This window comes from Dreissena polymorpha, chromosome 9 (genome assembly GCF_020536995.1).
Source record: "Dreissena polymorpha isolate Duluth1 chromosome 9, UMN_Dpol_1.0, whole genome shotgun sequence".
NCBI lineage: Eukaryota > Metazoa > Mollusca > Bivalvia > Myida > Dreissenidae > Dreissena > Dreissena polymorpha.
This window is the reverse complement of record NC_068363.1, coordinates 6,875,971-7,020,149: the sequence shown is the minus strand read 5'-3', so window position 1 is coordinate 7,020,149 and position 144,179 is coordinate 6,875,971. Positions and strand designations below refer to the sequence as shown.

Here is a 144,179-nt window from a genome sequence, read left to right as displayed (position 1 = left end):
TAAAACGCAATATTAGCTCCGATAACGACATGGTTCGACTGAACAGTGAAACTTATTTGTACTTGAATCAAATTCTTACATCTTTCATTATCTGGTACTTCTTCTTGTAAACTTTTTTTTTTCATTCATCAATGTGTAGTATATACTCGCTTTAAGTCAAAGATGTCATGAGAATGTTGTGTCCCAGTTTGCATGTCCGCCTAGTAGGTCATTTAAAGCGAGATTATACGATTTTGTCAAATATTTATTAATTTATATAAAATGTGTACAAAAATTATTATACATATATTTCAATATTAGCTAAAATAAAAGTTTAGAAGAACATGTGTCGATAATGCGAAATAAGCCAGATGTTTAATACGTGTGTGAAGTTAGCCTATTTAGCCTATTTAGCCTATTTAGCCTATTTAGTACATAGGTTGAAACAAACATCCTATTTAGCCTATTTAGCCAATTTAACAGCCTCTTCAGCCTTTTTAGCCTATTTTAGCCTATTTAGCCTATTTAGTAAATAGGTTGAAACATACATCCATTTAGCCTATTTAGCCTATTTAACAGCTTTTTCAGCCTATTTAGCCGATTTTAGCCTATTAAGCCTATTAAACAGCCTTTTCAGCCTATTTAGCCTATTTAGTACATTAGTTGACACAAACATCCTATTTAGCCTATTTAGCCAATTTAACAGCCTATTCAGCATTTTTAGCCTATTTTAGCCTATTTAGCCTATTTAGTAAATAGGTTGAAACATACATCCTATTAGCCTATTTAACAGCTTTTTCAGCCTATTTAGCCGATTTTTAGCCTATTAAGCCTATTTAACAGCCTTTTCAGCCTATTTAGCCTATTTAGTACATTAGTTGACACAAACATCCTATTTAGCCTATTTAGCCAATTTAACAGCCTATTCAGCATTTTTAGCCTATTTTAGCCTATTTAGCCTATTTAGTAAATAGGTTGAAAATACATCCTATGTAGCCTATTTAGCCTATTTATTAGCATTTTCAGCCTATATAGCCTATTTAGCCTATTTTAGCCTATTTAGCCTATGTAATAGCCTTTTCAGCCTATTTAGCCTATTTAGCCTATTTAGTACATAGGTTGAACATACATCCTATTTAGCAAATTTAGCCTATTTAACAGCATTTTTAGCCTATTTAGCCTATTAAGTACATAGTTAACAGCATTTCCAACCTATTTACCCTATTTAGCCTATTTAGTACATAGGTTGAAACATGCATCCTATTAAGCCGATTTAGCCTATTTAACAGCCCATTTAGCCTATTAGTATATAGGTTGAAACATACATACTATTTTGCATATTTAGTCTGTTTAGCCTATTTAACAGCATTTTCAGCCTATTTAGACTATTTAGTATATAGGTTTAAAACATACATCCTATTTAGCCTATTTAGCCTATTTAACAGCATTTTCAGCCTATTTAGCCTTTTTAGCCTATTTAGTACATAGGTTGAAGCATACATCCTATTTAGCCTATTTAGCCTATTTAACACCATTTTCAGCCTATTTAGCCTATAACGTACATAGTTAACAGTATTTTCAGCCTATTAGCATATTTAGCCTATTTAGTACATAGGTTGAAACATGCATCCTATTTAGCCTATTTAACAGCCTATTTAGCCTATTTAGTATAAATGTTGAAACATACATGCTATTTAGCCTATTTATCATATTTAACAGCCTTTTCAGCCTATTAGAAAGTTTAGAACATAGGTTGAAACAAACATCGTATTAAGCCTGTTTAGCCTATTGAACAGCCTTTTCAGCCTATTAGCCATAGCTTGAAACATACATCTTATTTAGCCTATTGATCCTATTTAACATCCTTTTCAGCCTATTTAGAAAGTGTAGTACAAATGTTGAAACATACGGTACATCCTAATTAGCCTATTTAGCCTATTTAATAGCATGTTCAGCCTATTTAGCCTATTTAATACATAGGTTGAAACATACAACGAACAAGAGTTATCCCCCGGAAGGAGACCTAGTGCACGCTGACCAGCCGTCGACTGCCCATCGGGCTGAACTAGTTTCGGCCGGGACTTTTAATTAGGATCGGCCCCGTGCATGCAGCCTATTTAGCCTTCATCTCGTATGCGTCATTTCCCAGTGAGCGGGTATGCCCCTTTAAGGGCCCCTTTCGGACGAACAAGAGTTATCCCCCGGAAGAGACCTAGTGCACGCTGACCAGCCGTCGACTGCCTGTCGGGCTGACCTAGTTTCGGCCGGGACTTTTAATTAGGATCGGAGCCAGGTGCAACCTATTTAGCGTATTACGCGACATTTTTGCCTGTGGGAAATATAGGTTTAGTGTAACCATTATTGACCCATACGCGCATGCGGGGCGTTTTGGCTCCCGGATTCGTCCGCGTATGGGCGTTTTGGCTCCCGGTTTCGTGTTTAGTATTATTTCTTCGCGCATGTAAGCTGGCTCTCGGATTTTTTTACTGTTATTTTTGCGTTGCTATTGCCGAGTTCTTGACAAAATTAAGTGTAGTTCATGATGTGCAATTGGATATATTTATCTAACTTAATTCAAAAGACCAATTTAACAAAATATACGTGCAACATCGTGCACTCTGTCACGCCTTAAGACATGTATGTTTCAGCATTAATGTGATAATGAGTGATGATCCTGTTCAGATATTTGGTTGTTACGTTACATCTCAACGAATCAGGGATACGAATAATTATTCGGTAATAAATTAGACTATCGCACGGTGTAATGAATTAATTTCAACCAGGCGAAAGTCTGCTTTGATGCTCTGTCGAAAAAACTTTCAGTAAATAATACTGTTGACGCTTAATTATATAACTTAACTTTAAATGACACACGACACTCTAGACATAATATAGCAACGTCTGCCCGCCCCAAATGTTATTTGCTTTGTGGCATTTTTATTGTGCAGTTTCACATGTGTTACTGGTGTATAATCTATTTAGGATTCAAGTATCGATGCTATGGAAAATACTAAATTGTGTTTATTTAATAAAACTACTATCTCAATTGTTAGTAAAATTTGATGAGCTCATTTGAAGCTCAAAACGTTGGTAGTCGTCCGAACTGAAAATATGTCCGTTAGAGCTAGAGTAGGGGGACAGTACTAATTGTTTTGTAAACATGCATATTATGTTTAATTATCTTACAAATAGGTTAAAATATTAAAAGGTCCAAACACATTGTATCCAGACAAACGGCACCCGGCAAATCGGCTCCCTGCGTTTTTGGCATTCCCGGACAATGGGTTCCTCGTAAATGTGTCCACTAGGACAAATGACCCTCGAATAAATTGTCCTCTTGGAAAATCGGCATCAGTTTGCTTTGTCACTCAGGCAATCGGCTCCCGAATATTCTTCCCCTATTTTCGCTATTAGAATACATATTCAATTATGATATTTCTGCGCGGACTGCCTTTCAATGTTGATAGGTAAATGTATTTTTTTTACAAATTAATTGTTTCTTAAATATGGTCGATCACAATACATGTACATGTATTTAAATACCGGAAATGACAGATGGCTTGCATTTTCCTTGCCCCAATTTATATACATATACATAACATTATTCAAAAGCAGACAACAACAATATTTATAAATTCAGCAATAACGTATATACACGCTCATAACCTACATTATATATGCATTATACAATTTATAAGTAATGGTAGAATATTGAAGTTGGATGATAGTTTTATGAACTGGTTAACATTGTAAGTTATGAAGGGAATTAACATTTGCAACTAATATTGAAACCGCACGTCTAATATTTACTAGTTTACTTACAAGACATCAGATTAGAACAATTTGCATTTTGGTGAAACACATATTGATACTGATTGTTGAAATTGAGGTGCTTATATGTCAAAACACGATATTGATATCTCTGCGTGTCAATTATCCCGGTCGCATGACTTATTGTGTTGTATTTTGTTTGCTTGTAAACAGCTGATTTTAATTAATATAAAGTGAAATCTCTGTCTAATTATGCCCCATCGAAGAAGAGGGGGTATATTGTTTTGCACATGTCGGTCGGTCGGTCCGTCCGTCTGTCCGTCCGTCGGTCGGTAGGTCGGTCGGTCTGTCGATCGGTCGGTCGGTCCGTTCACCTGATGGTTTCCGGATGATAACTCAATAACGCTTACGCCTAGGATCATGAAACTTCATTGGTACATTGATCATGACTGGCGGATGACTCCTATTGATTTTGATGTCACTAGGTCTAAGGTTAATGCCACAGTGACTCGTTCTTGGATGTAGTTTAAGAGAAAATTTGCAGATCATATTATGAACTGGTGTCGTGGGGTCTCCGTCCCCACCAGATGGTTTCCGGATGATAACTCAAGAACACTTACGCCTAGGATCATGAAACTTCATAGGTACAGGAAGACAACATGTTTTTTACAGAACATATGTCAGTACAACAATAAAATGTTTGAGGTCAGAATTAAGTTGTTTCAGTACAAATTAAACCAGATTTCTTTTTTCTATAATAATATACTGAAATACTGCATTATTTAGTAATCCGACATGGTATCCGGACAATCGCTCCTACGCTAAATTTGACAGGGCGAACAGTCGCTTCACGATGTATATGACAGGGCGGACAGTCGCTCCTACGATGTTTTGACAGGGCGGACAGTCGCTCCTACGATGTTTTGACAGGGCGGACAGTCGCTCCTACATTATTTTGCCAACCCGGACAATCGCTCCTACATTATTTTGTCAACCCGGACAGTCGCACCTACATTATTTTGACTCCACGGCAAAACGTAGTGTACGCCGATCAAAGGCTAACACCTATGATTAACCGACAATTAAAATTGCCAACTTGTGTCGAAAAATGCCAAATACTGTAAGCCAGATATTTTATTCTGAAATCGAAAATGTCTGTACATTCAAATTCGCCAGCATGTTGCATTTTATGAATTTCGTCTTCAATGTATAATTTTTCTTGTCTATTTTGTGTTATTGTAACATATACATGTAACATTTTATCAATATATTACAATTCAACACATACAAAAATAGTTCAGTATCACTTTAACACACTATTTTAATAATCATAGAAATGCCGATTAAGAAATCGTGCAGTGTCGTATCAATCAATGGGTCAAATGTAAAAAAATGAACTAGCCAATTGTTTACTAACCTTATTTCACTTTAAAGGGATCTTTTCACGGTGCGGTAAATTGACAAAATTGAGAAAAGTTGTTCCAGATTCGCAAATTTTCGGATTAATTATGATATTTGTGAAGAAACAGTATTACTGAACATTTGCCATGGTCTAATATAGCCATTATATGCATCTTTTGACGATTTAAAACCTAAAAATTATAAAGCGTTGCAACGCGCACCGATTGAATAATTTGGATAGTTCTGTTGTTGTCGTTTAAATTTGTGAAACTACGAAGATACAAGGTATAAAATACGCATCTTATGTATCCTTGGCAGGATAGCTTAGTTGGCTGATGCGTTTTTACTTCGAGTCCTGCTGCGGGCTACTTTTTTTTCCTTTCTTAAATTTTATTTTTGATTTTTTACTTGAGCTTTTTAAATTTAATGTTTACATTATCAATATAAAACATTTATTGACAAACTTCAAACCATGCCAAAATCTGTGAAAAGGCCCCTTTAATGTGACACCAGTCTGTAATCTTTGTGCACGGTTCGCACATCATATGTGTGAAAGAGGTCATTATCGATTGATACTACCATTGTTGATATAGCAATTATTGATTAAATGCGGTTTTTATGTTTATTCCATTCGCAAAATGGCACTTATTCCAATAAATGTATTGTAGAAACGAATGTCCCTGATAGGAATAATGTAGGAACCATTGTCCGAAGTGCCCTTATAACTACCTTATATTTACAGAATCGACAAGCTGTAACATAGTTTGTTAATAAGTAAATTGATTAATTAAAATCAAATTGATCGGCTCATGTTGAATCGGCTTACTTTGATAGATAGACTTTTATTTTCCTCCATTCACGAAGAGCATAACATATAATACAAGCAAGGAAGTACAATCGAGTATATACACACACATGAGATCATAAATGAAACAACTCAATACATGCAATTAGATTATTTACAAAGATAAGTATTACATAGCTATGTAGATGATAAATAATTGTTAATTCCTTAAGAAAATAATCACATTGAAATAATAATTAAAATCATATTTTTTTTCAGTGTAACTAATTCGCCGAGGATATGTCTTAAAGCGATAGCGAAAATAAAGACATAGGTTAACAGGTTGGCAATTTTAATTGTTGGTTAATTATAGGTGTAAGCCTTTGATCGGCGAATAATATGTTTTGCCGTGGAGTCAAAATAATGTAGGAGCGATTGTCCGGATTGACACAATAATGTAGGAGCGATTGTCCGGGTTGGCAAAATAATGTAGGAGCGACTGTCCGCCCTGTCAAAACATCAGACATGGATATGTATCATTCAGATCATGAATAAATGGGTCGCCAAATTTTACTTAAAACCTTTCTTACATAAGTGAATGTTATAATTTCATTAAGGATAAAACTACTTGTATAATTATTCTATTTATAAGTGCCAATTTTACTCAGATAAAATCAATGCAGAATTGTGTTCACTTTTATTATCAAGAAATTCAGTTTTATTATTTAAATATATTATTTTAATCGATCTTTAAGTTTGTGAACGTAATTATAATTTCGATCATTTTAAAGTTTTTTGCATTTTTAAGTATTAACGTGTAAATTTCTCTATAACGTAATATCTTATTGTCGTTTCAGTGCTCCAACTAGCAATAAATATCAGGACGTAGCGACGGTTCCCAAGTAGGATGCATCCCGCTGCTCTTTATGCCGCCCTGCCTTTGTTCTTATCCTTAATATCAATAAACACTACACAACACGCTCCCGCTGCCGCTCCAGATGTGTCCGAAGATCTATCTATTAACAAAATAGAATGGTTACATCGAGAGAAAATTCCGGGAGGTCATCCGCCGCACTCTGTTATCTGGCGCACGGACTCTAGATGAGAGGTCAATACACGCTCCGTGTCTGGCGCTATCACGCGTTTTCAGCGTGTATTTCAATACACGTGCATTTTTGACACGCGCAACACATTTCTAACATTAATAAACCTTAAAAAAAGATTGTTTAAACAAAAAAAGATATAAACTTATACATAATAGATTAATAAAATATGTGTCTCTGAAGCAATATGAAACCGAACATTCGTAATATTTAAGACCGAATAAACGTTTTTACGATTTCCGGAGAAACGGCAACCGGACAATCGTCACCCAGTGTTTTCTTGCATACTCGGACAGTCGGCACCCTGTTAATATATCGACCCGGACAATCGGCTCCCGATTTAATTGTAAACCCGAACAAACGGCACCCGAAAGACAATCGATTTAGCCCGTCAGCACCTTGTTTAACTAATTAGTCTAAACCGCTCATTGGTTTAGTAAAAAATGTGATTGACCCAATATATGTATACAATATATTATTTGAAAACACCACAATCCATGAAGATAGTACTTTTCTATCGCAATGTCCGTCAGGTATTATTTATATTAAAAATTAGCGATCTTTTTTTTTACAACCATTCAGCGGATTAGACTAATCAGTACGATAAGGTATTGACGGGATTTTCTTTCCCTACAAAGCCATATCAAGTCAAGTGTCTTTATTGGTAAAAAACAACATTAACTGCTTCTTAGTATTAAATCGGGTGCCGTTTGTCCGGGTTTACAATTTAATCGGGTGCCTATTGTCCAGGTCGACAAATTTACAGGGTGCCGACTGTCCGGGTATGCAAAAAACACTGGGTTCCAATTGTCCGGTTGCCGTTTGTCCTACAATCCGTCTTTACAAGTACAGCTTTGAGTACGTCTTTGTCTAGCCATAAATACACGGTCTGATGTTAAATTTAAAGATGAATACTATCTCAAATAAGCTAAATAAAAAAGCTGTATATTTTAAAATATTTTAACTTGCTTATGTATCTGCTGAAAATGTAAAATGTGCAAAATAAGATGTACATTTCAAATTAATTAACAAAATACCTAATATGCAGTATTTAATACCTAGTATTTAGTGCTGTATGTGGTCATTATATTTAATATGCTGATAAACAGGCTAGATGTATTGCATAACCTTTATATTTTATCATATTTTATAAACTTGCTTAATATGCTTAATGGGATGTATGTTTTAACCTATAAATTAAACTTTCTCAAAAGGCTAAAACGACTCTCGGTTAATCGTACTTATTACATAATAAATGTGCTTAATAACATTTTTAAGCATCTTAAAAGGATTGATGTGCCAAATATGCTATATATTGTATCGTATTTTATATAATTGATACATAGGCTGATAAAAGGTTTAGAAAGCTAAATAGGATTTGTTTAATAAACTTGTTAAATAGACTAAATAGGCTGTATTTAATTCAATTGATGTAACGTGTTAATTATGCTTAATCATCTGTTATAGGCTGCTATAAAGGCTAAATTGGCTGTATTTTTCCATAATTTTTAAACTTGCCAAATATGCTGCGAAATAGATTACATGTGTTTTAAAATGCATGTTGTAACCAATTTCATAAACTTGCTAAAATTGCTATATTTAAATCCTTCTTTTAACTTTCTAACTATTCTAACTATATTAAATAGGCTGTTAAATAGGCTAAATGTGCTGAATCTGTTAAACATACAAGCTTAAAAGGCTTCATAGGCTTCAATGACTGTTTAAAGGCTAAATATGATGTATGGTTCGGCCTATTTAATTAACTTGCAGAACAGAATACATAGGACGCTATATATGCTTGAACGCTAAATGGGTTGTATATTTCATTCTATTTCATACACTTGCTGAATATGCTAAATATTATTCTAAATAAGCTCAAAATGCTAAATAAAATGCATTTTAACGTCTTTAATAAACTTGCTTAATATGCTAATGGGCTTAACAAGCTGATAAATATGCTATATAGAATGTATGTTTCGAAATATTAAATAACTTGCTGAAAAGGCTAAATATGATATATGTTTCAACATTTATAATAAACTTTCGAAAAAGGCCTAAAACTACATCAGATTTGGCATATTTAACCTATTTAGCGGCCATTTCAGCCCTTTTTAATCAAGGATGAATGTTACAACCGTTAGTAAAACAACTTGCTTAATACGCTTATTAGACTGAACAAGTCTACTAAATATGCTTAATATCATATATATTTCAACATATTTAATAAACCAGCATAATAATTTAAACAGGCTGAGTAGTATGTAGTTTAAAATTATTAAAAGTATTATTAAAGAAAATTGTAAATTATGCTAAACAGGCTGAGAAGGCTGTTGAATAGGCTAAATAGGCTTAGAAGGATATATGTATTTTATACTTATGTAATAAAACATTAATGATTTATATATAATTTATGAATTCCTTAATATTGTCATTTTTCCGGATAATAAACACAAATTTGGATTTGAAATATTGCAACCAAAAGTTAATTAAATCATTTCATTATTAATAAATGTTATTGAATTATGATTGTATTTATAAGTGCAAATGGTAACTCAGATAATATCAATAGAGAAGCAAATACAAAATAGTATAAATACTTTTATAAATTGAGGGTTTCATGACACAACTTCGTTAAATATTTGTAGTCAAGCACACAAGTTAAATTATACACTATATTTGATTGTTTAAATTTGTTGTTGGTAAAAGTAATATTAGTATGTCATGCATTTGAAAGTACGAGGTACAACATAATTTCAAAAATACGTTTGGGTACATTTCTTTATATTTCAATGTAATTTTAGTGATCCCACTAGCAGTAAATAGTAGGACGCAGCAGGGACCTTTACAATCACAGTGTTTGTGTAGGTCCCTTGACGCAGCGACGGTAACCATTAAGGATGCGCCCCGCTGCTCTTCATACCGCAATGCCTGTGTTCTTATCAATCATATCAGTTTTCATAATAGCATGACGCAACGACGGTTGTCCACGTGTGTATCAGAGTCCTACTTGCCTCCGGCCTCTTCACGAGGTCTTTGTAGCCTTACCTATGTTGTTGTCCACGAGCATGCGCCATGCCGCATGCTTTTTTTTATATTTAAACCAGAGTTCATTTACAGATCCTACCGGCCTCTTCACGAGGTCTTTGAGGTCCGACCTGACCATGCCGCATGATTGCGCGATGCTGCTTTTTATACCGCGCTGCCTTTGTACTTATGATTGTTATCAGTAAAAATAGCGACATCATACTCCCGCACCAGATGTGCCTAAATTTGCATGCCATTGTCATTTAAATTCTAAAATAATTATACAATATACAACGAACATTCGTCTGTTAGTATTTTATTTAAGTCTAAAATAAAATGTATCGCACAGTGAAAACTGGTATCCGGACTTTCGTTCCCACAGAATCGTTCCTACGCTAATGTTCACAAGGCGAATATTAGTACCAACATTGTATTTACAACCCGGACATTCGTTCAAACGTTATATTGACAACCCGGACGATCGTTTTTACATTTGTTCCAACAGTTAGATGCGAAACCCAACTGAACAGTATACGCCAATCAATGTTTAACACATACAATCATCTGAGTGTAGGACATTAGCCCTCTCGGACATTAGCCCCTAGGACAAAAGCCCCTATGACAAAAGCCCTATAGGACATTAGCCCCCTAGGACATTTGCCCCTTTGGACAAAAGCCCCTTAGGACGTCTTTTGTTGTGATGTTGTGAAAGTAAAAATGTATAATGATGACTAATAATTAGTATCTAATTTAAATGAAGTTCAATTAAAAGGTGTATACAATTGTCAAGCATATGGAATTTGTTTTTTGTGTATCCTTCCCGTACATATTTTAATTGTTTTCATCAAATGGTTTTGATGTTGTTTTTAAATACATCAACATCAACAATTGTAATATAAACCCAAACACACGAAAAGCAATAAAAACATTTAAATAAAAAACTCTTTTAACAGCATGAACACCAAGAACACCACAATCAACTATAATATTACACAATCACCATGATCGCATTTATTGCTACAACTTCTGCTGATATTCTAGCTGCAACTACCATATTATTTTACTTGAATAACAATCAATAATACATTAAAAAAGCACAAATGTTACTACAAAACTTAACTTTTTGTATTGACTTCGTTTCATTCACATGCGCGTGTTCAAAGACTTTCCCCACCTGTAGTCGCATAGTGTAAGTACAAATATTGTGTCCATGTTCTCCTAAATAATAAACTTACTACACTGCAAATGTTTGAACAAATGTAGTAATACAGTGTCAATTCCTATGTACTTAAGTTTTAATTGAAGATATTTTAATTTTTACAAAGATGACATTTAATTTTGATTTAGTATCCATCTGTTTGTGGCGTGGATTGTGTGTGTGGAGGACTGGTGTACACTGGGAAAAACACGTGCCCAGTATGTAATAACCATACTTTAAACTTGCTTAATAGGTTTAAAAGCTGTGTAAATAGGCTTTAAATGTTGTATGTTTGCACTTATGTACTACACTTGCTAAATGGGCTGAAAAGGCTTTAAAATAGGCTAAATAGACTTGTTATGATGTATTTTTCAACATATGTACTAAACTTTCTAAATAAGCAGAAAAGATTGATAAATAAGCATTTCAATAGGCTAACTAGGATGTATGTTTGAACCTATATACTAAACATGATAAATAGTCTGAAAGACTATTTAATAGGCTAAATAGGTTGTACGTTTCAACCTATGTACAACGCGTGGTAAATAGGCTGCAATGGATGTACACTAAGCCAGAATCTATTTACTGAACTTACTAAATATGCTCAATAACGATTAATATATAGGCCACTCATGCTGTATGAGAAAACCTTTGTACCAAACTTGCTATAGTCTAAACAGATTGAAAAGGTCATTAAATATACTTAATATGATGCATTAACCATTGTACTTAACTTGCTAAATACTAGTAGGCTAAACGGCTAAAAAAGGCTAATACATAGCCTAAATGGGATTCATGTATGAAACTGTGTGCTTAACTTAAAAAATAGGATAATAAGCCTGAGAAGGCTGTTAAATAAGCTAAATAGGCTCAATATGATATATGTTTTAACATATGTACTTAATTTGCTTAAAAAGCTAAATAGGCTGTTTAATAGGCAAATAATGCTAAATATGATGAATGTGTCTATATATGTACAAAACCTGCTAAATAAGCTAAATACGCTATTAAATAGGATGTATGTGTCTACGTATGTATGAAACTTGCTAAATACGCTAAATAGCCTGTTAAATGGGCTAAATTGAATGTGTGCGTCTACGTTTGTACTAAGCTTGCTAAATTGGCTGTTAAATAGGCTAAATATTCTAATTAGGATGTATGAGTCTACATTCATGTATGTTCTAAACTTGCTAAATAGGCTAAATAGGATTTATGTGTCAACTTATGAACTAACTTTGCTAAATATGATAAAACGGCTGTTAAATAGGCTAAAAAGGATGCATGTGCATATGTACTTTACTTGCTGAAATAGGCTGTTAAATAGGCTAAAAAAGATAAATATGTCTACGTATGTACTAAACTTGCTAAATAGGCTCAATAACCTGTTAAATGGGCTTAATTGGATGTATGCTTCTACATATGTACTAAGCTTTCTGAATTGGCTGTTAAATAGGCTGAATATGCTATGTAGGATGTATGAGTTAATAAGGATTTATGTGTCTACATAATTTCTAAATAGGCTGTAAAATTGGCTAAATAGGATGTTTATGTCTACCTATGTACTAAACTTGCTAAATAGGCTAAATAGGCTGTTAAATAGGCTAAATATGATGTATGTTTTAACCTTTGTACTTAACTTTCTAAATGGGCCGAAAAGGCTGTTAAATAGTCTAAATGGGTTTAAATATGATGTTAAATAGGATAAATATGCTAAAAAGGATGTATATCTACGTATGTACTTCACTTGCTAAAAAGACTGTTAAATAGGCTAAAAAGGATGTATTTTTATTCTTTGTACTCAACTTTCTAAATAGGCTGAACAGGCTGTTAAATAGGCTAAATAGGATGAATGTGTCTACGTATGTACTTTACTTGCTAAACATGCTGTTAAAAGGCTAAATAGGCTTTATACGATGTAAGTGTCTACGTATGTACTAATCTTGCTAAAAAGGCTGTCAAAAAGGATGTATGTGTCTACGTATTTACTAAAATTGCTAAATAGGCTGTTAAATAGGCTACATAGGATGTATGTGTCTACGTATGTACTTAACTTGCCAAATAGGCTGTTAAATAGGATGTATGTGTCTACGTATTTACTAAAATTGCTAAAAAAGGCTAAATAGGATGTATTTTTTTAACCTTTGTACTTACTTTCTAGATAGGCTAAATAGGCTAAAATGGCTATTAAATAGGCTAAAAAAGATGTATGTTTAAACCTTTGTACTAAACTTTCTAAATAGGCTGAAGAGGCTTTTAAATAGACTAAAAAGGCTAAATAGGATGTTGAAAAGGCTAGCTAAATAGGCTAAGAAGGATGTTTATGTGTACGTGTGTACTTAACTTGCTAAATAGGCTAAATAATCTGTTAAATACTAAATAAGATGCATGTTTAACCTTTGTACTAAACTTTCTAAAATGGCTAAAAGGCTGTTAAATAGGCTAAATAGCATGTATTTTTTAATCTTTGTTCTAAACTTTCTGAATAGGCTGAAAATGCTGTTAAATAGACTAAATAGGCTAAATAGGATGTTTAATAAGCTAAACATAATGTATATGTCTACGTATGTACTAAACTTGTAAATAGGCTAAAAAGGCTAGGCTGAATAGGATGTATTTTTGAAAACCTTTGTACTAAACTTTCGAAATAGGATGAAAAGGCTGTTTAATAAGCTTAATATTTTAACTAGGATGTATGTTTGAACCGTAGTACTAAATAGGCTAAATATGCTAAAAAGGCTGTCTAATAGGCTTAATAGAATATATGTTTCAACCTTTGTACTAAAAAGGCTAAATAGGCTTATAGGCTGAAAAGGCGGTTTAATAGGCTAAATAGGATGTACTGAGTATGTTTCAACCTATGTACTAAATAGGTTGAAAAGGCTGTTCAATAGGCTGAATAGGATATTATGTTCAACATATGTACTAAATAGGCTGAAAAGGCTTTTAAATATGCTAAATAGGATGTGTGTTTCAACCTATGGGCTAAATAGGCTAAACAGGATGTATATTTCTACCTATGAACTAAACTTGCCAAATATGCTAAATAAGCTGTTTAATATGCTAAATAGGATGTAATTTTTAACCTTCGTTCTAAACTTTCTAATTTGGCTAATTAGGCTGAAAAAGCTGTGAAATAAGCCAAATAGGCTTAATATGATGTATTTTTGAACCTATGTACTAAGGCTAAATAGGCTGATAAGGCTGTTAAAAAGGCTAAATGGGATGTATATTATTATGTACTGCATAGGCTAAATATGCTTATATGTTGAAAATTCTGTAAAAAAGGCTGAATAGGATGTATTTTTCAACCTATGTTCTAAATAAGCTAAATAGGTTGAAAAGGCTGTTAAATATACTAAATAGGATGTTGATTGTTTCAACCTAAGTACTAAATAGGCTAAAAAGGCTGAAAAGGCTGTTAAATAGAATTAATAGGATGTATTTTTCAACCTATGTACTTAACATGCTAAATAGGCTGAAAATGCTGTTAAATAGGCTAAATAGACTAAATAGAATGTATATTTCAACCTATACTTAATAGGCTTAATAGGCTGAAAAGGCTGTTAAATAGGCTTAATAGGGTGTATATTTCAATCTATGTACTCAATAGGCTGAAAAGGCTGTTAAATAGGATTGATAGAGTGTATGTTGCAACCTATGTACTAAATACATGTGTAGGCTAAATAGGTTGAAAATGCTGTTAAATAGGCTAAATTGAATTTGTGGTTCAACCTATTTACTAAATAGGTTAAATAGGCTGAAAAGGCTGTTAAATAGGCTAAATAGAATGTATGTTTCAACCTATGTACTAAATAGGCTGAAAAGGCTGTTAAATAGGCTAAATAGGGTGTATATTTCAACCTATGTACTACATTTATATAGGCTAAATAGACTAAAAAGGCAGTAAAATAGGCTAAATAGGCTAAACTATGTACTTATAGGCTGAAAAGACTGTTAAATAGGCTCAATAGAACGTATTCTTCAACCTATGTACTAAATCGGCTAAATAGGCTGAAAATGCTGTTAAATAGGCTAAATAGGATGTATTTTTCAACCTATGTACTAAATAGGCTAAATAGACTGAATAGGCTAAAAAGGATGTATGTTTCAACTTATGTACTAAATAGGCTAAATAGGCTGAAAATGCTGTTAAATAGGCTAAATATGCTAAAAGGATGTATGTTTCAACCTATTTATTAAATAGGCTAAATACGCTAAAATACGCTAAAAAGGCTGAAGAGGCTGTAACCTATGTACTAAATAGGCTAAATATGCTGAAAATGCTGTTAAATAGGCTAAATATAATGTATTTTTCAACCTATGTACTAAATAAGCTAAATAGGCTGAAAAAGTTGTTAAATAGGCTAACTAGGATGTTGTTTGTTTCAACCTATGTACTAAATAGGCTAAATAGGCTGAAAAGGATGTTAAATAGGCTAAAAAGGCATGTGCTAAATAGTCTGAAAAGGCTGTAATATAGGCTAAATAGGCTAAATACAGTGTTTATTTCAACATATGTACTTTCTAAATTGGATGTTAAATATGCTAAAAAGGCTAAATAGGATGTATGATTCAACTACTGTTCTAAATAGGCTAAATAGGCTGAAAATGCTGTTAAATAGGCTAAATTGGCTAATTAGGATATGTGTTTCAACCTTTTTACTAAATAGGCTAAAAAGGCTGAAGAGGCTTTTAAATTGACTAAACAGGCTAAATAGGATGTATGTTTCAAATAATGTACTTAATAGGCTAAATAGGCTGAAAATGCTGTAAAAGAGGCTAAATAGGATGTATGTTTCAACCTATTTACTAAATAGGCTAAATAGGCTAAAAAGGCTGAAGAGGCTATTAAATTGGCTTAATAGGCTAAATAGGATGTTTGTTTATTATGTTCTAAATATACTTAATAGGCTGAAAAGGATGTTAAATAGGCTAAATAGGCATGTGCTAAATAGGCTGAAAAGACTGTTAAATAGGCAAAATAGGCTTAATACAATGTATGTTTCAACCTATGTACTAAACTTTCTAAATAGGCTGTTTAATATGCTAAATAGGCTAAATAGGATGTATGTTTCAACGTATGTACTCAATAGGCTAAATATAATTACAATGCTGTTAAATAGGCTAAATAGGCTGAAAATACTGTTAACTATAGGCTGAAAATGCTGTTAAATAGGCTAAATAGGCTAAATAGGATGTATGTTTTAACCTATGTACTAAATAGGCTAAATAGGCTAAATAAGCTGAAAATGCTGTTAAATAGGCTTAATAGGCTAAATAGGATGTATGCTTCAACCTATATACTAAATAGGCTAAATATGCTAAATAGGCTGAAAATGCTGTTAAATAGGCTAAATAGGCTAAATAGGATGTATGTTTCAACCTATTTACTAAATAGGCTCAATAGGCTGACATAGGCTAAAAAGGCTGAAAAGGCTGTTAAATTGGCTAAATAGGCTAAATAGGATGTTTGTTTCAACCTACGAACTAAATAGGCTAAATAGGCTAAATAGGATGTATGTTTCAACCCATGTACTAAATAGGCTAAATAGGCTGAAAAGGCTGTTAAATAGGCTAAATAGGCTAAAATAGGCTAAAAAGGCTGAAGAGGCTGTTAAATTGGCTAAATAGGCTAAATAGGATGTTTGTTTCAACCTATGTACTAAATAGGCTAAATAGGCTAAATAGGCTAAATAGGATGTATGTTTCAACCTATGTTCTAAATAGGCTAAATAGGCTGAAAAGGCTGTTAAATAGGCTAAATAGGCTAAATAGGATGTGTGTTTCAACCTATATACTAAAAAGGCTAAATAGGCTGAAAATGCTGTTAAATAGGCTAAATAGGCTAAATAGGCTAAATAGGCTAAATAGGCTAAATAGGATGTATGTTTCAACCTATTTACTAAATAAGCGAAATAGGCTAAAATAGGCTAAAAAGGCTGAAGAGGCTGTTAAATTGGCTAAATATGCTAAATAGGATGTTTGTTTCAACCTATGTACTAAATAGGCTAAATAGGCTAAATAGGATGTATGTTTCAACCTATGTACTAAATAGGCTAAATAGGCTGAAAAGGCTGTTAAATAGGCTAAATAGGCTAAATAGGATGTGCGTTTCAACCTATATACTAAATAGGCTAAATAGGCTGAAAATGCTGTTAAATAGGCTAAATAGGCTAAATGGGATGTATGTTTCAACCTATTTACTAAATAAGCTAAATAGGTTAAAATAGGCTAAAAAGGCTGAAGAGGCTGTTAAATTGGCTAAATAGGCTAAATAGGATGTTTGTTTCAACCTATGTACTAAATAGGCTAAATAGGCTAAATAGGCTAAATAGGCTAACTTCACACACGTATGTTTAATTCTGAAATCGAAAATGTCTGTACAGTCAATTCGCAAGCATGTAAATCATGCATGTACGATGAGAATCTAAATTTAGTTTAACCGTTCAGTTTAAAGTCCCATAACGATATCTATTCATACGACACACGAACACTCACTAAAAAGACGGTTATTGTAGGTAATTATGTACGAAATATCCTCGTCACAATCGGCTTGGGGCGCTAATTTGTCTTTGCTGCATTTTATGAATTTTTTTTTCAATGTATAATTTGTCTTGCCTATTTTGTGTTATTGTAACATATTTTATCAATATATTACAATTAAACACATATACACAATCGTATAATCTCGCTTTCATAGAGCGCAGATAGAACACCAGTGTCCAGTTACAAGGCCGTTAATCACGCGCGCCACCTCTTTTTAGAGATGCATTAATAAATGAGCCAATGCTACACTTCCGAGGTGGCGCTCAGGCCCGGATGTTTTGAAATTTAACGGATAATTTTACAGGGTGATTAGGTTTTATATGTTTTTCAACATATTTCGCATTATTTTTACAAATCGGCCAATGTAGTGCGATTAAGCGATTATAAATTCATCCAAAGATGTACAGAAACATACAATCACAACCCATTTGGAAACGCGAGGACTTGTATAAGTTGTGGCATGGTAGAATTCGTAAAAGCAAATCGATGTATTTTTCCTGAGTGACGAGCGAATTCCCAGCCAATTAAATCGCTCATTAAATAAAACGATTGCTTTTAACCTGTACAAGTTAATGCGTTCACAAAAACATCGGCTTCTAGACGATCTAATAGATAAATTTGCATGTTTTAAAAAGAGATGGAGCCAATGCCAAGGAGGTGGTGCTAAGATTAGGAGGTGGCACCAATGCACATTTATAGCTATTTTAAAGAAAAATATTTTATGTTATGGTTTATATTATGTTAACAGGACTTACATTTTTTTTAAGTTGACTACTTCAGCACATTTAGGTCGCGTGCGTTTTTAATTAGGAAAAGTAGTTTTTTAATAATGCCTTGATGGATTTAAACTTTCGTCTTTATAAGATAAGAACATTTAAAATGTATTATCCGAAAAAGTTTACGGAAAAAGACTGAGCTATCTTAATTTTTTGGGAGTCGAAAGTGGGAAAAACAACATATATGACCCTAATTAAGATTCGTTGACCTTGGCCTTTAGCAAATTGAGCATTTGGATTAAAGAACACAAATCATCGTTTAAGAAGAATTATTATTTTATATTTATTTCGTGAATGATCATAATGTATACAAAATATTGCTGCCGATGAATAATTTGGATAATGTTGAACATTAAGTTCTTGGTTTTATTGAGTATTACAACGTTTTGGTGTATATCGAACATTATGTTTTTATTCATGTTGGTTAATTCTTAATTGAGTTGATCACTTATATTTAAAAAACTACATTTTATTTATTATATAATGTGTTTATGTTCTGTAAAGATTTGAGCCTTCGTATGTACGCTGAAAAATAAATTAAATATAACAAATAACATTATCTGTCAAATGTAGGTCATGTGATTATGTCATTTCGATTAGATTGTTAATTGATACATCATACATTCGCGACACCTCCTATCATTAGAGCCATCTCCTAAGCATTGGCTCCATCTCTTTTGGAAAAGTGCAAAATTATCTACTACGTCGGCAAGAAGCCAATATGTTTGTGCGTGCAGATCTTAATATATGTCGTACGCAATCGTTTGATGACCTTAGCGATTTAATCGGGTGGACATTTCTCGTCAAAAAGGAAAAACTCATCGAAATGCTTTTTAAAACTCCACCATGCCACAACTTATACAGGTTCTCCCGTTTTTAAATGGGCTGAGAATGTATGTTTCTGTACATTTTTTGAAGAATAAATGTTCACTGAATCGCATTAAATTGCCCGATTTTGAAAATAATGCGAAAGATGTTGAAAAAGCATGTACAACCTAATCAACCTTTCAAAATATCCATGAAATTTCAAAACATTCGGGCCTGAGCGCCACCTTGGAAGTTGCATTGGCTCATTTATTAATGCATCTCAAAAAAGAGGTGGCGCGCGTTATTTACGGCCGTGCGTTATTTCGGGCTCGCCTATATATTCTACAAACTTTCAATTCACTTTCCACCAAAAGCAGTCGACTGTCCAGATAACTGGATTACCTTCCATGGCCACTGCTACTCATTTAGCATCGATAAGACCAATTGGTTTCAAGCCGCCGTAAGTGTAATACATCTTATCGCCCCATTGGTACCATGTGCCTCCTTTTTTCAATGTCAAGTGGTACCTTTTTGCATTAATTGGGCGTTATGTAATTAGATAATCCAACTAGTTTTTAATTCAAGTTTAAATACAAACAGTCAGCACATGTAAATATCTACGATTTCATTCCAGTGGTGAATGAGTACCTTGTTATATTCTTTTGCTTGCATCATGCCAATATTTTGCAACATGGTTCCATAGTGAACATAAATTGGTAATATTTTGCATTTGTTTGGATTATAACATACCCTGGAAGCGTATTTGTGTTATATATATGTTAGCAAACATAGCATTTTGAATTACTTCACTTAATTGTGGCATTTTCAGTAAAACATTGAGGGAAGATATTCCTTCCATTTATATGATCATTCCGTATGTATGAGTCACGCTGTGAGAAAACCGGGCTTAATGCATGTGCGCAAACTGTCGTCCTTGATTAGCCAAGGAAGTGAGCTCCTGTTTTTCTAGAGACCGACACATAAACGCAACATCTGTCTCAATTAATCACAATATATTTAAACCATTTTAAGACTTAAACAAATTAGGTTGTTGTTTCAACGTTCATATTAAAAATTGGGTTTGAAGGCCCGCCAAACTTGTTTGTTTAACCTTTTTTACCATATGCAAGTTATTTCCCGTTTTATAAACGGTGTTTAATCAAATGTATTTTAAATCTTGCTGCAGCAAATCGTTTTTATATGTTACTGTTTATTTTTCGAATATGATTGAATTTAGGAAAACTAATAAAACTGAACCTGACATACGAATATAAAGTTAAGAGTTGGCACAAACAAGATTCGGGTTTGTAGGTTTCGTTGAATCAAGCGACTTTTCAGGTGTATTGGTTATATGATTAAATACAATCCTGTTGAAATTATTATATCGATGCATGTCAATGTTGGCCTAACAATTTATATCTTACCATTACTTCTTAATGTAAACGTTATGTGTATATTACAGTTATTCACTGAAAGTGGATTTGGTTACAAAATTGTCCTCACTAGCCAATTATAGCACAATGGTATCTTTTTGTTATCGATAACTAATAATACTATTATTTATCATACCACCGCATTGATATCTGCCTGATATAACGTTGCCTAATATATTGTCTATATCATGGTCAACAGGAACTTCTTATATCAGTCAATGTTTGGAATTACGAGGGATTTGCAATAAAGTCAACAGTTTCTATCAGCATCAATCAGGTTGATCAAAACAAACAATTTGATACCAAGAACGTATATATTTTATTCTTGTTTAAAGTCATAAATCACAAAAAACGTTTTTTTAATCACCACAGCCCGCACTGCAAAAGTTAAATGACGTCATCAATTGGACAAGAAATTTTAAATATCGATATAGTCATTGCACTCGCAAGTGTTGCACAGAAAGTCAAGACAAATGATGGAGCTAATCCTCAACTATTTAAACAAACGATTTAACACGCTTATGTCAATATTGTCACCATTATCAAAATGTCAATTTAAATACACATCTCCAAAATGGCGTATCCAAACTATTCGGTGAAGTGTGTTCTTCGATAAAATTTGTCGCAACAGTCCATTCCTGATCTCCAATTCAAGACGTTTATAATTAAAGCGGGTGTACTCTTCCCATTCGTAGGGCAAACAACTTTTTTTCTCTATACGATGTTTAAAATAAGCGATTATTCGTGTCGTCTTTTCGAACGCCGTTGCTATATGTCAACGTGTACAAGCCGGATCAGCAAATTCAGCGGGGATCCGTACATTTAAATATATAAATGGATTGTTTTGCAGATTTTAAGAAAAATGTGGTATGATAAACAGAAAAAAAGGTTACTGTCCCATCGTTTTGTAATATATCAGGCTCGGCACGAATAAAATAACGGCTCGGCAAGCCTCGCCGTCATATTATTCTAAGCCTCGCCTGATATATTACAAAACGATGGGACAGTAACCTCTTATTCTCTATATATCAATGTGTCTGCAGCAGGTTATATTATTGCAAGTCACTGTGAGTACGATTGTAGCTTGTTATATTACTGTAATTCACTGTTAGTACGATTAAAGCTTGGTATATTATTGCAATTCAATGTAAGTACGATTGAAGCTTGTTATATTACTGTTATTCACTGTAAGTACGATTAAAGCTTGTTACATTATTGAAATTAACTGTAAGTAAGATTTTAGTTTGTTATATTACTGTTATTCTCTGTAAGTACGATTGTAGCTTGTTACACTATTGTAATAAACTGTAAGTACGATTCAAGCTTGGTATACTATTGCAATTCGCTGTAAGTATGATTAAAGCTTGGTATATTATTGCAATTCACTGTAAGTACGATTGCTGCTTGTTATATTATTGCAATTCATTTTAAATACGATTGTAGCTTGTTATATTATTGCAAATCACTGTGAATACGATTGCAGCTTGTTATAGTATTGTTATTCACTGTAAGTACGATTAAAGCTTGGTATATTATTGCAATTCACTGTAAGTACGATTGCAGCTTGTTATATTATTGTTATTCACTGTAAGTACGATTGTTGCCTGTTATATTATTGTTATTTACTGTAAGTACGATTGAAGCTTGGTATATTATTTCAATTAAATGTAAGTACGATTGCAGCTTGCTATATTATTGTAATTCACTGTGAGTACGATTAAAGATTGTTTTATTATTGCATATCAATGTAAGTACGATTGCAGCTCAGTATAATATTGTTATTCACTATTAATACGATAGTAGGTTTTTATATTATTGTAACGCACTCTAAGTACGAATAAAACTTGTATTATTATTGCAATTGACTGTAAGTACGATTGTAGTTTGTTATATGATTGCAATTCACTGTGAGTACGATTTAGATTGTTATACTATATCATTTTACTCTATGTACGACTCACAATATTACTCACAATATTGCGACATACTGTGCAGTAATTTTGAACATGATACATAGTATGGCTATGCTAGTTACACGATTTTTTTAATGAAAGGGAATGATTAATGTTTGAAATTAAATTTTAACAGAAAAAACAAAACGTTTAAATTTCTTTAATACTTTTACTTGCACAGCAAATATGCCATGACCTGGGAGCGCAACTTGTAATCATAGAAACAGGCGTGGAAGATGTGTTCCTCCAAACAACCATACAGCACTTACATGCTCATGATGGTATGCACAACAAGAATATAATAACATTTAACTTATTTTTTTATTCATGACTACACGCTTCATTATAATTCCAAAGTAGAAAAGACGCTTTATTCTGTTCATATATATCTTTGATGGCTTACATAAGTACCAATTATCTAATTATTACACGATATATACTATGCTGTGATATGTATGTAGACCCACGGGCAGTTCATTACTGGACGGGCGCTAACGACATTCAAGTTATTGGGTATGGGGCTACCCCAGCGAAAACGTGGTACTTATTAAGGACTGGCACGCGGGGCAACCTGACAATAACTGGGCCGGACAGTAAGCAATTCAGCGTTTAGATCCATGGTCTAAACATATTTAATTTCGCTGTTGTATTTTTATTAGCTCATTTTTCAAACTTGGACGTCATTATGTCATATTTCAATTAAACATCATTAGCTCAAAAGTTACTTTTTAAAATAACCCAGAGAGTGAGTGATATGCTAGCTGGTTTTCGCTTGCTGACATAAAACACTTTTAGTGGAATCACGTTATGTTGTGTCTGTCGTGATTTCATACTGCGCGTTGTTTTGTTTAGCTTTTAAAGACACAATAAAGGTAAGACGCATACTGTAATTTAGGGATCAATACAATTTAACATAAGGCATAAAACTAGGAAATGTTTGTTGTGCTCGTCTCAAACTTCAGAAGTGATAGCAAGTCATACTTCCGGTGTGCTAAACCTGACAATATAAACATCTCTCTATTCAAGTTTAAGCAAATATATTTACTAAATATTTTGACAACGTATTTACGTGCCTTATTTATTCACTGCAAACATTCAGCCTATATTATAGCCAATTAAATAAGGCCCTTTGAACATATTAATTATGCTAAGAATTTGTTAAATATGAAAGTGAGCAAATATATCTTACTATATAAGAATAAAGCCTTGGATCACCATTTGCTTGGTGTATATGGTTTTAAGTATAACAGCGCCGATTTGTTCATTTATTACTTCCAGACCCGAGGACTGTGTGGCGATTTGGGGTCATGCCAACAATGAATACAAGTGGAATGACCAGCCGTGCACTTTTCTTGACTATTACATCTGCGAACTAGACTGGGTGTTGTTTGTATGCAATAATAACAGAGCATTGTCGGCACATTGATTATTTATATAAAACTGAGCGTAGAAAATAGAATATCTAATAATTGCTCCATTATGTACAAAATAATATTTGCCTGGTTTTCCTAAAATAAGGAATAGAGATAATTTCAATTTAAACACAATTTTCAGGATCGTTAATTACAAAGTGGAAACACATCATTTTATGTAAACGAGTAAATTACTTAACATATTTATTGACAATAGAATATAATGTCTAGATAGTGTCGTGCACACAACATTGGGAGTACCTTATTCGGCGTGACATTATTTTTTCTTCAGGCCCGGCTCTGAACATGAAGTGGTGGGGTAGATTTTGTGAGATGTTGACAGAAATTGTACAGAAAAAATAAACATGCCTTTACGTTATTCCTAGATTATTTTCATTACACATATTCAACAAAATAAAAAAAAAATCACAAATACTTTTATATTCATAAAATAATACATACTAAAATTCGACCAATCATCGAAATTAACACATATGCTCTATGTATCCTATGTGTATCCTCTATGTATCATCGATGTGTCCTCTATTTATCCACTAAGTATTCCCTGTGTATACTCTATGTATTCTCTATGTATCATCGATGTATCCTGTATTTATCCTGTAAGTATCCACTGTGTATACACTATGTATCCAATATGTATCCACTATGTATCCTCTTTGTATCCTTTATGTATCATCTATCTGTCTTCTATGTATCCCCCATGTATTCTGTCAGAATCCCCTGTGAATCCACTATGTATCCTCTATGTATCCACAATGTATCATCCAAGTAATCACTATATATCCTCTTTGTATCCTCTATGTATCATCTATCTGTCTGCTATGTATCCAATATGTATCCCCTATGAATCCTCTATGTTTCCTCTATGTATCCACTATGTATCCTTTAAGTAACCACTATATATCCTCTATGTATCCTCTATGTATCATCTATCTGTCTACTATGAATCCACTATGTATCCCCAATGCAACCACTATGTATCCTCTATGTATCATCTATCTGTCCACTATTTAACCTCAATGTATTCTCTATGTATCCTCTATGTATCTACTATATTTCCTCTTTGTATCCTCTATGTATCATCTATCTGTTCAATATGTATCCCCTATGTATCTCCTATGTATCCTCTATGTATCCTCAATATATCCTCTATGTACTCGGTCTCCACTATGTACCATCTGCAAGTAAAATATTTATTTCAATATGTATCCTCTATATATCATCTTTGTATGTTTTTTGAATTTTTTATGTATCCACTAAGTATCCACTCTGAATCTGCGATGTATCCACTTTTTACCCAATATGTTTCCACAATGGATGCTCTATGTCTCTGTTATGTATTCTCTCTTCTATGTATCCCCTATGAAGTCTTTATTTATCATCTAATCATCAAATATGAATCCGCTATTAAAACTATGCGTATCCTCTATTTATCTTGTACGTATCCTCTATGTATCCTCTATGTATCGACGATGTATAAACTATGTATCCTCTATGCACCCCTATGTTTATATCATATATCCTCTATGTATCAACTATGTAACCACGTTGTATCTTCTGCGTATCCTCTTTGTATTGTTTATGTACCCTCTATGTATAATTGTATATACTATAGTTCCACTATTTAGGAACTAGGCACCCTCTATGGAACCTCTGTGAATCCTCTGTGTATCCTCTACGAATCCTTGACGTATCCTCTATGTATCGTCTATGTGTCCATTTTGCATCATCTTCGTATCCACTATGTAACGCTCGATTTGTCATTGTCGGCTTGGGTACTACTTACATGTACACCGGGTACACTTAAGTATACTTACATGTACCCCGGGTACGGTAAATATACTAAAACCGGTTAATGTTTTTTGTTACCTCTTGCATCCTTAAATATCACTATATACATAAACATGCTAAGATGAAAGAAAAATAGTTTGTTTTTTTACAACACCGAACGACCCATAAGGTTTGTTCCGAACCATAACGTTTCAGTTTGGTATTTAGTTTGATTTTAAAGGTTGGAAATGCCAAAATAACCATTGACTTAACTTTACTGAAAAAAGAAAGTGAAAAACAATTTTGTTAGATACTTGCATTTAATTGGAAATTCTTATAAGAATGTGAATCGTAAAAAAGAAAAAAGAAACAAATAAACCCTATTCTAATCAATTTTGATAGCATAGTTAGGTAAACTATTTCGTATAACACAATTTATATAACTATTAACTGGCCTATTTTGTTTTTGTAAACGGTGTGTTTATGTGCAAAAAGATGTACCATGTAAATTATAGTGTTATATTTGCCGCCGAACTTTCAGAACATACTTTGTACATCGGCACTTTCCATATAAACTACACAACGTTGATTACCAGGATTTTTGTGTTGTCATGTTGTCCTATAACGATGGAGAGTAGTATAGAATATGCGCGGCTGGCCCACTGTCGTTTCCCTTTCGTTTCCCTTTCGTTTCCCTTTCGTTTCCCTTTCGTTTCCCTTCCGTAAAGAAATATACTAAAGCAGTTTTCCTTTCATGTCAACATGATGTAACCACAATTTTATAAATTTATGGTCTTTCCTTAACCATAAATTTAAAACAAGTATTTAAACTTTCGAATAACACCTTAACTATGAAAATTCAATTTTCTTATTATCGTGACGGGGCGGCTGGAGGACTTTCGACCGTTTAGGCCTATGCAAAATATCCTCCTTTTATATGTTTAATTTCAAAGTCTTGGTTAACAATGTCGTTTGGTTTGATCATTCCGAGTAAGAATGCCGTGGTAATAGCACCTTTGCAATATTTTTATTCCTCCATATCACACTTTAATTTTAACACGTATTTGTCAATCAACCTAAGTTGATCCCGTTTTTTACGTTGTTCCACTGTTTTATTGACTCTTTAATGGTTGCTTCCATCTTTTCAAACTCATCGTTTTTAGTACAGAGCATTTGATTAAGTTCATCATGCAGTTGGACTCTGTGTGTTTTTGGTATTTTAAACGTTTTATTAAATGTTAATAAGGTAGACGTTCCATCGTCTTTGTCAATAATCATACCACATTTTCCAAAACCAAGAAGTTCCAAATACCTCTTATTTTCCTTATCAGTTTCGCGCTTACTACATTCTAGAAAAAACGGATAAAACCTCATTTTTTTAAATTAGAGTTTGATACTCTAAACTCAGGTTGATAAAACATACAACTGCATAACTTGAACTCCAAGATCTCCGGATCCAGAACTTGCTGTTATATTGAGTCTATAATACTGGAATGCTTTTGTAGTTGAAATATCGAAAAAAAGGAGCATTAGCAGATCCAAACAATTTAATTGTAGATGTCAACAGTGGTTCAAATTCTTTTCCATGATGGCTTCAATAGTCCATCCAGTTATATTTTTACCATCTATAGCTCTAGCTTTTAACGCCACTCTCCAAATTGTCACGGGTTCAGGACATTTAATTTGAAGCCAACCAGTTTTTGAATGTGTAGCCCAGCTTCCATTAGACCCATCATCGTTAAGACTATTAAATGCACCGTATGCTCTAAATTTATCATCAGTAACTGAACTTGCAGTTGTTACAAATCCAGTTCTACTAATATTCTCCACCAAAATTGGAACATAACCCGAATAACATTTTTTAGTTAAATTATTGTCATAATATTTAGTAACAGCATCTTGATCATCTATATACTGTTCATTATTAGCAGTTGCTTCATTCACTAAACTAGTGACTTGTGACCAACTGGGTGCTTCATTTCCACTGTACAATGTAGGAAAATGAACAGGTAATCCTTTAACCATCCTACCACCCATGTTTAAATCACCAGTCATAGTATCTCCAGACTTTGAAACTGTTCGATTATCAACATAATTTTTTGTTGCAGCGTCTTGAGCATAAGCAGGATCCATTACATTGATTAGATTGTGAGAATCCATGTTAATATTTTCAGCAGCTGCATTTTTACCATCTCGTCTTAAGAACGTACTAATGGCTTGTGATAATGTGACACCTCATGAAATCACTCTTTGCGATGATCCGTCGTTTGTTTTACCAAATATGTTTACAGAAATTTTTATATACACATTTTTTTAATATAATGAGTTTATTACATGTTGAAAGCTTTCGCTCTCACATTGTTTAAGAATGTAAAACACAGGTGTCCGCAAAAAAATTCACCATCCGTCTGTACTCTTTCGCTATTATAATACACAGGATTCCTTATATAGCAAACGAGTTCAACTGGCGTTGCTAACCCATAACTGTCAAAGTACAGTTTTTAATGACCGTTTTTGATCCAAGCAGTCCAGTGTGTACCATTTCCTCGCGAGTCGCATAAATTTTGAATTCCACATTCTACCTTTTTAGGGCTTTTCGGAAGTTCATCGGGAACATAGACACCCCTAAAGTTTTTAATTTTTAACTTTTTAGCAGCATCTATCAACTGAAAATTGGATAGAGGTTCGTTTGGTAATACAACTCTTAAACATTTATATACTTTTCTGTATTAAAACTCATTTTATACAGTGCTATCAATGTTTTGTTTTTTGCTTAGGAGTTTATTTACATAAGCCAGTGTGTGAATACCGTCTTTTTGTATAATACGTTTATCATCATTTGCGCTTAGAGCTACTTTGTTAACCGTTATAGTATACATTTCATGCGCGTATGATCTAATAACGCTCATTGACCTTAACAATTCTTGGCGAGAAAACAGCACGTTCTTATAATCGTTGTGTGTAATGGTGTTTTCGACAACGCTCTTTTTTACCCCCTTACACTTTTTGTTTTCCTTCCCTTCATACATTTTACACTAATACAGTTTAGCTAGGAGTCCTACAAATCCCTCTATTTGTTTTCCAGCTGCCTCATCTTTGAACATTCCGAGAACCATTTTGTTTACACCTGTTTTAATTCCGGAAGGGTGATCTTTTGGATACTCACTCGTATCAAACAGTCTTTCAACATCGTTTGAAATGTCTGCATAAAAATCTTTAGTTTTAATTTCGTAGACAAGACTGTCTGTGTCCGTAAACAATAGCTTCGCCCTTTTTCCATATTTAGCTTTGATGTAGTTATAGTGGAACTCGTACATTATTGTCTTGCTTAAGTCTAGAATAGACATTCCAAGATAAATGGGTTTGTTATAACATAATTTGGCTCTTCTCATATGTATAGCTGTTAAATTTTCATCAAATATAGTACAGCGTTTATAATTAACCTTTGCAGCGAGCTTTTCCGCTTGTGTATGATTATTAAACAATCGGATATCAACACGATTCTCGATGTTCTCCATTGTTTTTCCAAACACACTGTTGTTCATCAACTTGAAGAAGACTTTTTCAAAGTTGTTAGGTGCAGCTGTTCGCAATTCAGTGTTCAGGTCGATATATGCTTTCAACCAAGGGCTTTCATCTAACTTAATTTCTCTATGAATGTTGGTAACTCTGAGCCCTAGCTTTTCGTACTGCTGCAAGTTTTCATAATGTACTACATACTTGGTTTTGTTGTTCAAGTTTGGAATAAGCTTATTGACTTTTGATCCCTCAGGTTTAATGTTTTAAGGGGCTAGTGGATACTCATAATGAAGATCATGTAATTCATCAGGTATTCCAAGTCAACTTCCAAAATACACCCTTGTCCTTCTGTGCATGAAATGTTTTTCCAATCGTTAAGCTCATTTTCATTCATCCACTTAAACCCCCCTGTTGGAAGTTGCTTACTCATCGCACACCCGTAGAGATTGTAAGCATCCAGATAAATTATAAACGATGAGTCTTTGCTTTCATCATAATCATCACCCATATACTTATTGTCCTTGCCTTAACATTATCAACACGTCATAATCGTTTATAAGCTCAAGTTTTACCTTTGTCAACTGGCGCTGTATAATACCATGTTGGATCTAGTTTATAATATTTATTGCTAGCATCTCTGAAGTTTTCGAAAACGTCGGCTAGCAGCAAGACATCACTATTTATGTAGAGTTCAAGGTAGTCTCGTATTGTTTTACAGCCAAAAGCCTTCCATACTTTGTTTGCAAATTCATAATCATCATTACTAATAGCTTTACCCGTGAGCATTAAGTAGAATGCTTCCTTTGGGGGTAGTGACGTTTCTTCGAGTTTTTCAACAGAACTCACATAATCATATGGAAAGATTCAGTTTTGTGTCAAGAGTGTAAAGTCATCACCGCTATAGACCGTAGCCAATTCACGAAACTGATCATCGGTAAGGTTTCCTGATAAAGCATCCAAACTCGATTGCATAAACCTATAGCTATCGATAAACCTTATTTCATGATAAATCGGTGTTTTCTTTCCTTTTCTTTTTGTATACGTGTCAACAATAATCTTCTTACAGAACGAAATATACTTCTCCTCGTTATTTGGAATGCAGCTAATTTGTCCTCCATTACTTAACTTTTTAATAAAAAGATGACTGTCATATCCAGAAAGATTGTGTAGTAATACAGGAATTTGATACCCTAAATTACACTTTGAATGTGCTGCTCCTTTAAACTTTCCAGTCAAGTGACAATGATCGCGAACCTTTGTGTAGCTTTCATTGTTGCCTTCAAATCGGAACTCGCCTTCAGCACCTTCGCATATATGACATGTGGTTGCAGCATCGTTTTCAGTTTTATCATCTTTCGTGAATATCATTTCCTCGGAAAATTTTAACTTATTGTAAATATCCTTAGTGGTTTGTTCAACAGAGTTAACAAATAATTGCGCGACATCATCTGTTTGATTCTTAACTGAACACACTACAGGACTTTGACTATACAATGAGCCATCAGAGCATACTACGTGATAGCAAAACGCGCTCGGCGTATGCTTCTGGAGCTTGTGTGTAAACGACGTCGCTGGATTAGGTTTACAAGAACTAATAGGCTCGATAAACGATTCGAAGTCTGCATATATCACAAAAGGAACCCTCATTGATCTACAGTAATGCTTAAAATACTCTGCGGTTCCCTCTGCTGGCATTACTATTTGTGTGTGCTGTGTAATGAACAATATTCTTTGTGTCTTTGAAGACCCTCAACTGTTCGATGTCCTGTTAAGCACCTTTTACAATAGTGCATAGTGTGGTGACCTGTTTCGGTTCGATCTGCTAACAATCTGTTAAAGTTTCTTGTCCAACAATAATGCTTTGTTTTCCATCTGAAATCAACAACAAATCAATCACCTTTTCACTTTCGTTTTTACTGATAATTAGTGGGTAAATAACATTTTCTTTAGAATCATACCCGAATATATTGATGCTCAAGTTGTTGTTTCTTTCAAATTTACTTAAAACATTTTCATTCACTGCAACTGGAAACTCAATACCATCCCAAAGAAGCAACTTTGCTTGTTCTTTTAATTGTTCGGTTATTCTTTCGGAATGTTTAAAAACTGGATTTAATGCTCTCGTTACGCACCACTTGAAACATTCGCCATCTTCATTCTTCATGCTAATAATTGCCATTTTAGCAGCCAACTTACCCGGCAATGGAATGTATGATTCACCTTTTAATGGCTTATACGTTACGGTGTTAATTTCCACTCTAATGACGGACTTTAGTCTCCAATTGCTTCCCTTCATTTGAAACCGATTTACTTTCCTCTCCGTTATTTACGGAGGAGACAGTGCGTTTTTTACAGGAAACGAAAGAAAAGCTAGAGCGCCGCGTGCTCATTAAAAACGCGTTCATCGTTAAAACCACGGAACTGGTGCAGGAGTATATGACGATTCTGAACAACCCGCTAAATGCTAACATTGAAGAGAAGAAAAACACGCTGTATCAACAGTACGTGGCCATTTCGTCCGAGTTGGTGGAGGATAAGAAATGGAACATTAAGATACAAAAACCTCTCTCGGTGCAAAAGACGGTGTGCGACGTCTGTCAAAATAACGACCCGAGAAATTTTGAAATGGACGAGAGCAGTAAAAAGTGTTGTATAATATGCTCAACGCAACACGACGTTCTTGAAACAAGCCAGGCGGTGCACAAAGACTACGATCGAGTTAAAATTGTTACGAAGGTCGCGTACTCGCGTATAGTACACTTTCACGAGTGCATAAAGCAGTACCAGGATAAGCAAAACTGCAAGATTCCACAGGAGGTGTTTGATAAGCTACATCAAAAGTTTCAGACGTTTCGTCTGCTTAACGACTCCGGTAACGCACACATTATGTACTCGAGAATAACAAAGAATACCATTATAATGTTTTTAAAACAGCTTAACTATGCCAACCACTACGAAAATGCAAACTATATTTATTACGTTTTGGTTGGAAAACGTATAGACGATATTGAGTATTTAGAGGACAAAATAATCGAATATTTTTTGGAGCTTTCGTCCTTATACGACTCCATTTATGGGAAGGATAAACCGATGGAACTTAAACGTAAGAACTTTATTAATGTTCAGTATATCCTATTTCAACTTCTCCGCAACCGAAATCATATGTGTAAATTGGAGGATTTCGTTTTGAAAACCATTGAGAAGAAATGTTTTACGACAAGATTTGCTCACATTTATTTAAAATCCTGGGTTGGAGTTTTACACCAACATTTTGATTCTTATGGGTGTGTTCTGTTCTAACCGTCAAAAACAAAATGTAATTTGGAAAAGGTAAAATATTAAAAAATAGGATATACAAAACAATTCATGAATACTTACTTACAAAAAGGTCTTTTAGAGTTACAGAATAACAAGTACAGCAAGGCTATCTTTGATGTGGTTAATACCGTTCCGGTATGCAAAACAGTGTTTGTACTAATTGCGAATGAGATGCTACCAGATCTTAACTAGGGGAGAATCTTTAGTCTGTATACCTTTCAACAGCAAATGTTTTAAAATTCCAATTACGACCCAGAGTTTTCAGAGTTTACGGAGATATGGCTTAAACAGAATGTTACTCCGTGGGTTGAAGCTAATGGATTTATAAAATTGTGGTTACTTCATGTTGACATGAAAGGAAAACTGCTTTAGTATATTTCTTTATTCTTTAGCAGATAGACAATGGCGACCTAAACTTACTATTCCATGAAGCCAAGCAAAAAAGAAGTATAATGTGGCAACGTCCATAGATCTTATGTGACTTATGTAAATACGAATCATCCCATATGTGTGTAGATCCACAGAAAGTTGGCTACTGGACTAGCGCCAATGACCTTGAAGTTGAAGGTCGCTGGGTGTGGGACTACCCCAGCGACAACGTTGTACTGTATACCGACTGGCACATGGGAGAACCCAACAATAACTGGTACAATACCTCAAGGTAGGCAATGATTAGGTGAATACTTGTTTCTTCATTATTGTTATCTTCATGGACAAGCGTTATGACCGATTTTTAACCAAGCTGGAATTCAATTTTTGTTATCTCATTTTACCAGTGATGTGTTTATAATACAATTTAAGCTATAATTTATAGACTTAGTTGCAATCTTATTTCATTCAGCAAATTATAACGTTAAGCTATAATTTGTCGTGTCGTCGATTAAGAAGTTTCACATTCCCTTTTTTTTTAGAAATTTTCAATACGCGATCAATTATTGAAGCGTATTGAAAAGCTTTTAAGTAACAATAGCATACGGTATTGCTAAATATGTTCTAAATCTGTAAAGATGAATGATTAGATCATAACCTTTAATGAACGTATTGTCAGTTTTCATCCTGAATGTGTATAGTTGGGTCCTGATCTAACGAAGTGGCAATTGCATTACCGACATTTCCCGTGTCATACCAATCAATGAAGAAATACGCTGGCCTCGGTCTTGACAGATATGACAGCATCTTCATGAATTTAGAAACACACAAAGATGCTTTAATACATATATTGCTTATAGTAATCGTTTTAGTTTGGCAGCATCTAATTTGTGTATTCAATTTTTTTTAAATTGTTTTTACTGCAATTAATCGCATTTTTTATCAACAGCCTTTACCATTTGGTAATACATAGAGATAATATGTGCTTATTTTTGTATTAGCTAATATGTTTGACGCCTTGTTTAAGTTCGCAGTTAGTTTTCTCAAAATGAAGTGTACCTAGTGAAAACATTAGATCAATTAAAAAGCACAATATCTTTTCTTTAAAGTAACATAAATACTCAAAATCAACAAATATTTCGAAAAAATCGTAAAATAAAGTTAACCATAAACAGTGTTCCTTACAGCAATAGCAATATTTTCAACGCTTGATGTGGTGTGGTAACTTAGATTAAACGAAATACAAAATGCTCGTTTTTTTGTGGCACAATATATTTCGTTTTTATTTCCAGAAACGATGTATATTCATACGACACACGGACACTTATACACTTGGAGACACTTCTAACGCCCACTTAATCATATCAATATAGCTCCCGTATTTTTGATCGGATTGTGTTGAAATTTGGACCAAGAATAATTCAACACATATCTGATAACTCCTGAAAATTTAATTAATTGAAAAACAACAAAATGTAAAACTTAACAAATTAAAAACGTCACTTCAAAAGTCAAATTCGCAGACTCGTACAACGTAAAATAATAACAATGTGAAAATAAAACGCATAAACTTACACGTCTTAATAACTGACCGGCTTGCAACATGCCGATTGAGCAATTTCGCTCGTGAATATTCATACGAGCCATAATGTTTTTCTTAAATTAATGTTTTGTTGTTCTTGTGTAAAAACTTACCTTGAATTATGAAATTGAAATTAAATTGGAATAAAATGTATATCGCCTTTTACTACACTTGGTGATTTTTCTAACGCAACACTTTTAAAACTTACATATCTCAGTAATGAGTAAATATTTTTATTTAAAATTGCACATGTGATCATTTGACTACAGTATGTGCAAGCTAACAATAAAATCATTCATCCGTGACGATCGAACGCTTTAGCAAGTGGGAAAGGTTGCCTGTAAATTGTAAAGTGCGCGATGGCGCTCCTGAATATTCATACGAGCTATATTGTTTTGTAAATTAATTTTATGTTTTCCTTATGTAAGAACCCACCTAAAATAATTAAATTGAAATAAAACTAGAATCAAATCGCGTTTCAACATTTTAACGTGCAAAAATATAGAACCACACCTACCCCATGTGCTGAAGCGTCCAATCGTCACGGATGAATGATTTTATCAAGAGCTTGCATAGAACGTAGTCAAATGATCGTATGTAAAATTTTAAATCAATATCTTTACTCGTAACTGAGATATTCAAGATTGAAAAGTGATGCGTTAGAAGTGTCTCCAAGTGTATGGTACGCGAACATGTGTTGAATATATTGTCCCACAAAAACACAAAAAGAGCATAATGTATCTTGTTATCATACCTCATCTAGAGTTGAATTTTTGGAAATTGTTATAAGGAAAGTTTTTTATGTTAACACAATTTATAGTAAGCGTAAGCGTAGATCTTGAGTGTTAAGGGCTTTAAAAATCTCTCGCAGCTCACAATTAAATGTTCATTTACATAATCATGTTTACTAGAAATAATCGCTATCGTTTTCATATTACACAATTTAATTACAGCGAGGTACACATGATATGTTAAGCTATTTTTTTGACGATGCTGCGATGCATCGTCTAAGTTATCATATCATGAAAAAAAAATTCACAATGGCAACCTATGTAAAAGACCGAGCCAGTCAGATTGAGATAGCTCGATTTTTCTAATCGGCACACCTCGCTGATTATCATTGATAAAGGTATAGGAAGCTCAGCTATAAATAGGACAGCATATTCTCGGAAAAGATTTAATAATAGTTTGAAAACGTTAATTTTAAATCAGTTATATTCAATCCATTATATGTTTATAGATCAATGAAACAACTATGCAAATTTCTGTATTGTATTTGACATTTGTCGTGATTCAGAAAATCACTTGCAAATAAAAACGTGTATGATTAACTTTCAACGCGATCATGAGTGCAAAGAAAACGAATTATTTCGAACCTGCCATTTGTAAACGTTGTAGCGACTATGGTATGTAAACAGCATAATAGCCGTTTCATATCTGTGACACTCGCCCTTCTGCGTTATTTCTCATTTTGCATATTTAATAAACTTTTCAAACAAAAATTACAGAGCCACGTCAGTGCACATACTATGTTTGACAATTCATTCATTTGTTGGATATTGTTTGCTGTTTTTAAACACATATTAGGTCATATCGCGGAGATTTAGTTAACCTTACCATGTGTTCATGGGCGAACTCACGTATTCAAGTGCTCTTACGACTATGTGCTCATACCTACATTCGATCGGGAATCATCATGAAATTATTGCCGTACTTAACGTACAAACATGCCTAAGCTTATTGAACTAGAGAAAAAGAACAATAATCAAATGAGAAAAAGTATATGTTCATGCACATGGGATTGTGAAATCACGTCCGTACACATAGCATCATAAACTTAGGAAAGGAAACAACGAAATATTAAGTTTGGTATGATATACATGTGACATTAAACAGCATGGTGTAATTAAAGAGCATGTCAAGTTTTGAATTTATATGCTGAAACGTAATGTTATAACCCACAAACGCTTTACTGTAACAGAGTTTTTTAAGATAAGTGGTACAGAAAATACACGTCGAATACCTTTTTAAAGATATTTCTTGTTATATTTGATCGAGAATGTAACCCGCCTCCCAGTTTCGCTGAAAGGATCAAGTTCCCCACGGGTACTACTTCCCCGTACCCCCAATTTTTTTTTCGTACCCTACGTTTTTCGTACCCAATTGTTTTCGTACTCAATTTTTTTCGTTCCCAAATTTGTGCTCGTAACCAAATTTTTATTCATACCCATTTTTTTTTCCTACCCAAATTTTTTTCATAACCAAATCTTTTTACGTACTTAATTTTTTTTGGCATAATTTTTGTACCCAAAATTTTCGTACCTATTTTTTTCCTACCCAAAATTTTCGTACCCACATACACAATTGTGGTGATGTAGATAAACTTAAATAGATGCTTTTATATCAATCCTCTTCAAAAGCATCGTCACACCAGTACTGTCAGTACTTTGATTTCTAAAATAAAATACTCCGGAAATGAATATAGGAATGACTAAAGAAGAGTATTTTTTTGTATGGAATCATTGAAGACTACCATTTAACTGTACTATTTGCAATCACTGATGAATAATTATTATGTCTTGGATTCTTATTGTATAAAATAGGATGTGGAACTTAATTACGAAGTATTAAGTATCTTCATATTTGAAATTGTGATGAAAAACATCTACAGTATGATGCATAAACAGTTAGACAAAACGTTTGATTATCCCCACGTTTTTTGAAAAGCGTGGGAATATTGTGGTTATCTTCGCCGTATGTCTGTCCGTCTGTCCGTCCGTCCTGGCCACTATCTTCTCCTACACTATAAGCACTAGAACCTTGAAACGTACACACATGGTAGCTATGAGCATATGTGCGACCCTGCACTTTTTGGAATTTTGATCTGATCCAAGGGTCAAAAGTTATGGGAGTTGGGGTGGGGCCGGGTCATAGTTTTTCACTCATCTTTATGCCCCCGGTATGGTGCATTGGCCATAACTTTTGCAATATTGAAGATAGCAACTTGATATTTGACATGCATGTTTATCTAATGGAGCTGCACATTTTGAGTGGTGAAACGTAAAGGTCATCTTTTAAGGTCAAAGGTAAAAAAAACAAATCCAAGGGAAGTAATAAGCTTTAAAGGGAGGTAATGAATGAACCTGCCAAATGATTAAACAAAATAAATAAATCAAAGCAGCGCAGGAGGGGACATTGTTTCTTACAAACAAATCTCTTGTTTTATGTTATTTTACATTAACTTCTTCATTTCTACACCGATTCACTTCCAATTGATACTGAACATCTCTTATGACAATTCGGTCAATCTCAACTATGCATGTCCATATTACCAACCCTGTGGTGCCCCCTGGGTCAAACATGCGGCATGGGGATACGCTTCGGCCTCTGCCGCGCCATTTCTAGTTAATACTGTTATGGTCGTTCGACTAGTAACAACTTAATCGACAAATGGATATTTTAGTTCCCTTCTTATCCGCATCATGATAAAAACTACATATATCAACTTCCTATGTTCATCATTTGATACTTTATTTAAACATATTACACGCAATAAGACAGGACCAATTACCTTTGAAAACAATACAAATGAATTATGATCTCTAAAGTGAACATTTATTTTGCAATATTACAAAAAGATCAAATTAAACAATCAAGTTACTACATCTGTAATACGTTGAATTAAAAACAAACAGGCATTTTTTATTATTTTATTGAGCATTCTATCCACTGTTTTTTTCCTTTAGAATATTTTATTCACCTGAAACTCTACAGGCAATCCGAGCTTCCACATCTGCAATCTTGTTCTTGATTCGCTTTATCATGGGATACGTATACAGTATTAGATATCGGGTATATTAAACTGGCTTATTTATTGTTTACAAATAGTGTATGTTGTTTTAAAATATAATTAACACACAAAGTAATGGTAAAAAGGAATGACCATTGTGAGACAATAGTAAGATAGTAGGCAAACTAGGAAATATGCTTAGCATAAAGAGATTTGTCTTTTTCTGCTTTAACATCGAATGGTTTGAATTTGTTATGTATATATAAGAAAAAGTCAGTAACATGAATCGTTTACAAACTTTTTTCCTGCCTTTATTTATTTACGAAACTATCGATTGACGTTGTTTATTTATTTATTTTTTGTCAACATATCTCTAACGCTTTCCCTGTGTTGCTACAGAAGCGAAGACTGCGTCGTGATGTGGGACCACAACCATTATGGATACCAGTGGAATGACCAGCCGTGTGACAACCTCGAGTTCTACATATGCAAGCGCGGGTAGCGTATCATTATTTATCAAATTCTATATTATTTTGATTACATAGTGATGTTATTTATTATAAACAATGCATGTTCGTAGATAGTTAAATAGATCGCATTGCAAAAAAGCATCGCATAAACAACGTTTACATGTTAAATGTGTGGGAGAATTTCAATGGAAGAATGACATCTTCACCTACAAAACAGTGTATCTTACATAAAATTGAGGCAATTTACATTGTTATAACTCTGTTAAGCACCACGTCAATTAGAAAGTGTCAGCACAGTATTATGTACACAAAATAGAGGCCATGTATTTAATTTTCGGGATTTTAAGATTGTGACAACGTTTATCTACTTGCCGAACTTTTTTTCACAGACCCAGCTCTGACGCAGAGATTGTCGGGTAGACATTTGACATGTAACCAGGAAATATTCAGCCAAATAAAGCAAACTTTATATCTAGTGGGCTTGTGTTATATGTTTAAAAATTCATGAAATATTTGTAGAATAATTTGTTATCAAATTGTAATATTTGACCATTATCAATATGCCTTGGAAGTACGGAAAAGAATGTGCTGATAGTTGTAGGCAGTAACACGAGGCAATTTCTATCTCTGTGGTATCCAACACATATCTGCGAGCGCGGGTACTTAACCATTAGTTTAGAAATATACTTTAATAAAAACAAAATATAAGTATCGATGCAACAATTAGAAATGTATACAGATCTGTTGGGAATCTCTTGTTTGTATGATTAAAACAAAGTGTGTACACATTTCAGTCGTAAAATGAAAATCCGGATTTATTACATTACGTTATCCGACGTTTATTATCTTCATTTCTTACCAATTATGTAATTATCACTTTGACGCTCGCAACTAGATAAAAATAAATATGGGAAGCTTATTCTGCTAGTTATTTTACTGTATGTAAACGTACGCAAACACCATAGACTTACAAACATTAATATTAATTTAAATCTATATTTCGTCCGTTAGAGATACATCATATTGATACATGTTATAATTGGCTTCTTCACAAAAGATTTGGAAAAATAAAGTTCTATTAATAAAACTTTTGAAGTGGTAACTGTTCACAGGAATATCTATACATTTTGAGATAAAACATTGTGAAGTCAATACATATATTCCAAATGTATATACATTATATAAAAATATTGGACGATATTAAGTTAATTTTTTTGAAAGCGTATTTGAAAGACGCCCTCGCTATGTTGTCATTTTTCGAAGTTCTTTTAATGTATTACAACATCGGACATAAAAGGATCAATATAAAACTATACTAGAATTTAAGTTAGAAAAAAGTTAACCCACCCAGACTTGAACCACTGACCTTTGGATTTAAATTATATTGCTAAAATCACTAGGTCATTCGGTCTATTTAATTGTAGGTTGCATTTTAAAGTTTATATAAGCAATACAAATTGTTAAAAGCATGTAATGAACACTGTATTCCAGACAAACATTCATGGGACTTACATGTTGAGGCGAACACTCGAATGTATGTACTACTTGTCAATACAAAATTGATTTAACAGAACCATCTAGGTTGTATTGTTCTGTGTAAGTTCTGAATTAATGATTTATTTTATTCTTATGTCGTTGGCGTGTTTAAATTATCTCTTATTGACAATTGCAACAAAGCAATAATATATTATACCATATATCAGTAAATGTTGACCTTGTATATGTGTGTAGCCAAATAGAGGCGGAGGTGGTCCAAGTGAGCAGAAAAGGCTATTGAAATTCTCGTACTCATGTGTCGGTTGAGTATGTAATAATCTGCCTCAGATGACATTCGAAATTCGAAAAACGATTCGATGTTTGTTGCGAACAGCCGTTGTTCAGAGTGGTATTACTTGAAGTTCTACCAAAGTTGTATCAAGGATCTCCTCGTGACCGAAATACATATGATTCGTACAAAAACATTAAAAAAAGTGTTAAAACAGCATCGCACATTTGTTAAAACAATGCCGTGTGTTCGTGTGTTTACTACTGTTAACACGTTAAAGATGTTTAAATACACTTGTATCATCAGTATCTTTCTCGCGACTTAGATAAAGGATTTTCGGGAAGTATCGTCCAAGCAAAGCAAGAACTAGCTTACACCTTTCGGGGAACGTACGCATGTATCTTTATTGAATAACAATTGAATTACAATTATTCTTGTTTTAGCGTAATTCTATCTTTAAATATTTGTTATATAGACAACGTTCTATCGTTGGGTCATTTCGATTATGCTCCAAACTATTGCTTCTCTGTTACACTCGTTACCCGCCATAGGCATAAATTTAAGTTACTTTGTAATTCAATGTTTTATTCGTTTGCTCTGACCTTGCCACTTATTCGAACGACCATAAGGTTGTTCGATAATTGGTACTCGAAATCAGAATATGGATTTGCATGCACTTCCCTAGCGGTTCTCTTACTATTATCCTAAACCTAACCCTTGTTTATTCACTTCGTACATCCTCAATCACTGATTGGGGTCATTTTCATTGAACATATTGTTAAAAGTATGTCCAGAACATCTTTCAGCCATCAGTACTTGTAGCTCCATCTTCTCTGTACAGGCGTTATGGTGACAGTTGCTGGAGTGAATGACTGGATACTCAACAAGGCTTTTGCCTAAACAAACAAAAAAAAACACTTAATACTAATTCCAACATTGTAATGTAGCAGTATTGATAAAGAAATATAGCAGAAAGTGAAATTAAATTATATTGGACTCGTAAATTTTAGGGAAGGAAACGAACGATCCGCTATACCCAAACTTCATGTTAATACTTCTGCCTTCTTATTTTCTTGGAACCCCGTTACCCTAATAATAAAGGCAGACATACTATAAACATGGTTGCTTTCTAGGCAACGAAAAAGGATACGATTTTTGTCGTCATCCCGCATGATCATCATTTAATATGTGCAGCAATTCTCAAAAGCCGATAACTTCAAGCGCTAATGCGGCAGCGATTGTGTATGACACTTACAGGTGAGAATGATCTGGGCTGTCTGTCCCAGGAACTCCAACTTGAGGACAGACGACTTTTCATGCAGATGTACAGCAGCAGACAGACGACTCCCAGCGCGCAGAATCCACCTGCAATACAAACACGTGGCTATGGTGAAGTGTTCTGACATTGTGTGTTTACTTAATACATTCACTATCATGTACTGTATATGTATTTACATGTTAAAAGTCAACTGGCAGTCTCACTATCTTCGATCTTACATGACTATGGAACCTTTGACGACTTTGACCGATTCTGTAAGAATACTTTATGCATAATATATATTGTTTTTGCTTTACAAAGCTAACATTGCTACGGCGGGTTTTGAAACATGTAAATGTTTGTGGTCGTGATGTACAGTTGTAAAAACAAACAATTACTACTACATAAAGCACGGATCGATATGAACGTTTTAAAATCAGCTTAATGATTGTGTAAAGTGTCATGCTCGCCATGTCTGGTTTTGAAAGGTAGAAAGTGATTATAACCTAGAGCCAGGGTCGCTATAGCTGGGATGGAGATGCGACAGTCTGACTGGTCGCCGCACGGGTCGTGACCGTTACAGCTGAGGGTGAAGAAGATACAGCGGTGGTTGGTACAGGAGTATTCATAGGAACGGCATAAATCTGCAATTACAGAAAACGCGCGTTTTGCCTCTCTCAAAAACGGTATGATTAAATGTAACTGCACTTAATAGATTAAATATCACCAACAAAAGAACAGAACCCACCGCCGAAAAACGTATGTGATCGCGGTTTGACGAATGCTATTCCTTATATATCGAACGTCACTTAAAAGCCTGATTTCCTGAGTAGTTGCTATAAAACACATCTTGTCTTGACATTCACAATCCAAAACATAAAGGAAGTAGCAATTACATCATAATTTTACAAATCGTGATTTATCAAATTTATCTTTGTGAATTATTGAATAAAACGTGACATTTGTCTGACTACATTTATAATGAATCTTCAAGTCGTTTTTTGTTAGATATCAAAGCATTTGAACATTATTTTACTGCCAGATAATATGAACTCACAACTGTCATGAAAAACGGAAAAGTACAATGTCCAGTTAACTGGTTGGTACTGGAACACAATGACCATGCTGTCTCCTGTGGTAGTGTACGTTCTTCCATCTGTGCTGCATTGCTTACATATGGACGCGTTTTGTTCTGGAATAAATAAATAAATAAATAAATAAATAAATAAATAAATAAATAAATAAATAAATAAATAAATAAATAAATTAATTAATTAATTAATTAATTAATTAATTAATTAATTAATTAATTAATTAATTAATTAATAAATAAATAAATTAATTAATTAATCAATTTATTTATTTATTTATTTATTTATTTATTTATTTATTTATTTATTTGTTTATTTATTTATTTATTTATTTATTAATTAACAAGTAATTAAATAAATTAATAAATACAAATAAATAAATCATAATAAATTATATACATAAAAATATGATATAAAAAAGAAAATAAAAAAGAAAGAAAGAAAGACAGAATGAAAGCAATACATAAATGAATTATATTTTAAAGCGATAGTATCACAGCTTTATATCGTAAACCAGTATTAAGAGCAGTTCTAGTTTTATTCAGTTTATAAATGTAATTTGTCCTATCCGTTCGCATAATTTCATTTTTTGCATATTTAAATATGGTAACATTACGCAGTTTATTTGATCAATACATACACATATTACCGAGTTCAAGTCCATTGTGTTCAATCACATCTATAACCGATGTGTTGTTCATGGATTGGTCGGTGACGCTCTGCTCCACATGAAACATGATCCTGTGTGGCCGACCCCTTCCCCCGAGTAGGTACACGCAGTATTCACTTGTATGACTCTCCGAATGTTCACTCCGACGGATTGCTCGACTGCTACCCCCACGGCGTTCCCCCAGTTGGCTCCAATATTGCCCTGTCAGGCTTCCCTGGGGTTCGAACAGTTGGTTTTTACCCAATTTCGTGGGATGGCTTCCACGTTTTTTCCGAAGGTTGCTACAGCTTTTATGCCCTAGTAGACTCTCAGTGGCATTAGCATGGTCAATGTGGCTGAAGACTATCTGTCCACCGTACACATGGTCGTCTACCAGATTGATAGTTCTCGTTCTATCCTCCAAGACATCTTTTGTTAAGAGAATAGCACTATCTTATGTTGTTGACGAACATGATGCGAATTCGACAAAAATATGTTTAATTTTTACACGATTTTTTTTTACAATTCATATGTAATATATTAAATATTTAAAAATAGTGTGTTTTATTAAGAAAATAATAATAAATATATCTCCACGTGAATAAATATTGATAAGATATTTGAACTTATCAATAATTTGTTATTTTATTACTTACATATTTTGTATTCCTCCGCCTTAGTATTGCACATAAATAGGGTTGACAAACAAACACATACCGGTAACACAATTGACCACATCATTTATGATATTCACTTGTCTAAACCTATACGAATAAATGTTATTCGTGAAAATGCTAGCGCACTATTAATATTACACTTAATACGTAAGCTCTTCAGTATCCTATATTAAAATAAGATTAAACACATTCGATACATATAACGGTGTAAATGTAAACAAATGCGGGTTCCAGCAGTGCTAAGCAAACTTGTGCACGGTCCAGTATGTGATCGACGCTATTATATCCTCACGTCCACACGAACTGGACGTTATCGCCTTATTATCACGAACGTTTGGCCAGCAGGTGCAAATGATATTGAACTATGCTGGAGTTATCACAAAAGAAGCCTTAATAAAAACGAATGTGAACTGCTTATCCATTATCAATGAACAAACAATCTAACTTATTATAATGCCTCAAATATCCATTTACATAACTTGTGATTTTGAAGGTTAAATGCGCACTGTGTGTTTAATATAAATGTATAAAAATAAATGACTTTACACGAAACACCTTACAGTTCATACAGCGATATTTTATTTGCGGATTAAAAGGGGTATGGCGATATATGTATACATGTATTTAAAGTGGGAACCCCTTATCCTATTTTAAAATATTGTTTGGTTACAATCTAAAGGGCTATCGACGGTTGTTGAAACGTTGGCCAAGCGTTTATTATGGCAAGCGGTTCGACGCATAATCACAAGAAACTAGGTTTCTCATGAAAACCTAGGTTCTCATTCTGATGGTTCCCAAATTAAATCTTGGGTTCTCATGAAAACCTAGGCTATCAGAGAGAACGACGCGAAAAGCTGTCGAGAACCTAGGTTCTTATGAAAACCTTGGATATCAAACGAGAGCTTAAGTTCTTAGAATGAGAACCTAGGTTCTCATGAAAACCTTGTTTCTCATGAGAACCTAAGTTCTATGTGTCTATGTGAACCTAGGTTCTCATGAAATACCTAGTTTCTCATAAGAACCTAGGGTTCTCAATCGTAAACTATGGTTTTCAAATGAGATCCTAGGTTCTCATGAGAACCTAGGTTCTCATGAGAAACCTGGTTTCTTGGGATTTCATATACCTAGTTTCTCATGAGAACCTAGGTTCTCAAGCGTAAACTATGGTTTTCAAATGAGAACCTAGGTTCTCATGAGAAACCTAGTTTCTCCGGATTTCATAAACCTAGTTTCTCATGAGAACCTAGGTTCTCATGAAAACCTTGATTCCTATGAGAACCAATGTTCTCATGAGAACCTAGGTTCTTGTGAAAAACCTGGTTTCTTGGGATTTTATAAACCTAGTTTCTCATAAGAACCTAGTTTCTTGGGATTATGCGTCGAACCGCTTGCCATAATTAACCTCCAGTTGTCTCCCATTGCTTTGTACACGCTGGCGGCATATGTGTACAATGATAAGAAATATACGTGAAACAGTGAATGTTACTCCCCAAGATCATTTTTTTAATAATGTTCAGACAATGCTTAATAATATTCAACGAAACTTGTTGGAAACTTCTTGAGGAATGAAATTAGTAAAGTAATCTGTCGACATTGGTCTGAACACGTTTATAAAAAATTAAACTGTTTATGAAATACATCTTGAATTGTAAATATTATTTTGAGACTAAAAATTGAAACAATTTCAGATCAATCGTTACATAATTAATTGTTACAGCATTAAATGAGTTTCAGATATTCAGTTTCCTTGTTTCGGCCTCAAACGACTGTATGGTACAGTTTTCTATTTCAAGTATGTCTGTGATATAGTAAGCTATAATTATGGTTTAAATAGAAGTGTAATCTCTTTTGATAATGTGTAATACTGTATTATATAATCGTTAGATATCGGCCCACACTGCAAGAAAAACTTATGCACTAAAGACTTTGCAAACATATTTCAATAATTTGATAAAAATAAAATTCTTAACGGCGTGTTTTGATTCCGTCCAGCCCGTGTGTAATCATATGTAAACCCCATTGATCCTGCGCCCTGAATAATATGTGTCTCGTATTCCAAAAGAGCAAGTTTACGCCGTCCGACGCGTAATTTTGGAAACCTTAGTTCTCATGGTTCCCAAATGAAAACTACGGATTTAGTATTAAAGACGCGAAATTCTGAAAACCTAGGTTCTCATGAGAACCTATGGTTCCCAAACGAAAACCACGGATTTAGTATTAAAGACGCGTTATTCTGTAAACCCATGAGAACCTAGGTTCTCATGAGAACTATGGTTCCCAAATGAAAACCACGGATATGGCAAGCAGTTCGACGCATAATCCCAAAAAACTAGGTTTTTCATGAGAACCTAGGTTCTCATTCTGAGAACCTTGGTTATTACCAGAACCTTGGATTTCAAATGAGAACCTAGGTTCTCATGAGAAACCGCTCATGAAAACCTAGGTTTTCATTTGAAAACTTGGGTTCTGGAAGCCATGTGCAATCTTCAAGCGAGAACCTAGGTTCTCATTCTGAGAACCTAGATTCTCATGAGAAACCTAGTTTCTTGGGATTATGCGTCGAACCGCTGGCCATAGTTTATGCCTGAGAAAACGACGCAGTTGATATGATCGTAAGGCGTATATGAATGAACACTAACAGTGAACAACTAATTACACACATGTTTTCTTACAGTCAATACCCCAGATATTTCGGTAAACAGGACTGATTATCTACAAAGGCATGCTTGATGACTATCAATTCATATAACCGTAGTGTTAATAGTTCAAATAATATTTGTGTTATTATGTTTGTTTTTTAATATGATGTACAAGAATATTGCACCTTTTTGTAATCTATGGGATTTTTTAATTTGTCATTTTTCAAGTTTGTCAGCAAGTCATTTAACGAGAATACTGGTGACCCATGAAATACACGCGTTTCAAAACACTTATAGATGAAGCAATATCAAGACGCCACTTACCCTTTATTCATGTCTCCGACCAGGCTGTTGGTACTAATGACCAGCCACTAACACCATATTCATGTCTCCGACCAGGATGTCGGTACTATTGACCATCCACTAACGTCATATCCATGTCTTCGACCATAATGTCGGTACGAATGACCCGCCATTTACACCATATTCATGTCTTCGACCAGGATGTCGATACAAATGGTCCCTCATATACACTATATTCATGTCTCAAACCAGGACGTCGGTACGAATGGCCCGTCATATAGACTATATTCATGTCTCCGACCAAGATGTCTGTACGAATGGCCCACCACTTGCACAATAGTCATGTTCCCGGCCAGCTTGTCGGTACGAATGGCCCTCTACGTATACAATATTCATGTCTCCGACCAGGATGTCAGTACGAATAGCCCGCCACTTACACCATATTCATGTCTCCGACCATCATGTTAGTAGGAATAGCCCACCACTTACACCATATTTATGTCTCCGGTGGAAAAGCTGGATAAACGTGACACCGCACCTCCCTGTCCATGGCCGTCCGGTATGTCTAGGTCGACTTAATCACTTATCTGATGTAGGATGAAAACAGTTTACGTATGCCTTGATGAGAATACGGAAGTTTACATTTTATGAAATGTTAACTCAAGCACGATTGTACACAATGCTCTGCGATTGAAGACCTGAGAGGACCTTTCCGAATTACGTACTAAAATACTGTATTTTCAAAGCGAAATAAAATTGCTGATTCAGATCGGTATTATTTTGAAAAGACAATGGCCATCCTAAGTAATGAAAATTTGAACTGAATTAACTATCTTGTTAATTTATTTTTATATTCGTTGAAATCGCAGCAAATTCATCTATATGATGTAACAAAAACAAGGACAGGTTAGAGAATATTCCGACTTGTCAAAGCATTGCTTTGATTCAGAAGTTCTTGGATAGTTCATCTACGTTGGGGCATTTTCTAACAATTATTTATAGCTATTCGGTTGGTGAAGTTGAAACGAACATTCACGTAAAATGAGAAGCCTTTTGTTTCAAATTTGTATTGCAGATTCGAAAAATGGAAAAAACTTTTTCAGGTATAAAGAGAAAATTGTATTCTCTTTATACCATCATTTAGCGTTCCGTAAAAACCCAGCGACGTTGTTATTACTTTAAATATGTCGGAAGAAATCACCGTAAGGTCGCAACCGTCAGCGTTATTGACGTTTGGACGCCGTCTCCATGCATTCTCAAGAGGACCTCACGGCGTCCTTGGCGATTCTAACACGTTCAGGATCGCCTTAGGAACGCATTATGAACGCCAAATCCGGTTTCGCGATAGAACAAATAATTACTATGCATAAAAAAAAACACAGAAAGATTTTATATATGTGCAGGTTAGAATACTTTATATCTTTATTACCAACTTTATTATATGCGTATGTCACGTTAAGCAACCACATGGGATTTCACATTTACAAATGTGATCAGGTCCCTTTAAACCAAGGTTTAAGTTGTGAATTTCTTTTATTGAAACGAATGTAAGATATTTTGAAAATCCCCAATGGATTAAAAAAACACACACAGAATGTCAAAGTAGGAGATCAATAAGCCGATAAATTATTTCTTATATGTGTTGTGACGCAAACGCCCACCCACATGTGCATTTTTTCAATAAAGACTTTTCATTTTCAGAACATATCTACATTTTGACTTACATGTATTATATTGTTTAAATTCTATTATTTAGTTCTGGACAAAGAGCGTAAACTTATGCAGCCGTTAAACCTTGCTCGATATTTTGAACTGGCAAAACAAAAATGAAAATGTACAACTCAAGCTTTATCAATATACAGTATGTTCACGATTAAATCGACCAATACCAAATATATTTTTTAGATGTGTTGATTTATGTGGTGATTTCAGGATTATGCCGTTACAAGTGATTTAGAACATTCATTATAAATGCTTGTGTTGCCCGATAAAACTTTCGACAAGGTATATCCACATGTCGATTATGCGTTAAATAATAAGTTGTTTGTTTTTACTAACCTGCCCGATCCTAATTTCTGGTACTGACACTTTTTTCCCTTAGTATTCCAGGATTTGTTTTTCATCATATTGTCTACATTTTAAAATAATTAATTTTTATCACAATATTGACTTTTACATATTTAGTTTAATGCAAAGTTGGCGAATTCCGAATTAATTGTTTATGTTTTCGACGGGTTTTTGGCAATTTAATGGTATCATCTAGAATGATGTCCATGCATGAGAAATATTAACCATCTGTATCAATCTTGAAGCTGCGCTACTAACAATCAAAAATTATTGGCGACTTTGGTCCAAGTTGCTTGACTTTTTTGAAATTTAATGGCTTATTGGTACTGTCGTTTTTCCAAATCATCCGGTTAATTTTTTGTTTAATCGAACAGTTTTGGTTTACTTCACCCTTCCTGTTTTGTGCTGGCTAAAACACAACATAAACGGAAACAGAACTGCAACAGTAACCCCATTTACCATAACTTTTTATTTGGTCGCGCTAGCGGGCAACTAATGTAGATGGAGTTTTGCAAGTCAGTCTGCTGTTAACGACGATAGGAACGATAACCATATCACCGCATCTGCCTGTTTATACCCCACTGGTACACTGCAGACAGCAAGAGTGCGTGTTTTTAATCTATAGTGTTTAACAGCTTGGGCGATGACATTGGTCTGTCTAGTGTTTAACAGCTTGTGCGACGACATTGGCTAGTCTATCATTGAAATCTGTACATATTGGCTGCTTTCAGGGAAAACGGGGCTTAATGCATGTCAAATTAGATTAGCCTGTGCACATTGAATAGCCTGTGTAATGCGCACAAGCTTATCATAGACGACACTTTCTGATTGTATGTTGTTTTTCGTTTAAAGAGAGTCTCTGGTGCTGGGATGACAATTAATGCATATGCATTAAGCCCTGTTTTCCCAAAATAAAGTATAAATTATCTTTTTTATTAATGATTTGTAAAAAGTGATAATAACTTCAAAGAAACCTCGTTGACAGGGCAAATAAACAAAATCATTTTTAAATCAAATAAACAACACATGAGTTATAACTTTTTACCTTGTTGCATTTTTCAGTAAAGATCTAAAAGGGACATTTTCACAGATTGTCATAAAATGCTTAATATTGATAAATGTTAACATTGGATTTTAAAAGCTCCATTAAAAAACAAGAATAAAATTAAAGAAACAAAAAAGTTACCCTCAAATGGGCTCGAACAACTGACCCCCTGAATATGGAATGAGTGTTGTATTGGACGTCATCATTGATGACGTTCAATCGAACGAATGATAAAGGGGGCTAAAATTCGTTAAGCTCCAGCGTATAGCAGCGATTTGGGAGTCTTGAAAACTGGCCCAACACTTGTGCTGAAATTTGACATGTATATGGACCAGAACTCGATCTACACGATGGCGTATTCGTCATATCTGGGAAAAGTCCAGTTTTTGATAAATTTACGAAAAAGTGGTGTTTTTTATTGCGCAATCGCTATAAAATGAGTTCTCGCCGGAAGCGTTAATAGCGTTAATAGCAACCCAAACACAATTCAACCCAAGGAGGCAATTCACGCGATAGACACTTCAAATTTGATTTTAATTAATACATATTGCGATTTTATTCCCAAATTAATAAATAAGTTCATATTGTGTTTAACATACATAGCTGAACCCGTTTAGAAAATATTAACAAAACAAACAAAAACAAACAACAGTTAAATTTCATTGATGTAAATATGGTAACCTGATTACATATCCACTAGCGTACACATGAAAAATAGTTCGCAAGTAAACAACAAACAATCAAATTTAAACGCAAATAAGCGAACAAAATATATAAAATAAATCCGAGAAATCGATACTTAAAACTACAATTTCTGCACTTAAAACATTTTTGAGAGTCATTAAAACACATAATTTCGGAAGTATACAACCAACATTCAAAATGGCTGCCAATGCGTTCGAAAAGAAAGCGAGAAAGTATTTACAAAATAACATCATCAAAATAATTAAAGTGAACGCTACTTCGCCGTTTTTTAGATAAGTATACGATCTATTGAAAAACACTAGCATTTGACATAAACACACCCGTGGATATGGAAATAGACATCACGCGGCTCCCGCATTTTGCGCTGTGTACGGTTGTTCAGAAAACTTGGTAAGTGTCATTGTGTTCTTGAATTTGTCCGATGAGTTGAATTTTATATACCATTACCATACAAGAAAGTTTTCAAACACATTTATTTCTTACGAAACTTAACATAAAAAATAAACAACACAAATATAAGTGGCACGAACTGATAGTGGAACGAAACGGCAATCAACCGTTAAAGTTCAAGGGCATAATTTGAATGGAAATACATGTGTTGAATATTGGATAAATTAATTGTTTTGCCGTTAAAAGGGTAAGTTTTTTTGGTTTGCTTTGCTTATTTTTTTATCAAAACACAAGTTTTATAGTTTGATTTCTGTACAACAGTTAAGTTAACGTTACATCTTGAATTTATAAATATCGAAATAGATGTCGGAGTTTGCACATTTCGGACGTTGCTATGCAAGTTAGTTCTCGATAGAATATACTGTTTTACCTTTTCGCATACAGTTGTGCAGCTGTTTTCCATGTAATGATGCAATGTTTTACGTCTGGAATACCCCCCTCGATGATTATAAATCATTAACTTCTCAAATTATAAGCATCGTCAACTTGACAAGGTTCTGTCAAGATTTAATTTTTTTATTTAATTAATAATTAGTAGAATATGTAAAGCTGAGTAACATTAATTCAGACTGATTTCTGATTAGGGCAGTGGTTCACCTGATTCTCTCATAAGTTGACCACACCACAATATATAGCAGTACAAAAACAAATAGCTTGTAATTATAATTGATAAATGTGAATGTTTAATTTATTTGTTTGCAACAATTTGGAACCTTTTGGTTTGAGCATTGTAAGCCTAGTGTATAATTGCCCCTTTGTTCAGCACACATGAATTGATATGAAATACAGCTATATCTCGTGTGGCGTATTTTCATTTAAACTCTGGATTTTAATGACTACAAGTCAGTCGTGCAGTTAAATATGTTTTAAAGCATAGAAAGAATCCAAAATTATTTTGGATTTTGTGTTTGCCATGCATAATTTAAATTTTCATAGGAATAAAATAACTTACAGCGACAGGATTACGGCTTTGTTATGTTAAGCATCGTATACAAATGTAATTAAGAATTAGTGTGGTTGTAAATAAATTTTGAGAAATGGAACGCAAAAAAATCACAGAAAATGGAAGTGCGTGCATGTTATTGTATCTTGCAACTTTATTGTTTTTAGAATTGGATTAAAGTTTAAATTTAGGTAAGTGTGTTGCTTATACTAAATTTAGTTCTTTATGTCTCCTTTGCTCTAATATGGTATGAAATGCGTATCTTGTGTAACGTAATTTCATTAAAACTCTGGATTTTAATGACGACAAATCAGACGTGTTATTTTATTTAACAGTAAAATATTTTTTAAAGCATCAAAAGATTGTAAAATATTTCCGATTGTATTTTTGTCATGCATAATTTAATCTTCCATAAGAATAAATAACTCGCTGCGTAAAGATTTCGGTTTCCTTAATCATGTTTTAGGTAAGAATGGTTAGCATTTGATACACAAATTAAAAAAAAAATAGTGTGGTTTTTAATAAATTTTGAGAAAGAGAAGGATGACCAAAATTGGAGGTTCATATCTTTGTAACTTTATTGTTTTGAGCAAAGGATTAAAGTTAAAATTGATGTACATGTAAGCGTGTTGTTAATACTAAATTTAGTTTTTTTATGACTCCTTCGCTTCTGTATATACAATGTATACACTACGAGACCCGTGATTGTTGCCTAATTTGCGGAGTCAAGGCGGACAGTTTGCTTTTTGAGTGGAAAATCACCGCGATTTCGTGTGATTCGTCACATTTATATCGGTAAATATGTCTGAGAATTTCATTAACAGAACCATATGACTACGCCATTTTTCAGAAGTGTAAAGAGTACAGTGCATAATGCGGGACGAGCGTATTTAAAAAGCTTATATCATATTTCTCGTAAATTACCAAATTATTAGTTTTGTCTAAATCAAATACCATGTATAGAGAAACAAGGTATTTATAACCGACCAATGACGAAACACTATGCAACTTTCAATTTAGACAGTGCTACATGTATATGGCAACAATATGGAATTTGAAAAGTGGTAGTGTATTTGGGCCTGGAATATATTTAAATAATGTTTACATGTTATGTTCAATAATTATTGCATGATCATTCTGCGCTGTTATATTAATTTGGAGCCGTTAAAGCTTCCGACATTACTTCATCAAATTCATGTCGGAACGGGAGTATTTTAGCTAATACGCCCATTGTATACAACAACAACAAAAGCTTTATTATTGCAATGTATAATGTAAGTGTATACATAATATATGTTACATGTACATGCGGTGATGCGAGAATCGCGGAAAAAATAACGGGTCGCGTAGTGTAGTATGAAATACATATCTCGTGTAACATAATTTCATGTAAACTCTGGACTTTAATGACGACAAGTTGGTTGTACGGTTTCCTATATTGTGTTTAAGGTCAGAATGGTTAGCATTTTATACTTTTATAATTAAAAAATAGTGTGATTTTAAATAAAATTTGAGAAAGGGAAGGAAGAACAGAAAATGGAAGTTCATATCATTGTAACTTTATTGTTTAAAGCATTGGGTTTAAGTTAAAATTGAGGTAATTGGTTGTTAATAATAAATTAAGTTTTTTTATGACTCCTTCGCTCTTGTCAAGTATGAAATACGTATCTCGTGTATCGTAAATTCTTTTAAACTCTGGATTTTGTGATCGCCTTTTGTGTGTCGTCTGTTGTTAGTCGTAACATTTACCTTGTTAACACTTAAGAATGTAATGTATTGCAGATTCAGAGATGTCTGTTCTGTTTTGAAGGTCATGTGAAAAATAAACTTATGGGATGTTTGCATATTTTAATAACATATAAATATTGTTCAAATCTATTTGTTGATAGATTTAAAATAGCTAACTTTCCTCTTACATGCCCTTGTATTTCAAGATAGAATACTTTCCTTCACAGAGGAAAGAGGTCTGAGTTTGAATCTCAGTGGGGGCTTCAGAGGATGATTTATTTGTAGAAAAATGATTATATATGCTCAACTTTGTAAATGACTTAAAGCCACACACCTAAAAATTAACTGCATGGCATAGTAAATTTATGTATAAATAATAAACATATTTTTATCTTTGCCATTTAGAATATATCTGGTGATTACAAGGTAGAAATCAGTCTTTTTTGCGCTTTAAAACTTAAAAATAATTGCATTTGTCGAAATAGACATATATGTCTACAAATCCTACTTTCGGTTTAAAAGCGGTACCATTTAAACAATAATATATTATTTTCTAACTAGGCTATAGATTTAATTTTATCTATGCCAATTAGAATATACACATGTAAGGCTATAGATTTAATGACAATTTTGCACACTTTCAAATTGCATCTTTATGTATTGATTAACATGTATTTCATTTCAAAGTGTGTGGCTTTAGTCTAAGCTATGCTTAGCGCGCATGTCAGGTATTAGTCTGGTCAATACAGCCTAAACTTACAACGGCCTCGATAAATGACAACCGGCCTGTTTCACGCATGGACATTGATAGCCAAGATAATAACGGTTTGAATGACAATGATCATTATTATACATTACTATTGCTATTAAAACCACACAAATTGATTAAATTGTAATAATCAGATTTATGATTATCTTGTCAAGCGACTAGGCCGTCATGGATTTGGACCGTCCTGACCCGCATTTTAAGATGCACATAAATAGACCAATCAGGTGCCCTCGGAAAATTCCGTCAGCACAAAGAGCGTTGGTACGGAAAAGCACGTGTATAAAGACGCTATTGCTATTTTTGCACCTCAGAAAACATTCAGAGCCATAAACAAACCTATACAAACCTATGAATTTGTTTTTGTTTTTTTTACCGGACAATCAGTCCTGTAAATTTGACAGACAGGCCGTCGGTCCGGCCATGTTTGGCCAAGACTGTATACTGTCTAACTCCCCTTTCGGGTATTATTGACAGGTAATAGATATGACAGATTACTCTGTAAGTATAATTGTGCACTCGAATTTTTTATGACAAGTTGAATTATTAGTATTGTATATACCATTTCCATGCGATAAATTTTAGAAACCCATTTATTTCTCACAAACTGGGGTTGAAAAGTAAACAACAACGGGGTTTGATTTTACATTCATGAGTTTTTTGGGGTGTTTAATACATGTATAGTCATTCAAATTACTAATGTTTGATAAGGTTTTATTAATTCTGGGTATAGTTAAAAATGTTCTGTCGGTTTAAAACCATGGCCGTTGAGGGCATAGCAGTTTTCTTTATATGGGCCAGTGGCTATAGTAAAATCTTGTTACCACTCTAGAAATCACATTTACTGTGCATCCTTCAAGAAACTTGGTCAGGTCATTTGTTCTAATGATGACTTGGCTGAATTTGAAAAACTGTTTCGCTTTCTTAAATTTATGCGCAAATCTTAATGAAGTTTGGTCAGAAGATTTGTATAAATTAAATCTCAGCCAAGTTTGACACTGGGTCATTTGAGCTAACAAAATTGGTTAATATATTAAACAAACAAAAAGCATGTTTATACCACAGAAGTTACACTGTTAGTCTAATCTTCATCAACATCGGTATGCATATTTAACTTCAAAACAAATATTGGACCAGCGATTTCAATAGAAGCAGAATCCTGCGATTTGACGCGAGCAAATTAAAAATGACTCATTTTTGACGCAACCCTTTTTTCTGCCGTGTGTCATTTTGACGCATCAAAAATTTAACCCGAGGGTCAGTCAGTTAACATCTCCAGTTCCATGGTAATATATCCGCCAGTGCTCCTTATCAAAATTAATGTTTCAGTATTTGAAACTCGGTCTATAATCGAGGGAATAGAGGTCTACCCCGGGCGTTGTTTTTTATACTCTCAAGTCATAATACTACACATAAACATTCAGGGTTTTTTTCCCACTTTTTGGGAAGATAGCCCATGGCTTTGGAATTGGGAATTTTATCGGCATTTTCATGAAATTGGGAAAATAAAATTCATTAGCCTTTTTATTCCAAACAAACAGTCCACTGATTAGGGAAATACTAAATTTGATATTACTCTTTATAATCATGTTTTTTTTTGTTTTTTTTTGGAAATTGGGAATTTTTTGTCACATTTTGGGAAAAAAGTATCCTTTTTGGGATTGGGAACATAGCCGAATTTCGGCTATAAAATCGGGCCAAAAAAACCCCTGACATTAAGAAAACACATTTTCTCAATTAGATATAAATTATCCGAGTAGAATTAAATTGCAACGTCTTGACCTTTGACATTGTAATTGGCGGACGTATTGTAAATTAACATTAAACCCGCGTTCAATTAAAAATATGGCGATTCAAACAACAACAACAATTCAAATTACAAGTAATGGTGATTCAATGATGGAGATAGCATTAATTGGATTTAACGAACATTAAATAAGGTTTCTTAAACCAGATAACAACAAGGAAATTTTGGATTATTAAAGTTAAACTACTACTGGTAAGGCATTCTTAAGTGTATATATTTCCGACATGTATAGTATTCGGATAAACAGCAATAGATATACATGCATTTAGATTGTGTTTTTGTACAAAAGATATCAAAGGGATGATGATAATATAACAAGGATAAATATGTGATGAAAAGGTGCTACAGGTACATATCTTAAATTACTTAAATGTGTTATGATGAAGTAGATTTTAATGAGCATTTATTGTTTTAACAAATAAACATAGTATAGTGATAGAAATAATAAAAGTTGTAAAATGAACATGTTTTGTTTTTGAAAAACTTAAAGTCGATATTGTTCGCACAAATTATTGATATTTTGTCCTTATCTTTGCGTACCAATTCATTAAAATATGCTGTGTTATGTATCATGGTATTTTTATTTAATAACGCAGTATAACTTTTTTAGATACATTTGTATTGTGTAACTCTTGGAGCATGTTTTTATCTAAAAAAATTGAATAATACAGACAAAAACACAATTAACGCACTTCAAAATTGACCCCAGAATTTTTCAATTTGACTCCTCAAAATTTCAGTCCAGGGGTCATTGACTCCTGGTTTTTATGGAATGAGTGCTATATTGACGTCATCATTTGATTTTAAATAGAAACAAATTCGTACCCATATTTCGTAACCATATTTTTTTCGTACCTATTTTTTTTTACCCATTTTTTCGTCCTTAAATTTTTTTCGTACCCTCATTTTTTTTTCGTACCCATTTTGTTCGTACCCAAATGTTTTTTGTACCCTAATTTGTTCGTACACAATTCTTTTTTTGTCCCCTTTTTTTTCGAACCCAAATGTTTTTCGTACCCATTTTTTTTTCGTACCCAATTTTTTTTTTGTACCCAAATTTTTTTGGTACCCAATTTTTTTTCGTACCCATTTTTTTTATACCCAAATGTTTTTCGTACCCAAATTTGTTCGTACCCAAAGTTTTTTTCGTACCCATTTTTTTCGTACCCAAATTTTTTTCGTACCCATTTTTTCGTACCAAATGTGTCCGTTCCCAATTTTTGTCTTACTCAATTTTTTTTTCGTACCCATTTTTTTGGTTCCCAAATGGTTTTCGTACCCACATTTGTTCGTACCCAAAAAATTGTTCGTACCCATCTTTTTCGTACCGAAATGTTTTTTGTACCCAATTTTTTTCGTACCCAAATTTTGTTTCGTACCCATTTTTTTCGTAGCCAAATTTGTTTCGTACCAAAACTTTTATTCGTACCCATTTCTTTTGTACCCAAATAGTTTTTTCGTACCCTAATTTTTTTCGTTCCCTATATTTTTCGTATTCTAATTTGTTTTCGTAACCAAATTGTTTTTTTTTCCTACCCACATTTTTTTCATACCCATTTTTTTTTCGTATGGAATGAGTGATGTATTGGACGTCATCATTGATGACGTTCATTCGAACGAATGATAAAGGGGGCTAAGTTTCATTAAGTTGAGGCATATAGTCGCAATTTGAGCGCCTTGAAAACTGGTCGGTAACTTTTGCTGAAATTTGACATGAATATGGACAAGAATGCGATCTACCTGTTGGCGTAGGCGTTATACCTGGGAAAAATCTAGTTTTTTTATTAAATCACGAAAAAGTTTCGCAAGTTTGACAAAACCGGAATTACAAAATGCGCTATGTGGATATACCGAAATCCCCGAAATCAAACTTTGATATAAAACAATATTTCATTAGTGATTTCAGTGTATTTCGCAACAATCTATATTAAAATACGCAGTTTTTCGATAAATAAACAATATTAATGGGGATTTCGTGGGATCTCGGGGATTCCTGGGGATTTTGGTAATTGCGGGAATGTCGGTATTTTTTCACACCCGTCAAAATGGCCGACTTCTACAGAAAGATCGCTTAAAAAGTATTAACAAAATAACATTATCACAAACGATGTAAAGTGAACGCTACTTATCCGTTTTGTAGATAAGTATACGATCCATTGGAAAACACTAACATTTGACATAAAAAAACGCCAGTGGATATGGAAATCTTCAGCTTTCGAAATAGCAGACGGCGTCGACCAATGGCTGCGAAAAGAACGCGAGAAAGTATTAACACAATAACATAATTCAAAATGATGTACAGTACAGCCAAAGCGGAACAAACGTATTTCGCGATCCGCGGCGGCAAGGCGAAACGAGTCGATGCCGCGTCAGTCGTTGAAGCCGCGTCAGTATGCGGCGGCAAGTCGCATTTCGCCGCGAAACTTCGCATCTGTCCGCCGAGGCATGCCGCGGTCCGCGACATGATGCCGAGTCGATGCGATCATGAAATTTTTTTTTTTAATTATTAGTTACATGTAGTTAACAAATTTTGAAAGAACAATTATAATAATAATTAAAATCATAATAAATTTATTGTGTGCGGATTGTATTAGCATATACATGTAAGCATGGTTAATGTGTCTGGCCAATTATTAAGTTGGTTCCCGCCCGTAGCGTATGTATTTCACACATAAACAAGGTCACGTAATTATGTTTTCGCACATACAAGTGGTCAAGGCTCCAGCCCAGCATATGGTGGATTTATAAATTAATTGCATGTTGATTTCGCTATTATATTTTAGCTGAGAAAATTAGCAGTTTGAAGCCACATCAATAATCAAGACGGTGACGACGTATTTGTAGTTTTGTTAATTATCAGCTTATTATAACTATTGTTTGAATATGCGTATATAAACACGTTTTATTTTGTTCATATTATACAGTTAATATCGCTACTAATTACCCGATAATCCCGTATATTCCAGTTTTAAAGCAAATGCTGGTTAATATTTACGATACACAAACATTCTCGATATTTCCTTAAGTATCAAATACATTTTGGCATTTGTTACTATTTATAGAGATGATGAAATAACGTCTAATCGGGGCGTTTTTTTTCTCCACTGAACACGCGATTTACGCCTGACGTGATGTTCATGTATTTATACAACACAAAATACACCCAAACTTTCCAAACGACGTTCTACATGTCTGCATAATTTTCGCGCGCTTTTTATGAAACAAAGGATATTTTAGCACTGTTTATTTGACGCTAGAATTTGCCAAAGGACGCGTAAGCATTAAAATTCGGAAGTGTGTTCCGGATTACAAATTTAATAATGATAATCGAACGAAACATAAACAGTTGCGCGTAATTAATTCTACGCTACACATACATGTATGTACATGTAGGTGGATATCTTTTCACTCGATCCGCCGCGTACGTATGCGGCGGATTTACTCCGCGAAAGTACGCGTGGTTAATACAGACTCGGCGTCGTTGCGCGGATCGATGCCGAGTGCCACGGCGATACGCCGCGTGAACACACGATTCGGCCGCCGCGGACTAATAATCTGGCCGTGGCGTAGCCGCGGATTATGTTTGTGCCGCTTTGGCTGTACTGTAAAGTGAACGCTAATTCGCTGTTTTGTAGATAAATATACGATCTATTGAAAAACCATAACATTTGACATAAAAACACCCGTGGATATGGAAATCTTCTGCGTAACGAAATAGCAGACATCACACGGCGTCTCATCTGACTGAGTCTACGCTGTTTGCCAAGGCCGATAGTATAATGTAACTGGCAAGCATATATGCATAAGTAGGTTGTTTCGTGATTATTTACAAACGACTACATAATTCTTTTGGTTCAGCCAGTGCAACTTAACAGAAATAAGTATAAAAAGTTTCTACACCTGACAACAATATGCCAACTTAATACAAGGTAAGTTGTTTACATTATTTAAAATATTGCAAGCTTACAGTATAGAACAATAAACAGCTGGTACAATGTAATGTCATCGTTTTAATTTTAATAAGCCCGTGGTTAATTACCCTTTTTAATCTTATGGATCAATGCATCTCTTAACACCTTCAATTGACTTGTTTATGAAAAATATACACCCTCAGTGCATGTTATCCCATACACCATCACTCACTTACTAAGGCTCGATTGGTACTAAGGCTCGATTGGTCATTCTCGGCTCAGGTACTTCTTACAGGTACATGTACCCCGATACTCTTAACTTTACTTACATGTACCCCGGGTACGGTAAATAAACTTAAACATACCCGCAAATATTAGATTGTATCCGAGTTGTATATCCGCCAAAAATCCGATGTTAAACATGCTACAGATTAACGTAAAACAATATTGTTTACCTTAAACAATATTGTTTACCTTAAACAACCTTTTTTTTTTAAATCTGCATCAACATGCTTTTTAGTATGAGTGTTGAGAGGACGCCGTAGGAATAAGCAAGTAATCAAGAATACGTCTCTGTTTCTGCTTTTATTTCCTTCATGTATAATGATGATAAGGATTGACGACTAACATTGACGACAATGATCACAAACATTTACGACTAACACTGACAACAAGCATTGGCGACTAGATGTAACATTGACGATTCTCTACAATAAATGAAATTAACAATAAAAAATGAATAATAAGATTATAGTACAACAGATATGCTTTTCAAAGTATAATATAATAGCATACACTCATTAGAATAAGAGGTTTCATAAATAACAATTTGAAACATTTTCAATCAATATCGAAATATCTTATACAATATTTATTACACAGCATGAATTAATTGTTAAAACATAATATAAATACCGAATATGGTGTTCCCCATTTAACGGACCTCGCAAACCAAATAATGTTTCTTTAAAAAAATCTATGGCGTTAAAAAGTGAACGTGCAACGTCGCGGAAAATATTATACTTGACGACGTCATACAATGATGCGACTTTAAACAATTTAAGATTTAAAATTAAATCACATTTATGATTTTAACAATTAGTTTTGATAATATAAATGCCATTTAACAGAAAATTGACATAAATGTGAACATAATTAATTTTTACAACATAGCCGACAACAACCGATTTAGTGTTAAAATTCCCCGGTATGTTTTAGTAAATTTACCGTACCCAGGGTTTGGGCCTTACTAACTGTATTATTATTATATCTCACCGACTACCTTTACCTTGAAATTTATGTAAATTCCGGCTTTCTTTACTTTTATTTTTCATTCATTTGATTACACAATTGTTGACGTATCTCGTGGAAAATTATTTGAATCTTTGGATTTTAATGACGACAAGCTGGAAGTGTCAATTTATTTTAAAAACGAATCTAAGATGTATGTACATGTAAGTATTGTGTGTTTGTCATGCATAATTAAGTGTTTTCCAGAAAAAATTGAGTAGCCAGTTATATGGCCGGCAACTATGCAGTAAAACGAAAGCATTTGTGACATTTACTTGATATATTTGGGAAAAGTAGCCGGCATCAAGAGTAAATGTAACCGGCAAAATCACTGGCTGCCGGTATTTAAGTTAAGAGAACACTGATAATAGTAAACTAAATCTCTACGACAGGATTACAGCTTTGTAAAATTGTTTTTTGGGTGATAATGGTTAGCAATTCATACAAATGTTATTAAAAAATATTGTGGTTTAAAATTCATTTTGAGAATGGGATGGAAGAACAGAAAATGAAAGGGTATACAGGGATGAAAATTAGTGGTTTCCCGTGAGCCCGGGGCAAGTAGTTTTGGCCTGGACAACTCAATTTCCAAAGTTGATAGTCCGGCCGGGCAACTTGTTTTTTTTTTTTTAAAGCTTAAAACAATTCAGTGCAATAAAAATTGAATAACAATTGACCACCATGGATCAATACTAGTTAAATAACATTCATTATTAAGGAATAGAAAATGATTAAATTCAGACTCATAATAAAACATCATTCATTGAGAAGTGCAATGTCAGCAAATTTATTTAATTATCTATTATTTTATTAAAAGAAAGTATAATATACACATGTACATAATTCTGGGCTGGTTATTCTTTATCTGGGCAACCAACATACTAAAGATGGTTGTCAGTGCGGGCAACCAATAGTAATAAGTTAGTTTTAATCAATGAAATATCTTTGTAACTTTATTGTTATAAGCATTGCATTAAAGTTGTGATTTAGGTAAGCTTGTCGTTTATAGTAAATTTACTTTTTAGCTCGACTATTATATATGAAATATATATAGAGGAGCTATCCTACTCAACCCGGCATCGGCATAAGCGTGCAAATGTTATAGTTTGCGTACCATTCCAAATATTTCCTATGTCCCTTGACATATTGCTTCCATATTTTGCATACGTGTTAACCAACATGACCCCAACCTAAAAACAAGAGCAGACAACTGTATCACTTGCATTTTGTAAGAATTATGACCCTTTTTCCACGTAGAATATGCATATTATTTATAAATCTACAGTGTTCGAAATTTGCACTAGCCCGGGGCTAGTTGATCTCGTTTTGGGCTACTGAATTTCCATGGGTACTAGCCCGATTGGCCTATTGATTTTTCAAACATTTGAAATAAAAAATGCTCAAAAATATTATTTTCATCCATCGCTTGAACCATATCTTGCGTTTATTTAGCGTCGTATCGCGTTTCCTCACCCTTCCGATTATGTTGACATGACGAGAGTTTGAATGACAAATTTTTTTTTGATACTGTGCGAATAAAATGCGGATCTACCCAGGTTGTTCAATTTGCTGTATTTTCAGCAAACCATACAAGTCTACAAATGTTTTTAATGTCCCCCATCTTGGATTTGTAATGATCTATTGACAAATCAACGCATTGAACTATCATATTTTAATAGAATATGTCAACCAAATTATATATTGATTGCGTAGTTGCTTGGTTACTTTTTACTGGTTTTCAGTTTAGGCAGTTTAACGATATGCATATTTTATTTCACGTGCAAAGACTTATATTGATATGTTTTTGGACAGTTGTTTCCGGATACGGTATTATCTGTCGATTTTAATTTATTTTCGACTTTCTTGATAAAAAAATATCTAGAATGATGAATACACATGCGATTTTACGGATGGTCTGGTTGATATTTTTTTACATTGTACTCACCAGAATTGGACCTAGAAAGACTATAAAAAAGAACAATAAGCTAGGGGGAGGAGACACTGCCCTCTATTCGCTTTATCATACGGCCTCAGACTTTAGGCTTAATGTTTCGGATTTCTAATTTAGGACAATTGACATCTAAAATTATTTACAGATTGGATAACAAAACCTTTGCTTCTTGACTGCATGTTAGGTATTGATTGACGAATATCGTCATACATAAATATTATAATCGTATTGTGTCATTGAAATATTATAATAACATTTCCTGCTAATTGGGATCAACTGTTAGTTGCAATCCTCATCATTACACCCTACCTGCAATAAAAACTATCCAGAACCGTCAAAAATATAAACTTATTTTAAAAACTTGTGATAAACAGTTCGGGCTAGTAAACTTTGGTTCGGGATAGTGAAAAAATCCATCTGGTAGCCCGAACGGGCTAGTGGTTTAAAAAGTGAAATTCGCACACTGACTTTATGTTAAATTGTGCGTAACACCCCAAATATTTCCTATATCCCTTGATATATTGCTTTCATATCTTGAATAATGTTAACATGCATATTTTTATTAACGTCTTGTTATTGTAGTGTACATATTTTTCGGATTTCGGACAGTTCATTCATCGAGTATTATTGTTGTGGTTTTGTGAGTACTCTTCATGTAAAATACTGCTGTTTAGATGTTCAGTTTTAGTCGTATATCAGGATTCAATACCTATACCTTAGTGAAAATGGCATTGGAAGAACATTTGTTCATTGCATTAGATAGAATTAAACATTATTATTATCTATCTATCTTATTGTTTATTGCAGTTTCAGTAATATTCTGTCTATAAATGATTTCAACATGATATAATTATAAATCATGGCAGGCTAGGAAATGTGTATATATGAAGCAAAAATTAAAAATAGACAGTTCATTTTTTTCCCATTTACATGTATGTATATTTATCTATGTAGACATCTTTTGTGGTAAACAGTTATGCAACATGTCAGAAAACGCCCAGGACAAATATATCGACATAATGATTTTTTCACTTATGTGGGTGTATGTTGGCTCCACTTCACACGATACAGTCATTGTAGTTTAATTGAAAAATGCATCTTACAATGTGAGATGAGTTCTGGGTTCAAGCCCCAGCAGTGGCCTATCAAGTGTGAAATACGGAGCCATTATCATTAAATATACACAGTTCTTTCTTTAAACAATACAATTAAATATAAGGAATAATGTTAAAGGGGCATTGCTGCTTAGCTATTTTTGACATTGAATAACAGGGTTTATATACACCTCAAGGATAAATGCTTCTAAATTTGTAAAAAAAACAAACCAGTGCAGAGTGCAGAATATTAAACATTTGCAACTTTCTGATGTCTAAAATGTCTTAAATGCCACTTTAAGTTTGTTTTTTTTTGTACAAAATGACCCATTTGAAGAGTGCAGAATATTAAACATTTGCAACTTTCTGATGTCTAAAATGTCTTAAATGCCACTTTAAGTTTGTTTTTTTTTGTACAAAATGACCCATTTTGTGCTGTCCATTATCGGTTAATGTTTTACGCTGTCAGGTCCAGAAGCGCTCATTCTGTAGCTTGTTTGGACCATAATCTATATTGCGACCAAGTTTCAGCAGATTCGGCCCAGTGGTTCTGATTTTATACCCTGTGCCTATTGAGTATAAGTACTATTACTCACTGATTTATGCATTATGAGCTCGGCTGTTTTCGGAAAAAACCTCAGGTTTTGTCATAGCCAGCTCATTGTGTCATGTCGTGTCTTTTCGCCATCCGGCGTCTGCCATGCTAAAACCTTAACATGAACCCATTGTACCCACAATTTTTTTTCGTACCCATTTGTTTGTACCCAAATATTTTTCGTACCCAATGTTTTTCGTACCCAAATGTTTTTTGTACCCATTTTTTTCGTACCCAATTTTCTTTTTTCGTACCCCAATTTTTTTTCGTACCCAATTTTTATTTATCGTACCCAAATTGTTTTCGTACCCACATGTTTTCGTACCCAATTTTTTTTTTGTACCCACTTTTTTCGTAACCACTTTTTTTGTACCCAAATTTTTTTGTACCCAATTTTTTTCCGTACCCAAATTTTTTTCGTACCCATTTTTTTTCTACCCAATTTTTTTTCGTACCCAAATTTTTTCGTACCCAATCTTTTTATTGCCATTTTTCTTCGTACCAAAATTTTTTTCGTACCCAACTGTTTTTGTACCCAAATTTTTTTATTCGTACCCATTTATTTTTTTCGTACCAAATTTTTTTTGTCGAAATAATCGGCTTTCAATTTGATTTGATCTCCCCACTCATTCCATCCCGCGAAACCCTTAAGGTGTCGCAACTCTGGTATGGAATGAGTGATGTATTGGACGTCATCATTGATGACGTTCAATCGAACGAATGATAAAGAGGGCTAAGTTTCGTTAAGCTCCAGGGTATAGCCGCGATTTGTGGGCCATGAAAACTGGCCCAACACTGTGCCTGAAATTTGACCTGTATATGGACCAGAACGCGATCTAGACGATGGCGTATTCGTCATGTCTGGGAAAAGTCCAGTTTTTGATAAAATGACGAAAAAGTGGTGTTTTTTATTGCGCAATCGCTATAAAATGAGTTCTCGCCGGAAGCTTTAATAGCGTTAATAGCAACCCAAACACAATTCACCCCCAGGAGACAATTCACGCGCTTGGCAATTCAAATTTGATTTTAAATAATACATAATGCGATTTTATTCCAAAATTAATTAATAATTTCATCTTGCGTTTAACATACGTTTAAGAAAATATTAACATAACAAACAAAAACAAACAACCGTTAAATTTTATTGTTGTAAATATGGTAACCTGATTACATATCCACTAGCGTCTATGCATATTTACACATAAAAAATAGTTCGTAAGTAAGCAACAAACAATCACATTTAAACTCAAATTATTGAACAAAATATATAAATTTAAGCTAGAAATCGAAACTTAAATACAATGTCTGCACTAAAAACACAATACCAATAGTTTTTACAATAACACATTCGACATGTACATGTACTTCCAACAACACGCCAACCGCTATTTTCAAAGCGAATGTGTAGAGTAGCATTTCAACAATAAAGACAAAATGGAACTGGATTTTAACGTAGTGCGCAAATTGGAAGTGATTACAGTAATTTATTTTTCAACTTGTCAATATCCGTAGTATACGTTTAGTTGTGAGATGTTAACGGTTTCCCCAAAAAAAACATGCCTTCGCTGCGAAGTCAAAGTTGGTGGGGAACGAGACTGCTTGTGGATTTCGAGTTGCTGGAAGTTTGTAACGAAGCTGCTTTTGTGCAATATTCAGCGATTTTGCAAGCTGTGTGTTTGAAGTCGGAGATATATATTGCTGACATTAATGATGTGTACGTTCTTGTGACCACTGATCTGCATATGATGCCAGTGGGAGAGCATCCCGAATCCCACATAGTCTGCAACAGATGTTTCCTGGTCGAGTGGTTGGTAAGTTTCATCGTTATACATGCATATTACACATTTTACATTATTTGTGCTATTTTTGACACCCATTTTTCATGCTGATGAACCAACGGTCAGTGCCAGTAGTCCTACTGTCATTGGTCTGTGTGCTTGTTGAAAGTACATGTAGAAAGGGTTGTTTAGCTTCAATAAGCCATGTTGCTATTTTTTGGATAAAATTTATTGCAGTGGGCTTTTTATCTTTGTGCAGCAACCTCGGCCGCCTCATTTTTTGAAAACATTAGTCGCACACTGTTCATATTGTGGAAAAATGAGTCGCGCACTGTTCACAGTGAGAAAAATGGGTGGTGACTATTCAGTGATTTTTTTTGCTTTAATTTGTTACAGCCTGTGCCTTTTGAATTGGGAAAATAAGCGCGATAAACCGTGAAATTGGGAAAAATAGCGCGATAAACCATGAACTTGGGAAAAATTAACATTATAAATAGGATTATAAGTAACAGAAGTGATATTGTGATATTGTTTTTAAGTGCATGTTCAGGGAGTTTTCTAGAAAAGGAGTCTGGTCAAATTGTTGTTTTTTTAATCAATAAAAGTGGCAAGTTTGGGAATGATTTATGGACAAAAATGACTAAATTCAAGTTATATATTTTGTAAGTTTTATGAGACTTCTTTCTAAAAAAAAAAAAAAAAATGTTTTTTTTTTTTTGGAAGTTGGGCTTTTTTGGGGAAATTTTGGTCAGAATTTTGGGAAAAAACGTGTATTTTTGCGATTGGGAAGCAGCCGAAATTCGGCTGTAAATTTGAGCAAAAAAAATCACTGACTATTCAACAATGTGAAAAAATGAGTCGCGCATTGTTTAAAATTCTTAAAATATCAGTCGCAAACATTAGAAAATTGTAAAAAAAAGTGTCTCACAATGTTGGAAATTGTGAAATATGAGTCGCACAATGTTGAAGGTTGTAAAAAATGAGCCTCGCGATCTAGACAATTATGGAAAAATAAGTCAGGGGACAAAAATTCCACTCGTCCGCTCATATTGACGAGTGAAAACTTTATAAGGACAAGTGAATTTCCCTAAAGCGCTCGTCCTACAGGACAAGAGGAAAAGCAGATGTTAAAATATGTATTTTAGGACCCGTAAATAATTAAATAAAATCATTTTCTTAAAGCATATCTATTCCGAAAGTAGAACGAGAATGAACTGGAAATAGTAATTGTAAATTTCATACAACAGGTGCGCATTGTTATGCGAGACTAAGTCCCGAGTACATGTAAATGTTGGTGTCAATGTTGACAGGGAACCATCCAACTGCATTCACTGTAAGTGTTGATTTTTAAAGAATTATTTAACTGCAGAGTACAGTTTATAACTAGTCTGAATTTCGTCCGAAAAATATCTGACATTTGAGCGTTCTTTAAAGGGATGGGGGGGGTTGATGTTCAAACGTCCGAAACAGAAATCACGCAAGCATTAGAAAAAGTAAAACAGCAGTCTTCATTAATTTATTTTGTGTTCCTCATAAAGAACTTATTTCACTGCTTAACATTTCTTTTTTGATCAGCTGGCATGAATAACTGAGTAAGCAGCATTTTAGCAGTGATATAGGCAATTTTATTAGTCATATGAGCCCTTTGAAAAATTTATTTCACACATATTCAAGGACGAGTGCATGTGTTTGCAGGACGAGTGCAAATTTAAATGCACTCGTCCTGCAAGACGAGTGCAGTTTAGAAATATTTTTGTCCCCTATAAGTTGCACACTGTTCAAAATTGTGAACAAATTTGACTTGTGACTGTTGGAAATTGTGAAAATAATTTATTGAGCATTGTTCAAATTTGTGAAAATATGAGTCTCAAACTGTTCAAATTTGTGAGAAAAAAAAAGTCGCTAACTGTTCAAAAATGTGAAAAAATGAGTTGCACACTTTTTTAAATACTGACCATTTGCATTGCAAATTCCTCTAATTAAAATACTGACCATTTGCATTGCAAATTCCTCTAATTTGTGACAAAACAGCTATCGCTAGTAATGATTGAGGAAAAAAACAAGTCTATTATAAAAAAGGTTTCAGTTTAAAGATATTCGTAATTATTTTTTATTTAAAGTTGATTACGGCCATATCATATGCCTATATTATCTAGGGCTGTAACCAATACACTAGGTGACGAATACGATACGTATCAGGAATACAGGGTAGCGAATATGAATATTTATTCGTGAATATGAATTTCAATGAACAAAAGTAATACTGACAACTTGACATGACATTATATAGTATGAAACTATGTGTATTTGTCAATTTGATTAATTGAGTATCATTGCATACTGAAAATATGACATATAACACTTTGAAATAACAAAACACTGCAAATTGTCATCGTCTCATCGTCTTTTTTGGGGAAACCAAAGTAGCGCCAGACAAACAACGTGTATTTGGCAGGCATGTCAACGATACCAATAGCATTCCTTGTGCAAGGCTCCATGTTTGTTGATAAGTTGCACAATCATTGTCGTAAAGATAAACAAAAAAGAAATTGCATCTGCTTATCCTTTGTGTATATGTTTAAGCATCAAATCATTCGTATTTACCTAAATAAACATTAAACAACTACGAAAGATTTTTCAATTCATTTCAATGTCGTAAATATTTAACCGGTTCCCGCCATTTTTGTTGATAATCTCACTGTGTAACATAGTGGGTGGGGTAAACATGATGAAAAACACCGGAATTAGGAGAAGAACATTTAAATATAGGGGTTAATTGTATGAACATTCATTTGTAAGGTAAGATGATTAAACTTTCAAACTCGAACCACGTTGTTTGTATTCGTCAAATATTCGGTTCGGGAGGTGGCGAATAACGAATACGAATCATCCACAGCCGTATTCGAGTAATTCGAATGTATTTTTACAGTCCTAATATTATCATTTTTTTATAATGATATTGTGTGACAGTGGTCCTTATATAATATAAGGACAACTCTTGTGTTTTAACTGTTTAACAAATTAACAGTATATGTAAAGACTCACACTGGACAAATTAATCATTAAATCTAAATTGAATGAATGAATGGGAAGAAAACATTTGTCCCTCTATTTACCTTTTTTTTTTTCATTATTGAGTTTTTTTTCTCTGACTCATGATATCAAATGGAAAAGATGAAACTGATCAAACAGCGAAGCTCTCGTATGGTATGAAATTACTGAGGAGGTATATCCCATACACCATCACTCACTTACTATGGCTTGATTGGTCATTTTCGGCTCGGGTTCTACTTACATGTACCCCAAGTACTCTAAAGTATACTTACATGTACTCCGGGTATGGTAAATATACTTAAACGTACCCGGTGATGTTAGACTGTACCCTAGTTGTATATCTGCCCAAAATCTGATGTCGTAAAACACGCTACTGATTACCGTAAAATGATATTGTTTACCTTAAACAAACTTCTTTTTCAAAATATCTGCATCATGTTGCTTTTTGAGTATGCGTTTAGATACTATAAAGGCTGTTTAGCAGAAAATTGACATAAATGTGAACATAATTAATTTTTACAAATTTGCCAACAACAACCGATTTAGCGTTAAAATTCACCAGTACGTTGTAGTATATTTATTGAACCCAGGGTACATGTCAGTGTACTTAAGAGTACCTGAGGTGCATGTAAGTACATGTAGTACCCGAGGCGAAAATGACCAATGGAGCCTTACTAACTGTATAATGATTATATCTCACAAACTACCTTTACCTTGTTGTGTTTATCAACCATAAATTTATGTAAATTCTGGCTTTTTTACTTTAATTTTCCATTCCATTGATAGCGCAATTTTTGTCTTATCTCGTATGATATTATTTTACTCTTTGGATTTCAATGAAGACAAGCTAAAAGTGTCATTTTATTTTACAAACAAATCTAAGATGTATTTTAATATTTAGTGTTTGTCATGCATAATTCAGTGTTTTCCAAAAAAAATTGAGTAGCCAGTTATATGGCCAGCAACTATGCAGTAAAACTAAAGCATTTGTGACATTTTACTTGATATACTTTGGGAAAATAGTTGGCGTCTAGAGTAAATGTAACCGGCGAAATGGCCCGCTGCCGGTCTTACAGAGAACACTGATAATGGTAAACTAAACTAGAAATGGCGCGGCAGAGGCCGACGCGTATCCCCACGCCGAATGTTTGACCTAGGTGTGCCCCAGGGTTGGTAATGGGGCCATGCATAGCTGAGATTGACCGTATTGTCATAAGAGAAGTTCATCATCAATTAGAAGTGAATTGGTGTAGAAATGAAGAAGTTATAGTAAAAGGCAATTTTGGGTGGGTGTGACATATGTGGGCAGGGCGCCCCAGGGTTGGTAATTGTGCCATGCATAGTTGAGATTGACCGTATTGTCATAAGAGAAGTTCAGTATCAATTTGAAATGAATCGGTGTAGAAATGAAGAAATTATAGTAAAAGGCAATTTTGGGCGGGTGTGGTCTATGTGGGCGGGGCCCCAGGGTTGGTAATGGGGCCATGCATAGTTGAGATTGACCGTATTGTCATAAGAGAGGTTCAGTATCAATTTGAAGTGAATCGGTGTAGAAATGAAGAAATTATAGTAAAAGGCAATTTTGGGTGGGTGTGGTCTATGTGGGCGGGGCGCCCCAGGGTTGGTAATGGGGCCATGCATAGTTGAGATTGACCGTATTGTCATAAGAGAAGTTCAATATCAATTTGAAGTGAATCGGTGTAGAAATGAAGAAATTATAGTAAAAGGCAATTTTGGGTGGGTGTGGTCTATGTGGGCGGGGCGCCCCAGGGTTGGTAATGGGGCCATGCATAGTTGAGATTGACTGTATTGTCATAAGAGAAGTTCAATATCAATTTGAAGTGAATCGGTGTAGAAATGAAGAAATTATAGTAAAGGCAATTTTGGGTGGGTGTGGTCTATGTGGGCGGTGCCCCAGGGTTGGTTATGGGGCCATGCATAGTTGAGATTGATCCTAATGTCATAAGAGAAGTACAGTATCAATTTGAAGTGAATCCGTGTAGAAATGAAAAAATTATAGTAAATGGAATTTTTTTGGTGGGTGTGGCCTATGTGGGCGGGCGCCCCAGGGTTGGGATTGGGGCCATGCATAGTTGAGATTGACCCTAATGTCATAACAAAAGTTCAGTATCAATTTGAAGTGAATCCGTGTAGAAATGAAAAAATTATAGTAAATGGAAATTTTTGGTGGGTGTGGCGCCCCAGGGTTGGGAATGGGGCCATGCATGGTTGAGATTGACCGTATTGTCATAAGAGAGGTCCAGTATCAATTTGAAGTGAATCGGTGTAGAAATAAAGAAGTAAATGTAAAATAACCTAAAAAAATGAGTGATAATTTCTGACGCGGCCCCACCCCAACCGCTATAACTTTTGACCCAGGGGTCAGATCAAAATTCCAAATAGTGCAGGGTCGCACATATGCTCATAGCTACCATGTGTGTAAGTTTCAAGGTTCAAGTGCTTTTAGTGTAGGAGGAGATAGTGGCCAGGACGGACGGACAGACGGACGGACGGACGGCGGAGATAACCACAATATCCCCACCTTTTTTTCAAAAAGCGTGGGGATAATAAAAAAACTCGCTGCGACTGGATTATGGGTTTGTAAAATTGTTTTTTGGGTCATAATATGGTCAGCATTCAATACAAATGTTATTATAAAGTATTGTGGTTTAAAATTCATTTTGAGAATGGGATGGAAGAACAGAAAATGAAAGGGTATACAGGGATGAAAATTAGTGGTTTCCCGTGAGCCCAGGGCAAGTAGCTTTGGCCTGGGCAACTCAATTTCCAAAGTTGATAGTCCGGCCGGGCAACTTTTTTTTTTTTAAAGCTTAAAACAATTCAGTGCAATAAAAATTGAATAACAATTGACCACCATGGATCAATACTAGTTAAATAACATTCATTATTTAGGAATAGGAAATGATCAAATTCAGGCTCATAATAAAACATCAAACATTGAGTAGTGCAATGTCAGCAAATTTATTTAATTATCTATTATTTTATTAAAAGAAAGTATAATATACACATGTACATATTTCTGGGCTTGTTATTTTTTATCTGGGCAACCAAAATACTAAAGATGGTTGCCAGTGCGGGCAACCAATAGTAATAAGTTAGTTTTAATCAATGAAATATCATTGTAACTTTATTGTTATAAGCATTGCATTAAAGTTGTGATTGAGGTAAGCTTGTTTTTATTAATATAGTATATTTACTTTTTAGCTCGACTATTATATATGAAATATATAAAGTGGAGCTATCCTACTGACCCCGGCATTGGCGTTAGCGTGCAAATGTTATAGTTTGCGTACCACCCCAAATATTTCCTATGTCCCTTGACGTATTGCTTCCATATTTTGCATATTTCTTAACCAACATGTCCCCAACCTAAATACAAGAGCAGACAACTGTTTCACTTGCATTTCGTAAGAATTATGACACTTTTTCCATGTAGAATATGCATATTATTGATAACTCTACAGTGTTTGAAATTCACACTAGCCCGGGGCTAGTTGATCTTGTTTCGGGCTACTGAATTTCCATGGGTACTAGCCCGATTGGGCTATTGATTTTTCGAACCATACCTTAGAGGGTTTATTTAGCTTCGTATCGCGTTTCCTCACCCTTCCGATTATGTTGACATGACAGAGTTTGAATGACATTTTTTTTTGATACCGTGCGAATAAAATGCGGATCTACCCAGCTTGTTCAATTTGCTGTACTTTCAGAAAACCATACAAGTCTACAAATGTTTTAAATGTCCGCCATCTTGGATTTGTAATGATCTATTGACGAATTAACACATTGCAATATCATATTTTAATAGAATATGTCAACCAAATTATATATTGATAGCGTAGTTGCTTGGTTACTTTTTACTGATTTTCAGTTTGGCAGTCAAACGATATGCATATTTTATTTCACGTGCAAAGACTGACATTGATATGTTTCTGGACAGTTGTTTCCAGATACGGTATTATCTGTCGATTTTAATTTATTTTCGACATTCTTGATAAAAAAATATCTAGAATGATGAATACACATGCGATGTTACGGATGGTCTGGTTGATAATTTTTCACATTGTACTCACCAGAATTGGACCTAGAAAGACTATAAAAAAGAACAGTAAGCTAGGGGGAGGAGACACTGCCCTCTATTCGCTTTATCATACGGCCTCAGACTTTCGGCTAAATGTTTCGGATTTCAAATTTGGGACAATTGACATCTAAAATTATTTACAGACTGGATATATACCTTTGCATCTTGACTGCATGTAAGGTATTGATTGACGAATATCCTCATACATAAATATTATAATCGTATTGTGTCATTGAAATATTATAATAACATTTCCAGTTAATTGGGATCAACTGTTAGTTGCAATCCCTATCAATTACACCCTACCTGCAATAAAATCTATCCAGAACCGCAAAAATATCAACTTATTTTAAAAACTTGTGATAAACAGTTCGGGCTAGTAAACTTTGGTTCGGGCTAGTGAAAAATTCCATCTGGTAGCCCGAACGGGCTAGTGGTTTCAAAAGTGAAATTTGCACACTGACTCTATGTTAAAGTGTGCGTACCACCCCAAATATTTCCTATATCCCTTGATATATTGCTTTCATATCTTGAATAATGTTAACGTGCATATTTTGTATTAACGTCTTGTTATTGTAGTGTACATATTTTTCGGATTTCAGCCAGCCCATTCATCGAGTATTATTGTTGTGGTTTTGTGAGTACTCTTCATGTAAAATACTGCTGTTTAGATGTTCATTTTTAGTCGTATATATATCAGGATTCAATACCTATACCTTAGTGAAAATGGCATCGGAAGAACATTTGTTCATTGTACTAGATAGAATTAAACATTAAGATAGAATTAAACATTATATCTATCCATCTTATTGTTTATTGCAGTTTCAGTAATATTCTGTCTAAAAATGATTTCAACATGATATAATTTTAAATCATGGCTAGGAAATGTGTTTATATGAAGCAAAAATAAAAAATAGACGGTTCATTTTTTCCCCATTTACATGTATGTATATTTATCTATGTATACATCTTTTGTTGTAAACAGTTATGCGACAATGTCCGAAAACGCCCAGGACAAATATATTGACGTAATGATTTTTTCACTTATGTGGGCGTATGTTGGCTCCACTTCACACGATACAGTCATTGTAGTTTAATTGAAAAATGCATCTTACAATGTGAGATGAGTTCTGGGTTCAAGCCCCAGCAGTGGCCTATCAAGTGTGAAATACGGAGCCATTATGATTAAATATACACAGTTATCTTTTTAAACAATACAATTAAATATAAGGAATAATGTTAAAGGGGAATTGCTGCTTAGCTATTTTTGACATTGAATAACAGGGTTTATATACACCCCAAGGATAAATGCTTCTAAATTTGTAAAAAAAACAAACAAGTCGAAGTGTGCAGATTATGAAACATTTGAACTTTCTGATGTCTTAAAGTCATTAAATGCCACTTAAAGTTTACTCTTTTTTTTTACAAAATGACCCATTTTGTGCTGTCCGTTATCGGTTAATTTTTTACGCTGTCAGGTCCAGAAGCGCTCATTCTGTAGCTTGTTTGGACCATAATCTATAATGCGACCAAGTTTCAGCAGATTCGGCCCAGTGGTTCTGATTTTATACGCTGTGCCTAGCTTTTATTGAGTATAAGTACTATTACTCACTGATTTATGCATATGAGCTCGGCTGTTTTCGGACAAAAGGTTTTGTCATAGCAAGCTCATTGTGTCATGAAGTGTCTTTTCGCCACCGGCGTCTGCCATGCTAAAACCTTAACATGAACCCATTGTACCCAGAATTTTTTTTCGTACCCATTTTTTTCGTACCCAAATATTTTTCTTAATCAAATGTTTTTCGTACCCAAATGTTTTTGTACCCATTTTTTTCCTTCTAAATTTTTTTTGTACCCAAATTTTTGTTTCGTAACCATTTTTTTCGTACCCAAATTTTTTCGTACCCAATTTTTTTTTTCGGACCCATTTATTTCGTACCCAATTTTTTTTCGTACCCAATTTTTTTTCGTACCCACATGTTTTTCGTACCCAATTTTTTTTTCGTACCCATTTATTACGTACCCAATTTTTTTTCGTACCCAAACTTTTTCGTACCCACTCTTTTTTTTTACCCAAAATTTTTTGTACCCAATTTTTTTTCGTACCCAAATTTTTTCGTTCCCATTTTTTTTCTACCCAAATTTTTCGTACCCAAATTTTTTCGTACTCAATTATTTTTTCGTTCCCATTTTTTTCGTACCCAATTTTTTTTTCGTATCCAAACGTTTTCGTACCCACATTTTTTTATTCTTACCCATTTATTTTTTTCGTACCCAAATGTTTTTCGTACCCAATTTTTTGGTAGAAATAATCGGTTTACAATTTGATTTGATCTCCCCACTCATTCCATCCTGCGAAACCCTTAAGGTGTCGCAACTCTGGTAAAAGTCTATCGTTTTAACCACTCGGCCATCCTTGTTCATACTATTAGAGATGCATTTTATACTTTATATGTATAGCATTCATCGTAGTATGAAAAAATATATAACGGCAACAACATAACTCTTCAAATTATAAAATCGTTTAATTTTGTCAATTTACCAAACCGTGAAAAGGTCCCTTTTATGACTTGCAAATTGAATGAGTCCAATACACTGTCAGATCTTACATCATAAATAAATTACAGGTTAAGTGGTTGCCTGTTAGCCTGAGGCCAGAAGGTTTGAGCCCAGGAAACTCAATTTCAAAAGGTGGTTACAGTTGGGCTTAAAGCAGGGAAACTAGCTTTTTCAAAGCTTGAACAACTCAATCCTATTAAACATAGAATACAAATTGGCGACTCTGGATCAATTAGGCCTAGAAAATGATTCAATTCCGGCTCACAACAAGACATGATGCATTAAAAGTATGTCATGTCGGAAAACTTAGTGCTCAATAATTAAGAAAAAAGATAATGTATTAGATATATATAACACAACATGTACATGATTCTAGGCTTTTTATTCTTTAGCAATGCAACCAAAATTATTAAGATGGTTGCCAGTGCAGCAACCAATTGCGAAAAAAGAGACATTTAGGGTAAGTTATCTCTGTAACATAAATATGAGGATAAACAGTGCACACACATCTCGACCTGTGCTTTAATTAAGACACACTCTTTATAAATTTGAATGGGTTGTGTTCATTTCAAACTTGCGATATAAAAAGCTATAACATAATTTTGAAAACTGAGTTGCGTCTAAGATTATGCAATAGCAAACAACTTCAGTGCCTTCAGCGCATTTATTAGATATAGTTGCCATCTGCACTAATATTGTGATTCCTAAAGCAGTTACATTAAATTCGTAAACAACCAAGCAGGTACGTTAAAAGTCATTAGTACAATCTACCACTGGTTTAAGATGGAAATGGAGAAAACAGAAACAAATAAGTAAAAAATATATTTGGCCGATCTACTTTTACTTTTTTTGTCTAGATGTTAGTGGAAACGTCCAACTTATTTTCTGTCAAAAGCATTAATTTGTTAAATATTAATAATAGCGGTTAACCTTTCTTTAATTAGCAATATAAGTTTATATACACATTTTTTATGTTCTATTACTAATGCGATACAATTACCAATAGATGTAAAACTACATGTTTACAAATATTGATACGGTCGGTAAACATAATTAAGACTAAGACTATTTAGGATATAATCCTTTTTCTTTTAGCAAAATACTTTGTTAACAAGCACACCATTACGGATCATTTGATATTATACCGAAAATTCAAATGTGCTTACACCATTAAAATGTATACTTGGGCTAATGCAAATAAATTAAAACTCAAAACGATATGACTTTACTTGCATTACTTACAAGAATACTTGGGCTTATAACCCCCAACCCAGCAATAACACTATATAAACTATACATAGTGAAACATGCAAATTGCTTGAAATTTATACATACGAATAAACATACATTTGTGCGCATCTCCTTTTTATGACCCTCAGTCTATACTGGGGGATATATTGTTTTGCCATGTCTGTTTGTTTGTTGGTTTGTTTGTTGGTTTGTTTGCGTCAAACTGTAAAATTCGCCATAAAGTTTGCAATATTGAAAATAGCAACTTGATATTTGGCATGCAGGTGTATCTGATGGTGCTGCACATTTTAAGTGGTGAAAGATAAAGGTCAAGATCATCATTTAAGGTCAAAAGTCAAATTTATTGGGAGGACATAGTTGTTCACAAACACATCTTGTTTAAGTTGATATTGTTAACATTATCTTATTTATCCTAAATATTTCTAATTTTTGTTTACGTGTAATAGGTGCTCTTCTATTCCAGGTAAGTACTAGTTTTATGCAGCAACAAAACAAATATAAATAAAATAAAAAACTTTATTTACAAAATGAAGTTACCAAGTAAAATCATTCACACAATGCATGTTAGAAAATACACGAACACCGCAAGTCGATGTGTTGCCTTACGTCTGACGGCTAACGTGATGCAATATTGTCAAAAATGAAGAACATAATGTTAATGTTCATGGTAATTTCACAGATTTAACTACAACGGCACTGCTTTCTAGTTATTTGCCACAATACTACTGAATACAACTAAATATGCGACTCACGTTATAGTATGGCGGTTAACAAAGGCATACACTCTGAAACTTTTTAGCCAATTTTAGATGTACGATTCCTGTGTGCTGCAAGTCTAAATGAGATTGATATACCCATTCAGTTTCAACTTATTTTTTTGTCAAATAATTTTATGAGTTACTATTCAAATTCCTAAGTAGATATAACAAAGGGCGATTCCTAAAAACACCAATCTGTGCAATCTGAAATTTTCATTTACCTATCTAGAAATTGTCCAATCAAAAGCTTTCATATTTAGAGTCAAGCTGAGAACAGAATTACGGTATTATTTATGTTTCATAAGACACAAATGCAACAACATTCTATTTTCGTTTTCAAATTAGACATTTTACTATATTGTTTGACCTTGAAATTTGAGGAAGGGAGACTGGTGATACACGAGACAGGTCGTCTTATGATGGTTTACATGTGTACTTAGTCGCTTTAAAATTCATCTATTTTACGAAATAGTTAGCGTTATGTATTTCCTGTTTAATGACCATATTTATCATTCACTTCTAAGTGTTTTATCGACCTTCAACGAGGGAAGGTTAACTAAAAATCCATCCATATATGGAACAGTTATGGCTGATATTTGTTAACGGATCTATGACGCTCATACGGTGGGGGCATAACAACGAAGACAATTCAATATTAAGTTTGTGATTTTGATTCACGAGCATTGTGCTCTGCACTTCTCTTCAATGAGTTATGATATGGATATGGTTAAGATAAGCATAGTGTTTTTTATTCCTGAAAGAATTTGGTAGGACATAGGGCAATAATTTAAATGACTGTGATATGCACACAGATCTTCACCTCAAAAAAGAACTTTTAATCCATGAAGTTCAATGATTATTGCTTACAGAGTTTTTTGACACATGTTACCCTTATATATCGTCTTGTCAAGCTAACCAATACATTCTTCCAATTTTGGCTAACATTTATAACCGTATTATTGTATCCTTGCGACAACCACATACATATATTAAATGACTTATTTTATTGTATCAAGAATATACAAAGACTATACGTTCACTTAATGGTATATGCAGTGCAATATAAAAATAAATATTTGTCAATATTTAATTATATAAATATATATTGTGTTACGTTAAAATATATTAAAGCGGGTATATACGATTTTTATATGTGTTTAATTGTAATATATTGATAAAATATGTTACAATAACACAAAATAGGCAAGAAAAATTATACATTAAAGCCGAATTTCATAAATGCAGCAAAGACAAATTATCGCCCCGAGCCGATAGTGACGTACATATTTTCCTACAATAACCGAAGCATTCGTCTTTGTATTAGGATCGGAGATAGTGTTCGTGTGTCGTATGGATAGATATCGTTGCAGGAATTCAAATAAACCGTTAAACTAAGTTTAGATGCACATCGTACATGTATGGTATACATGCTGGCGAATTCGGCTGTACAGCCGTTTTCAATTTCAGAATTAAATATCTGGCTTATTTCGCATTTTTCGACACATGTTCTTCTTAACTTTTATTTTAATTTATATTGAAATATATATATAAGTTTTTTTTACACAGTTTATATAAATTCATAAATATTTGACAAAATCGTATATACCCGCTTTAAAGCTTCTCCAATTCAATTGGTATATTATATATTATTAATTTTAATTTTTGCTGTTTACACATATTGAATAATCTTTTATATTTAAGGCCTTTCAATAAATACATGTTGTGACGTTAAGAAATCATTTCGACATGTCATAATGCACAGAACACAACAAAACTGCGCACGGTCGTTATTAGAATTTACGTCATTGAGAATGAAGATTACGTCAAGTATCAGATTTTTTTTAAATTCATGTAGAATTATTTTCATGGATATATGTGTACGTTCTAAAACGACCCGAACAGTAAAGTTCATCAATTGTAGATTTTCTTTGGTTTTATCATAATCGAATACATCGTTCATTCAGAAAGTCTGCGTGTTTACTAAGTGTTAAATGAATGTATAATGTCTCAACATTTAGACTGTTTTTGAGCTACCCAAATTGATGTTATATAATAACATTATATTTTTATGATCAATATAGTATATAAACGATCAATATAGTATATAAAATTTATATTATGTCATTGTACACGTGTTGAGCAGATGAAAATGTATAAACATGTGTAGTGCAGAAATAATAATGCCATCGATTTTTACGAGCGTTCATAATAGACAACTTACATTTGTGCTCGTCAATGAAAGCTACTGCACTTTAAATTCTATTATCTTTATCTCGCTCTCTTGTCCCACAATGATGGAGTTTCTGTGACTGTTGTAGCAGACCGATAATGGCAAAAACAATTGATCTTTGAATGCAGTAAGCTTCTTTTTACCCTCGCGATCAACTTGTATGATAGTGCAAGGTTCCCTTCCACAAATCAGAACCTGACCTCCATAAGTCACATGCACATCACATGGTAAGTGTAGTCCCGGATCGGTGAATTCAAACAGGACTGTATCGTTCTGGTCCAGTGTGATGAGCTTGTGATGAGAGTTGTTGATGATGTAGATCCTGTCACCATTGGGACTCAAAGCGCAGCCGAATACTGCAAAATATAGAAACATCACAAACGTTGCTTACTTTACTTTTACAGATAAACGTGATTCCTCTATTGCCTAACGTTTTGTAGAATAATCCAGAAATGCGGGAACTTGAGAAACAATTATCTTAAAAAAATATGAATCAAGTCCAATTGTACTTATATCGTCCTAAGGTTTACATAAAAGCACATGAATTATACATAAGTTAACATATTTAGCACGTGCTTTCTTTCAAAGCTTTTGTATGTCAGTAACACTGGCGCTGTGTCCTTATGTCTTTATATCTATACACGCCGGTGACGCGGATATTTTGATAACTGATGGCACTTCGATAACAGTGAACAACAAAAGCCTCGCGCGAGTTATGAGAGCTTCCGCTTTTTTCATTTATTTTGTGTTCATTGTGTCACATTATGGTTAGAAATTGTAGGTGAAATATTTGGGTTTTCTTTATGTACGAAATATTGACAAGTATATCAGTGGCGAGTATGCATGACGGTCAAAAGATTAAATATTTGGATCTGGTTTATGTCTAACCACAAAGGGGGAACGATGCTGTTGACACAAGCCTTAGGCTGTATTTGCATTATTTATTTGTATCACAATGCTGATTAGCGTGTACATACCCAGTCCTAGGTTGTAATTCAACCAATCAGCAACAAGCACGTATAGAACACTGACCAATGGGATTCATAACTGAGTTTCACGGGGCAGATGTTAGAGGGAAATAGTGCAGTTAGCGTTTAGACCTAGAGGTGGACAAATGGAAAAGGCACAATCATGTAGCAATTACAACGTATTTGTATAACTGAAATATTAGTTAATTCAGACATTAAATTGGACTAGAAACTGATATATGGTGTTGTTGAATATTTTATCCTTCATTATGCAGAGAAATTAATATTAATAGAGAGGGACGGCCTTGTCCCATGCGTGACACGAGAAAATGGTAGTTAATGCAAATCAAGTTATCTTGGCAATACGCGCATGACGAGATATCGAATGATAGGCTACACACCGATAATTTAAGGGTAATGAACATTGCTAGTAATTATGTGTCGTCCATGAACTATGAACGATTACGGGACAATGAGGTTTTCGGACACGGACCTTTTTTGGCCAAATTATGATAAAACTTCGAATTAAGAAGAACTAAAATTGCTGGAAATCGGGTGATTTTTTATATAAGAAGGTATAATTCCATCGAAAATAAGCATGAAGTGGATGATAATGGAATATGTAAAAAAAATACTTGGAAATAACGCAATAACGTTTTACGAATTAAAGATCAATATTTCTATAAATGTGAAATGTTAAATTTGTAATTTACTGACGTATTTGAGGAAATTCAAATGTTCAAAGAATCCGATGCCACATATTTATTGACACTTTTTAAGCCGATCACCTTAATGACAGCGGCATTTCTGTTTCCGATTATCCAATCCTTTTTAAATAGATATATCACAGAATTGTTAGTGCACCAGAAATGATTTTTCTAATACTGCTATAGTATGAAGATATACTTGTATATGTCTTTTCTGACTTAAATGAAAAACGATTGATCGAAAATATGCTTCATTTTTCTTATCGCTATGAAATATGGACACGATTTTGTTTTACATTGCGTATTCAATGAAGACACATCTTGGGGATTTAAATCTGACCCATTTAGCGTTCGCGCGTGGCTTTTGTTTTTCTCTGTTATCGAAGTGCCATCTGTTATCTAAGTAAGCTCATTATCAGCAGACTTTGAACAATAAAACCGATTCTCTATAATCTTAAACAAGCACAGACTACAGACGATGAATGAGGTAAATATGTTTATCTAATATTTTTGTTAAGATGATAAGATATATTTTATCGTATACTAATACAGTAGAAAAACATAGCGAAATTGGCGTTAGTGGTAAGTGAACGATTAACTCATTGACATACAAAAACATGTTTGTTTATTAGTACATACATGTTTTTCACATGCTTTAAATGTTAAGGTTCACGGGGCCACGACATAGCTAACTCGTAGCCACGAGATAGAAAAAAAGAGGAGAGCAAAACTAAATAAAACGACTACTACTTCTACTACTACTATGACGACGACGACGACTACTACTACAACTACTTCTACTTCTACTTCTTCTACTACTACTTCTACTACTAGCAACAGCAGCAGTAGCAGTAGTTGTAGTAGTAGTAGTAGGAGGAGGAGCAGTAACAGAAGCAGCGATAGTAGTAATAGTAGAAGTAGTAGTAGTAGTAGAAGTAGTAGTAGTAGTAGTAGTAGTAGTAGTAGTAGTAGTAGTAGTAGTAGTAGTAGTAGTAGTAGTAGTAGTAGTTGTAGTAGTAGTAGTAGTAGTAGTAGTAGTAGTAGTAGTAGTAGTAGTAGTAGTAGTAGTAGCAGTAGTAGAAGTAGTAGTAGTAGTAGTAGTAGTAGTAGTAGTAGTAGTAGTAGTAGTAGTAGTAGTAGTAGTAGTAGTAGTAGTAGTAGTAGTAGTAGTAGCAGTAGTAGAAGTAGTAGTAGTAGTAGTAGTAGTAGTAGTAGTAGTAGTAGTAGTAGTAGTAATAGTAGCAGCAACAAAAATAGCAACAGAAGTAGTAGAAGTAATAGTAGTACAAATAATAGTATGTTATATCAAAGCCTTGCTTTTGGGACGTTTTCATTGGCTGATAAATTTTAGGGAACAAGATAGTATTGATTGGCAGACTAACTCGTGGCCACGAGTTAGCTAAGTCGGGATCTCGAGATGACGAAATTTCTCTCCTCTTTTATTTTATGCATTCTGCCTTTATTTACTGCACCGCTCTTTTTTTTAATTACACTCCGCTTTTATTTAGTTTGGCTCTCCTCTTTTTTCTATCTCGTGGCCACGAGTTAGCTATGTCGTGGCCACGAGATAGAAAAAAGAGGAGTGCTTTTTTCTATTTCGTGATCTCGAGATCCCGACTTAGCTAACTCGTGGCCACGAGATAGAACAAAGAGGAGTGCAATTTAAAAAAAGAGGAGTGAATGTCACCTGTATGCCACCGTACGGAGGTCTAGATACTGTGCACATATTTGAAGGTATTACCGCGGTCCAGATTGGACGTGAATTACACCAAATTTTTATTAAAACATTGTATTTAATTCCTTTATATTGCGATCGTATTATATACGTAAAATAGTAGGGCTTTTACAAACAGGATAACATGATTACCTAGACACACACCTAGCCTAGAATTTATTATAAGGTTATATTCTTAAAATAGTTCAAAATTTGAATAGAACAATACACCAAAGAAATATTTAATCTATGTTCACTTTGATTTATATCTTATCAACCATTGCTTTAACACTTACTGATAAGATAAAAAGTAAGCGGATCAGATAAAATAAAAATAATGCAAGTATGCGTTTGTTGGCAAGATGTAGACTATATTGTACAAAGCTTACAATGAGTTGTGTATCTCAGAAATGATAAGTAATGCACAGTGAAAAAAGAACAGATCGAATTACGAAGATGTATACTGGGAATTAGTGCAGTTTTTTAATTAACAGAAGTTGATTATTTCAACAACGATCGTTTCTGCCTATGCATTTGGAGATAAAACAAGTGTTATTTCGACTACACGTGACTCAAATCTGTATTTACACTTATACCAGCCATCTTTAAAAGATATTGTAAGCAGGATAGTAAATTAAACGTTATTTTTATCACGTATTTCATTATCTCTAACTATTACTGAGAAAATACGATTTGTAAATATTTTGATTTGTTAAATCAGCAATAATATATTTATGATTGACTACATTATAAATCTTAAACTGATTGAAAGATTGACGTGATTATATCTAAATTAAATATCTCAAAATCAAAATTCCAAGATTATTATCAGGAGAAAAATCATAGTTAATGTGCGTGAGACTTTTATTTAAGATGCACATAAGCATAAACCATGCATGGCAGTTTATTAAACAAGACATACAAGAAATATCTTTAAAAAAGATATACGGCGTAAATAGTTTAATGAATGAGATCAAGGATAGCGAATGTCTTTTTCTGTGCAGTTCTTAGCTGCCTCACACGCAGTACGGGATGTTACGGGGAGTTTTCGCGGCTTATTTTACATTATAACATATTGCTGGTCATAAACCTATAGATACAAAACAGAAAACCAAAAGAAGAATGTAAGTGAAATTTAAACATATGAGTCAACCGGCCACACGAGAACAAACCTGTTTTAGTGGTCTGTCGGGCATTGCTATTTGATTCGATTATTAACAGTATCGAGAATCATCGTGCTCATGCTTAAAGTGATATTATGGGCATTTTGCACTGTTGAATTGAGCTGAAAAGAATTAACAGGTCAAAATAGTTAGTTAAAATGTGGTTACTGATCAATTATCTGCAACTCACCTTGCTACCAGTTGTTTATAAAAATATATTTTATATTCGATATTCTTACGTGACCCACCCAGTCCTGTAAGCCGAAATGATCCGTAAAACAATATTGTGTCTTTGTGTCGTATGAACAAATCTGCACTAAAACTAAATTTAGGTTCAACTCGTAAACGCATGATCAGTTGTCAAACGAAAGTACGGTTAATATTCAAATGCATTATTTTTCTCTTTCTGGTATATTGTTTTAGTATGTTGATGCTGCATTAATTACTATAAGTGTATATGAAGTAGAAACATCAAAAATAATCAACGGTTGCGATAGACACCTATAAACTGTTAAATGCTCATAATATCACTTTAGTACATTAGGCAATATGGTGGAATAATTATTGTTAAATTTATTAAAAATAATATTTATCATTGTATTGTTGAAAACACATTAAGAATCAATTATTGACATACCATAATTATATTGCTGAATATCTTCTTTTAACATATTTCTGGTCTAAAGAAAATTCCAGGTAACCTAGTTCACGGATAGCGTCTTTATTATATAACGATTATTTTACTGACCGCGAACTCCGGTGATGACCTGTATATAAACTCTGAATGTCCGCGACTTGACCCGAAACCTCGCGGGTTGAAATGCAATTCTTTAAAGTGAGGCCTCGCTTCCACTGCTCTTTATACTTTTACATGTTAACATGTTGACAGGAATATGGAAGTAAGTACTAAATATGAGAACATAGCCTTTTAAGTATAAACGCTTTTGCGCTGGTAATACTCTGAAAATAAAAGGTGTACGCACAAACTGTATTGATGTCGAGAATTGAGTGTAAAACTGTTCTATCTATTAAGCCTTTTCATTAGAGATAAAATTGTTTCATACAGTAAAACAGTGGTACAAAGACGCGGATATGTTTCCAATGTTCTGGTGGTATACTCAAATCAGCCAATGGAATAAATGAAGTGTATTCATTCGTACCTAGCCGCGGGAAATTTTATTTGAATTTTATTGGACACTTACAAAGGTCAAGTCAGGGTGAAAAGCTGGCTTATGCAGCTTACGCCGAAAAAATATTTGTTTTAAATGAATAGAGCTGTAACAAGCGTCTTCAAGCGGTCATTGTATGATGAAAGGGGTTAAAACACAGTTTAACGGCAAGCCAAGTTGCATAGTTACACAATAAATAACCACGTACAAGGGGATCTGCATCACTGACAATATAAACATCACAAACAAAAATCAGTTCACCAAACGTGAATCATTCTGAGCCTTGAAACGGTAAGAAAACATTGGCGGCATGAAGCGATTGAAATTCATGCCAAACCACGCACTGAGCTACATTACTCTTTATTAACGAAAATAAATTACGTTATTTTAAAAAATCCGTATTTGTTTTCCTACAGCACTCAGCAATGATATTAATTGGATTTTTTAAATAGAAGAAACAAAACTTATCATCAAGCCACGCATATGAAGGTTAATAAAGTTTATAAATTAATAATATATATGATATTCAAGCTTTATTGTGTTATGAATTCAAAAAGTCATATATATATATATATATATATATATATATATATATATATATATATATATATATATATATATATATATATATATATATAAACTTAGGTTTAATATATCTTTTGAAATAGTTCTGATCTAGTTTATATTTGCATTCAGCACATCCGGAACTTAACATGTTCAAGTATATATAGTTCTAAATTGCATAACAATATATAATATAGTTCTAACAGTGTGAATGCTGAATGATGCGTACCTGTTTGGTTACCTGACCGATCTTCGTACAGCATGCGGACCAGATTCCCATTCAACGTGTGCGTATAAAGTGCAGTGCCCGATGCCACATACAGGTGGCCCTTGTGGTAGGCAATACCAATACATTTATATTGTAAATTGAAATTCCTGACCATCTTTAGCTGCCCATTGCGGATTTCGATAATCTGGACCTCATTAATGTTTGGCCTATGTGCACCAACAGTCACAGCCACTTTGCTGGTAGTGATTCGACACATTTTACGTGGGCAAGCAGACGTTACACAGAGACTGACGATATTATATTGATTGTCGAGCAGCTTTACGTTTAGTTGACCTCCGTCTGCCACAATAATCCGACCATCAGGGAAAGTACAGATAGATGAGATATTGTAGCTGAAGAAATAATTATCTGATAAAATTATATTAGCAAAGTTTATATATGTGAATACGAGGTCTGGAAAATAGTCTTTAAGAATGATTTTAGACTGTTGCATTGTGTCTAGGCAAGTCTGACTGTCGTCAACATGCAATTGTTCTAAATTCAAAATTGTATTCAATTTCTTTTGATACATGAGGATGTTAACAATATCAATCCTGTGCGGAACGTCTAGCTTTATAAGCGGGTCATGTGTTCGCTCAAGCGAAGTTTCAAAATTAGTTATTAATAACAAGGAATCAATTTTCAGACGCACGTCTGTTATGGTTTGCTCTTGCCCACTGCTGTCCGTCAAAGGGTTATTTTCAAATTGTGTTATGCATGCATTTATTTCTTGGCGCAATTCATTAACTTTTAAACGTTGTTGTTCACGTTGTTGTTCATTGTCTTGAAGAATCCTTATTTTGTCAAGAATATCTTGAAGTTGTCGCAAATTTAGTAGCTTTTTAAGTGACTCAGAAATGTTCTTTTTGTCACCACATAGTCTGAAACAAAAACAGTACAAATAAAAAAGACATCTGGTGTCGCGAATGGTTAGTTTAAACATATATATTTCAAACAATACAATTTGTTTTTACATAGCATTACATGTAAAATTTATACAATGAACATGTTTGAATAGGATTAGAACGAAAGACAATGTCTTATATAGTTCTTCTCCCTAAACGAATACAATTACATATTTTAAGGCGAACATGATCGGATTTTGATCATTAAGCAATAATAACAGTTTTAAAAAGAGTCAAACTCCGTGTATAGTGTTTCAATTATAAAAACAAGTTTGAAGCTTACATATGGAGGTGAAGGATAGAGTTGTAGAGTTCTGGGAAGAAAATAAAAGTAGTTTTGAAATATTTGATAAGGGAAAAGAAGAGAAAAGGGTTGAGAGTCGTTTTGTAGCTTATTACGAATCAAATCGCTTACTATTTACTATTAATTTGTGAACAGCATCAGCTATGTTAATATTGGTTAAGTAGTCACGCGCGTTGTCTCCAAAGAGAATAGTTTCAATGCAGGGTACGGAATAAACAGATATTGTGTTCAGAAGGTCGCCGCGAGCATGTGCATACTGAGTGCATTTGAGAAAATAATGTGACGTCGTTTCCTGCAGTCCGCATACACATAATGGGGATGTAACAATATTACGTCTGAAAAGATGTTCATTTAAGGCGCTACACTGTGTACGTAAGCGCGAATGGTTCTTAGATATAGCTATTGATTAACGGTAATTATTCGGGTTTCGAACTCTCAAAATTTCCGGATAACCTCTAGTTGAGCCAAAATTATTGATGTGTGTCTCTCTAATTTTTCGCACACCAACTTTTCCTCTGTGTTAAATTACTGTTCATTTTTGACAATTGTATTTTATCCAAATGTGTATAACTGGTATTTGGAGTATACCGTGACATATCACATTTTTTGACAACCGGATGAAGGTAATAAAACCCGGCCGATGCTACAAGAAGTCAGTGGACCGGCCAAACATTGGTTTATAAAGATGTTTACACGATACAGGTTTTTACACGATAGCTTTAAGTATTTTTGCAGTTGAATGATATTCGTAAGACAACGTGTAAGGTGAACAAACCTGTTTTCTTAAATTGAGTCCAAATTATGAGTCTGAATGCTTTTATAAAACACGGTAGCATTTGGTTCGTTAATGCCGGATTAGTAATATGAAATCAGAATTCAATAAATGTGACATTTTTCAAACAATTTAAGGCAATACAAAAATTTATCAAACCAAAGGAAGGATTAAGGCGATTTCATCGAAAATGATAGCTATATAAGCAATACGGAATTTGATATTGACACAGATGTTGAAACCCTCATCCCTCGCTCAACTAGTGACCGGGTTTTGAATCACTTTGGATACTACCTGTTAGATATCTGCAAATCTAACGATATTTGTATAGTGAACGGACGGTAACATAACGAAAACAATAAAGGTAAAATAACGTGCTGAACACATAATGTTGAAAGTTTAGTTGATTATTTATTAAATGCGCGTACCAATTGCAATTATATTTTAGTTTTTACCGAAACAATTTCACATTATTTCCTAATCATGCGCCCTACGTGATGTATCATTGCTGTACATAATGTGGAATAAACGGTATTATCACAAATTGATTCAAACTCTGATCCTGATATCCTAGTGGGTGAATTTTCGAACTATAAACATTCTTAACTATACGAAAAAATTAAACATATGATAAAACTTAAAATTAAAGATATTATAGATTTTGGTGATAAAATAAAGTAGTTTTACTAAGAGTGTAAATTTAAAACCTAACAATCTCAATATACAAGAGCATTATACGATTATAATCTAAATATAATTGGACGTATGCGAGGCAAAATTAATGATATGAGCAAGGATTACTCGTATACGTGTAGGAAAACGAATCTAACATACAACACTATTCTAAGCAAGCAGATGATCAGTATGAGAAGTAAATCCCCCCGTGAATTTCGGAAATAATTCAAACGTAAACATTCTGCAAACAAATCCGACACGATACCGTTCAACGAATTTCATGATTATTTAAGTACATTCGCGGAAGAAGTAAAAATTTATTTGTTTTATGCCGAAACTATCTTATAAGAATTTGATAAAAGGCAAGACACAGAACCGACGTATTCCGACCTAGATAATGCTGTATCGACATAATAAATAAAAAGAGTAACAAAACGGTTGAAAAACTATAACGAAAGGATTTGTAGTCGAAATAGATGCTTTGCGTATTTTCACTGCTACAGTATAATTACCTCCCTTAGTTTTAAATTTGCCAGGTTAACAATATGAAATTGTAACTTGTTCTTCATAAAGTAAGTTAATTGTATGGCTAAAATAATGTATTAAGCATTTAAAGAGTATTTGATATTTAAGGAATGCTTCTAGTAAAATCCTGCGTATATATTCGGCTTGTTTCCGTGTTAGTGAAGGAGAAATGCTGATCGGTAATCTCCGTAGAGTGCGGATGGAATTTGGAAACGTCGGTAGTTTCCGGATCGTGCCTTTCCGTTGACTAGGTGGCGCTCTGTTCGCCTGTATATGAAGGCTTGCAAATAGACAAGTTGGGCAGTTCTCCGGTGTATGCGAGCTGATCAACATCTGAAGAAAAGGGACGTTACTCTAAAAGAACAGTATTCTGGAGCAGTTGGGTATTTACGTTGGCTTTAAACGGTGCTGCCCGGGCTGCAGAGTTCCTGTTTCTTGGAGAGGGTTTTCAGAGTGTTGGATACTACGGGCGTCGTACAAGGCAGTGACGGAAGCTTCACCTAAGGCCTTGGGGTGACGTGAGCCAGTGTCTTCGCGGAAGCCAGTAGCCTCACGGAGGCGGTAATCAGTAGCTTCACGGAAGCCGGAGGATTCGTTGTAGGCATCAGTCCCCTCTTTGGTCGCATTGTATATATCTGAAGCGACTCGATTATTTTAAGTTCATAATCAGAAGGCAGGTAGCCTAAGGAAAATTATAATTACATTGTTATTTTGTAATTGGCTTTCCGAGGGTTTCTGAAGAAACATCGGCATTGTGAGGCCGCGCACATAGCGCTCGGTGGCGGTCTCAGGTAGTCGGCGGCTCGCGCTACGTAATTGGTTGAAGCGGTGGGATAGGTTACAAAAACCTATCAACAGTTCTAATCTGTCAGCCCATGCCTCAAAACGGCTGACGGTAGGGAAGTCATTCTCCTTGAGGAATTTGAAGCAATGGAGCGATTGAAGCGGGAAAATGAAGCCCTCGTCGCAAAGTGTAAAACGTTGACTTTGGAGAAGGAACTTGATAGATTAGAGCGTGACAAAATCCGGAATGGCGTGTATACTTCTGTTCCTGAAAGAGAGACGCCTGTGCCTCAATCAAATCCAAATGATTTTGAAGGAAACGTCACATTGAAGAAGACTCCATTGAAACCTTTGAGTATTGTGAAGGCAGCTACGTATGATGGCCAATCATCGTGGCGTGATTATAGAGCGCACTTTGAGACGTGCGCTGAGATTAATCAATGGGAATACAGCGACAAGGGATTGCATTTGGCAGTGTCGTTGCGTGGCCAAGCGCAAGGGGTATTGGGAAACCTTGCACACAATTCCAGAGATTATGACTCACTGTTGCAAGCCTTGGAAGAACGTTTTGAGCCTCCTAACCAGACGGAACTGTACAGAGGGCAGTTACGTGATCGCAGACAAAAAGCATCGGAGACGTTGGGAGAGCTGGGGCAAGACATTCGAAGATTAAACAACCTGGCATACCCCTCTGCACCGGCAGACCTGAAAGAGACATTGACCAAAGAACAGTTTCTTGATGCTCTTCATAGTGCGGACATGAGACTACTCATCAAACAGGCCCGACCAGTAAGCCTTAACGATGCCATCAGGCACGCTGTGGAGCTCGAAGTTTTTTATCGTGCAGAAAGAACTATGCCTGACAGCCATGTGCCTGCGGTAGGTACCGATGACAATAAGCCAATGAAGCAAATAAATGAGCTTCAAAAGATGGTTGACATGCTCAACAAACGGCTAAGTCAGTTCATGGGCACCGCGGAAACCTCACAACCCAGATATGGTTCAAGGCCAAGCGTCAACACCTGCGGCTCAAAGTTTCACTTGAAGAGGTAGTGTCCGGGAAAAAGGACCTCATAGTTAAGGTGCAGGCTGCAACTGAAGCCGATCTTCAGAAAAGGAAGATTGTGATAACTGACGAAGATTATATAGTCTTTGCAAGAGAGACCTCTAGTTACTCAGTTGCGTGTGAATGGTCAGCATGTCTTGAAGAGATAGGCGGAGGCACGGCAAGCCTCGGTGACATTATCATTGGGTATGATAATGGGGTCTTTGTGTTTTCGGTTCAGTACGAACAATGTTAAGTAGTGAGTTGGGTTTTTTTTGGCACTGATCTTGATACATTTATTATCTCAGGAAGAGATTCGCTATTGCATCGTGTATGTAAGCTCTTGTTGTAGTTTGCTTGTGTGCAGTTTTTGGATTACTTGTAATGTTTGATTGTACTAGTTTTGTATATTGGAATCATGAGGGGACTCATGTCAAATCGGAGGCGTGGGTAATATAACGAAAGGATTCGTAGTCGAAATAGATGCTTTGCGTATTTTCACTGCTACAGTATAATTACCTCCCTTAGTTTTAAATTTGCCAGGTAAACAATATGAAATTGTAACTTGTTCTTCATATAGTAAGTTAATTCTATGGCTAAAAATAATGTATAAAGCATTTAAAGAGTATTTGATATTTAAGGAATGCTTCTAGTAAAATCCTGCGTATATATTCGGCTTGTTTCCGTGTTAGTGAAGGAGAAATGCTGATCGGTAATCTCCGTAGAGTGCGGATGGAATTCGGAAACGTCGGTAGTTTCCGGATCGTGCCTTTCCGTTGGCTAGGTGGCGCTCTGTTCGCCAGTATATGAAGGCTTGCAAATAGACAAGTTGGGCAGTTCTCCGGTGTATGCGAGCGGATCAACATCTGAAGAAAAGGGACGTTACTCTAAAAGAACAGTATTCTGGAGCAATTGGTTGGCTTTAAACGGTGCTGCCCGGGCTGCAGAGTTCCTTTTTCTTGGAGAGGGTTTTCAGAGTGTTGAATACTACGGACGTCGTACATGGCAGTGACGGAAGCTTCACCTAAGGCCTTGGGGTGACGTGAGCCAGTGTCTTCGCGGAAGCCAGTAGCCTCACGGAGGCGGTAATCAGTAGCTTCACGGAAGTCCCCTGTTTGGTCGCATTGTATATATCTGAAGCGACTCGATTATTTTAAGTTCATAATCAGAAGGCAGGTAGCCTAAGGAAAATTATAATTACATTGTTATTTTGTAATTGGCCTTCCGAGGGTTTCGGAAGGAACATCGGCATTGTGAGGCCACGCACATAGCGCTCGGTGGCGGCCTCAGGAAGTCGGCGGCTCGCGCTACAAAACAATTAAGCAGAGGCGCCGGAGTTGGGGTGGCAAGATATGCGGCCGCCGCCCCAATAATTTCGGCAAAAATGAAATTTCGACAAAGATCTTTTTTCCATTTTTTTTTTCATTTAATTACCCGTATATTTGAAAATATCTTTACTACGAAGCAATGTAGTAACGCTTTCGCGGTTATGACATGTGTATTGTTGATTCCCATCCACCGCCCGTGGTAATGTACGTATCAATTATGTTGTTTATTGATCGGTCTCTTTTATAGTATGATCTGGAAGAAACTGACAATATGGGCTTACGCCAAGTCGCAAATGAATTTGTCTAGTATAAGGAAACAAGGATGTCTACATTTGGAAAATTTTAAGTGTGAAAACCTTGTGGTACCTATATGGTTCCGGTCAGTGTGGCAATTAAAACACAACTACATAGACAAATTACCATAACTGCTTGCGAAATCGTTCACATTTGATTATCCTGTTATATTATAGTTGTATGTTTCATGCGTTATGGTAATATTGTTACTGTACATACATGTATAAAAATACATCAAATAAAACTTAATAGTAGCATCATTATATTGTAACTGTACATACTTGTATAAAAATACATCAAATAAAACTTAATAGTAGCATCATTATTTGACTGTTAGCATATGTTGTATCAGTATTGACGTTACATGATCCCTATTGTTGTGTCGCCTGCTACAAAGAACAAACTGCGACATATAGAGATCACTTCTCCATCGTATGTCTGTCTGTCACAACTTTTGTCATTCGAAATATGCCAGCAATAGACTGTATAAGGCCAGGTATCAGGCATAAAAACCCACAAGAATGTGCCATTTGATGCTGAAATTAAAAAAAAAATCAGGGGGAGGCTCCCCGAACCTCCACCAACGGGAGGGTGGATCCCACTCCCATACCCAATCCCTCCGCCGCCCGAATTTCAATTGTCTTCCGAAGCCCCTGTTAAGTGCATGCGCATGACAGTATTATATATAAATAATTTTAAGAAACAATACATGGCATTACAAAGTCTTTAGAAATATTATGTAAGTACATACTTGATTAAAAGCATAATCCGCACTTCTGGCCAACCGTAGTTTTCATACCAATACATAAACGTGGCGACATATAAGACATACATAACTATCGCTGCATTATTTTAATAAGTTATTTTGAAAATTGTTTACATGTATGATAAATGAACGTATTAAACAATTGCAGAAATAAATGACGTTTTAACTGATGAATTCGGCTTTAAACCAGACTACAGCCTAATAGATGCAATATTTATTAGTAATGCCTTTAAATAAAGGCAGCTTTAGAATAAAGAAAAACTATATTGTTTCTAAATTGACAACCGGAACTTACATTACGTCATCAATCGCGGTCAACTATGAGGTAAATGTGTCATGTTGGTATCGACGGAAAACTCTTAACCCTTGTTCGATCCATGTACGAATAAGTAAAATTACTAGTCAAACACATCGGTAACTTATAAGACGTATTCAATAATTACGTTAATTTATTTCAGAGGAGATAACCTCGTCAATATTGTTTTCTCTCTTTATTATGCCATTGAATTTGATTTGCAGAAAATACGCCGGCCATGCAATAGATTAAACATCTATCTAACTACATGTACTCGCTGACGACGCGGTTTTATTTTTTATAACACAGGATTGTCGTCATAAATCATTAAACAAGTGGAATTTAACAGTTAACATTGAACAAAAACAAGGTAATGATATAACTTAAAGGGGAGCCGATTAGTAAAACGTTAAAATGGACATATACAGGTCAAGAAATAGAAAGTATTAACAGTTTCATTACCTAGGAATTGTATGTACTAGCGGTGGATCATTTGTGCCAGCAACAAATACACTATATGGCAAAGCATCAAAGGCAATGTATTTGTTTACCATAAAAAGGCATTAAGATTTATGTACATATGCTGTTTAATTTATTAAACGCATACGTTTCAACAATTTTAAACTATATCTGCGATGTTTGGGGATTTATCATAGCGGAAAACCTTGAGCGCTTTCGTCGTTAATTTTGTAAAACGACAATAACATGTTAAAATGTAAACACATTTATCATCGCTGTATGCCGAAGTTTGCCAATTCCCTTAGTACGTGTATTTGGTCAGATACGTCAGCATGATAATACTGGATTAAATAAAACTTGAAAATTGTATTCTTAAAATCGTTGCACTATTACAGGAATTAGAAATTAAGAAAATATGCAGATTGACAAAAAATGTTGAAGTTGTGTTGAACTACTTATAAGGTTGTTAAAGACAGAGGTTAATGAATAAAAACGTACATATTCATCGAAGTATATTGTAGTTAAATATTAATAATAAAAGGCCCATATTACAATATAATATGCTAATATGTGTACTTTTTGGTCACAGTTCAACATTTGGCGTAATTGTCTGTAAAACTACATCAAGCATGACCACGACGATGAGAGAGTAAAAATTTCATGGTATCTATAAATTTGAGGACATAAATTTGTACGAATTTTCCGTGTATTTATCGTGTGTTTGCATTAAACATAATTGGTAAATACACACGATATTTAAATAAAAGAAAGCGGTAAAAGATTAATTGCAATAAAATTGAGAATCCGATAAATATGATATTATATTTTAAGCCTTGACTTGGCAATCTGCTGTACAATGCATTATGCATAGCAATATCTTCACATACATATAGAGAATGTGGACTGCCAATAAGCAACTGCAGTATAAGTAAAATGGAAAAAAGAAGTAAAATTAGATAGTGGAGTGTCTTTGTTTGATCATTTTTAAACAATAAATATGTCCATAGATACCCACGAAAAAAATATTGAGGTAAGACATTATATGAACAGTACTTACTACTTGTGCAAATACAAACGGCAGTTATTAAAAATTATGATGATCCCACCCAACATTAACTGTTGAGCTTATGTCAAAGCTATAATACGCCATTTGCTTCGCCATATTTAAAAACCAAAAGATGCACAATAAAGACGTGGGCCGCACACAAATGCCTTGTCTAACTGTATTTATGATACGAATATAAACACACTGCAAGTGTCAACGGTGACATTTCTTTTATGCGATCAACATAGTTGATGCATTTTTAATTTTTTTATACATGCCGTTAATTCCTTTTCGGTATGTGGGTTTTTCAAATTTGCCTTTACAATGTCAACAACACAACACTCTACATAAACATAAACCCGTTTAAGCTGTGGTTATCGCTTTGGTAAGTAACATTTCCTTATTGGAAAGTTATTTAAACAAGGGTATTTATTTCATACACTACAAGGACGTTATATCATACACATAAATAATGTAACACAAAACAAATAATACCAAAAGAGACACAAATGATCTCTGCTGTTAGATATATGCAAATCTAACGATATTTGTATAGTGAACGGACGGTAACATAACGAACACAATAAAGGTAAAATAACGTGCTGAACACATAATGCTGAAAGTTTAGTTGATAATTTATTAAATGCGCGTACCAATTGCAATGAAATTTTTACCGATAACATTTTCACGTTATTCTCTAATCATGTGCCGCATAAAAAAATGCTGTTTAAGCAAGAACGAGTAATCCGGTTGTTTATTTTAAATTAAACCCGAGAACACATACGACTTTCTATGTGAAGTATCGTGGATGTTCATTATCTTGAATAAACGGTGTTATTACAAAGTGATTCAAACTCTGATCCTGATATCCTAGTGGGAGAACTTTCGAACTATAACCCTTCTTAACTAGAATAAAAAAAATTAAACACATTTTACAACTTGAAATTAAAGGAATTATAGATTTTGCTGATAAAATAGTTTTACGAAGAGTGTAATCGTAAAACAAAACAATCTCAATGTACAAGAGCGATATACGATTATAATATAAATACAATTGGACGAACACGAGAACAAATTAATACTTTGAACAAGGATAACAAGTTTACGTGTAGGAAAACGAAATTAACCTTCAAACTTATCAAAGCAAGCATATGAGCAGTATGAGAAGGATATCAACCCGTAAATTTGGGAAATTGTTCAAACGTAAACCTACTGCAAAAAAATTAGACACGATACCGCTCAACGAATTTCATGATTAGTTCACTACATTTGCTGACGAAGTTGAAGTGAATGTGAATTCGTGTGATGACGAAACTTTCTTACGTGAATTTGATAAAAGGCAAAACACAGAATCGCCGTAACTCGAACTAGATAATCCTATATCGACAGAAGAAATAATAAGGGTAACAAAAACGGTTGAAAAAAAAGTGCATGCGCATGACAATATTATATATGAATAATTTACATAAACAATGCATGGAATTGCAAAGCCTTTAGAAATATTATGTTAGTACATACTTGATTAAAATCGTAATCCGCGCTTCTGGTCATGCGTAGTTAAAATACAAATACATAAATGTGACGACATATAACACCCAAATAACTATCGCGGCATTACTTTAATAAGTTGTTTTGCAAAATTGTTTACATGTATGTTAAATGAACGTCTTAAACAATGGCAGAAATAAATGACAATTTTAATGATGAATTCGGCTTTAAACCAGACTTCAGCCTAGTCTGTGCAATATTTATTCTTAATGCCTTTACATAAAGGCAGCTTCAGAATAAAGATAATCCATATTGTTTTACATTGACAACCGGACTTTACATTGCGTCATCAATCGCGGTCAACCATGGAGTAAAATGATTAATGTGGGCATCGACGGAAAAATCTTAACCCTTATTCGATCCATGTACGAAGATATAAAATTACTGGTCAAACACACCGGTAACTTATTAGACATATTAAATAATTACGTTAATTTATTTCAGGTGAGATAACCTCGTCAATATTGTTTTCGCTCCTTATTATGATATTGAATTAGATTTGCAACATGGAATATACGCCGGGAATTACAATTTATTGTATCTATCTAACTTCTTGTACTCGCTGACGACGCGGTTTATTTTCTGAAACACATGATGGTCGTCGTGAATACAAGTGGAGTTTAAAAGGTAAAATTAAAAACAACAACAAGGTCATTATATTACTTAAAGGGGAGGCGATTAGTTAAACGTTATATTGTACAAATACAGGTAAAGAAATAGAAATTGTAAATAATTTCATTACCTAGGAATTGTAATTACTAGCGGTGGATCATTAGTGCATGCAAAAATACACTATATGGCAAAGCATTAAAAGCGATGCATTCTTTTTGTACAATAACAAAATGCATGAAGATTCAATTACATACTCTGTTTAACTCATTAAACGCATACGAAGCAACTATTTTAAATTATAACTACGAGATTTATCATAGCGAAAAATCTTGAGCGCTTTCGTTCTACATTTTGTAAAAGAACATTAAATGTTAAAATGTCGACACATTTATTATCTCTGTACGCCGAAGTTGGCCAATTCCCTCAGTATATAAACAGATACGGCAGGGTGGTAAAACATTTTTGAAACTGTATTATGTAAAACATGAAAATTGCATTCTTAAAATCGTTGCGCACTATTACAGGGATTAGAAATTTAAAATACATGTATATGAAGATTGACAAATATGTTGAACTTGTGTTGAGCTACAAATGAAGTTGTTAAAGACAGGGATTAATGAATATAAACGTACATATTCATCATTGTATATTTTAGTTGAATATTAATAATAAAAGGTTCATGCTACAATATATTAATGCTAATACGTCTACTTTTTGGTCAAAGTTCAACATTTGGAGTAATTGTCTGTTAAACTACATCAAGCATGACCTCGTAGATGGGAGAGGTATATTTTCATAGTATCTTACAATTTGAGGACATTTATTGGTAAGAACATGTTTAAATAGAAATTTTCGAACTAGTAAAAAATGTTCCCGTAAGTCTTTCTCTCCTCTCCCACTCCTCTCTCTCTCTCTCTCTCTTCTCTCTCTCTCTCTCCCTCTCTCTCTCTCTCTCTCTCTCTCTCTCTCTCTCTCTCTCTCTCTCTCTCTTCTCTCTCTCTCTCTCTCTCTCTCTCTCTCTCCTCTCTCTCTCTCTCTCTCTATCTCTCCCACTCCCTCTGTCTCTCTCTCTCTCCCCCGCCCTCTCCCTCTATCTCCCTCTCTCTCCCCCCACCTCTCTCTGTCTGCTCTCAGAGAACAGTTGTTCACGTTTTCTTGCATTTAAGATTGACACATAAAATAGAGAAAAAACTTAAGATTTTAAAATAATTAAAATAATAACTTAGATGTTAGTGTTGGGCGTAACATTAATTTTGGTAAACACTTGTATTTATCGTGTTTTTTCATTAAACAAAATAATTGGTTAATTCACACGATATTTCAATTAAAGAACGCAGTAAACGATTACTTGCAATAAAATTGAGATTCCGATTAATATGATAACATATTTTAAGCATTGACTGGGCAATCTGCTGTACAATACATTATTAGTAGCAACATTGTCACATACATATAAAGAATGTGGACTTCCAATAAGAGGCTTCAGTATAAGTAAAATAGAAAAAACAAGTAAAATTAGATAGTGGAGTGTCTTTGTTTTATAAATTTTAAAGAAGAAATGTGTCCATAGATACCCATGCAAAAATTATTGAGGTGAGACATTAATAGTAATTACTATTTGTGCAAATAAAAACGACAGTTATTAAAAATATGATGATCCAACATGACCTCGGCTGTTGAGTTCATGACAAAGCTTAAATACACAATTTGCTTCGCAGTATTAAAAAACCAAAGCATGTACTATAAAGATGTGGACCGCACACAAATGCCTTGTTTAACTATGTTCATAATACGAACATACACAAACTACAAGTGTCAACGGTGACATTTCTTTTATGCGATGAACATTTTCGGTGCATTTTTATACATGCCGTTGATTACCATTCGGTATAAGGTTTTTTTTAGTGACCAATATTGCCTTTACAATGTATACAACACAACACTCTCCGTAAACAAAACCCCGTTCAAAGCTGTGGTTACCGATTTGGAAAGTAGCATTTTCTTACTGGTTAGTTATTAAACAAGGGTATTTATTTCATAAACTACAAGGACGTTACTACATACAAATAAATAATGTAACACAAGAACAAATACCAAAAGAGACACAAATGATCTCCCCAGCTCGTTCATCTAAGGCAAGTACTAAATTGCTTGATAAAAGCTGGGGTCACCGCCTCGAATAAGTCAATGACGCAGTTTGGGTTTAAACCGAATATTTCACTTCTTTTCTAATGCACCGACGTACAAAAGAAAGTACTGGGGAAAAAACGTAATAACCCAAAGTTTGCTTGCGCGTACTAAAAAATTAATGTACTTAAGGCATTCACTGGCTTGCAGAGATAGCGCTTTTGTGTCGACAACAATAGTTAGTGGCTTAATAAGTCATTAATCTGCTTGGAGTTTAATATTCCCGTGCAACTGTACGGAAAGTGTCGAATTTTGTTTAGCCCTTTGATATGAATTACACATTTCAGAAAGCAATGTCACACTTGATTGATGTATCAAGCAGTCAGCACGTTTAAAGCAAATAGCACAATGAAATGAGAATGTTGTATATACCAGCATGACATTGTTATTAATAATCGTGCCATTTTCATTTAGAATAATAAGATAGTGAACAAATAGATGTTAAAAAAGCACTATACATTACAAAGATGTTTAAAACCACATATAACACTACTGATAGGAATACATTGCAATAGGATTTGTAAATGTACAGGATATTTTGCAGATCATTAGTTAACATGGAATTAAACGAATTAAATGGGAAAAATAAGTTGTTATGAATTAACAAATACTTCAATTTTGCTGCATATATGAATGCTTGAGAATGTTAGTTAGACCTATTCAGTGAATAGCCGAGCTTACATACAACAATATATCATAAAAACATGGTTCTCTCACTTTGGGATTAACATATGAACCATATTTAGAGCAAGTAATGTTATTGATACCTGTGATCAACCAAACATATAGTACAGCACAGCTGGCTGTGGTTATTGCAGACTTGTGTAAGTTGTCCATCCTTGTGTTTTTCACATGTTTGGAACAATCCAATTTCTTCCTTTCCACATGTGACATGTAAAGGATTTATTTGAAGATGGTATCGAGCGCATCTTGTACAATAATAATTTTTACACTGTTCACAATATATTTCTGCAGATTCCTCAATGGATAGTTTCTGGCACTCTAAGCACATGTAGTCTCGATCCATGCGTTGTCGTTTTGCAACGGGAGATAGAGAGTTTGTCGCCATTTTGTAATTTGATTTGAATAATTTATCCTTGATGAATTTAATACACTTCAATGCGTTTCTGTTAATATTTAGTATTTCGCAACGTTTTAGTACGAAAACAAGAAATGTTTTAGCAAAATTTGTTATTTCTTGAGTTGAAAAGCAACGATTTAAATAGTGTTTCTGTTTACTGAATCAGCCTATAACTATGTATACGTCACTAGAAACCTGACACCAAAGGAATAATTTAAATGTTTGGCTACAAACACATATATCCAGTGTATGTCCACAATTAACTATCCAACAGAAGATATTTTAAAAATACCGAGTCCTTACAAGTAAAGGTTTATATCTGAAGTTCATATCGATCACTCTGAATGGCTAAGTCTAATCAGAGAAGGAAGTTATGTATCTTGAAGATAAGTCCAACGTCAGCCACTCCTTTGGCGAATGCAAATGGGTAGTTTACAATATGGTTTATAACATTTGAAATTATTTTTTAATTATAAAGTGATACTTAGTATGGAATTTCAGCTAAATGTTTTAAATACATAGTTGTTTAAAAAACTATAAATCGTGTAATATGTACTAATTCCTGAACTTTGACCAAAATAAATATGAAGTGTATGGTGGTACAGATCTGCCTTAATTTATCCGACTACTGAAAAGTAAAGTTTGAACAAAAATTATTTCTTGCTTAGAATATAGTATTGTCTGATATTATGATTTAATAGTATATATGTTTTGAAAGTAAGCTTCATCATAGAGCCAGCTAGAGATATACGAAACATTTATTGGAATTGCTAGGTTATTTAATATCTTTATAACTTAATAAGTTGTGACCGAATTAATCAGCAATACATGAAATATATCTTTCTGTGTGTTTTGTTGGTATTGTTTGCTGTGTGTTTTTGTCATCATACATAATGAGTCCTGTTAGCTGCTATGAGCGACAGATCTTTCTATATGTATAACTTATGCAAATGCCATCTCGATTAACAATTTGCCATGGAAAATAAACAAAAGTTACATTTGCTATTAATCCGTGATTTTTAAGTGCAACTTAAATCAGTTTAAGGTGCCTTCAATTTTTGAATTGTTAAGCGGATATAACTCGCACAGAAAAGAACATTGAACCCTATACAGATACGGGACTGCCAGCTCCTTTGGATGACTACAAATCAGAGGATCGTGTAGATAGATCCATGAACCGTCAACATACATATGTGGGGATTTGTAAAAAATTAATTAAAATAATTCCTGCGTCAATTTAGCCAGTACATTTCATTCAAAAAAGACAATGGTCACTTAATAGCGTAATGCTGGTAAATCTGCCGGCGTAGAAAAACAGTTTGAGTCGCCAAACACTGAACACATTTAGGCAAATACTTTTGAACCGTCTGAAATAGCCTGCACCCCTACACAACCAGCCCGATCCACTTACGACTGCCAGTAAGGCTTTGCTTTTATGATGTATTTATTACATTTTGTTTTACACGTGTAAATTATATCGTCAATGTGTCAAAAGTAGTACATCAACAGAAAGTAGTTAAGTATGAAAACATAAACGAAAAGCAATAAACATTCGATTTTGGTATCAATAGTTATGACTCTTCTACACTACACCTCGTTTTAATGAATTCAATTTACATAAAATCAAACAATTGAAGCAAATCATCACCGGACGCAATTTTGAAGTTTATATTGCGACTCAATTCAATAAAAACAAAATAAAGCATGACTGTATCTGCAACAATATATTTAACAGGTACTAATCACGTATGTGGAGTGTATCGGGTGTTCAGTGGAAGAGATAGTGCTTTATTATGACGTACCCTTTGGGTCAAAAGTACAGATACGCCAACAGCTAAAAATAGATATCACAGCGGTGACAAAATTGTTACCGCGGTGACATTTTTGTCACTGCGGTAATAAATTTATCACTGCGGTGATATTTATTTTGTCACTGCGGTTACAATTTTTTCACAGCGTTCACAAATTATGACTGTTGGTATATTTTTATGCCTGCTGTTACATTTTTTTGTTTGGTTCATTTTTCAACCAATCATTTTTGCCTCTACAAACCGAGATTTTTTAAAGAAAATAATTAAATATTTAACAATAAATTTAAATAAAATCAATACGGAAGAATAAAGATATTTAATGAGCTTATTCATGTGTTTGTTCATATGTTTAGTCCTTTAATGATTTTATTAAGTAAAATAATTTGAAAAAAGAAATATTGACCCCGCAGTAAATGCTATATTCGAAAAAAATGGTGGCGCAATTCGTTCAGAGAGCTAAAGAAATTATTTTATCATGCGGTAGAATTGTACTTGGTGATCAAAGTAGGAATGTTTTGGACGACTCTCTCCTTACCCTTAATTCGTTGTTGCTGAATGTTAGGAGAATGTGCACCGAACATCCGAGGATGGAAGAACTTGCTAACATCATTGTCCGTATGATTGAATCCATAGAGCAACATAAGAAGTGAGTTTTGTTTTAATAAATTGAATTAATGATTATATGATTAATTGTGTTGGCACATATTTAAAGTGACAATGCACATGGGTGTGTGAATAGGTCTGATAAATAGGTCACTGAATATTTTGATGACCATCATTTCAAATATATGGCTAACAGTGTTAATTATGGCTGATACTATGTCTGGATTTTTGTTGGTTTGGGTAGCATTAGTTGCAATAAATCAACCTTCAGCTGTATAACCCAAAGCCGCCATAGCAAAAATCATCAAAGGCTCTGGGAGTATGTTTATATGGACCAGGGTAGCTTATCATTTTATTTCATGAGTGGGGACGATTGAACTTAACCAGTACGTAAAAAAAGAATGGAAAAGCATATACTTTCGTCGTTGCTAAGCATGCAACACCTAACACAAAACGCAACACCTAATAACCCTTTTTATCCTAAATAATTCCTTAGTATCTGGGGCTTATAACCTTCTGCCCCCAAAGCCCTGCTTTGTTGATAGTGGTAAACAACTGCGTACAGTTAAAGTTCAGTCTTGCCCATCTGTGATCATAGATATTATTTTCACTGTTGCGAAGCGCAGAACAATAACTCCATTTGGAGTTGCTTAACTGTTATGTTAAAGATTTGTGGACGTTTTGCGCCAAAGTATTTTCGCATTTTGTTTCGCTCCCAAGGTTTTTCCTCCCTGATCATTTCGCCCCCATTGTGTGTAATGTTATAACATAAATCGCAGATTGTAATCAATAATATGGTTTGATACTTTAGTACACTCAGGTGGTCTGAACAGTTTTCACATGCACTCAGGATGTCCAATCAATCGTTCTGGATCATCTAGCGCTTTTATAGTTCATTTTCTGGATAAGATCGGGTCAGTGTTACATTACATTTTCACTCTCATACATGTATATCAAAATCATGTCAAGCTTTATTTCATTGTCTAGTGTGGTCTACAAAAGTTTAATTACTCATACATGGATCTTTTAAACAAAATAATAATTAACTACATGTACTTGATAAGTTTAAGTTGATAAAGATTTATTCTTAGTAAACCAACTTTTTTAAGAGTTTGATAGAGATCGCCAGCTGTTTGTGTTTGTGACAGTTTGTCATATTTATCGGTTTGAGTAAATAAATGGTCAGTTAATCGTACATTTCAGGGCTCGACATAAACTTTTGAAGCCAGTTGTCTGGTCGCACCAGGGACCAAAATTTCATATGTCCTGGCCCAAAAACATCTTGTCCTGACCATTATATCTTATTTTGCTCAGTACTTTGCAAAATACTGAAATATTAAAAATTGTTCAGATCATAAAGACTTTAATGGGATTGTCAACCACAATTAACGAAAAAAAGAAAAGTTCTAAATTGCCGTAATTTTTCACTGCGCCCCACATGCTGCTGCACTGTCAAAACCATAAAACGCAGAGGGACCACCTCGAAGCTGCATTGCACTCCCATGGACTAGTTTTAACCTTTCCAAGGTGCTAGACCCCAAGGGAGCAGCTAGGGGCCCGGTCTACTCTGCCCTCGCCAAATACCTTATAGACTGTCAGATAACTGACAAGATCTAGGTCATTGGGGGAGGGAGAGCAGACAATCCCCACCCAATTATACAGTCATGAGACTGATTCTTTTAAACCGTGTAATCTTTACACAAATCTGACATAATCCTATTGTAATTGTGTTGGATTTGTGTCACTTTGACACAACTTTGTTTTAGCTTTATTGGGCTTATTGTTCCACCGCCCTTTCTAAATCAGGCCAATGGCATTGACCTGATATTCTTTATTTTAACACATTTTTTAATTTAGTATAACGCTAGATCGCCATTTACATTTCTCAGTTTCTTAATACAACCATATTTTATGGCAGCTTTTATTAAAAGAAGGGACGAGGCTGTCCAGTAAACCGAGTTTGTTGGCTGCATTGCACCGCCTCCCTTGCCCTTTGACACCCCACCCTTTCCCCTTCAAATGCGAAGAGCCATGTCAGACTGGAGTGCACGGTGCAGTGCCTTATACCTTGCAAAACCCTTAATTAGCCCTCTCCGGGGTAATGCCAACTTCTTGGTATTATTGTAGATTTTCTTAATATTGCTATCTTGTTCATTATAGCCAATAATGTACCTTTGTATTTTCCTTAATTTTTGTTAAAAATGCTATTTTATATAGCAAATAAGGTACTTTTGTACTATTTTCTCTTTTGTTATCCCCTATATTTAAGTTATATTGGAGGGATAAGAGCTTTTTGTGTTTTTTTTCATCATTCAAGTATAATTTGGTCTTTTTACCAATTTTATATTTTATCGGAAATATGCCAGTACCTCAAATATCATATTGTTTTATTTTTCTTTCCATTTGTACTCTTATTAGTTTCTTTTTACCATGCACTCCCTCTGGTCCAGGGGACAAAACCATCCTAAAATAGTTCTCCTATACAAATTATCTCCCTTAGATCACCCCAGTATTACCCCTGCTGGAAAGTGGAAATCCCCCATTAATTCCTGCCTACACTTCCAAAACTTCCCCTTTTAGCCCCCAGGATGGTAACTGGAATTTAACTTATAAATAAATGCATATAGTACTGTACATAATGTAAATAATCCTTTTTTATGTATAAAATAGTTGTTTTGTTTAATTTTTAACTGTAAAGTACATGTACATTGTTTTACTTTCAAATTGTTATGTGGCCCTATAAAGGTGACTGTATGGCGACAAGTACGTCATTACCTTTGGATATATAAATATTATTATTAACTTTCTTTTAAATATTGTCTTAACGCCACTCTGGGGGATGTTTCTTCTTCATAGCCCCATTCTCTCTAAGTCCCATACAGACATGATCTTATGTTGGAGCATTACCGCTATATTCCCTGTCTGCAAGTGTTCAACATTATACCACTCTATAAATATATACTTAATTACAATACACATACAATTATGTACTAAAATACAAATATAAATACAATATTTACCATTTTTCCTTATAAATTAATGCACTTAAGCAATAGGGATACTATAAAGGGGAGCTATTTTACCAGGCTCTACTTGCATAATTTAATAAAGTTTTAAAAAAACTTTCCACGTTTGTCTATTTTTTTTATATACATTAATACAACCGGTGTAAATTTATGACTTTATATGCATTAATACAACCTTAACATCAGATTTATACTTATCATTAGTCATATAATGTCTGTTAACAAATAGTGGCATTGTTGAACAACTTTGTGGTCTGGAAAACTCCAAAACTATTAATATTATTTTTATTTTAAATAAAGTACACACCTGTGAATTTTTTTTCCAATTTATATAAAACTATAAATAATTTCTTATTATAATAACATCAAAAAACACAGATCACAAAGTTAAAAGACTCCAACAACAACTCCATTGCAGCATACGCTGAACAATGGGTCTAGTAATGATGATGCCACTTATAATAGTATGTGTTTTCACCATCACTACTTATATAAATTGGGCTATTCTCTTTCTTCCTCTTTCTTTTTATCACAAATAACATCAATAGAATAATAATGATAATAATTATAATGAAAATAACAATATAACACCTTCATGGTAGTTTAACAGTATAAAACAATCATTCTAAATGCAAATAAATTTAAGTACTAATGGATGTAATTATCCTTTTTTTGTTCCATATATTTCCTATCATGAAATTCTACCTTGTTTACGTTATAGATAGTAAACTTAATGTCAAGGCCTTTCATTGTGCAAATTTTTCATCTCAAAACAGATTGACCTACTTGCTTTTGCAAGTTAAGGAATTCGGACCAATCAACGCCATGTTTTTAAAATGCAGTCAGCAAATAGGAAATCTTGTCTCTTAGCGTAGTTTTATATGCATAGATTCTTGAGTATCTTGTTATATTATATATTTCATTGTTAAAGTAAAGTTTTTTTTTTAATTTATTAGATTTGTATGCCCCCCTTCAAAGAATAGGGGGTTTATTGTTTTGCTCATGTTGGTCCGTCGGTCCGTCCACCAGATGGTTTCTAGATGATAACTCAAGAACGCTTTGGCCTAGGATTGTGAAACTTCATAGGTACATTGATCATGAATGGCAGATGACCCCTATTGATTTTCAGGTCACTAAGTCAAAGGTCAAGGTCACAGTGACTCAAAATAGTAAAATGGTTTCTGGATGATAACTCAAGAATGCTTAGGCCTAGGAATATGAAATTTCATAGATACATTGATTATGACTGGCAGATGGCCCCGTTTTATTTTCAGGTCACTAGGTCAAAGGTCAAGGTCACAGTGACTCGAAATAGTAAAATGGTTTCCGGATGATAACTCAAGAATGCATACGCCTAGGATCATGAAACTTCATAGGTACATTGATCATGACTGGCAAATGGCCCCTATTGATTTTCAGGTCACTTGGTCAAAGGTCAAGGTCACAGTGACTTGAAACAGTAAAATGGTTTCCTGATGATAACTCAAGAATAATAAGGCATAGGATCATGAAACTTCATAGGTACATTGATCATGACTGGCAGATGACCCCTATTGATTTTCAGGTCACTAAGTCAAAGGTCAAGGTCACATTGACAAAAAACGTATTCACACAATGACTGCCACTACAACTGACAGCCCATATGGGGGGCATGCATGTTTTACAAACAGCCCTTGTTATTAAAGCACCGCATCAACGCTGCAAAGTACCCTATTATGTTTATGGCTCAGCCCAGTAAAATTGAGCTGACCATATGGCCTGTTTTCGGCCTTTTTAACGCACAGTATATTATCTATGTTAAGCAGTGTGCTCGGGCAATGGTTTTTAACTGAAGTTCCGAGGGTAGACAACCCCATTAGTTAGTTACATTAAGTAACAATTCTTAAGTTACAACCAATGAAGCTACATGTACAATTAAAAGGTCGACAATAGATCGATTGCCAAAAATTTAATCGGTCGCGTTCTTAAATAAGTATACAGAAATGTACATACACACAGTATACGTATAAATAAATAGAAAAACAAATAATAAAAAAAGAAAGCAAAATACCACTTCCTCTTTATTATTAAACATTGCATATAATAGATATCTGTATGACCCGTGTTATTTTGAAACTTACTTTTCAACTAACTCGCATACATTAAATTTGATTACACTTTGCTATCGTTTTTTTTAAATAAAACAACATTTATTTTAATTTGCTATTGTTAATTTTGTTATTTTCGTGTATAGTTTATTCAAAACAAAGCATGAAATGACACATAAAACGTTTTTAAAACAAATACAGTTTAGTTTATCGTAAACGTCTTATTGTAAATAGAAGATAAAGATAAAGGTAAACCATGCCATGCAATGACACTTCAAGTTTGAAGTGAAATGACTAAGGGGGAAACATGCATGGTGGAAACACCTGGGGCCCGAAACATCCGACGACAATATTAAATAGATGTTGCTCGTATTTATAATTTGGACACTGTTATAAGTTTTATGTTTAATCAACAACATATTATTTGCATAGTTCTTCCAGGATTCCCAGCTCAATGCAGCGGTTACTCATTTTGTGAATGTTGACCAAAAGCCTTAACACTGTTTATATGTCTCCCGGTCTATACTGGGGAACATATTGTTTTTGCCCTGTCTGTTGGTTTGTTGGTTTGCATCAAATTTTAACATTGGCCATAACTTTTGCGATATTGATATTTGCCACTTGATATTTGACGTGCATGTGTATCTCATGGAGCTGCACATTTTAAGTGGTGAAAGGTCAAGGTCTTTGTTCAAGGTCAAATGTCAATTACATGGGCGACATATTGTTTTACAAACACATCTTGTTGTTTTTTATTCTGAATGTTCACTGTCAATGGAAATATTTTTGCAGAAGGAAACACTACATTATCATGAGTATGCATACATGTATCAATATAGATAATGGGCATGATTGGGATCCAGAGAGGCAGAAAATCAAAACCCAAAACCATTTTTCTGCCTTTGTGGTATGTTTGTAGTCTTTTTGGTATTCAGCCTTTTTCGTATAACTATGTGTTCTTTTTGGATTGTTCTTAATTTGCAATAATTGGAATAGGTCCGGTTCCAGGTATTTGGGAACGAATGCTGACATATGATTAAGGAGCATTGCTTATTAATAGTTCAAAGTGTTTTTTATCTGATTTTAGTTCCTCGTTTCCATCGGTCAGGTTCTTTTCTGCCAATCAACAGAGGACAAGAGGTCGTCCTGTGTATGTAATTTCTCGAGAACAGCTGGAATTCTTCATTGAAGCTGGCTTTACAAGACGACAAATGGCAGATCTTCTGCATGTGTCTGACTCATCGGTCAAGCGAAGGCTTAGGTATAGTGCATAATATTTGAAATTTGAAAGAAATATTTACATGAAGTTTCTCCTGTTACCTAAGAAAGTTTATAATGATTACCTATAAGCACCCTTCATTTCACAAATTTCCCAGATAATCTGAAGGCCTGTGTCACTGCATCATGTTAGTTGTTTGTGGTAAAAAAATTATAATTATAGATTTAAAATAGAGATTTAAAAACATACTTTTGTGTTTCATTATATTTTTGGTTTAAATTCCCCTATTTGGATAAATAATGCATAATTTCCACCTGCTTGAGGGTACAGGTACTGTTCCCCAAAAACAGAGAGTCCCCTGATATAGACACAGATTGAGTAGTTCAGTTTGTGATTGTGCATTAAACCATGGTTTGAGTCTAATGTTTTGTCACTTATTTCATAATTAATGGTCTTATTAAACCCTTTTTATTGATCAATGAATTATTGTGTGCATGTCTGGTTGGTGAACTTGGATAAGATCGAACCTTTTTTGATAAATTAGACAAGATTTATTTACAAAGAAATGGTTTAACTAGTTTTAAGTAAATTTAATAGTTTTGGTTATAGTTAAATATGTCTACAGTCTTGACGCTAACCCCTAGCCCGACAGCCCGGGGCTAGTGATATGTAATTTTGGCTATTAAAATTTCCAGATTCAAATAATCGGGCTAGTGGGTATTTTAATCTGTTCTATTAATGCATAAAGATTTGGGCTAGTTGTTCAACAATGCTAAGGTGAAGATTGTGTCTATCATTATTCAAATGCAATTTGCATGATACACATGTGAGAAAACCAGCTGAAAGCCTGCTGAATTTGTTTCAGATCCTTTGGTCTAAAGCTGAGGCAGACATACTCGGTGCTGTCAAATAATGCATTAGATGATCTTGTACGAGAAGTGACCCAAGGGAACCCGTCCCTTGGTCAGAGAATGGTTCAAGGCCTGCTGCAGAGCCGAGGACATAGAGTTCAGAGGCAGAGAGTTGCTGACAGCCTAATATGAGTTGATGCCGCAGCAGTGGCTTTGAGATGGTGTCATTCCATAAGACGACGGGTCTACAAGGTTGCAGCACCAAATTCATTGTGGCATATTGATGGAAACCACAAGTTAATCAGGTTAAAACAGCTAACGTTTAATAACCATTTCCCACTCAGAAGAAAAAAAGAAAATCACTTTGTGCAAACAGCATAAAACCAAAACAGCCTTCGAGTAACTCGCAGTCTGTTCAGGTTTTATGCTGTTTGCTGCTCATCAGTATCTCAGGGTTGGAAATGAAACCTTTAAAACTTGAATACATTTAAAAAGATATTTAATTATATGTAACTTTCTAAGAGACTACAAATGCATCAAAATACATATCTAAGTGATAAAGGGTTAAATGAGGCATAGATCATAGAACGTAATATTATTAGAGTATTTGTTTACCACTTAGCCACAATCTGCTTATATGAAACACCTTATACAGGTATTACAATTTTATTTAGTTTTAACACTGTGTTCTACATCTTGACAAGTTGGAGTCTATGGCAATCAATTTGCTTAAGTGAAGGGAGAATTTTGTATTTAATATGGGGAAAAAATATATATTTTGCTGGGGGAATGGGGCCTTATTTCAGCTAAAAAAAAGTCAGTCCTCCATTAGAAATATTGAGTATTGCAAGGTTATTGTTAAGAAAATTTAAGAGTAATATTCTCAAGTTTTGTTCTCCAAACTTCCAACAAAGCAGGCTTGGAAGCATCAAAACCTTCATTTTTAGCTCGACTATTATATATGAAATATATATAGTGGAGCTATCCTACTCACCCCGGCGTCGGCGTGAGCGTTAGCGTCTGCGTCCGCTTGCAAATGTTAAAGTTTTCGAACTACCTCAAATATTTTCATTCTCCCTTCACATATTGCTTTAATATTTTGCATACTTCTTTACCAACATGACCCTCAACCTATAAACAATAGCAGACAAATCTATCAAGCATTTTGTCATAATTATGGCCCCTTTTCCACTTAGAATATGCATCAAATGTTAAAGTTTGCGTACTACCCCAAATATTTCCTATGTCCTTTAACATATTGCTTTTATATTTTGCATACTTCTTTACCAACATGACCCCAATCTATAAACAAGAGCAGACAACTGTATCAAGCATTTTGACAGAATTATTGCCCCTTTTATACTTAGATTGATCAATAATTTGCGTACCACCTCAAATATTTTCTATGTCCTTTGACATATTGCTTTCATATTTTGCATACTTCTTTACCAACATGATCCCAATCTATAAACAAGAGCAGGCAACTGTATCAAGCATCTTGACAGAATTATGGCGCCTTTTATACTTAGATAATTGAACATTTTGCTAAAATTGCCATAACTTCTTTATTTATGATCACATTTGATTCATACTTTGACAAAACAACACTTACCTGACATACCACAATGCACTCCACCCAAACCATCCCCTATGCTCCACCCCAGAATCCCCCCCCCCCCTAAAAGAAAAATAATAAAAATAATATTTTTTTTCCTTATTTTTGAAAGATCATCTATTAAATTACCACACACCCTCATTATACCCCCCCTCTCCTCCATGATGGCTTACGTTATACTGTCAAGCACTCGAATAGTCGAGCGCACTGTCCTCTGACAGCTCTTGTTCAACTCTTGGATGTGGAGTATTGCAAAATTTAAATCCTTTTAGGATTCCAAATGTATAAAATAAAGAATGAATTTTAAATCATGGTGTAAGTGTCCAACAAAATCAATGAAAATTAGTACCAAACATTTTTTAATTGATGAGATAATACGGATTCAAGTCAATCAAGTAGACAGGGTATATTTGCATATCCTTCTTTACTTTTTCTGGTATTTACGTGGAATGATGACAATTGGTTAACAATAAAATACATGTACCAAAACAGGTAAACTAGTTATGGATTTGACATGCCTAATTAATATATTTTATTTTTACATAGAATATAAAATAAACATCTTCTATACGCCTTTTATCTGATAGCAAAAAGCTATGTTATATACTGGTATAAATTCCTAGATAGGTAGTAATTATTATTGGTGCTGTAAAGAGAGATATGTGTGGTTAAAATTTTAAGCCACACATTTCCGCTGAAGCAGCAAAAGGCATATAATAAATCATTATTGAATTAATATGTAATTACTATCATGCTTATATGTTGCAATTTATAATGCATCATGCAAATGTCGCTATTACATATTACTGTCATTTCAAAGCCAATTATTTATCTTCAGATGGGGCTTTGTCGTCCACGGTGGGATTGATGGATACTCGAGACTGTGTGTCTTCCTGAAAGTATCCACCAACAACCGTGCAACCACGATGACGAAAGCCTTCATAAATGGTAATTGGCAGTATGGTGTACCTTCCAGAGTGAGATCGGATAAAGGTCTGGAAAACACAGGAGTTGGAGCCTTCATGATATCCTATCGAGGCCCTGGTCGTGGATCCTTCATTACTGGGAAGAGCGTCCACAACCAGAGGATCGAGCGGCTCTGGAGGGACATGTATTCTGCATGTACCAATGTGTTCCACCAGCTCTTCCAACATCTAGAGGAGACGGGTCGCTTGGACCTGAGCTCGGAAGTACACACGTGGTGCTTACACCTCGTGTATGTTCCACTCATTCAGCGGGCCTTAGACCGCTTCCGTGACGGATGGAACTGCCACAGACTGAGTGAGGAGAGGGGCAGAACACCCACCCAGCTTTATCTGCAGGGCATGATAGAGCATGCAGGACGTGGTCATCGAGGGGTTGATGACATGTTCTTTGAACCTCAGGAGGAACAACTGAGTGTCTCAGAGGAGGACTATGGAGTAGATGAGGAAGCTCCTGTAGCCTCAGCAAATGACGATGAGCTACAGGTGTCCTCTGTTACAACACCCATTGGCCATGAACAAATGGCAGAACTAACTAATAAAATAAGACCCTTGGATTCAGAGGATGGTTTGGCTGTTGACTTGTTTGAACAGGCTGTGTCCTTTTGTTCCCAGGCATTAAACATATAATGACGTATACTGAACAGTTCTAAGTGGTCAATGGGTTGTAACAGAGGACACCTCTGGCTTCGTCGTTTTCTAAGTTTCAGTAGCTTCCTCATATTTATTTGCATTGTTTTATAAGTAGTCTTAAACAGATTTTGACTTTGGTACGATTGTTGGACATTTTGGATAGTAAAATAATTGAACATACGAAAAAATTAGTAGAAACAAAATTTGGATAAGAAAGACACAAAAGAACAAGAATATGAAAGAAAACAAAATTAAGTTTGGAAAAATGTTCTTTTTTTTGGAATGCTACATCTTTTTACACTGCAATGTGATTGAGAAAACAAAGTGGTGTGATGCATATTGCTACATGTTATTGTAATTTATTCCAAACAGCAATACCAAATATGCCCTCTTGATAAAACAAAAAAAAAATTGGGGGGGGGGTGGGGGTTGGGGCGTGGGAGGATAAGGGTAAGAGGGGGTATAATTCGGGATGAAGTAATTAATTTAATAAGATGTTAAAAAAATGTGATGGGGTGAGGGGGGGTGGGGGCGGACGTTGACCTTTGACAAAGTGACCTGAAAATCAATAGGGGTCATCTGCAAGTCATGATCAATCGTGACCTTGACCTTTAACCTAGTGACCTGAAAATCAATAGGGGTCATCTGCGAGTCATGATCAATCTACACATGAAGTTTTATGATCCTAGGCGAATGCGTTCTTGAGTTACCATCCGGAAACCATTTTACTATTTCGAATCACCGTGACCTTGAGCTTTGACCTAGTGACCTCAAATTCAATAGGGGTCATCTGCGAATCATGATCAATCTACCCATGAAGTTTCATGATCCTAAGCGTATGAGTTCTTGAGTTATCATCCGAAAACCATTTTACTATTTCAGGTCACCGTGACCTTGACCTTTGACCTAGTGACCTCAAAATCAATAGGGGTCATCTGCGAGTCATGATCAATCTACCTATGAAGTTTCATGATCATAGGCGTTTGCGTTCTTGAGTTATCATCCGACAACCACCTGGTGGACGGACCGACCGACCGACCGACCGACCGACATGAGCAAAACAATATACCCCCTCTTCTTCGAAGGGGGGCATAAATATTTTTCGAAACCTAAACGCTAAGTGTGACGGACGGACAGACGGACAGTGCGATCACTATATGCCGCCCTTCGGGGGCATAAAACGTTGTTCCCGGAAAATTTTTCGCAGGCACAAGCAAATCGTAGTACACGTAAAGGTAAAATATTTATGAATGAAATGTACATGAGCGTCAAGGTGCACGTTTTATAGTTTATTATAGTCTCATCCAATATTTACAATTTTCACAATGCATATATAAAACATAAAGCTAAAGATACAACATTGGCCATTCATGAAAGGAATTATAAGAGACTTATTCAACGCTTATCAATGTACGTTACATGACTATCATGACTATACATGGTAAAAACTACATTACCACCACCGACCCTATCAAGAATGCCATACACTTCCAATATAGTGCCCGTTATTACAAAATGCATAATTGCGCAAACAATTACACATCTTAAAAGATCTTCCAATTACCATGGTCATTCCTTGATTAAGATGAATCGTGGTGATAATATAAATCTCCAATGTAATATCAACTTAAAATCAGTTTTCATAATGTATTAAGTAAAATTGCTAGCCATACGTAAGCTTGAAGGGAAGTAACTCGAACCATATTGCCAACCATTTTTAAGCCCTAAAGAGTTACCTTTCTTCAACTTCATTCAAATGTTTTAGCAAGCAATTTTAGTTCATTGTTATAGTCCCAGTCTATATACAATGTATTGTACAAATGTCTTTCAACATTCATAAAATAGATACATTGCATTCTATATGACCGTTCAACAAAAGACTTATAAGGGACCTTAATGTACATACATGTTATTCATTATTTACACTGATAAAAACATCAGTAAATTGATACAGTCTCACCTATGTACTTTTAAAATGTATTAAAACTAATACATGACTATTTTTATGCAATAATAGAAAAGTATATTACATGTTTAGATATAATAGTTTTAAAAACAGATTATAACCTGCACTATACTATACACGTCTTATTAACAGAATAAAATTTGTGTAAGAAATGTTGAGAATGCTGCTACTCTAAATAATATCCAGAATTTAGAAATTCTAAATTTAATAAATACAATACATCTTTGCATGCGGACTCGCAATTGGTGGTTACATATTTTAAAAGTGAAATAGTGGTTGGAATAGCATTCATACTCCAACTGAACATTCAGCATAAGATCTTAATGTGCATACTCACTAACAATACTGGTCTTTTAATGGTACTTCGGTGTAGAAAATATTGACGGTTGCAATCTATGTGGGGTCTGAGTTTTAATATATATATATATATATATATATATATATATATATATATATATATATATATATATATATATGATCAAAATGTGTGATTTTGACCTTTGTGTGTGACGTTGACCATGACCCTAGCAACCTGCATCTTATATTTGAAACTCAGGTAGATAATTGAGAACAATTGTGACAGTTATAACAGAATTCCTTGATGCATAGTAAAGGAATTACCAATTAATGAATTATTCCTCAAATTTGTGACCTTTGACCTCAATGTGTGACCTTGACCTTAGCCCCTAGGATTATGGGTGTTGAATGTGAAACAACCCCAGATGATTGGAATAACTATAGAAAGTTGCATGGCTCTGGCTCATGTGTTAATGAAGATAAAGCTCTAAGCTTCTATCAAAAAGCATTTTTTTCAAGATACAAAGGGCCATGACCTTAGCCCCTAGAATTATGGATGTTGAATGTGAAGCACCCCTAGATGATTGAGAACAACTATGGCAAGTTTCATGGCTCTGGCTCATGTGTTAGTGAAGATAAAGCTCTAAGATTATATTAAAAAGCATTTTTTTCAAGATACAAAGTGTACATCATCCTCCTATCCATATAATATACTCATACCAAGTTTCAATGAAATCCGCTAAAGCACTAACAAGATATGGCTCTGGACACAAAAGTGCCGGACGGACGGAAGGACGGACAAACAGCGCCAAAACAATATCCCTCTGCCTATTACTGGGGATAACAAATGCCTACGAAATGTTCACGACTTAAGTAAGGCTAACGGGTGTATACTTTAAATACAATATTTAAATGGTTCACTTTTTGCAAATAGGACTAGATGGTGAATTATAAAAAACATTTATTAGAAACAAGATGGTAACATTTCAAACAATGTACAAAGCAAAAAATACAATTTCATGTTATGGTACAATTCTGCATTAACATGTTATACAATTTAACAACGGACGTTTAAACATGTGTTCAATTTAGGAACTAATCAGAACACAGAGCCCACTACTTACAACTAATAAAGAAAAAAAATGAAATTAAGCATTCTACTAAAACTGAATTAAGAGTGAAGGTAAGTAACAACAATTTTTCATTTCAGAAACTACAGAAGTGAACTGCCAATAACGATTATACAATGATTTAGTGACAATTGTTTTGCTCTATGGGACATATATATCTGAACTAGTTTTATGCAGGTGAAGTGTACCTGAACAGTTTTAAAAGATAACAGTGAAAATAAGGGACATTCTGCTATATACAACACAGGATTAATTTGTACCTGTATTTAAATTAGTATAAACCTGCATTTTAAACATACTGTTCTTTGAGTAGTACATCATAATGTAGCCTAGATATTAGTATACATGTATAAATTTCATAGATAAACAACACACACACTAGGCCACCATGCAACTTTAAGGATTAGAAGATGCAAGATACAACCTTTTATTTATAATATGTATATAGTACTAATAAAAGTAAAAAATACCTATGTTCATGTTTAGCTATGGACGGACCACAAACTGATTATAACAAAATATCTAATATTAAGCTTTTTTTTCCTGTGTACATGCTATTATTAAGGAAAACCTTGCACATTGCCTTTAAATAACTTTCTTTACCAGACCTGAAAATTGAAATATTAACACACTGACCAACTAAGCAATTTTTGAAAACAGGTTGAAATTTGCAAGCCACAAAGGGATATCACAGATCTCCCAATTCCTATGAGTGCTCTACTGCAGCTAACCAGGCAGTAAACGGTTCTTCATACATAAGCTTTATAACCAGTTCATAAAACTTGCAGCACAAACACAATGAATTTTAAAACATCTGATATCTTAAGACCCGTCAGGGCTCTAAAAAGACAAAATTAAGACACACATTAATGTTTTGATTGTACATAGTTGGATTCCAGATGATGCTTTTGTAGAGAGCTGGAGTTGCCATTTCAGGTTCTAGGACCACATCTTTTCAAGTTTCAAGTGTTTAACTCTCTTGTTTTATACTGTAAGGCAAAGTCAGGAAATCATATTGCTCACAGGAAACTTGAATGCATTCATGTCTTTCCTTCCAATAGAATATCCTTGATTTCACAACCATTGATGGACTATGAAAATATAATTTGACAATTGTTAAGGACTCTCTATTATACCATTACAAATGTTTAAATTAATGTATAAAAACAAATTTAGTTGAACATGATTCTTTACAACTGTTTTACAATTGTTTGTTGAAATGTTTTATGACAATTTACAACATTTTACACTATTTTGAGTGTCAGTAATACAGTCCACCAGAACAATGTATAAAAGAGAGTTGTTTAAAATGTGGCAATCTTATTGAGATAAAATGACTGAATGGATAAATACAAAAAAAGATAATATAACTTAAACTAATAAGATATTTTAGAGTAAGCGCAATAAACTCAATGTTGGAAAGTAGAAATTGTTAATTTTTTGGCAAATAGCCATTGGGAAATATGCTTCCCCTGGTTATAGTTAACATGCATACTCAATTTGAACACCATGTCTTATATCTCTGAAAAAATACAGACATAAACTGCCTAACAGAAATTGGAATGTCCTGATTAAAGCTATACTGTTTTACTATTAATTAAAGCTAATGTTTATGTTAATGTTTATTTAAAGTTAATTAAATACAGTGTCTTTATGTTGCCAAAAATTTGCTCATAATATCATTATAATTATTGTCTTAAACCTAGTTATATCAATTTATTACATACTATTTTATTTTTACTGTGTTTTAATATTGTAGCCGGTATAGTTTAATTGCTTAAGTTTCGTACGGCATTTTTATTTATATCACACAGTTTTAGATTATTAATCCTTTAAGTAATGCTGCATAATAGTATCAATCACTCTTATATTTTATCAATTGAATGTACATAAATATGTTTTGTACAACGCCATTGAGTATAATTATATAAATAGGTGTTTAATCAAATTAGCAAGTTTCAAGTTGCAAAGCTAAAACATAGTCCCACACAGATTTAAAGCAGGGCTTTGGGATAACAAATAAAACTCGAAACAGGCAGCAACTGGGTAATCCACAACAGGAACAACTAGGCCGAGAAAAAAATTGTTTTCAAAAGCCGACGGACCCTTTTTGTGTGCGGAGCAGACCCTAAGCATTTTATTGCCGTTCGAAATAAAAAGTACTTGTTTTTTTTATTTCTTTTTTACATTTTATCATATCTCAAAAACATAATTTGGCCAACTTCTTAGTATATGGAAAGAATGTTATATAGGCAATTGGGAGATTTTTGTCTCTGGATATCTTTGTTTCAGTAGGAATAGCTTGTGTATAAAATAAAAATCATTTAAAAAGGAAATGCCAACCTACCTACTCTAAATCATATTGAAATATTTGTTTTGCAATATTAGTGGAAACAAACAAATTTTGTACGCACTAGTAAAATTAACATTATTGTGCAGTTTTTAACCACTATTGTCACAATTAATTTAGTCCAAATATTATCAAGATAATGAGTACCGTTTTCAATAATGAGCTATGAAAACAAACACTTAGTTACTACACATGTAATTCTAAAAGGTAAATTGTATACGCACTAGTACAATTAACATTACAATGCAGTTTTTAACCACTATTGTCACAATAAGAAAAGAATTCATGTAGTCCAAATATTTTCAAGATAATTATTACCATTTATGATAAAGTGCTATGAACACAAACACTTAGTGACTATACATGTAATCCTTAAAGGTAAATTGTCAACAAGAGACTCTTTTAGTTTGTAAGGAACATAAAAAAAATGCATTTTTGTATCCTGCAACATTGTTTGCAAAATTTAAAACAGTCTGACAGAATTTTGACTCCGACTAAACAAACGCATCTCAATTGTCAAAATCTACAGTAACAGGAAACAGTTTTGATGCAATGTATTTTACAGTTGAATAGTGTTGTTGAAGATGGATCCTTGTTATACCCCGTTATAAATAAAGGCATAATTTGAATAAATGATTATTCAGGGCCCTCAATCTATCAAATCTGCGGCTGAATTTCGGCCGCAGTCCCCCACCTGAAAAGTATATTTTTTTTCCCTTTTGGGGGGATAAATTCCCCCTGATTAATTTTTTTTATATATTTTAAAGATGTGTATCATGATTATTATATCTCAATTCTATTTCAATTTAATCTTGTTAAACATACTTAATTATGAGAAAAGAAATGAATATAGTGCAAACATGTACAAATGTAATAATTAGAGAGTAGTAAAAAAAATCCCCCAAAAATGGAAACGCCGCAAAAATTCCCCCTCATGAGGGTAGCGACCCGCTTCCCCTAAAATGGATTGAGGGCCCTGGATATAAAAACTGGTAGTGGTATCAAATGTTCTTGTCGCCGTGACGTAGTGGATATGGTGTCCACCTAGCGATTATGAGGTCAAGTGTTGGAACCCCTCTGTGGGAGCATTCTTTAGATCTCCCCCATTGAAACCCAGGAAACAGACTCGAGAGTGTTTCAAATATTCCTTACTTTTAGGCTTTCTATGCAATCGAGCTTAAATAAATAGGTTTAAAAAAAAATTGTTGTCAGGCTGACTGACAGTCTTTCATCTACACATTTTTTTTTCAGTTTAAACTGTACAGTTGTTTGCTTGAATTTGTTTTCTGCAATTTGGGCCCAATGAATTTACATGTACATGATACCCCACCAATGTCAACATGATTTAACTTAATTTTGACAATGGTACATGTATGTTAAATCACCTGGTTGTCACTATTGTTTCCAAAATTAATTGTATCGCGGGCATCAATTATTATCATGACCATAACAAAGGGTAAACGCAGATCTAGTACTTAATCTAGAATATAATTTAACCAGTATAAACAAGATTATTTACAATAAAGACTTTATTTGTCGATATCGTGATACATAAAAAACAATATCATAGCGTAAGTTCGACACACTTTCTTATAAACTTTATGTAGGAATGTTAATCGATAAATGATTATGTAAGTATACCTTAATTGTCGTCATCCTTGTGTCCGAAGATTAAAATTACCAAACTCATGATCTGAAAAGTTGTTTACAGTATCCATGGAGGCAGACATCTTGAAAACTTCGCAGTAAATATTCGCCGATTTGGCGTTTTGCAAGACGTTGTTTCATTGGTTAGTTCGATTTAGCTCTTATCAAACTGTTTGGGTCAAACAAAGCATCACAACAGTTACAAATATATCACCGCAGTGATAAATTTATTACCGCAGTGACAAAAATGTCACCGCGGTAACAATTTTGTCACCGCTGTGATATCTATTTTAAAGGGGCCTTTTCACAGATTTTGGCATTTTTTAATTCATTCATTAAATGCTTTATATTGATAAATGTAAACATTGGATCGTAAAGGCTTCAGTAAAAAATCAAGAATAAAATTAAAAAAAGGAAAAGAACATTGTCCGGAGCAGGTTTCGAACCATTGACCCCTGGAGTCCTACCCGAGTTCTGAAGTAAAAACGCTCGAGCCTACTGAGCTATTCCGCCGAGTATACATACTTCACGTATTTTATACCTTATAAAAGCAATCTTCGTAGTTTCACAAAATTTAACGACAAAAACAGAACTCTCCAAATTATTCAATCGTTTCGCGTTGCAACGCTTTATAATTTTTAGGTTTTAAAATCGTCAAAAGATGCATATAATGGCTATATTAGACCATGGTAAATGTTCAGTATTACTGTTTCCTCACAAATATCATAACTAAAACGAAAATTTGCGAATCTGAAACAACTTTTTTCAATTTTGTCAATTTACCAAAGCGTGAAAAGATCCCTTTAAGCTGTTGGCGTATCTGTACTTTTGACCGAAAGGGTACGTCATACTTTATTGCTTGGTAGCAGCTCCCTCTCGAGGACAGGCACAGCGGGTTAACACCTGACACACAACTCTCAACTTCTGGTTGCGGTATCTTGCCCCAACCACACCCTTGTAACCGCTTATGCTGGCGGGAATATCGAAGTTAGGGACTGGCACGTTTTTTACGACCAACTTCAAGTTCTTGGAGAATGACGGGTGCCACAAAAAGTTACTTAAAGTTCACGTGCCGCGATTTTAAAAACCCGTAAAACACCACTATTTATCGAATTTAGTACATATCTAAACTATTTCGCACCTCACTTCATTTCAAATACGGCGAGAACGAATAGAACAAAGTCGCGATTTTTCACACATTCCGATGTTCTCGCCATTTTCATTCAAACCGGGAGTGACGTCACAAGCACTCAATAACGAACCGGCATTATAAAGCTTTGGATGAATTATCTCTCGAGCGGATGTATTATCTCTCGAAACTTTAGTTAGAAAAATTGATGGAAAATGGAATACAATAGAGATTATGATGAGTTTTTCGTTCAACCGTGCATGTATGAGTCAGAATTTAGCGACAGTTTGTCAGATTTTTTTTATGATTCTGACTCTGACAGCGAGGTTTATTTTGTCAATGCTCAAGATAACCATCATATTTGGGAACACGGATTAGAAATACATAACTGTGTTTCATGCACGTGTCGGGAGAAAAATAAATTGTTGGTTGTTATTCTACAGTACAAGCTTGTTGAATATGACTTGGTTACACAAAGCACTGGTAAATAATAAAAAATAGAGCGGATACTTGCACCGGTTCTGAATGGGAAGGAATGTTAGTATTTCTAATGACATGAATTTTAATTTAAAACATTGTTTCCAGTTATAATAAAAGAGTTATAGTGTGAACAATTATATTAATTCATTGATAAATACAACTTCCGTTAGAATCACATGATAATCAAAACAATAGCATGGTGTAGGCCCAAGTGGTAAGAGTGGGACTGTTATATGACATTGAGCTGCACCCCTTGGTTAGCTAACCACTCGTCTGATAGTAATACATTTTATGATTGTTTTGATATAATTGGGGTTAGGCTAATCTCTTATCTAAAATCATGCTGTGTCTGAAATAATCAACTGTGATATATCAACAGATAAGTCACATGTCATCAGCCAAATAGCCATAAACTCCATGACACTCTGTATGGACTAATACACAACAATGGTAACTGGTGTCAATTTGACTGGTAGCCATGGAAATTCTTGAAACATAAAAAACTTAGAAATCAATCATTGTCTATGTATATATTGTTGTCTGAGGCTAATAAAAACTGGACATTCGAGTAAAAAATGAAAGTGATCTTCGAGATCGTTACATTGTTATTATTGTTTATATAAACCGTTTGAGAAGTTGAAATATTGTTCAACTTGTATTTATGATAATACGCACAAAGTAAATTTAATTTTCGGCTAATTATAGGTGTTAACCGAACAGAACAAAGAACAGAACAGGCTAATTATAGGTGTTTACCTTTGATCGGCGTATACTATGTTTTAAGATTTCGTATCTCATTGTATGAAACAATGGCCGTGGTGTCAAAATTATATAAGAGCCTACGTCCGCCCTGTCAAACTTAGCGTTAGAGCGATTGTCTGTGGGAGCGATTGTTCGGATACCCATTACAGAGATTGCCAAGCTGTTATTGTTTATGAAATAAATAAATTGAACTAATAATTACAATCCATGCACAAACCCTCCTCAATTTACATTTTTATCTGAATATTTCAATATTACATAATGGGTGATGTTAGTAAATAATATTACTATTTTAAGTAATACCATTCCTATTCCATTTTAAAATGGCTTTTTATAATCTGTGTAATAGACAGTAATTAATTTGAGTTCAATATCAGAACAAGAATGTTATTTTTGATACTTTGTTGGTTATTTAGCTGTAGCTTAGTTTGTTTATTTATCAAATAAAATGTATTTGTCATTTTGTATTTCGCTGTTCCACTGATAAACCTATTTGTTCTTAATAATAAGAGCAAGGTTGTAATTTATTTTTTGTAACTAAGTCGTTAATACATACAGGCGTAAAATATATTATTTATCCATTTCTTACGATAAACATCATCCTTGGCAAAACCGAATAGTCCCTTGTTTCCCTTTCCGCACGTTTGTTGCACCCGAAAAAAACACACACTGACAGTAAAATAACGATTGTCGTGCAAACGACACACAGAAAAAGCACACGTTTTTAATAAAACTTGTTTAAAAAGAACTGTATTAACATATCACGATACTGAGTGTCAATGTTGACATAAAGCGCGAAGTGTTCACGCTTCGATCCGTAATAACAATGGACAAGTTTCCGTGTCATGCGCGTTGAGTGCATGTGACGTCACAGCCAAAATAGGTGGCGGAAATACCCGGGCGGTTTACGGAAAACAAGATCATCATTTTTAGTATTTTAATATTTTTTTCCATTTCTCTTGATGAAACCACTCGTTTTAGAATATACATATATCGTTATAAAATCGGCACTGGACCTTTAAGCCCATTGAAAGGAAATTATGAGGTCAAGAAAACAAAACAACAAGCCGGATCGGTCGGGCCAGGAACAACAACGATCGCGCATTCCACTGCCAGTCTTCAGGATGGATGCAACATGGTAGCTAATGGAGCGGGATCAAGCTGGAAACAACGGGAAAACCGTGGGAACATGGAATGTCAGAACACTTCCTACATGCGGCAAGATCCACGAACTGAAGCACTACCGCTGGGACATCATCGGACAAGCCGAGGTCAGGTAGCTAGGCTTCAGAAAAACATCAACAGACGAAAACCACAAGATATGGTTCAGCGGGAAGGATTCAAACATAGTAACGTTGTTGCTGTCGTCTTTAGGGAGGAAATAGTCATCAGCGTAATCAGTTGTACCCCAGTCTCAAGCAGGCTCATCTCTATCCTTATCTCAGCGAGATCTCATAACATTACAATTATTCGGGTTAACACACCTACATCAGACTATGGAGACGAGGAGATTGAACAGTTTTATGAAGAGTTAGAGCGCATCGTGGTCAATGTCTCGAACAAAGACATTCTCATCATCCAAAGCGACTAGAACGCCAAGGTTGGCCAAGACGCCTAAAACGACTGGTCAAGAACAGTAGGCAGATTTGCTATTGGAGAGACCAGTGGCAGAGGACTGAAACTTCCTGAGTTCGCCAGAAGCTACCAGCTCGCACTGGCAGGCATGCTTTTACAAAACAAACCGACCAGAACAGCGACAGGGCATGCTAAATCTGGGCAAATAAAACAACCTGATCGATTTCATACTGGCTCCACAACGGTTTATTTCGCACATAAACAAACACATGCGACCACACGAACATTTCCTGGCGCTGACATCGGGAATGAACATAACTTAGTGCTCACAAAAGTCAAGCTGAAGCTAAAGAACAAGTGCATCAACAAGCAAATCGCCTTAGATTTGACTTGGCGAAACTAAAAAATCCAGATACAGCAGAGGCATTTCAAAAACCGACAGGCGGTAAGTTTGCATCCCTGAATATCGTTGACAATGACATCGACACCACCACCAACAACATAAAGGAAGCCCTGCTGTCATCTGCCGAAAATGTTCTTGAGAAAGAGAGAAAAAAGAACAATCCGTGGACGACCGCCGAGATCATGGATCTCTTCGACATGAGGAGAGAGCGGATGCATGAGAAATACACCAGGCAGGCGTCGAGGACAGAATGCAAACAGGGAGATGAGGAAGGAAATGAAAGATATCAAGAAGAAGTTGATTGAAGAGCAATATCTCAAAACTTACAAAGAGATGACCTAACGCGACAGTAATAAGGCGTACAGCACAATTAAGATCCTAACAAGGCCAGTTTTATAGAAGACGCTAACGGGAATCTTCTGACAGAGAGTCGCGCAATCCTAAAAAGGTGGAGTGAATACTGCAGCGATATCAACCAATAGCCCCTTTCAACCAGACCCCAGTCTCCTTCAGAATGTCCCAAGACCAGAATCGGACGACAAATGTCCGTCCATGCCTTAGGCAGAGATGGTGGAGGCAGTGTGAAGTCGGAATGCAGGAAACTCTCCGGAAGCGGACAACGTCCCCTCTGAACTGATTAAAGTTGGGTGAGAGGAAACTTGGATGACGACAATACGGCAGAAGATCTGGGCTGTGAAGAAGTCACCAAAGGAGTGGGTCCATTCTCTGGTCATCCCCTACCTAAAACAAGTAACCTCAAGCTGTGCTAGAATAAGCGCTCAATAGGCCTCATCAGCCATCATTATCCGCATCATACTAAACCGATACAAAAGTAAGGCTGAGGCCCAGCTGACAGAACAGCTGGCCGGATTTAGAGCTGGGCGAAGCACAGTGGAAAAGATCTTCACCTGCAGAGTCATCATAAATCTTAAATACTTAAAAAATATATCGGGTGATAAGAACATATATTTATATGCATGTTCATACAGGAGAAGTGATAAATACTGTTAAATGTTCTTTTAACTTATTAAGATTTTATAATATTCACATTTGCTAAAAGGCAATACAAAAACGTATTTTTCACACAGTATTTTACCCAAAGATCATATTAAACATGCAAGAAAATACATACCTCACATTTTGATAACCTGAAGTATTGCTGACTTTAAAAACCGATTAATTCAGACACGCATGCATCATTCTTATAAGCTTTAAATAAACATGGTAAATTTGTGATTATTGTATTACGTGTGCCGCATTTAAAGATGCTATGGTAATTATATTGACATGCACAGCGCCTTAAAGGTTACAAAATGCCTAAAATCCAAAAATATCAACAGAAAAAAACATATTATTAAACATTCCCTAGTAACAAACCCACCTATTCCATGCTATAAAGTGAAGTTCTTTGCTCAAAACTGACTCAGTATAGTGAGGTTACAGAAAATATAGTTTACATTTATTCAACTCAAAGCCGACCTTAACCGGATAAATAGGTATACCAAATCTAGAACACTTTCAAGATGCTTGGTAAAAATGATAATTTTTTTATCATATTGATTAAAATTATGTCCATGGTAGATAAAAATTACTTGCAAAAAAATGAAATATGATATATCTTATGATGTGTAATTTAAGTACTTATTTTACCTGTTTATTTTTACCACGTTAAACTTTAAATCATGTGTATTCGTGCATTATCTTCCTCGCGTAATTGTCTCGCGCGAAACGTTTATTTTTCGAACTGCAGATATTAGTACCGCGGATCCAACATCCGCGTGAAGATTTGGCTGGTTCCGATCATAACAAATCTTGCAGTTATAACCAGCCACGTGATGATAGCCGAGCCACGTGGTACAAAAACTGCGTCTTATAGTATCAACGACCAGCCAGATGTCATTTTAACTTTTCTTTTAGTTAAGGTATTTCTTTGTAATGGACCTAAACTTAAACACTGTTTTCAAAATATAAAAGTAAATAATTATACTTTTCATAAATAATACTTAAACAAAAAATCCTTCCAAATCTGGAAGTATTTCCGTGTGATGGCAGTGGTTATCGCTAGTAGCCGTGGGGAGTTTGCCTCGGATCAGTAAACACTCGCTGGTAAGGAACTTGTGTTGTAACGATTATGTTCTGGTAGTGTACAAGAAAATAAAGGACCATTGTCCAAAAACACTCGGCTGCTTCTTTCGGCAAATTAAAAATGGTCACTGCACGTTAAATAAAAAACCATGAAACACTTCATTGGAGTAATGATCATATAGACGTGACGAATTCAGATGGCGTGTGTCTATATTAGCTTTATAGGTGTTTGTGTTCTATTCAAGTACGTGTTCATCTATAGACCGGGAAATTTCTTAATTGGGACTTAGAATTCTACAATTTGGTCGCTGTACGTTACCATATAAAATATTGCGCTGTAAAGGAATTGGCTTAAAGTCTGTCACGTACACCAACTTTGCATGGACTTGTGTTAGTCTTTAGTCCAGGATCTCTCAGATACAATATTCACATTAAACACTAGATAAAAAAGTGTAGCCGGGTGACTTTTCACGTACAGTGACTTTGTTTCAATAACCAAACGACACTAACAAAATTACTTGTAGATGAGGCAAACAGCTTTCATGGTGATAAAGTCACGTGGCTGTCATATGTTCTACTAGCAGGTATTAGTTGTTCATGGTTGGAAAACTCTTGTAAGAAACTTTTGGCAACTGAAACATTGGAACTAAACGTTAAAATAAAATAAAAAGAAGTCTAAAGTGCATTGATAGTCACGTGTATGTGACGAATTAGGACGGCACGTCACTATCAGCGTGGTGGTTGTTTGTGTTCTCTACAAGAACCTGATAGTCAATTGTTCGAGAAAATCTTGATTCGGACTTTTGGCTACTGAGCTATGGGCGTAGGACATTAAACAAAATAATAAAAGCGACAAAGTGAATGCTTGACCACATACATTGGATATGTGACATGTATCTAAATATTTAAAAGTGTTTTTCTTGTATGCGAAATATGTGAATCGGCCGAATCAGTTGAACATTTTTTTTCCGATTTAAAGACATGCTTCAATAACGGTATATTACCTCAATCGGATATATTGGTAACTTCACATACATACAAGCGTCACGCTTCCATACCAAGCTTATTTGCATTACTATGTGTGTTGCACTCTAGAATGCGAAAGGTACATGAAAATCCACCTATCAAAATATAAGACAACGCCTAGGTTTAGTGCAGCGCCAGTTAAAACACAATGCAATCAAATTGACGCGCAATTAACGTGGGTTGAAAAACCAAAAAATAGTAAAGCCTGTTCAATACTATTAATGAGACAAAATACTGCATTTATTGCGATTCGAAATAAGGGACGTAATTCGGCATATCTGACGCGACCCGAGATGCATATTACTACATAGGCTAACGTTTAGTGTTTATTTATTAAATTTCTTTGTAAAACTAATATTTTACGTTTTAAAAAACTCGGATTTGTCAATTTATGTAGTAAATTTTTCTATAAATAGCGCATGGTAACGATTTTATAAAACGTGTATTATTACCCATTCGTTTCTTCACGCATAAATAATCAAACAAACAAAAATCATAGACTTTATTATCTATGTATATATAGCACAACATCGGGAGTAATTTTCTTTCTTTTATTTGGCAAAGTATATTGTATGCAAGTTTTTTTTTTAAATCTGATCCAGGTAAGACTAATATTGCGACTTGCTTGAAGATTTAATTTTGTGAAAACTCGGAACAAATCTATATTTCCTTAAGATATAAAGATACTTTTCCAAAACCACGTTAAGTCTTGGTTAAATAACTAAACGCGCATGCAGGAACAAACTTGACTATTAAAATAACACTAACACAAATTTAAGGTTTAACTTAATGTATGCAAGTAAAATATGTAAATTCTCTCACAACTTAATGGAAATTTGATAAAATACTAACTAAAACCTGACCATTGTGAAGAACCTCGTCGGGTTATCTAGATCTTACCTTAAAGTTTTAGTCAGTTTTATTTCAACTTTTTATTGTTAACATGACTTCCAAAGGTGTGCAACATTTATCGTTAATGTTGCGACATATAGCGTCAGTAGGATTTCCGAATTCCTTGCGACATTTATCGCCAAGGTTGCGACAGATCTCGTAGCCTACGACAAATAACGGTGATGCGATATTTAACGGCGCTACAATGCGCTTATGGTTTAAGGTTAGTAAACCATGCGAAAATTATTTATCGCGCTGTGAACACTTAATAGACTTGTTACGATACACAATCCTTATTTCCCCTTAAGGATAAAAAGATCTGTATTGTTAACGCATTCAGTGTTTAACTTAAAATACCTGGAGAGGCTGGAATGTAATCGAATTATTTTACTTCACAGGTAAATTATTTTGGAAAAAGGAGGATGAAAATAGGAAGTGTGTTAGTGACAGGGGCAAACAGGGGGTTAGGCCTGGAGTTTGTGAGACAGTTTCTAGCACTTCCAACTCCACCAGAACACGTGATATCCGCGTGTAGAAACCCGGATGGAGCTAAGGTAGGGTTCCGATCAGAGTCACGTGCAATAGCAAACACGTATTTTATGTTAAGTGTTTGAATAGTTTAACAATAGGTATATTCGACTGTTATTGTGATCGAGGCATAGTTAGTATTGTTAAAGTATTAATAGTAGTACTTAGGCTGCAAATGAATTAGGGTTATATCAATAATAATGAATATAAAATATCATAATAAATGTTGTCGCTACAGTAGTGGTTAATTTAACATGGATTTCTGTTCGCAGTTTAAACTGCAAATATTTTCCCCCTAATGATCGTGGCTTCTTTAAAATAAACTCAAACTAACTTTCCGCCTCTAACTGGCTGTACACAGCATACCTTTTTTTTACAAACCATACTTTTTTACAACACAACCGTACATACATAAACCACTTTACCATACGCATAGAATACGTTCTATACATACGTAAGATAGCATTGTAAAAACATTATGTATTCATTGGAGTGGTGATGTTTAATGTTATTAGTGATTGCTATCAAACCAAAGCACATGCAATGCAGTGGTAGTGATATTTAAACATAAAGCAGCCATTCACTGCTGTTACGTTGTTAAGGAAAATGGTTTAATGGTTTATTTTGCAATTAAAATCTGATAGAGTATTATAAATGTACATCCGTGAGTTGAAAGCTATCAGCTATCGTGTATATTAAAGCTGCCTAAATACAAATTTATCATATACTTGACAAATATTTGTTCTTTGTATAGTTATTCTTGGCAGTCTTTGTTTCGATCGTACATATCTCAGGCTAGAACAACTGTTTTTTATGATAAGTGGTTTAAATATTGAAATGTATCAGATTTGGACTGAAGGCAAAGAAACGGTTGTCTGTTATTTCCCGGTCTACACGATAAATTTTCTGAATTTTTCCGAGCATTTGCAATACATCTTCACAATTCCCCACATGGTTGTGTATGTAGTCTCTGTGAACGTAAGTTCGAGTTTCATTATTTATAAATGTATGTACGTTTTTGGATTCTTTGTTTTAATTACACTGAGAAAATATTCAGAACATACTAAGCCCCAATACAAATGATTTTGACATCCCCTACGATTGTCGACGCTTTCTGTTAAGGGTCATGAACACATCCAGAATATAATATGACGGGTATGTATTCTTATTTAATTTATACTGTCTGATATGATAAATGAATTCACCTTATAAAATTAAGGCGTACTCACTGTTTTTTTTAGGACCTGCATGATTTGAAGAACAAACATAAGAATCTCAGCATCGTCAAAGTCGGTTCGTGCATAGATTACTTTGTGATTATGAAATTATGTATATGGTAATTGTCCTTCAATTGCTGTTACGACTATGAATGTTTTCATGTTCTTTCCCTCTTAACTACTATTAAAACGGATACATACAATTACAAACTATACCAAAAACTACCTCATTTGCTTTACCGATATGAGACCACGTGGTTTGATATATCTGTTTTATCTTCATTGACACTTTAGGAAAATCGCTGTCGATCTACTATTGACACACACTCACTAAAACATGTACCTCATCTTATTTACCTTTCATAGACAAGACAAGACAATACACTTTATTGAGACTTGTACAGAGTACATCGTCTAAATACATCAATAACAAATACATAAAAATTACATAAAAAGTTATAACATTTAATTAAATGCCTAACAAGATCAGATATAACAAGTATTCGTACAGTATTACAGTGTTCAGGGGGAAAGCCCTATGTATACTACAAAGTAGTGTTAAAAAATGTATTTCTTGCTTTTAACGCATATTTAACATATTTTGCCAACATTAATAGCTCATTTGTGTTATTACCATTTAGTAATTGGTGGTATTTATATACAGATGGTTTATTGTAGTAAAATGGTTTTATATATTTCTTTCTGATAGTGATATATTGAGTACATTTACATACAAAGTGGAACTCATCTTCTAAATCTGGTTCGTTACATAATAGGCAATACCGTTCGTTTCTTGGGGTGCTTTGAGTAGCATATCTACCAGTCTGTATTCTAAGTGGAAGAACTGACAATCATAATTTAGTAATGTATGCCCTCAAGGGTTTAGGAATATGATCAAGTTAATGTTCATATACAAAAACAGGTTTAAATACACAATACATGTCCAGAACCGGACTGTTGTCGACAATCCTATGCCAGTCCTGGATATACGTATCAATAACTCTACATTTAAATTGATGTAAAAAAAGATTAACATCGACCAAATTTACGTCATCAAAAGCATGTGAAAATTCATATGTGTCTAACAGCCTTTTAACATTAGTAACCCAATTTATATGCCCCTTATTGCTATCTTGCAGGGCTTGTAAATAAACACTTTTTATAATAATATTAGCAGAATTTGAAAATTTAAACCAGTATTTAACAATTCTAATAAAACGATTAATAAATAAAGGATGCCGACCCAACTCCCCATAAACTGCTGAATTACAAGTGCCCTGTTTAACAGTCAGCAAGTATTTGCAAAATTTTAAATGTATTCGTTTAGTTTATTTTGACTTTGTGTTGCCCCAAACTTCGCATGCATAGTTGAGAATTGAACCAACAAAAGCATCAAACAACTGACATACCGTTTTAGGTTTTAAATCAAATTCTTTACATTTAATGAATAAAATATTTAGTGCTTTTAGTGCTTTACCAGCTAGATATTCTTGGTTCAAAGAGAAATTACCTGTATAATTTAAAACTGTACCCAAATAATTAAAAGCATTGACAACCTCTATTGGTTGACCATTATATGTTCAATGTTCTGATGGTAAAAGACGACCGCGTTTTCGGAAAACCATCATTTTTGTTTCAGTAATATTTACCTTTAGTCCCCAGGTATTGCAGTATTCAAGTAAACGGTCCAAATAAGATTGTACATCTTCAGGCGATTTACCTACTATTGCCATATCGTCAGCAAAAAGCAACAATATAAGTATTATATCATCAATAAGCAAACCGGAAGTAGAACTAACTTGTTAAAATAATTCTAGATCTTCAATAAATAGCGAAAATAGTAGAGGTGACATTATTTCCCCTTGACGTAGTCCGACAGCATAACAAAAATATTCTGAATATGATGAACAATGTCTTACACAAGATTTGAAATTATGATACATATTTTTAATAGTTCGGAGCAGTTTGCCTTCAATACCACATTTGTATTATTTTAGCCATAAACCATTTCTATAATAGTATAAAAACATTTAACATATCAACGTATATAAAATATAACCTTTTACTTTAATTAACATATTTTTGTACTCAAGACATTAAAATAAAAATAGCATCAACAGTGAACCGCCCTTTCTTAAATCCGAACTGTGCGTCCGAAATAATATTAAAGTTGTTACAAAAGTTTTCAATGCGTGCATTTACAACAGAGATAAAAAGTTAAGATAAGCAACTAAGAAGTGTTATTCCCCTATAATTATTAATATCTGAAGTATTTCCTTTTTTTGTGTATAGGGATTATTATACCCTCAGTCCACTTTTCTGGATAAACACCAGAGTTTAAAATTGCATTAAATAGGTCACATATATGAGATGAAATAATATCTTTACATTCAAACAGATATACATTCAAAAGGCAATCACTTACACAAGCTTTAGTTCGTTTCAAAGAATTAATACCTTTAATTATTTCATTAATAGTAAATGGTTGATCAAGTTCCGGATATCGAGTATTCGGCCAATCAAAATTATAATTGGAACAAAATAATTCTGCCTCATCATTCTCGAATTCATAAATACCACTGCTAATACGTGAGAAAAATTAACGAAAATTATCTAATGATATAGTTTCACCTTTGTTTTTTTGTTTTTTCTTTCTCTTCATAGAGTTGATCATCAGGAAAAAACTCAGCAAGTTTCATACCTCAGATGCATATTGAATTTTGAACATGCCTGCAAAAAAACAGTTTTAAAAAGACATTTTATAACTGATACGTGAAATCTTGGAAAACATTAGCAAAATCTCAAGAAATTTCCCATTGACAAATCGCCCAAATTATTATTGGAATGTTAACCAATTTCAAAAATATTGGGCAGCATCTTTTTTGTTAATAAAATTCATGAGTTTCGTCGTATTTCTATACACATTTGCTTTTCATTTATATTTATATGTTTGTATGCACACATGCACATACTTGCAGATATTATTGTTATCAAGTGGACATTAATCAAGATACTCGTATTTTAGATCTAAATGACACAGAACATCTCGAAGAAGCAGTCAAAGAGGTCGAGGCAACACTGGGAAATAGCGGTTTGAATCTTCTCATTAATAATGCTGGGATAGCGAGTAGGGACAATCTTGATACTATCACTGCTGAAGAAATGATGAGACACTTTCGGGTCAACACCGTCGGCCCTCTCATGGTTACCAAGGTAACGAGATAAAATAAGCGGAGCTAAGCTAATGAACTTAATATCGCCGTGGTGTAAAATACATTTTGATATATATATAGGATCTGGCACGAGTTGTCATATCATATATTGTAGTAAACAAGTTCAGGAATTTTGTTTATAAGAAGCCTTTGGCGAGCTTACTAACGAATTTCCTGGACGAGTTTAATAAAATATGGTATAAAATGGCAACGAGTGTCAGATCTTTTTTTATCACATGCTTTTAAATGAGCAAATTAAATAAATATTTACGCAAACATAATGATAAATCCTGACTGTTGTTTACATTTAGTGACGTCATTTGACGTTGCAACGTCATTTCAGCAAAATAACAAAATGCGATTGGTCAATCGAGCGAAAACTAAGCCAATGAAAACGCTTAAAAAGTATATCACACATGTGTAAGATATAGAGGATATTTGTTTATGTCAGTGTAAGATCGTTTGTTATTTCACGAGTGATCATACAAAATATTTTTTATGAGCGGCGCAGTCACGAGTGAACATATTATTTTTCTATGACCACGAGTGAAATAACAAACGACCATGCACTGACATGAAAAAATCAGTTTCTTGAATGCCCCTTTTTCAAGAAAATAATTAACAGCTGTTTCTCTTCCGCTTAAAACTTACCCATTTCTCCTGTGGCGTGCCTCAATACATTTCAAAACACCAAATGACGTCATAAATGTGACGAAATGACGTCATTATACCACCGAAATTCTCCGCTTAAACTCTTACAATGTAAATAAACGGTTAAAAAGCATAAAATAAAAAGAAAATTTGTTGGATTCGGTGGAATGTCGATTTTAATTCACTCGTGATCATAGAAAATATACATAACTTTATTAATGATAATCTAAAAATAGAACAAGGAGTTCCAAAAATGTGTTCTTTTCACCGGTGAAAAGAACAATTTGTTTATTTTCACTGCTGTTATTTCACTGCAGAAATGTCATATTATATCATTAGGTATAAAAGAAAAAATATTCGTAATGGTTATATTACATTGGAAACAGGGTATGACATGTGATAAAAGACAATATTCCATGTAGTAACAAATCTCGAACCAATCGACAATGTCGTCGAGTTTTTTTTAAATGGCATAGAGCAAACTTTTAGCCATCGAGACCAACGACCACGTCGTAAATCACCATTCTATATACCAAAAGCCCAGTAGTACATATTTCAGAAAAATAATGGTTCGTTGACGTTTTGCTTCTATAAAATAATTACCCAATATTCCGTGCAACTTGATAACCCCCGAGTGAGGTAGAACAAATCAACATTATCCATCAGAAACCAGGTCAGTTGACATAATTTACGGTTAGGTTTACACTTTATTCTCGAATGTTGTTAGGTGTTCCTGCCATTACTTCGCAAAGCGGCTGGGAGTGGCGGGGAGGGCGCTTCCATCAACCAGGCGACAGTCTGTAGCATAAGCTCCGGTGTCGGGTCAATCGGAGAAAACGACTCGGGTGGTGCTTATGCGTATAGGACATCCAAGGTATGGGAACGCACAAGGCTGCACTTCACGCAGACTGTACATAGACCTTAGTTGTAAGAAGTATACAATCTGCCGTGTAATAATGTTATATCGAAGAAGCATCGTTTACCTAGACAATATTTATTTTCTGTACGAGTTAAGGCGAATATTCTTCACAAGTTTATAAAAAATACTTCCGAACTGAATTTGACAATGTATAACAAGTAAGCTATGTATAGAAAAAGTAAAGAATGCTTACGCACTGATTTTGTACACATGCTTGTGTGTAAAGAAATATTGTCGAGTTAAGGTTATTTATCTAGAGGTATCTATTTAAGTAATAATTAAAGGCTAAGTGATTCTAATTGTGTAATACCCCCAGCGATTTTGAGTTCGATCCATTTAAGTTAAACCAACTAACGATAGCCCGATTGATATGAACACTAGCATTGGAATTATACACAGTTGTTTATTAACGCTACATGTATGACGTAAATTTCACTTACATAAATTAAGTAAAATCGATAAAACGTCATGTTATATTGGACTATTGAATATTATATGTGCTATTAAATAATAATAAAACGCCAAACTAAATAAAACGTTAACATATTGATGAAGTTAGATGAAGAAGAAAAATTATCCGCTGCATTAACTCTGCTGCGTAGGGTTTAAAATAAGTGTGTCAAATGTACGCATCATGTATATCACGCGTTGAGGGACGTGCATTTAACTTAAAAGTTATTAAAATTTCTGGAGGACCTTACCAACGTACGTTGCAAATTCAACCGCACATATTTTTATTCTTTGTCATTAGAAAAAAAGTGGCGGGTTGGGGTAGAATTACTGATAAATGTTAAGGTTGCCAAAAACTGACGATTTGATTAAGATTTTAACCGTATATGGGCCATGTTATGTGTCACATGCGATACGCTACCAACGTAGCTCCAGTACAACATGTGCTCTCGCGCAATCTGGCTGGGAGCTTAGCTATCCGCTATAAGGTTTCGTGGTCTAATTAAAGGATATAGTAGCTCCTTACCAATGGTCTCATTAGAGGACATGGTAGCTCCTTACTTCATACCTTTGATTGTCTGGAACTACGCTGGCCGAATATTGCATAAGGCCCATTTTCGCATGACGTGGTCTACATGCAATTGAAAGGAGAAATTTATTTGACTTTTTCAAATTGAATTCTAAAATATTACACAAATTTGTTTAAGAGCATTGCTATACATTTTGATTAAACTTAAAACAAAACCGAGTATGACAACACTTTGACATTATTTATTCATCCTTTCTACTTTAGATTTTATGTGTGAGATTCGCAAAACCAAAACGTCAACATATTGAACTTAATAAGTCTTGATACCCACAGGCCGGGCTCAATATGATAACGAAGAACATGAGCATTGACCTCAAGAAAGACGGAATTATAGTGGTCAGTATCCACCCAGGCTGGCTGAAAACCGACATGGGGGGTCCAAACGCAACAATGGAAGCGGACGTGATGGCAAAAAAGATCATTGACCTAATGGGAACCTTCACCTCGGACGAGTTCACTGGGAAATTGTATCATTTCAGTGGCAGAGTAATGCAGTTTTGAGTTTTAGAAACGAGTATGAAATGTGACTGTGGAATCAAGTATGACTGCTATGAAAATTCTAGAATTTCAATAATAAGTTTCGTAACTTAAGACAAAAATTATTTTACAATTTATTGGGCACATTACAGTTTAAAGACAACAGGAGTGGTGGGAAGGCGGATTTATTGGGCGTACACGTTTAATCTCTTCAATTCAAAGTTTTAGCTTTTTATTAGGTTAAGATGTTACGCCAGTGACAATATAAAAGAGATATTAATATAACACGTTTCAAATGAATCTCATTACACACAAGAAAACAATTGTTTTGATACTTTGGTTTTTATATTTTTCTTAAACGCAAACAGAGGCTCACATTCACACCTTGGAATTATTTTTATATTCCATGTTCATATTTTTTCTGTACAAACCATTCCAGAAGTGTTAAAATTCTAAATATATAACCGTTAAAATTAAAAAATGTTGCGTTCTTTAAAATAAGGAAACAAATAACACTTTTTGATCATTAGATTTCGTATGTCATTTATACTAAAGTGAGATTTGGTAATTACTTTGAATTTGGAGCGTTGTGGCTACTTTTAAAACTTTAAATATTGTTTAATATTGTTTAATATCGTCGCTGAAATGATTCTTTTATCATCGTTGCTTGAGAATACTTTACATGAAGTTCTTTATAAATCTGAACAGATCGTTAAAGAACAACCAGTGTGCTTGTTCGAAATGACTTTGCATTTATTTCTGAATTCAAACGGGGCAACATAGTATAAGATGTAGTGTTTGATCACCCCATGCTAACGGACAATGTTTTAGCTTTTTGAGATATTGCAAATTGTATAGTGCAAATGAAAGGAAAATCGATTGGTACAATATTCATCCATAATTAATTGCAGTTATTTTTTAGCCATTATCTCATCAATAAGGTCATTCAACTATGAGTTTGAGCAAAACAATTCAGTAGTAAAGACTTTCTAAAGAGGATTTAAACACAGACTTCTGCGACAATGTGTTATGGAAAAAGATAAATTCAACCAATATTTTTCTGAACAAAAGTTTATTTCGTTACTGCATGATACTGCCATTTTATTATTCGAGCAATAGCGCGATATACCCAGCTGTTACAAAGATTTTAAAACAAAATAATGCCATATACAGTGTATCTGACAAAGGTTGTCAAAACCAAAATTGCTTGTTGGCGGTCATTTAGACAATAAGGTCATTTAAATGTAGAAGTTTGAGCCAGAACATCCATTGTATTAAATATGAGTGGAAAACGCAATATTTAGGCGATTATATATTTAAGGTTCAAGTATTCCCTGATATTTATTTTATTGTTAGACGGCTTAATCGATTACACGCCTTAATCGATTTCATTCTATTTAAGAACGGAAACTAATGTATTAATTTTAACAAGATTAAATTATATTCCTTCATAAAGTGTACAAAGAAACCTTTCCGAGTTTATACCACTTATTATTTATTATGCTGGAAAGGCTAGTGTAGAATGCTAACAAATGGAAACATCGTCGTCGTCATCTTGAAAACGAGACAACTGTTGTTGGCTGTCGTGATGATAGAGACGTTGCTGTTCTTCATTTTCTTCCGAAGACTTTGTGCCGTCGTCTATTGGTTAGGGGTTGACATGTGCAAAGGTGCTCAGTTGGGCGTTAATTCAAAATTATCTATAATGTGTTTACAAGTGGATAAGGTTGAAAATGACAGTCACATGAGTAAGGCTTTTAAAAACTTCTACTGTGGCTACCTCGTGTATATGGGGAGGTAGTGAATTCCATTGGATAACTGTTTATAATTTACAAGACTATTTTGAGGTTTGTATGTGTCTACAGCAATGGTTACCGCTGAGTCTGGATCGGCGGTCGACAGTAACCAAGAGATTATTAGGAACAGTGATGGGAACTACATGGTGGATAATTTTATATAGCATGATGAGACGGAATTTTACTCTGCGCGTATCAAGCGTGGGCAAATTCAGGGTGTCTATCTTATTAGTTACTGAGCTTGTGAGGTTGTATAAAGTTACGAATCTGGCTGCACGTCGTTTTACTTTTTCCAGTTGGTTTATTTGAGCTTGTGTATGTGGTACCCAGACAGTGGAGGAGAATTATAATTTAGGCCTTACTATTGCTTTATAAGCATGATCTTGCACAAAATAATTCAACTTTCTGAACGACGACGTAATGGCAGAAAGACAACCTGAAATCAATTAATTCCCTTATTGTTGCGGGGATGTCAGCCAGGAAATTAAATCAACATCGATCCGATAACGCTTAACATAACTTGCACTCTCAGTTGATATGCAATATTGTGCTTAATGCTTTCACTGAGTGAAGGCATGACATATCGCAATTGGTCGTCCGTCCATCGGTATTTTGGTACCTTATTGGTTGATCTCGATCAAACTGTCAAAGTTCAATGATCTGCATGTGTTGATGACCGAAAAGACAATATTTCGAGCTGTGACAAATTCTAGCAAAATGACCAGCCTTTTCCCTTTTTTCAGCGTTTACTATCGCTCTTTTTCTTCTTATTAAGCGATAACTGTGATTTGTCCCACGAGCATGTCGTTTCTTTTCAAAATAAACGCCCTTAACAACAGTCGCGCCTTTGTTGAACTGATTTACCAGTCATCATCTGCTTTCTCGCTCAATACATGGGTTGCCTGGGTCAACTACATAAAAATAGATATGCACTATTTAAATGACGATTATTCATTTACGTGGACGTAATTTTAATCAAACAATAGAAGTATTGTATAGTTTCAAGTTGTATTACTCACTAAGAACATTATAAGAATGTAATATGAGGTACAAACAAAACAAAAATATTTTACTAAGTATATACCAGGCTGCAAGGGATAGGAAAGTGAAAAGAAAAATAATTCATGACATATATAGGTACACTCGACAGTTCAGTTTAAGCAATAAACAAATTCCAAGCGCTGGGCAACACTGCCCGTCGATATTCGTCCGTTCCATACCCGATCTAACGATGGACCCATAACGATCTTGTTAGGATATTGGCTGGTCCCGGCACGGCAATGCGCATGAATGTCAGTCACCAGAGTTTAGGAGCTCGCCAGGAGCAGGTGAATATGTACTGGAAATAAATAACTAGCCAGCAGTATCAAAGAACGAACAATTTGAGGCGCTATTGGTGCAAGATATGGCCCAAAACCTTAATAGACCATATGTAACTGTGGAGGGGGTGTACAATTTAAATAGGAATCGGGTTGAGGTGGTGGGCTTTTTTATCGATCTCAACTCTCACACTGGTCGTTTGCAGAAGAAAGAGATGACGTAAAAATCAAGTGGTACGGAAATTGCGTAAGCCTATATTTATAACCATATCATTCGAGGCAATCCGTTCATTACGAAAACGACTGAGGTATTCCGTTATCGTATCCATAGGAACTAGAAAAAAACAACAGCGCTTGTTTCCGCGAAAATAAATATTACTTATTTATAGTTAGAAATTCTTATTAGTCTTATTTTTTCATCATCTTATTTGAATACAGTCAAAGTGATACAATGTTTGAGAAGTTTAGTTATAGTCCTGGTATAAGTTTTTGTTCTGAGTTACCTGAGTCATATAATTTACAGATTAATGTTCTTACCATGCATATTGTATCCACAATTAGTACTATTGAACACCATACTCATATTTATTGCGCAACCGTCACTGAAACGACCGGCAAAATAAACAGTTGAAGGACGTGATACATCTGTCATAAACCCTTAAAAGGTCATTGACAATAAGCCATGCAATACCTCGTTGGTAAATATTGAATATCACATATCGTTACTATAAATAGAAACAAAATGACGTCGCGAGCGGGCCGTTATTCGTATCTAGCGGGCCAATATAAATTATATCAGCCCGCTGAGCCAGGCCTATTTTTCATATCAGAGAAGAATGGGATCGCGCAGATTATACTGAACAAAAGGGCTTCCACATTCAGTCTTTGCCAACGGTGATCAATACAATTAAGCAACAACTCAATGAAAGAATCGAACATAATTATAATGACAGGTAGCACACAATTTGGATAAGACAAATATCGATTGAAACTGAAACTCATCTGTACATTAAATTGATACCTCTATTTCAGTATTTGTGCTTGAACAAGATTCGTCAAACACTGAAACAGCAAAATTTATAGAAAAAGACACACATACCGCGATGACAACTTAAATCCGGTTCTTATAATAATAAAAAAAAGAGTTGTAATTCCATTTTTTGTTATTCCATCCGTTTATCTATTTTGATTTTTAATCACACTTTTTTAAACGATTGTATCGAATGCTTAACACTGTCACCATAAACACGATTTACGAAATCGAATGTCGAAGCGATTACAATAATAGTTTTTCTATCGAAGCTCTCAATTATGCATGACAAACACAAAAATCGAAAAACGTTTTGAAATCGTTCGATGCTTAAACAATGTTTAACTAGGTCGGACTTGATTCGACATACTCCATTAAATCCGGAGTGCATTCGGAGTACCCCGAGTAACTCTAACGAGTCAAATAAATTAAGAGTACAAAAATGGCCGACATGGGAAGAGGTTATATGAAAAAATAGCATGTGCGACATTAGCATTGCTAGATGACTCAAGCAGCAGTTTTTCAGATGAAAACGATGATAATTTGCCTCTTCTTGCTCTCGCTGCGTAAGTGGTGTCAGAAAAAAAGCCATAAGTATTCAATGATTTAACTGAATATGTTTACTGTAGTGTAGTAACGGCATGGCTGTTTGCCTTTTTTAGATTAACATTATGCGTAAAGTGTTACGGTAAGATTTACTTATTGCAGACTACTGTAATAATTCACACATCAAGTACTGTATGGAAAGAGAACC

The 144,179-nt window shown here is 34.3% G+C and overlaps 6 protein-coding genes across 6 annotated transcripts in view; 4 read left to right on the top strand and 2 right to left on the bottom strand.

Moving 5' to 3' along the window:
- Positions 1–39,902, top strand: part of LOC127844719 (CD209 antigen-like protein E) — a 50,715-nt gene extending 10,813 nt beyond the window's left edge. Inside the window, exons 3-5 of the mRNA XM_052375148.1 lie at positions 22,956–23,055; positions 33,331–33,475; positions 38,955–39,902. Of these exons, the coding sequence (XP_052231108.1) occupies positions 22,956–23,055; positions 33,331–33,475; positions 38,955–39,057 (348 nt within the window). The 3' untranslated portion in view covers positions 39,058–39,902. The remainder of the gene's footprint in view (positions 1–22,955; positions 23,056–33,330; positions 33,476–38,954) is intronic.
- Positions 39,903–41,168: 1,266 nt separating this feature from the next.
- Positions 41,169–44,776, bottom strand: LOC127845499 (uncharacterized). Its single transcript, XM_052376475.1, has 6 exons — positions 44,445–44,776; positions 43,789–44,217; positions 43,106–43,240; positions 42,555–42,692; positions 42,046–42,155; positions 41,169–41,686 (listed from the first exon to the last, which is right to left on the bottom strand). Exons 1-6 carry the CDS (start codon positions 44,527–44,529, stop codon positions 41,600–41,602), a joined length of 984 nt encoding a protein of 327 aa, XP_052232435.1. The 5' UTR covers positions 44,530–44,776; the 3' UTR covers positions 41,169–41,599.
- A 35,616-nt stretch (positions 44,777–80,392) lies between these two features.
- LOC127845491 (uncharacterized) lies at positions 80,393–103,118 on the bottom strand. Its single transcript, XM_052376440.1, has 3 exons — positions 102,355–103,118; positions 88,006–88,925; positions 80,393–81,847 (listed from the first exon to the last, which is right to left on the bottom strand). The coding sequence occupies exons 1-3, from the start codon at positions 102,654–102,656 to the stop codon at positions 81,504–81,506; spliced, it is 1,566 nt and encodes a 521-aa protein (XP_052232400.1). The 5' UTR covers positions 102,657–103,118; the 3' UTR covers positions 80,393–81,503.
- A 1,824-nt stretch (positions 103,119–104,942) lies between these two features.
- LOC127844718 (uncharacterized) lies at positions 104,943–112,457 on the top strand. Its single transcript, XM_052375147.1, has 3 exons — positions 104,943–105,125; positions 111,283–111,456; positions 112,280–112,457. Exons 1-3 carry the CDS (start codon positions 105,046–105,048, stop codon positions 112,455–112,457), a joined length of 432 nt encoding a protein of 143 aa, XP_052231107.1. The 5' UTR covers positions 104,943–105,045.
- A 4-nt stretch (positions 112,458–112,461) lies between these two features.
- LOC127845504 (uncharacterized) lies at positions 112,462–115,655 on the top strand. The gene is made up of 2 exons (XM_052376489.1): positions 112,462–112,570; positions 114,719–115,655. Exon 2 carries the CDS (start codon positions 114,807–114,809, stop codon positions 115,491–115,493), a length of 687 nt encoding a protein of 228 aa, XP_052232449.1. The 5' UTR covers positions 112,462–112,570; positions 114,719–114,806; the 3' UTR covers positions 115,494–115,655.
- A 15,654-nt stretch (positions 115,656–131,309) lies between these two features.
- LOC127845502 (C-factor-like) lies at positions 131,310–139,809 on the top strand. The gene is made up of 6 exons (XM_052376479.1): positions 131,310–131,460; positions 131,636–131,791; positions 133,007–133,058; positions 136,008–136,195; positions 137,573–137,719; positions 139,077–139,809. The coding sequence occupies exons 1-6, from the start codon at positions 131,443–131,445 to the stop codon at positions 139,302–139,304; spliced, it is 789 nt and encodes a 262-aa protein (XP_052232439.1). The 5' UTR covers positions 131,310–131,442; the 3' UTR covers positions 139,305–139,809.
- The last annotated feature ends 4,370 nt before the right edge of the window (positions 139,810–144,179 follow it).

Coding starts and splice junctions, on each gene's coding strand:
- LOC127845499 (XM_052376475.1), bottom strand. CDS start 44,529: ATGATGTGGTCAATTGTGTTACCGGTATGTGTTTGTTTGTCAACCCTA. Junction 43,241..43,788: donor ACACAATGGACTTGAACTCG/GTAATATGTGTA, acceptor TATTTATTCCAG/AACAAAACGCGTCCATATGT. Junction 42,693..43,105: donor TTCCGTTTTTCATGACAGTT/GTGAGTTCATAT, acceptor CTGTAATTGCAG/ATTTATGCCGTTCCTATGAA.
- LOC127845491 (XM_052376440.1), bottom strand. CDS start 102,656: ATGGCGACAAACTCTCTATCTCCCGTTGCAAAACGACAACGCATGGAT. Junction 88,926..102,354: donor ATATGTTTGGTTGATCACAG/GTATCAATAACA, acceptor TTTTTGTTTCAG/ACTATGTGGTGACAAAAAGA. Junction 81,848..88,005: donor TCGGTCAGGTAACCAAACAG/GTACGCATCATT, acceptor TATATTTTGCAG/TATTCGGCTGCGCTTTGAGT.
- LOC127845504 (XM_052376489.1), top strand. CDS start 114,807: ATGACGAAAGCCTTCATAAATGGTAATTGGCAGTATGGTGTACCTTCC.
- LOC127845502 (XM_052376479.1), top strand. Junction 131,792..133,006: donor GAAACCCGGATGGAGCTAAG/GTAGGGTTCCGA, acceptor TGTTTTTTTTAG/GACCTGCATGATTTGAAGAA. Junction 136,196..137,572: donor GCCCTCTCATGGTTACCAAG/GTAACGAGATAA, acceptor GAATGTTGTTAG/GTGTTCCTGCCATTACTTCG.
- LOC127844718 (XM_052375147.1), top strand. CDS start 105,046: ATGTGCACCGAACATCCGAGGATGGAAGAACTTGCTAACATCATTGTC. Junction 105,126..111,282: donor TCCATAGAGCAACATAAGAA/GTGAGTTTTGTT, acceptor ATCTGATTTTAG/TTCCTCGTTTCCATCGGTCA. Junction 111,457..112,279: donor TCGGTCAAGCGAAGGCTTAG/GTATAGTGCATA, acceptor AATTTGTTTCAG/ATCCTTTGGTCTAAAGCTGA.